This window comes from Dromiciops gliroides, chromosome 1 (assembly GCF_019393635.1).
Source record: "Dromiciops gliroides isolate mDroGli1 chromosome 1, mDroGli1.pri, whole genome shotgun sequence".
Lineage (NCBI taxonomy): Eukaryota > Metazoa > Chordata > Mammalia > Microbiotheria > Microbiotheriidae > Dromiciops > Dromiciops gliroides.
In genome coordinates this window covers 72,017,749-72,122,459 of record NC_057861.1, presented here as the reverse complement: position 1 = coordinate 72,122,459, position 104,711 = coordinate 72,017,749, and the positions used below count along the sequence as shown (strand labels likewise).

Genomic DNA, 104,711 nt, shown 5'->3' with positions numbered 1-104,711 from the left:
CTTCCCTTTGGGGCAGCTAGGTGGCATAGTGGATAAAGCACTGGCCTTGGATTCAGGAGTACCCAGAGTACCCAAGTTCAAATCCAGCCTCAGACACTTGACACTTAACTAGCTGTGTGACCCTGGGCAAGTCACTTAACCCTCATTGCCCTGCAAAATTTCAAAAAAAACCAAAAAAACCCTTCCCTTTCATCCCCACTCTGACCTGGCACCACCAGCTGCCATAATATTTTGGGTTTTTTTGTTTTTTCTGGGGGCAATGGGGGTTAAGTGACTTGCCCAAGGTCACACAGCTAGTAAGTGTCAAGTGTCTGAGGCTGGATTTGAACTCAGGAACTCCTGAATCCAGGGCCGGCACTTTATCCACTTCACCACCTAGCTGCCCCTGCCATAATGTTTTAATATCTTCCTTTCATGGCTCTCATGAGCTCCTAATCTTCCTGGGAAAGCATTCACCCCTCCTTCATTCAGGCAGTTTTACATAGAGGCAGACAAATGAGCCCCCAAAATTCATAAGGTCTGAAATTCTCTAAGTTGTAGCTCAGCCCCCCATACTTTCCCTCTCAACTTTTAGCCTACAACAGTAATGTTCACTGAGTATCCATAGTGTACCAAGCCTCATAAATGCAAATATTGTACATTTTTATAGAAGCAATATGATGGGATTGGTAATGTTGGACTTAGAAACAGGAACACCTGAATTCAAATCCTACCTTTTAGTATTTATCAGCTGTGTAACTACAGACAAGCCACTAATCTCTGAAGTTCAGGCAATTTTCTAGGAATTATCTACCTGGTTATAAATGGGTTGCAACTGGGGCAGCTAGCTGGCAAAGTGGATAGAGCACCGGCCCTGGATTCAGGAGGACCTGAGTTCAAATCTAGCCTTAGAAGCTTAACACTTACTAGCTGTGTGACCCTATGCAAGCCACTTAACCCCAATTGCCTCACCAAAAAAAAAAAAAAGAAAAAAAAGGGGTTGCAACCCATTGACTTTTCAATTCTCTCCCAGGTGAGCTTCCTGAACCAACTACTGTCTCTTTCCTATCTTTACTCCTGGGTGAACCAATTAAACTCCACACAGTCCCTGGCTCCTCCCCCCCCTTCCCTCCAATCATATCACCTATTGTGCCTAGCCAGACCTCAGGCTTTGCTCCTACACATGCACTGCCAAACAAAAGTAGAGAAAATCTTTCAACTGTTCTGACTAGGTCCATTACAAATATGTTACATAACCTCAACTGGGCCCTCACTACTGCTAGGCATTCCTACTATATCTCTCATCAACTCAATAGCCCACTCTCCAAAGCAGTTCTTCCAAATCTTCTCATCCATTATCAAACCTCCTTTAGCTCAGATCTATCCTGCCCTAACCTCTCTGCTGACTTTCAGCCTTGCATCTCCAATTTCATTTCAGACATCTGGGACTGGATATCTAGTAGACACCTTTTTTTTTTTTGGTGGGGCAATGAGACATCTTAAAATAAACATGTTTGAACCAAAATTCATTATTTCCTCCCCCTAAACCCTACCTCCTTCCTAACTTCCATATTATAATGAGAGAAATGATTATTTCTCTTATATTAATAACTAATCATTGAATTAGGATTAAGGTTTTCCCTCCATTTCCTCATTCAGAAATCAGCCCCGGAAAAATAGGGCTGATAATGAAATTGGATTTAACACTCTCAATCTTATTCAGATTCCTCTCAAACTGGGAGGGTCTACTGTGCTCTACTCAGGCTTGAGTCAGGGCGAATATCCTTTCTTTAGATTGCCAGACCTGCTTTAGAGCTGGTCTGGAAGTAAGACATAATCAAAGTCACATCTCCTAGACCTTCATTAGAATAGGCCCACCTCTCATTATAATATTCTGCTCATCGTTAACCAGTCAGAGTTGAATGCTGTCTGTCAGGAACACCCACTCTTCCAAGGGCATATAAGTATCAATAGACTATGATAGACCAGTGACTAGGAAAGCAGAACGTCATCCCCGTTGTGAAATTGATGTCCGATACTGATGAACTCCTTCAAGCACCCACATTTTGCCATAATTTTCCATAAGCACTCATGACACAATATCAAAGGCTTTGCTCAGATCGACAAATGGGTGCAGACCTCTGTTCTGTTCCTGGCATTTCTCCTGGAGTTGTTGGGCAGCAGACACCACGCCAACTGTTCCTCAACCCTTTTTAAAGCTATACTCACTCTCAGATAGCTGATCATCTTCTAGGTGAAGTATCAGCCTGTTAAAGAGGACTCTGGCAAGAATCTTGCCAGCAATAATGGAGAGAGAGGGAGACCCCCCCCCCATGATTGTTACAGGACAATCTATTTCCTTTACCTTTATAGAGATGAACAATGGAGGTATCCTTGAACTCCTGGAGGATAACATCCTCTTACCAAATAACCCAGAAAAATCTCAGTCAGCTTTTGTATGACCAGTGGACCCCTGTCTTGTAAATCTCAGCTGGAATAGAATCAGCACCAGGCACTTTGCCACACAAGAGGAGCCTAATGGTATCCAAAACCTTTTCTTCAGTTCGAAGTTCGGCTAGAGAGGGATTGACTTCAATCTGAGGTATATGTTCAATGGTTTCAACACTGATTGATGACAATCTGTTGAGAACACTACGGAAATGTTCAGCCCATCTCTCTAGGATCATGTCCTTAGCACTAATCGATGTGGCTCCATCAGCACTGCGTAGTTGAGATGCACCATAAATCTTTGGCCCACAAATAGCCCTCAGGGCATCATAAAAGCACTTTGGATTGTAACTATCAACATAGAACTGAATTTCATCTGCCTTCTTACCAAGCCAAGAATCTTGCATCTCTCAGCTTCACTTGCACTTAACTTTTTTTTTTTTTTGCACTTAACTTTTGATGGAGTTAAACACTGCCTTCTCAGAGACAAATGAGGTGCTGGTACACCCTGTGGAGTTCTTATTTATTTAGGTTTTTTTTTTTGGTAGGGCAATGAGGGTCAAGTGACTTGCACAGGGTCACACAGCTAGCAAGTGTCAAGTGTCCAAGGTTGGATTTGAACTCAGGTCCTCCTGAATCCAAGGCCAGTGCTTTATCCACTTCGCCACCTAGCTGCCCCCAAGTTCTTATTTATTTAGCAGCTTCTGAATTTCCCCATCATTTCTGTCAAACCAATCTTGATGTTTGTGAATGAGTAAATGCAGTGTTGTACAACAAATCTCTAAAATGGTCACTTACTACTGAAGACTTATGCATCTCATGACCTTCTCATAAGACTTCATGGATGCACCCTTGCATTGAACACTGACATTTAATAGACTGTCATTGTAAGGAGAAGAGACCAATAGGATGTGAGTGATGAAAGCAACATGTAGTGTAATGTCTAAAGTGTTATGTAAAACTTAAAGTCCCATAGAAATGTCAGCGATTATTAATGTGACATTTACATTTTTATTATGTGCACATTCTAATTCAGTGATCAGGACAATGCAATAACTGATAGTTGTATCTCTTCCTGTTCTATTTGTGAAACGAATATTTCAAAGGAAGGCACCATCACTAAGTTCACACTGTTTAAGCCTCAGTTTTATTCTACTTTTAATTATTAACAATTTGGGGGGAAAACTTTTTTTCTCATTGTAATACAGGGCCCCTAAATGGGGATGAAAGTGTTGTAAATTTTCCCCCATTTCTCTCTCTCTCAAAATTTTCTAGGCCCATTCAGTATATAACACATTGTTTTTAGACCTTTTGAGGGATATAAAAATTCTCTTACAAAACTTTTAGGCAGAAGATAATGGAAAAGACTGGGAACTGCCTTTGGGGAATATGATTAGGCATCAACTGTTCAGTTGTTTTTCAGTCATTTTTCAGTTGTGTCTGACTCTTTCTAACCCTATTTGGGGTTTTCTTGGTGAAGATAGTGGAGTGGTTTGCCATTTCCTCCTCCAGCTCATTTGACAGATGAGGAAACTGAGGCAAAAAGGGTTAAGTGACTTGCCCAGGGTCACATAGCTGTTAAGTGGTCTGAGGCCAAATCTGAACTCAAAAAGATGAGCCTTCCTGACTCCAGGCTCAGCACTATATCCACTGTGCCACTTACTTACTGCTTTTCTCTGCCTCCTGGCTTCCTTCAAGTCCCAGCTAAAATTCCACATTCTATAAGAATCCTTTCCTAGTTGCCCTTAATGCTAGTGCCTTCCCTCTATGATTACTTACAAGTTATCCTGTTAAATTTTGTTTGTACATAGTCATTTGCATGTTTTCTCTCATTAGACCATGAACTCTCTTAGGGCAGGCATTGCCTTTGCTTTTTTTTTTTTTTTAAATATATTCCCCTCAACCCAAAGAACACATTCCTGCCTCTGTGCTTTTTCTCCATGCCTGGAATATACTCCCTCCTCACCTCTTCCTTCAAGAGAGATCTTTCTTGTCCCACCAGTTGTAAGTCATTTCTTCCTCCCCAAATTTGCTAAATAAATCCATCCAGGAACCTTGACATAGTGACTTTTTTGCCTTTATATCCCATTCTTAGTACATAATAGACATTTATCGAATGAATTGTTTGGTTCCTGTTTGGTTCCTAAGATTCCAAGATCCTCTTTACCTCACTGCTTGTACGCTGTACCTACTAGTCATTTCCCCTCTTACCATCAGCCACTTATCAATTCTATGACCTTGGGCAACTCAGCCCCTTTCTGGGCTCTAATTTCCCTATCTCTCTTTCTCTCTCTTTTTTTTTCTTCTGTAGGGCAATGAGGGTTAAGTGACTTGTCCAGGGTCACACAGCTAGTGAGTGTCAAGTGTCTGAGGCTGGATTTGAACTCAGGTCTTCCTGAATCCAGGGCCAGTGCTTTATCCACTGTACCACCTAGCTGTCCCCAATTTCCCCATATCTCTAAAATTAGGCCAAATGATGATGATATGTTCTTATGATTGACAAATTATCTTGTTACACCAAGAACTTGAAACAACATTGAAATTAAGTGATAGGAACAACCTCTTAGGGGTTTACCACCCAAAGGCTCTTTTTCCAGGGGAGACAATGATATCCCTAGGCTGTATTTAGGGAGTGAAATGCCCCAAATTGTAAGAAACAAAGGAAACACCCACATTGCAAGGATGTGGGTTTTTAAGAAGTTTCAGCCCTTAATTATTCTTCTGTTTGACCCTATACAACAGGAAAATGAACAAGTCATTGGCCATGCTTACCACCACATCCAGGATTTTGGAAAAAAACAGGGGAGGGACGAGGTATTTAAAACAGGTCTGAAGTGTGAAGCCCTAATGAACATCTGTGTGGCAAAGTCAGGGTTACTTTCGTAGCAGCTAAAAAAGTTCTTACAGATCAAGCTAAAAAGCACCATTGCATATACTCACATACACACAGTAACTTTAGATAGCTTTTATTCATTTACTTTTTTAAAGATTATAAAATGAATACTTTATTTAAGTGTAATACTGTTTTATGGAAATACCAATGCAGGATAGTGAGAACAGACCCATGTATATAACTGAGTGCAGGAACAAAAAACCAAAATGCCAGCCTCCACAGCATGCTGGGCCAAGCCAGTTGTTTGGGACTGTACAAAACATAAATGTGGACCTGTCTGGGGAGCGGCACATGCTCCAAGACAAGTGTCTGCCATCTCTTAGAATTTAAAAAAAACGTGGGCGCACACGCGCACACACACACACACACACACACACACACACACACACACACACACACACTGACATGTACCATTTCTTAAGTGAAAACCAGGGTCTATCACCTTTGTTAGACATCCGCCAAGGCATGGCAAAACTAGACCAGAGTCAGGTTCCCCACCATCCCATCCTTTCAGTTTTAATTCTAAAAACCAAGCAAAGACTAGACCTTTTTCAAGCACCTCACACAAGGCAAACAGAGAATTCATGTTAACCTCTTGTTCAGCATGGTCAGTTTGAAAACCCAACAACCCAGATTAAATCCAGCATAGAAACTAATCCTGGGAAAGGGGCCAACATTTCTGGGCGGTTTATTTTCTTTACTGTGCTGTGTAAAAAAAAAAAAAAAATCCAGCCTGGCAGAGATTTCTGTCCTCAGATCTCTCAGTCCCAAGGCAGTGAAAGAACCCAACTCAACACAAATTGGCTGTGGCGAATGGCAGGACATACGTTTGGCTGCGGTTTCTTCTGTTGTACACCAGGCACAATCGTAGGTGAGGAATTTGTTTCCTGGTTTAAGGCTTTTCTTCCTTGGGATCACCAAGAAAGAAAAGGAGTAGCTTGTGGTACCAGGGACAGGCTAAGTGGTAGAGGAACACGTACTTCCCACAAACCTGCTTTTTTTTCAAACTTCTTTTACCCAAGTCCTAAAGAAAGGAGCAGGGGCATTGAAAGACTAACATGTTCTGTGAGCCTTTCCAGACGGCCTGGCCTGGCTGGTATGCAGGATCGCCAAAGTGACTGACCCCAGAAGCTCCTAAAATACTCTGTCACTCGGCCTTTGCACCTGAGAGAAGCCTGGGGTCATTGGTCACATTCAAACACTGACCAGCAGATGGGAGAACATCCTCTCTACCCTCAGGACATCATTTTTTTGCCTGATACTTACCTATTCCTAGCTCTGCCTTTTTGGTCAGGCAATCTCTCCAGTGAGGTATCTGTGACTTGGGCCTGGGTCACTGGATCGGCTCTCATCTTCCCATCTGTAAAACTGTCAGGTTAGACAAGCTGGCCATGAAGGTCCCTTGTCTAATGCTCTAAGGAATGGGGTGCTGTGCTCAGATGGCCAGCTCTGTCAGCACCCTTCTGCTGCCTCTCCCTCTTCTGCTCCTCTTGGCCTGGTTGGGATCCTGGGCTTGTCTCCTGGGTCCAACAGGGAAAGGGTAGACTGGGAGAAAAGGACCAAGTTCTCCTCCCAGTCTGATGCAGACTGACTCTGCTATGCTCAGCATAAAAACAGATACAAAAAGAAGTTTGTACAACACGCTTCTGAGGACTGAGCAGAACGGCGGACAGGCCACAGGCACGCAGGCAGAGGGAATGCCAGCCAGATGTGCAAAATCCCATTCTAAATCATGCACAATTTCAGAAAACCCTAATACAAAGCTCAAGCTCAATCCTTAATATAAAATTCAGGCTTTAACATAGTGCTTTTTCCCCCTTATTTAAAAAAAAACAAACAAAAAAATCTTTCACAACTTCCTCAAACATCTCACTTATTTCAAGCTTATTTCTCTGAAAGAGGCCTCCCTCACAGCTTTACATAAAACTCCAATACCTCCTGTGCCCATGGGGATGGTTGCTGGGGGCGGGGAGTAATGCCCTATGCCCAGGCCTAGGTCCCTTTTATTTAATTCATGCACAGTGGGAGCAGAACTCAGTTTTCATCCACAGACATCTTTGTTTTGGCTTGGGTTTGCAAGTTTTGGGAAAAAAGGAAAAAAAAAGCATTAAGAAATTGCAAACCATTCCACCTGACACCATACTCTATGCTCTCCCTTGGTGGCTGAAGCAGGTCCCCAAAGAGTCCAATTGCCCTTTGGACACGGGCATCATGGAGTCAGGCCAAGGTGTGGCCAAGCAGTCAGGGACGTGGGACAAGATGGGAAGGTGTGGAAGAGGGTTCTGTCACAGTGCTAGCTCTTCTCCACCCTGAGGGTAGACAAGTGTTCCCAAGCATTTCCTCTGCATCACCCCTTCCTCCCCTTTGATGGATAGGTACTGCAGATGCTCTGTGTCCTCCTTGGCCAGCAGGTCCTATCACTTCTACTGAGCGTTGCTGGAGGAAATAGCTGCACTCTTGATGGTCCTTTGCTTTGGAGAACCCTGAAAGGAGAAGGTTTTCATTAATAATCTTTTGGTTAAGCCCATAAATATGGAACAGCAGAAGAATCATTGTAGCTCAGAGTTGGAAGGGATGACAACAGTTTTTAGTGTTTTTGCTTTTTTAAATCTTGCCTAAGCTGGAAGTGCAGTGGCCACTCATAGGCCAATCCCATTACTGATTCACAAGAAAGCTTGAATCTGCTCTCTCTCTCTCTCTCTCTTTTTTTTTTTGCAGGGCAATGGGGGTTAAGTGACTTGCCCAGGGTCACACAGCTAGTAAGTGTTAAATGTCTGAGGCTGGATTTGAACTTAGGTACTCCTGAATCCAGGGCCAGTGCTCTATCCACTGCACCACCTAGCTGCCCCCATCTGCTCTCTTTTTCTGACCTGGCCTGGCTCATCCCTCCTTAGGCAGCTTAGTGGCTCTCCACTCCCAGGTACTTGTCATATCGGTGCTGTGCTTATTGCAGACACTTGATTGGCTTCAAACCCTGTTGCAGCTGAGCATGCCTGAATTGTTAAGCAATCCTTAAGCCTCAGAATTCCCCAGGAGCTGAGATTACAGACATGCACCATACCATGCTCAGAAGACAGCAGTTATCTTGTCCAATCTATATCCCTGATCAGAAACTCCCTCTGTAACATCCCCAAGAAATGGTCATCGCACTTTCACTTGAAGACCTCCAGTGATGACCTCAATTACCCCCAAAGGCAGATCTTTAGAGAGCTCTAATTATCAGGACACTTTTCTTACACTGCCCTAGTACACCTCTCTGCAACTTCCACTGTGCTCCTGGTTCTGCCCTCTGGGGCCAAGTAGAAGTCTAGTCTTTTTTTTTTTTTTAATTTTTTTTTGCAGGGCAATGGGGGTTAAGTGACTTGCCCAGGGTCACACAGCTAGTTAAGTGTCAAGTGTCTGAGGCTGGATTTGAACTCAGGTACTCCTGAATCCAAGGCCAGTGCTTTATCCACTGCGCCACCTAGCTGCCCCCAGTCTAGTCTTTTTTCAACAGCAAGACAGCTATCACATCCTACTCTTCTCCCCACCCGACTGTTTTTAAGAAGTTGAGAAATGTCATATATCTAAGTTGCTTTCTAAAAACCTAAGCAATGCTATATGGCAGCTCCTCAGTACTGCATTCAGGCCTGTTCACCCTCTGAAAGGGGTGTCAAGTCAGTTTGAGGGTGAATGTGGTGGCAGAACTGACTCCATGACATTATTCTCATGGCTTTGGCATATATAGAGGCTTTGCATTTCCCTTCAATTATTCACTTAACATCCATTAATTAACTGACATCCTTCTTAAACTGTCCCCTGTTTTTAGCACATCCCACCTCTTTTGGGGAAAGTGGAGTCTGGATCTGTTATTTCATCATTGTGGGCAAACTCCATCCACCAATGCAATTTATTGTCTCAGAGTTGCCCGACAGCACTGAGTTGAGCGATTTGTCCAAGGTCACACAGACACAGTCTGTATCAAGGACAGGACTTGAACACAGGCCTTCCTCTTTTCAAGGCTGGCCTTCAATCACTGACACCTCACTGCCTTCTCATCCTAAGGCTGTGATTTCTACTTCTGCTCTTTGATTTGCAAAGTATCTGGCCTCAGGCCTAAATTCCACGTTGTTTCAGGGTTTAGAATATCCACCCCTGACTAGACTTGAATCCATGGGCAGGAAAAGGGAAGTACGGAGAACCAGGATCATGAACCTGAGACTCACCGAGGACTTGGCCAAGTTCATGTGTGTGTATAGCATTTCAGCGATGTCATTTTGCCCAGCTTCAAGGGCAATGGAGAGAGCCGTACTACCATCCTGAAAGGCAAAAGAGTGGGCTGGGAGAATGGGCCGAGAAAGAATCATGGACTCACTCTCCAGCCTTGTGGCAAGTGCTCCACTACTCTCACCCCATAGCCTTCCAACCCTTCCTCTGCAGGGCCCCCTCCCCCAACACTGTCTTCTCAAACTCACATGATCGGTGAGTGCTATGTTACAGCCGGGCACAGCCAGGAGCAGACGAGCGATTTCCACGTGGCCGTGCTCACAGGCACACATTAGGGCAGTAGAGCCATCATCATCTTGAAGGTTGACGTCAGCGGCACAGGCCAGCAGGGCTTTGACCATGTCGGTCCGACCATGGCTGACAGCCAGCATAAGAGCCGTCTGCCCTGCCTAGAGGAGGGGCAGGGATAAGAGTTTTAGCCTCTGATGAAGCTGTGGAAGCCCTTAGAGGATAAATTCCCACAGGGAACAGACGGCATAAGTCTTTCTATAACCAACATGGTGCCAGATACAGTCAGGCATTTCCTGGCACTCTCACTAGGGAGGTGGCTGGCTGGACAGGTGCTGGACAAAGAAAGGGTTCCTTAGGCAATGCTATTGTGGGACTTAGAGCTGGAAGGAACCCAAGAAACCATCTAACTGTAGGATTGTGGGATCAATTTAGAATTGCGGGTGTTTTATACATTACTTTGTCATGTGCAGGTGAGGACGTGAGCCTAGGGAAGGGATGGGACTAGCTCTGGCTGGGATCAATGCCAGGTCTTTGGACTCCTTCCATTATTTTTTCCACTATACTTCCTTTCATGCTCTCCTACTGCAGTTAAGTCAAACCCCATTCTGATAGGAGGGTGTGGGAAAAGAACCCTTTGTACTTCACTAAGGAGGAAGGATAAAGGGGAAAAGCAGCGTCTGCCACATACTCTGATTTGTCAGTATGTTCCCTAGAAGAAGGCGAGGGTCTCTTTCTTGACTTGTTTTGCTAGCTCTACCTATTGTTAAAGAAGCATGACCTTAGAGGTCATCATGGCACTCAGAGGAGTTAAGTAGCTTGTCTAGGGTCACACAGCACTCTATCTCATACTATATGTTGGCTCTCGGGTGGACAACACTGAACCCTTCCCTGGAAGTAAGGAAAGGACTCAAAGTCCAAGGAGAGGGCTTTGGGGTAGAGTCCCTTAGATGAATAAGAAAGGTTAGTACATACCTTATACAGGGATCTACATTTCAAAACAAAATAAAAAGCTCTGTGCCCTGAAGTCAAACTAACTGATCAGATCAGAATCAAGGACTCTTTGTTGGCAGAAGCCTATGGACCCCTTCTGAGAATAATGTTTTTAAATTCATAAAATAAAATAAAGTATTACAAAGGAAGACAACTATATTGAAATAGTTATCGAAATATAAAAAGAAGAAATCCACAGTTCCCTTGAAATTTATCCACAGACTCCTTCAGGATCCATGGATTCCAGGTTAAGAACCTCTGGATAGGGGGCAGCTAGGTGGCACAGTGGATAGAACACCGGCCCTGGAGTCAGGAGGACCTGAGTTCAAAGCTGGCCTCAGACACTTAACATTTACTAGCTGTGTGACCCTGGGCAAGTCACTTAACCCCAACTGCCTCAGTAAAAAAAAAAAAAGAACCTCTGGATAAGGGTGCAGCTAGGTGGTACAGTGGATCAAGCACCGGCCCTGGATTCAGGAGGACCCGAGTTCAAATCTGGCCTCAGACACTTGACACTTACTAGCTGTGTGACCCTGGGCACATCACTTAACCCTCATTGCCCCGCGCGCCCCCCCTGCAAAAAAAGAACCTCTGGATTAGATGCTTTTGCATTTTGTTTGTTTTTAGTTCTTTATGAGTTATTGGATAAAATCGCCAAGACCTGGCACCCCCCCTTTCCCCCCTCTCCCATGACAACAGACTCCCTGGCCACCCTTTCTAGTAGTGGCTGCACCTTCACTCATTCCCCCTAAGCTTACTGATTGAGGGGAGCTGGAATACTCTCCTTCCCATTGGCACTTCCAGATTTCCCCCCCATCTCTATTACTCAATAGCATCTCTTTGTAAGTCCATACAATCCACATTTTCCACCCAATCAGAATCCTGCTAGTTGTTGCCCATAGACCTCCAGGGCACTACCCTGACTTCCTTAATAAGTTCAGTAGCTGGCTTTCCTCTCCCAACTCTTGTCCTCATACTAAGAGACTTCAACATATATGTTGATACTTCCTCCAATATCCCAATCACACAGTTCACAACCTACTCGTTTCCCATGACCTATTCTTCCACTCCACCTCAGCCACACACAAAGATGTTCATGCCATCACCCTACAAATGTGTCACCCCCATGATACTCCGTGATCCTTCTGTTGTCTGTGGATAAATTTCAAGGGAACAGTGGACTTTTTAATATTTTGATAACTATTTCACTATAACTGTCTTCCTTTGTAATCCTTCATGATTACAATCTCCATGATGAGAGAAGGGGCTGTGCTCTATGAGCAAAGGAGAATGGAACTAACTCAAAAGAAACGGGAGATGAGCAAATTTAAAAAATCCAACCCAAATGTTCCCATGGATTATTTGTGCCAGACCTGTGGTAAAGCATTACAAACTCATATTGGTCTGATCAACCACTGTCAGACACACTGTAACTTGACTCTGACATAGTGATGTCATTTTGGTCCTCTTTGAGAACAAAGGACAATAACCAACCAACCAATCACCTCCATGTCAAGAATTCTGAAATCCCCTTACCTGACTGTAACCTACCTCCCTTACCAACTCACTATCTCATTCTCCACAATGGCTCTTCCAAACCCTCCTCAAATTTCCCATGGGTCCCCCTCCCCCTCCTCTCTCAGTAGAGAACCTTGCCTCATATTTTACAAAAAAAAATTATGTCATTTGATAAGACCTCCCTCTTCTCTCCTGCATCTCCTACCTCTCAGATGCCTTTAGTCACTATCTCCTCCTTCACCATCAATTTCACTTCTTCTTGCCAAAGCAAACCCCTCTACCTGCACAAGCCATCCCATTTTATTTGTCCCCTCCAGATTGCCCCCTCCACAATCCCCATTCTCTCACTTATCTTCAATCTCTGTCTACTGGTTCTTTCCTCATTGTCCATCCAGATGCCCATATCTTCCACATCTTCAAAAAGCCCTCACCTAATCCTTCTGCACCCACTCCACCTCACTATTGTCCTCAATCTCTTTCTCCCTTTGTGGTGAAACTCCTTGACAAGGCCATCCACAATACTTCTTCTCTCATTATCTTGATCCCTTTTGATCCTGCTTCCAATCTTATCATTCCACTCAAACTGTTCTCTCCAAAGTCACCAGTGACCTCCTTGGTACTTTCTTCCCTCTGTTTCCGAGACACCATTCTCTCCTTGTTCTCTTCCTACCCAGCTGTCTGACTGCACCTTCTGAGTTTCCATTGCTGGAGACTTAATAAATCATATCAATAAAGAGCTTAATAAATGCTCACTAACCGAAATGTCTTTCGAGAAAGCTAACCGTGTGTTTTAGCTGAACCAAAGCAAGAAAAAGGGGGCAGGTGTGTCCACACCTTGGCCAAGAGAACCAGGGAAAGCAGGGCTTCTAAGGGTTCTGGTCTAGGGAGTAGCAGGAGTCGTTTTCTTTTTTTTTAATTTTAAAATTAAAAATTTTGGGGGGGGGTAGGGCAATGAGGGTTAAGTGACTTGCCCAAGGTCACACAGCTAGTAAATGTTAAGTGTATGAGGCCGGATTTGAACTCAGGTACTCCTGACTTCAAGGCCGGTACTCTATCCACTGTGCCACCTAGCTGCCCCTTGGCATTAGTTACTTGTCCAAGGTCACATGGCTAGGAAGTGTCAAGCGTCTGAGGCCAGATTTGAACTCAGGTCCTCCTGAATCCAGGGCTGGTGCTTTATCCTCTGTGCCACATAGCCGCCCTGCCATACTTCCTTTGTGTATGTATGTGTGTGTGTGAGACAATTGGGGTTAAGTGACTTGCCTAGGGTCACACAGCTAGTATGTGTTAAGTGTCTGAGGCCAGAATTGAACTCAGGGCCTCCTGACTCCAGGGCCAGTGCTCTATCCACTGCACCACCTAGCTGCCCCTGCCATTCTTCCTTTATACTGTACTTGGGCATTTGATTTTTTCTTTTCTTTTTTTTTTTTTAGTGAGGCAATTGGGGTTAAGTGACTTGCCCAAGGTCACACAGCTAGTAAATGTTAAGTGTATGAGGCCGGATTTGAACTCAGGTACTCCTGACTTCAAGGCCGGTACTCTATCCACTGTGCCACCTAGCTGCCCCTTGGCATTAGTTACTTGTCCAAGGTCACACGGCTAGGAAGTGTCAAGCGTCTGAGGCCAGATTTGAACTCAGGTCCTCCTGAATCCAGGGCTGGTGCTTTATCCTCTGTGCCACATAGCTGCCCTGCCATTCTTCCTTTGTGTATGTATGTGTGTGTGTGAGACAATTGGGGTTAAGTGACTTGCCTAGGGTCACACAGCTAGTATGTGTTAAGTGTCTGAGGCCAGAATTGAACTCAGGGCCTCCTGACTCCAGGGCCAGTGCTCTATCCACTGCACCACCTAGCTGCCCCTGCCATTCTTCCTTTATGCTGTACTTGGGCATTTGATTTTTTCTTTTCTTTTTTTTTTTTTTTTAGTGAGGCAATTGGGGTTAAGTGACTTGCCCAGGGTCACACAGCTAGTAAGTGTTAAGTGTCTGATGCCAGATTTGAACTCAGGTCCTCCTGAATCCAGGGCTGGTGCTTTATCCACTGCACCACCTAGCTGCCCAGGAATCATTTTCTTAATGGATTTGGGGAATGCTGAAAACTGAGAGAATGAAGGGCAGATGGGGGTCACTATGAAGGCTGATCTCTTCCTGCCCACGAGAGAGAGTGGGAATTTCCCTCTCATGGACCAGGCTAGAGAATATTGGCAGACATTTGTATAGCACCTTAAGGTGTGCAAAGTACTTTACATGTATTATTTCATTTGATGATCACAATCGCTCCAAAGGGAGGTGTCAGAATTTTCCCTATTTTGCAGATGAGTAAACCTCTTGCTCAGGATCACATAGTTATAAAGTATCTGAAGGAGGATTTGAACTCCAGTCTTCCTGACTCCAAGTGTAGTATACTCTACCCACTACCACCCCTGGATGAACCAGAGAGGGGTACAACAGATGGGAAGTCAGAAAGCTATGGATTTGAGTTCCAGCTGCGCCACCAACTTGCTGTGAGGCTTCCTGCTCTTGGCCTCAGTTTCCCTCTCTGTAAGATGAGGGGTTTGGGTCTCTTCCAGCTCAGGCATTCTATGATTTCACCACGCAGCCCAATAAAAGGCCCAAAGACTTCCACCTGGGTCACGTCCATCCCCATCCACCCTCTGAAACCTCCCCCCCCCCCCCCCCCCCCCCCCCCGCCCACCGACTCCTGCAGGATGGCCGTGCACCTGGCTGGCTTTGAAGTTGACATTCCCCAGTCTGAGCAGCTGCAGGATGGTGTCCATGTCTCCCTCTGCCCGGAAGGCTGCTAATGCGGTCAGCATGATAGCCGTGTAGCCAGCTCGGTTCTGTTTGTCCACATTGCAGAGGCCTGGGAGGAGTACAGTATTTTTTTAAAAAATTAATAAAGTATTTTATTTTTTTCCGTTACATGTAAAGATAGTTCTCAACTTTTGTTTATACAAGCTTTATAATTTCAGATTTTTCTCCCTCCCTCCCCCCTCCCCTAGACAGAAGGTAATCTGATATAGGTTATATATATATATATATATATATATATATATATATATATATATATATACACACATAATAACATTAAGGAGGAGTACAGTATTAACAGACCTTCTGGTCCCTTTCCCCTGACCAGGCCATTGTGTGTCCTAGGCAGGCCACACAGATCACCCTCTCTCCCCCAGGTCCCCAATGCATCCCAGAACGGGCTGCCCCATGAATCCTCCTGACAGGCCTGCAGGGAACCCTCCTGTTTTATCCACCTCATCCCAGGACTACTGAACAAAGCATGTAGAGTGTCTGCTCCTAGGGCAGGGGACTTTGCTCACTGAAGCTTAGTAGATGCTTAATAAATTCTTGTTAAATTGCATTGAACTCACGCCTCCTCCCACATACCTTAGTAATGGGCAATTCACCTTATTTCTAAAGCATTTTTATTCCTTCCACTTGTCTAAACCTTAGGGAATTGTTTCCCAAATATAAACAGCACCACCCTCAAAGAGTTATCGTGAGGCTCAAATGGGATACTATTTGTAAGGGGCTTGGAGCTTGGTGCCCAGTGGTCCTTATTAAATCTGTTCCTTCTTCCTCCCTCTCTCAGTCTGGGCTCTGCCCCCACCCCACCCCACCCCACATAGAGCCTGGGACAAGACTGCTCTTTCCTCTATGGTGCTAATGGTCTCACCAGTGTCCAGCAGCTGCTTAACCACAGGGAAGTTGGAGTAGGACACAGTGTAATGCAGGGCAGTGTTGCCATTCCCATCAGCCATGTTGACAATGAACTGGAGCAGCTGGGGCGACATGGCCCTGAAGGTGACCATGTGCCTGCGGACCACCTCCGGGTGTGCATCCTTGTGACAGGAGAGCCTCAGCCAGTCCTGAAGCACGGTGCTGTACGCTGTTTTCTGGGCATCGTGGGGGAGGGGGGAAGGAGGACAGAAGTTGGAAATGTGGCAGGATCAGAGAGAAGCCCCTTGGCTTAAGACAGAGCTGTGCAACGGAGACAGGCCTGGGTGGGCTTTGTATGGGGAACAGTCCCTAAAGGGTTCAGGGGACTTAAAGGTAAGAGACACCTTGGATGTCTTTTAGTTTACATTCTTCATTCTCTCTCTCTCTCTCTCTCTCTCTCTCTCTCTCTCTCTCTCTCTCTCTCGCATTTTCCCATCCAAAGAATTCAAGGAACAGAGGAATCACAGTTCTACTCCTCTCATTTTACAGATGAAGAAGCAGGCCCACCAAGGTTAAAGGACTTGCCCATTGAAGAAACACAACAAGCAACCTTGATAATTAGGACTAGATGACAAGCACATTCTTATAAAATCAAAAAGATGGGGCAGCTAGGTGGTGCAGTGGATAGAGCACTGGCCTTGAAGTCAGGAGGACCTGAGTTCAAATCTGGCCTCAGACACTTAACACTTACTAGCTGTGTGACCCTGGGCAAGTCACTTTACCCCAATTGCCTCACCCCCCCAAAAATTAAAAGGACACTCAAAAGCAAAACTGTTTTAGAAATGTGCTTCTTGCATCCTCCTAATTATCAAGGCTACTCCAAGATGGAGTCTTGTTCTTCCTCTTTACCATGCTCATGCAGTTAGTAAATATGAGAGCTGAGATGTGAATGCAGGTCTTCTGCTTTTAGGCCTAGCTCTCCTTCCACTACACCACACTGTCTCTCTCCTCAGCATCATAAAACCTCAGCGCTAAGAGGGATCCCAGAGGTCCTCAAGGCCAAATGTTTTATTCTAAATAAGGTAAAACCAAGACCCAGACATTATGTGCCCAAGGTCACCCATCCTTGGCAGAACCTTAAATGGGAATCCCATTTCTACATTTGGGCATTTGTTCCTGGGTGGCACTGCCCCTTCCCCCATGCCCTCCCCTCCATACCATCTCTTTCTCAGTGAGGGCATCTGGACTCTCCAGGTATTTCTGCAGGGTCAGACAGGCAGAGATGAGGTCTGCACTAAGCTCCAATCTGGCAGGATTGAGAGATTGAGGCAGAGTCAGAGAAAGCCAGGACCACATCTCCCAGCTGGACCTATCTGGGGACACTGTGATCCCTCCAGCAGGTCCAGGTTCCAGAGAGAGGATTCAGGGACTTACATTCATATTGAGAACAACAATGAGATTTGGATGAGGGAAGGGGGAAAGATCATGTGGAAACTGGCCATTTGAAGGGCTAGGCAAATGGGATTTTAGTTGCTGTTAGGTTGTTTCAGTCATGTCTAACTTTTCATGACCCCATTTGGGATTTTCTTGGCAAAGATACTGGAGTGGTTTGCCATTTCCTTCTCCAGCTCGTTTTACTGATGGGGAAACAGGGTAAAGTGACTTGCCCAGGGTCATATAGCTATTAAATGTCTGAGGCTGGATTTGAACTCAGGTCTTCCTGAATCCAGGGCCTGGCACTCTATATACTGTGTCACTTAGCTGACCAAATGGGATGAGGAGTTATAATAAAAACAGTCTTTAACTCAAGACTTCAGACAACTAGACTAGCCCCCTTTCTACTTGTACCAAGCTGCCTATGGCCAATAGGAAGCATCCATCCCTGTGGCTGAGCCCTGAATTCTACTCAGCCAAGATCTTTCCCTTCCTAACAACAGTGAGGAGCTGCCACCCACCACTACATCTGGCCTTCACCAGTCCCCTTTTCCCTAGTGCGTGAATTATCTCTCCCAGGGGGCAGCTAGGTGGCACAGTGGATAAAGCACTGGCCCTGGATTCAGGAGGACCTGAGTTCAAATCCAGCCTCAGACACTTGACACTAGCTGTGTGACCCTGGGCAAGTCACTTAAACCTCATTGCCCCACAAAAAAAAAAAAAAAGAATTGTCTCTCCATGGAGAAATGGGAGGGAAGGAAGGATAGAATTTGGAACTCAAAACTTAAAAAAACCCAAACCCTAATGTTAAAAATTGTTTTACATGTATTTAGGAGAAAAAATATTAAGAAAAAAAGAATTGTCTCTCCCAGAGACCAGGATCTAATAAACTAATTCACACTCTGGTGTAAGGGGCTGGGCTTGGCTCAGTGTCTACCTTGTGCTTAGTGACTAAACCCTTAGCCCCTGAATTTCTCATAATGGTAACTGAGGCAGGAAAGCATATCCATGGCATAAGGTTGGGGTTTTTTTCCTGGGGGGTGTGTGGGGGGGGAGCCTGGAGGAGGCATTTTACTACCATTCAAACAAACTTCACCTATAAACAGGTGCCATCAATGGATTACTGTTGCCTAAGGAGGAACCATCCTGCTGTCTCAGTCCCTGTGTGTGTCTGGGGCAGCACCCAGGTTTGTGCCCAGCCCATCCTCACCAACCTTGGCCCTGGTAGAGCCTGAGCCCAAGGGAGGTACAGTGCTTACCTAATTTCATCCTCTGCCTTGGGGCTGGGCGCTGCCTCAGCCACGGGCTCTTTCCTCTGTACTGTCCCAGCCTTGCCTCCCCAAGTGGGTTCGGCTACGGAGCCCAAGCCTCTGGGCCGGCCTCCATCGCCGGCCCTGGGGAGCCCCTCGCTGGCCTCGTGGTATTCACTCTCTGTACTCTCATTGTCTGAGAAGTTCTCGGCTGTGCTGGAATCCTCAGATGATGTAGATTCGTACCTGGAGAGGAGGGAAGGCAGGTCAGAGTTGGGGTGGCCTCTGGCCCTTGGGGCACTTTGCCTTTGAAAGTCCCACCAGATGCTCCTACACCAGATCATGCCTCTGTTCCAAGAATCAAGGGCTCACTACTGCCTTGGAATCGATCAATAAACACATATTAAGCACCTACTGCATACTAAGCACTGCAAGTCAAATCCAGCCTCTCCCATCTGGCATTCTAAGCCCTCTATAATCTGATGCCATGCTACCTACATGTCTAGCTTCCCCTCAGTCTTCTCATCCCTGTGACAGGCTATGCTCCAGGCAGACTGTCCCAGAAATGTGTGCCAAGCTGGCTCTACCTTTACCTTTCCCCTCCTTTGTTCCTCATCCCTGGAATCTTCTACCCACTCCATTCAAATTCCTGCTGCCTCTTTAAATGATTAACAAAGGGAATTCCTGGATAAGAAAATCAATTACTTTATCCCTTACCAGCACAGGTCAGAAATTTCTTTGAAACTTTGAGGCTGAAATGAGTTGCCAAGAATGGATGTCAAATCTGTAGCCCACAGAGGCCTTTAAAGTGTGGCCAGAGACAGATTAAAATGTAATCAGCGGGGCAGCTAGGTGGCGCAGTAGATAAAGCACCAGCCCTGGATTCAGGAGGACCTGAGTTCAAATGCAGCCTCAGACACTTGACACTTACTAGCTGTGTGACCTTGGGAAAGTCACTTAACCCTCATTGCCCTGCCCCCCCCAAATGTAATCAGCAAATGTTTAACAAAATAAATAAAAATACAAAACAACAGGGGCAGCTAGGTGGAGCAGTAGATAGAGCACTGGCTCTGAAGTCAAGAGGACCTGAGTTCAAATCTGACCTCAAACACTTGACACTTACCAGTTGTGTGACCCTGGGCAAGTCACTTAACCGCGATTTCTTATCAAAAAAATCCTACAATGCAACATGTTAATTTGTGATTTTTGGGGGGGGATGGGGTGGGGCAATGAGGGTAAGTCACTTACCCAAGGTCACACAGCTAGTAAGTGTCAAGTATCTGAGGCCGGATTTGAACTCAGGTACTCCTGAATGCAGGGCCAATGCTTTATCCACTGTGCCACCTAGCTGCCCCCTAATTTGTGATTTTTAAAGCCAATACCTAACCTACAGGGATCCATTTTGCTTTGAATTTGACAGCATTGGCCTAGGTTACTGAGAGATGAAGCCAGTAATTGTTACAGGTAGGACCTGAACCCAGTGCTTCCTGGCTGTAGGGCTAGCCCTACCCTTGCCCACACAACTGACTCTCAATAAAATTAGGGGGTAGGAAATGACCCTGTGATTTCACAGGCACGGGGAACTACTGAGTAAGGAAATTCACTCCACTAATTCAGGTCTCTACTTTCTCTGCAATTTATTTATTTATTTATTCATTTATTTATTCATTCATTCATTTATTTATTTATTTTTGCGGGGCAATGGGGGTTAAGTGACTTGCCCAGGGTCACACAGCTAGTAAGTGTCAAGTGTCTGAGGCTGGATTTGAACTCAGGTCCTCCTGAATCCAGGGCCAGTGCTTTATCTACTGTGCCACCTAACTGCCCTTTCTCTGCAATTTATAACCTTAGAGACTGCCTATTCTCCAAGCGATGAAATGACTTGCCCAAGGTCCCACAGTCAGAAAGAGTCAGAGGTGAGGCTTGAACCTGATCTTGCTGATTTCTAGGTAGGGTTTCTCTCGGCACTCCTGCCTGCTGCCTTTCTTCACAGTCTGGCTCCAACACCACATCTTCTGGGAAGCCCCCTTCCCTTGGCAATGACCTCCCCATACCCTGTACCTCCCTAACATATTTAAAACAGAATGTTTTAAGTGATCTGTGTTTGGGTCTTAACCTTTATTGGACTATAAGCTACATGAGGGCAGGGACTCTGTCTTATCTAAGCTTTATAGGTTTTACCTAAAGATGAGGTGTTTGATAATGTTTCCTGCATGAATGAACGAAACATCAAACCAGTGGAAAGGCCTGATCATCTCTGGGGACAGCATAGGCAGTAAGCCACACTACATAGGTTCTTCCTCCCCCAGCAGGTACATGTGGGTGAACCGGGGGGAAGCGTCTACAAGAGGCAGCCAGGGGAAGGGAGAATCACAAGTCAACAATGCTTACCACCCGGGAGAGAGCAAGCCAGTGCTATATGGTATGGGCTGTCTTTCTGCCCACAGGAACATGAGGTCTTTGGGAGCCCCAGCTGATGCCACAGCCACCTGCTCCCCACCACTGGTCCCTTCTGTGTTCTAGAGATCACCCTCCTTGATCACCCCCCAGGACAGCTCCAATGGGGCCAGGACAAGCCTCTGGAAGAAGGTCAGGGGGGGATCTGGGGAACCATCATGCACCTTACCCGCCATTGACACCTATGAACTGAAGGTTTTTCCTGTTGGATGCAGGTTCTGTGCTGGCCTCCTTCCTCTTCATGATGGATTTGATTCCTGCTTGCAGCAGGGCTGCTGGGGAAAGGAGAAGGAGAAGCTGTCCTCTGTGTGGGTCCTGATGGGGAGGGTATGGGAGAAGGGACCACCCCTGGAGGCCCCCTGCCGCTTCCCTGCCTCCCAACCCTAGTTGACAGGAATGGTGAGACCTGAGCTTGGCCCTTTATCAAGCCAGCAGCCTCCCCGCCTTCCCCAGTCCCCACCTGGCCTCCTTACCTGAATCGTCCTCAGCCTCCTCCTTCCCACGCAGTGTCACATTCCCACTCTGTTCTCTGGAGAAGCTGTTGCTGGTGGATGTTGTTCTTGGCTCTCCCAGGGACTGAGGAGCTGCTGGCCCTGGGGGTACCTCTGAAGGCTTAGCGAGGCTCCTAAAGGGAGCTGGAGAAGGGGGGAAGGAAAAAGAAAGTGAAGGAGGGAGTCAAGAATGGTTAAGGAATGAAGGAGGGTAGCATCCATACAGCATAGAACAGCAAGGTTCTATTCTGAGAAGAACTCTCTTTTGAATTTCCCTTTGAGAGGAAGAAGCCCCCTTTCCCTTGGCCCTGAGACATCCCTCCACACTGCTCTATCCTGGATTCAAAATGTGCCTCTGATCAAGTGTGAGAACATTCATTCATTCATTTTTTGTGGGGCAATGAGGGTTAAGTGACTTGCCCAGGGTCACACAGCTAGTAAGTGTCAAGTGTCTGAAGTCATATTTGAACTCAGGTCCTCCTGAATCCAGGGCTGGTGCTTTATCCACTGTGCCACCTAGCTGCCCCCAAGTGTGAGAATATTTGCAAAGTGCTTAGAACAGTGCCTGGCACACAGCAGGTGTGTAATCGATGCTTCTTCCCCTCCCCTCTGTTGTTTATTACTCATGTGACTGTGGACAAGTCACTTTATTTCTCTCGTCCTCCATGTCCTCATCTATAAAATTAGGAGGTTGCTTCTCAAAGTGTGATCTGTGGGCCCCTGGAAGTCTCCAAGACTCTTGAGGTCAGAGATATTTTCACAATAATACTAAGTCATCACTAGCCTGTTAAACTACTCTTCCTCCCCTTTCCAACTATACATCTGTGTGACACTGGATCTTCTTCCTATACTTCAACCCAAACAACATGTCACAACAGACTGAATGCAGAAGCAGATAGAGGAAACCAGCTGTTTCCTATTGCATCTGACATGAAAGAGATTTGCAAAAATCTGCAAAATGATGATATTCTCCTATTTTTTTTTGTTTTAGAAGATAGCATTATTTTTCATAAAAATATCATTTAGGTTAATGTGTAATGGTTTATTATTTTTAATGAATTAAATTTATGTTTAAAGCATATAAAATATAGCTTTATTATCTAACATGGTAAATATTGATAGATATAACCCATGAAAACAAAAGGTCTTGGGGGTCTCGATCATTTTTTAAGAACACAGAAGTGTTCTTAAAGTGTATAAAGGGGTTGTTAGAACAAAAAGGTTGAAAACTGGGTGATTTCTAAGGTCCCTTTCAGCTCTAGGTCTATGACCCTGAGACACCTCTCCTCTGGAGAGGCAGCTGGTGGTGAATGCTGGACCTATAGTGAGTTCAAATTGGGCTCCTTAGTGTTCTAGCTGTGTGACTCTAGGCAAGTCACTTAACCTTCTTTTGTCTCAGTTTCCTTAGCTGTGAAGTAAGGACACAAATAGCAGCTACCTCCCAGAGTCGCTGTGAGGTTAACATTGAATAACACTGTCTAGCTGTGTGACCCTAGACAAGTCACTTAACCCTGTTTGCCTTAATGACAAACTAGTATCTCTGCCAAGAAAACCCCAGATGGGATCGGATGTGGCTGAAAATGCCTGAACAGCAAGACTTTTAAACTTTAATAACCGACCATAAGTCATCTAGAAACAGTCTATAAATTACATTTTTAAAAGCAGTCATTAAGATTTCACAGCTAAATTGCAAAATGCAGTGACGAGAACACTGCGTCTGGAGTTGATTTCAGAGACCTGATTTCAAATCCTAGCCCTGTCACTTACTAACAACATGATCTTAGCTGCTGGTCCTATCTCTGTCACTTAGTATCAGTGTGATCTTAGACAAGTCACCACTTCTCTGGGCCTTAGTTTGTTCCTGAGCAGAAGGAAGACTTTGGACTTTGCTGTTTAATCACGTCTGACTTTTCATGACTTCATTTAGGGTTTTCTTGGCAAAGATACTGGAGTGGTTTGCTATTCCCTTCTCCAGGAGGAAACAGGGTTCTGTGACTTGCCCAAGGTCACATAGCTGGTAAGTGAAGTCAGATTTGAATTCAGGAAGATGAGTCTTTCTGACTTCAGTCCTGGAGTTTTATCCATTAAATGACTGCCCCTATGCAACTCTTGTCATTTAACTTCTCAAAGACGAAGTTTCCTCAGTTTAAAAATGGGCAGAAGAGGGGCAGCTAGGTGGTGCAGTGGATAGAGCACCGGCCCTGGAGTCAGGAGTACCTGAGTTCAAATCCGGCCTCAGACACTTAACACTTACTAGCTGTGTGACCCTGGGCAAGTCACTTAACCCCAATTGCCTCACTTAAAAAAAAAAAATGGGCAGAAGAGTATTTGTGTTTCCCCCAGGGTTGTTCTGAGGAAAGCACTTTGGACACTGTAAAGTCATCTGCAGCAACAAGACCTGTTTGTTCTTATTACAGTGCAACCCCCCGACCCCCAATCCAGACACATTAGCTGTGAGAAGATTAGTTTTGCCTTTAAATCTCTGCTGCGGGACGGGGCAAGTGACCTGTTGCTCTTTAGGCAATGTAACAGAGTACAAGAAATCCTGGGTCTAGAATTCAAGGACCCAAGTTCGAATCCTGACTTTTTGTGCCTCCTCCTCCTAGACTACTTAGTTCCTTTAAGACATAGTTCCAGTCTCACCTGCCCTGACAGCTACTGTCTTCTCCTCTCAAATCAATCTCCATTTACTCTGCATACATCTTATATGTACATGTTATATTTACATGTGTGTACATGTCGTGGTTACGTGCTCTCCCCTCAACAGAATGGGAACCCCTTGAGGGCAGGGGCTGTGGCCTTGTGCTCTGGCCTCTCTTTGTATTCCCATTGCTTAGTACAGTTCCTATGCTTGTTGATTGACTTCGGGACCTTGGGAAAGTGTTCCCTTTCTAGCTCCGTTTCCTCATCTACAAAATGAGGAATGGTGAAAGGGTGTTAGTTTGAGAGCCAGAGGCCCTGGGTTCAAATGTCGGCTCTGTACCTCCCTGGGTGACCTTGGCTAAGTCAATAACCTCTTTGGGTCCCCATATCTCCATCTGCAAATGCAGGGGAATGACCTCTAGGGTCTCTTCCAAGTGCGGCACTCTGAGGTTCGGTGATTATTTCTGTTCTATTCCCCTTCCCCATCACACACCTCTCCCCCTCATCCACTAGAGAAGATGGAACATTCACACTCTGGGCAGGGCCCAAAGCACACTCAGCAGGAGAGGGGACCTCGGACCAGACCCAAGTCAAGGGCTTTGGGTTGTCTCTGAACAAAAAGTGGGGTTCAGATTCTCCCTTCTGTCCAGCAGGAGGCAGAGGCCAGGGACTAGCAGGGAGGGAGAGGGGGAGGAGCCGGCCAGAACAGATCAGCCCTGGCCCGCTGCCGGCCTTTTCTCCCTGGCATTCTGGGAAAGGAGCCTAGTTTGGCCTATTACTCCCAGCGATGGTCCCTGCCCTACCACTTCTCCTCCTCCTCCTCACCCCTCTTGGAGCCCAGAATGGCTGCTGGCGCCAAGGAGACCCTGGGGAGAGCTATAGCTCTTTGAGAACCCCCTGGCCCCCGACCTTCTACCCCCACCCCTGGGAGCCTAAAGAACTCTGCACCCTCCCCCCCTCCTCCAGACCACTGCCTGCTCCCATTAGTCATGGTGCATGAAGAAAGCAGCAAGGGGGAGGGGAAAAAATCATAAACTCATAGGAAGTTTGAGCTGAACCCAGCTGTTCATGCTTGCCACCCGCTTCGGGCTCTGTGCACGCCAATCCCTAACCCCCTTCCTCTAGGAACTCCTCTTGCCTCCACCCAGACTCCCCCCTCCCATGACTTCACCCTGTATTTACATCGAGGACCACTAATTTACATTCCTAAGTCCTCTCCAGTGATGTATGCCATCTTCCCAGCTAGGCTTTCCCCTTTTGGGGTATCTCCTTGTCCCACATGAAATGGGATTCAAATTTCTGAGGAGGGGGACTTCCCCAGAAGACAGAAGCCTGGGCAGCTTTCTCAGAACACACTCCCATCTGTTTTCCTGCCTGGAATCGAGGGAAGGGACTGAATGACCTCAGGAAGCTGAGGGACAGGGAGTCCTTCATCCAAGGCATGAGCCAGCAGGACCTGTAACCTGAGATACCAGGCCATGCCTAGTTCTGTTTGAGATGGACCTAGAACACAGCAGACTGAGCCCCAGGAGGCGATCAGGAAAAATACTGGGACTGGGGGAGACTGGGATAAATACACATCTCTGCCTCCCAGAAGAAAGATAAATAAACACAGCTGTGGCCTTCTCCTCTTCCTCTTCCTCCCTATGTACTCCTTCTTCAAAGTATAACCTAGCCCTTGCCAGGGACCTGGATCAGGGAAGGCAGGGGCCGGGTCCCTTCCACCGAGTGGAACGTTTTGAGGATGGAGCTGGGAGAACTCACATTGGATCCATGAAAGGAATGGAAGAGGAGGGTCAGGGTGGGCTCCTCTTCACTCTCCATAATTCCCCAACTATCCAAGGAGGCCCCCTCCACCAAAGACAACCTTCCTCCTACTATCTACCAATCCACTTCTGGCCTCCTTTTGAAAATACAGACCCATCACAGAAGCTCAGAGTCAAAATGGACCTCAGAAGAATCCCATCCAACCTATGTCTGGAGACAAATCCCCTTCAACAGCATCCCGATGAAGTGATCCGCCAACCTCTGCCTGAAGACCTCCAGAGATAGGGAGCTCACTCATGCTTTTGAGATAATCCATTCTACTTTTAAACAATCCTAATTGTTGTTGTTTTTTTTAAAAAAAAGGTTCTGGGGGCAGCTGGGTGGCACAGTGGATAAAGCACTGGCCCTGGATTCAGGAGGACCTGAGTTCAAATCTGGACACAGACACTTGAAACTTACTGGCTGTGTGACCCTGGGCAAGTCACTTAGCCCTCATTGCCCTACAATGCCCCACTCCCAAACCAAACCAAAACAAAAAAAAACTAAAAAAAAGTTCTTCCTTATGCCAATTCTAAATCTGCCTCTAGCTCTAATGCTTTTCTCCTAGTTCAAGGCTAGCAGAAGCTGTGTAATTCATGTGACATACAACAACCCAACATGTCAGTGATGCTATTTTCCCTGCCCCATAAACTCTTCTACATCAGCCTCACCTACACCTACCCTTTCAGTATATCATCTTGAGTTGAACTCAGGAGCAAAAGCTTGGTCTGGGCACACAGACACCTGAGTCCATCCTGGTAGACCAACCAGAGTTAGGAATACTAAGGCAGTGCCCATCCAAGTGGTTTTTCCAGACTGACCACAAAAAAGTGAAGGTGCTAAGGTAGAGCACAGCTATTCCTTGCCCCTGCTCCACCCCCCAGGGCTCACCTGCCAGCCCATTGCAGCCAGGACCCAGGCTAGGAGCAGTCTCCTTGTTTTTCTCCCCATCCCGGTAGGGCTCGGTGGTAATACTGATTTTCTTCACCACGTGGAAGGTGCTAGGTGGTTGGTTGGCAGGGTTGGCAGGGATGGCAGGGATGACTGGGCCTGGGAAGGTGGTCTCCACCACCTCCCGGGTGCAGTGCACAGCTGTGGACGGCTGGTTCCAGCTACTCCCCTCAGGACTCCGTGTCACCAGGGCTCGAAGACCTCCGGGGCTGGACGGTTCCAGGCTTTGGGCCCTTTGGGCTGGGGTCCCCGTGGCTGTGCTGGCGGCAATCTTGGGCTCCCCTTGCACTTGGACCACCTTCACCGTGTCTACCCTGATGGGCCCATCTGGTGGTGGCCAGATCCGGGAGTCACTAGGGGCATAGTGGCTGGATGGTGCTCCCACTGCCTCTGGAAGCTCAGGACCTTTCTGGATGACCCCCGAGGGGCTCCACGAGGCAGGGGTGGGAGCAGGGGCTGGTGTTGATGCTGGAACTGACTGGTGCCCCTGGGCCGCCTGCAGCTCCTGCAAGGCCTTCTTCAGTTGGGTCTCCAGCACAGCAATCTTAGCAGTCAGGGCAGCCTGGCCCTCGGGCGCCCCTAGGTCCCTCTCGCGCACCCAAGTGCCTACGCTTCTCTGGGTGCTGGCATCCTCTGGCCCCACACCCACAGAGCGGCTCTCCTTCTTCTCTCCATCTATGTCCAAATCTGGGAAGGGCTCAGCAGGGTCGGGCAGGTCCAGGAAGAGCTCCCCTCGGGCCCGGCCTCCAGCCCCACCACGGGCCCCAGGGTGACCCAGGAACTTCTGGCTTTTCAGCTGGACGCTGAGCTGCCGCTTCTCCTCCTGCAGCACGGACACCTTGACTTGAAGGATGGGGATGAGTTTTACCTGCTCCTCCAGGTGACGCAGCTTCCTCAGGGCAGCAGCCATCTGCTCGCGCACATGCTGCAGGTGGCCCGGCGTGGGCGACACAGGTGTGGACAGCCCCGAGGAGCTCAGTGGCGTGCCACCGTTGTGGCTGGACAAGAGGCGTGGGGGGAGTCCAGCCCCAGCCAGCGAGCTGGTGGAGCCTGCCGCACTGGGCGTCAGGCTGCCCAGCCCACCTGGCTGTGGCCGCCTGCACTCAGCCCCTGCCTGATCCTCCAGCTTTCGGCGGGCATCCAGCAGGGTCCTCTCCACCCGAGGGTTGAAACCCCCTCGAGTCTCAAGGGCCCCATACTGCGGGTAGAAGCCTCTGCCACAGTAGGAGTAGGCAGACTGGCGACTCTCCACACTGGCATTCGAACACAGGGACTCTGTCGAGGTCCACCAGGAGCCCGTTCCTCGGGGCAGGGAGCCGAGGCGTGGGCGCCGATGCACAGCCACCCGCTTCATGGTGTGGCCCTTCTCAATGTCATCCACGTATTTGAGAAAGTCCAGGTCTAGCCGGTAGCCATAGGGAGTCTCTACCGAGTAGGGGGGCTCTGGATCCTTCCCTGGGAAAGCTGTGGGGGAGGTGGGTCCATGTTTCCCTGCAGTGGCACAAGACATTGGGAGGGGTTTTATTTCCTGTCTCCAGGCTTAGGGATCCTCACCTCTCAGATGCTCTGCCCCCCTCCTCTTCCCCCAGCATCCTTCTCTCTTCTGAGAAGCCCTCCCTGGCTAAGCTCATCCAGCACCCTCTCAGTCCTTGTGGACATGGTAGGTCTAAGCTCGTTTTCCTGTGCTACGTAGGTGGATTCACGTCCCCTCTCTTGGACTAGGGGGCCCCCTGAGTACACAGGCTTCGTTTCCCACTTAGAACAGGTTTACTCTTGGTCGGGGTCTGGAACTCAGAGGGGCCGATCTCACAGAAAGAGGGGGCCAGCCACAAAGTGAAAGGGATTGAGACCTCCAGCTTGGGTGCAGATCATCTTCCCTCTCCTACCCCTGACCCCAACCCCCTGCTGGAGCACACCAGAAAGGATGGGGGAGGGATGGGGGTGGGACAGCTTCTGACCTGGAAAGGCAGACTCCATGTGCAGGATTTGGGCCATCTTCTCTCCTTCGGGGGTCACCGGGTAAACGTGGACTCAGATTTTGGCACCAAGAACCTGCTGGGGAAGGGAAGTGGAGTGGGGACTCAGAGACTGAGAGTGTCCCTCAGGGAGCTGGGCAGAGGACAGAAATCCAGGCTGACAGCACTCCTTCCAGCCCGACGAGGGTCACTTGACATTCTTCCCATGCCTCTGATTCTCCTGTATCCTTTCAGGACAATCATGAGACATGTGTGTATATGTGTGTGTATGCGCGTGCTCATGTGTTGAGGGGGATGGGCAGAGGGAACGTGGCCAGAGTTGTGCTGGGTCCTTTCCTGGGCCTCTGCCCCTGGGGTTTAAGCAAGGCATCAGGGCTCCTGGGTACAGCCTGCCTCTAACCAGTCCTGCTCAGCCTGTGCTGTGCCTGTGCTGGGTCCCCTGGGGGAAGGGAGGATGCTCAGCATCACCTCCACCTGGCAGCAGGGCTCTGCAGGTAGCCTGCTCAGTGCGTGGGGGAGAAGGCTAGCAAGCTCTGATCCTAGGGCACAGGAGGCCAAAAATGTGGACGAGGAGTCTCTTTCCTGAGCCTTTTGTGGTGTTGACGGAAATAGTCAAACAGTCTGAGCCATGGGGGACAAATGGTCTGAGAGCCATTTGCAGGGACAAAGACAGGGGGAGGTGGGGAGTCCTCTATAAAGCTGGGCAGTACAACGGAGAGCGTAGAGGCCTTGGACTACAGTCTTGTCCCTGCTTCTTGTTAGATCTATGACCTTGGGCAAGTCACTTCCCTCCTTTGGGTCTCAGTTTCCTTTTTAGTCAAAATGAATGAGTTCAACCAGATGATTTCAAAGATCTTTTCAAATCCTAAATCCTATGATCCCAAGGGGTTGTCTAGGAGTGTCTGGGTAGGGTCAGGCAGGGGGAGCTTGGCATGGAGGGGATGCATGAGTCAGTGTTTCACTGGGTACTGAAGGGTAGCGGGAATGTCCCTGAACCCATCTCTAGCCTGAGGAAGGACATTCCAACAGCTGGCCTGATAAGGCCTCCTGGGTGGGTTGGACTCAAAGTTTGTTTTCCATGGGACTCCTGGAATTAGTGTTTGTTCTGGCTGGAACAGGACAGATCAAGGGTGGGCGTGGGCAAACACACAAATACAAGGCTGATGAACAAGCTCTTGGGGCAGCTAGGTGGCACAGTGTATTGCACTGGCCTTGGATTCAGGAGGACATGAGTTCAAATCCTGCCTCAGAAACTTGACACTAGCTGTGTGACCCTGGGCAAATCACTTAACTCGCATGGCTCTGCAAAATAAAAAAAATAAATAAATAAAATAAAAAGATAATAAATTTGGGGCAGCTAGGTGGTGCAGTGGATAAAGCACCAGCCCTGGATTCAGGAGGACTTGAGTTCAAATGTGGCCTTAGACACTTGACACTTACTAACTGTGTGATCCTGGGCAAGTCACTTAATCCCCATTGCCCAGGAAAAAAAAACAACCCCCCCCCAAAAAAACCTAACTAGCTCTCGCCCTCTCTCCACCCTGAAACACATACATACATGCATGCACGCATGCACACAGCCATCTTCCATTGGGATAAGAGGCCAGAAGGGGATGAGAAGGCATCTCCTAAGAAACAGAAACTGCCTGGCTGGCCAGCCCTCCATGCTTCTGCCTCCCTCAAATCTGTCCTGCTTAGCCCGTCCTGGAGAGTCTCCAGCTGTTCCCATAATACCCATCCACCCCACTCTGCTTGGGTCCAGCCAACTCCCCCCTTCCCCAATCCCCATGCAAGGGCCTCCTTCTCCTCCTAGAGATGCCCATCTATGGGGAAGCACCTCACTCTGTCCTTCTCCTTGCCCAGCCCGCCAAATACGTCTCCAGGTTGCTCTTACCCCCCCCCCACTTCAGCCATGCTTCATTCTGACCCTCCAGGGAAGGCTGATGTCCCCAACTTGTCCTCTGAGGGGGCCAGAAGACACCTTTTGTGCTGTGAGGGGACATCCTGGGAAGGAGGTGGTAGTGGAGGGGGGTAAATGGGCATCTAGATATCTGGATGGGGCATTTTTTATTCTTACAGGAGGACAAGGAAAGATGGGGAGAGAAGGGTGAGAGAGAGAGAGAGAGAGAGAGAGAGAGAGAGAGAGAGAGAGAGAGAGAGAGAGAGAGAGGGGCAGGCAGAGACAGACAGAGGCACAGTCACAGGGAGGCAAAGACACCGACAGACATATCTTGAGATGATGACACCGGGAGGCAGAAATGCAGAAGAGACGGTGGGTGAGGAGGAGAGCGGCGGCGTGCAGGGCCAGCGGGCAGGAGAGAAGTGAGGGAGTGAGGGGGAGAAGGAATGAGGCCTTTCCCCTATATGGAAACAATTTTCTCTAAAAATAAACAGTTTCGCTGCCTCGGCTACATGAGAACTTCCTGCCACCACAGAACAAGCCTTGGCTCAGGGCTCAGCCACACCCACCCCAGGGGAAAGCAGGGACTGGGGGGCCTGGTGGGCGGGCAGCTGGGGAGGGGGGCGGGGAGGAGAGAAGACACAGATTGGGAGGAGGGGAGGAAAGGAAGGAGAAGGAGAAGGAGGAAAAACTCGGGCCATGGGTGGAGAAGGGCCTCGTGAGGTTTTTCAGAAGCCTTGTCCTTGGCCCTCGGCCCAGGACACCGTCTTTCCTGGCCAGAGGCAGTTCCTGGGCCCCTGAGCCCAGAGGAGCCTTGGGAGGTCACTGGGGGGCCATCCCCTCCCAGCCCATGTGTGTGGGTCAGGCTCAGTTCTGGCAGTGGGGGCCAGAGTTACCTTGACCTTGCTCCAGGCTCTCTTGCACTCCCTGCCTCAAGTCTGGTCTAAACGCTTGTGGCTTTGGGACAAGGCTCAGATCGGCCTTGGAAACGTCGGCCTCTGGCAGAGGCCTCCTCCAACTTCCTAACATCCCAGTCCCTCGCCCTGGGGTCTGCAGCATGCAGGCCCATACCTGGCACAGAAGGGAAAGGCAGACGGGGATGGGGGGCCGGGGCCACCTCCTCTCTCCTTGGCCACTCTCTCTCTCCCTCTCGAGTCTCTTGGCCTCTCCAGGTCTTTGTCCGTTTCCTTCTCTCTCTGACTTTCTGTCTACATCCTCCACTCCTTCTTGTCCCTGGAATGTGGGGGAAACAGATTGTTGCAGCTTCTACCCAATTTCCCACCATCTGGGGGCTAGAGAAGACTCCCTGGTCTGCCTCCCCAGCCTTCTTACCTTCCTCCTGCCATCTTCTTGATTCCCACACGGGAAATGAAGGGCTGGAGAGACCCTGGGCTATGGGACAAGGGCAGAGAGGAACCCCAGGGTCCCAGCAAGCAGACCAGAGGCCTCTTTAGCTTTCCCTTCCCCCACCTAATGGCCAGTGACTCAGACCCCCCAGATGTATGGTGTGATGGGAACAGAAACCAGATGTTGGAGGGGGAAGGGGCTTGTAGGAGCCAAAGGGAGGGGGCCCGAAAGCAAGGTCAGTCTTCTGATCTATAGGACCATGATTTCCCGCGCCCCCCTCCCAATGGATATGGAATGGGATTAAGCTGGGGCAGATGGGGAGGGAAGGGGAGGGGAGTCTGAATTCTTTACAGCCCTCAGTCATACCAACACTGAGACAGAGAATGTCAAGGGTAGAAGAGAGACACTGGGAGTGAGAGACACTGGGAGAGAGAGACAAACAGAGAATTAAGGAAAGGAGGGGCGGAGGGGCAGGGGCTCAGGGGCTCAGGGGGAGGAAATCTCCTACAGAGGCCTGAAAGCACCAATTGTCCAGTTCCTGGTCCCGCCCGCCCCCTCCCTCAATGGGGTCATTCAGTCTGAGCCGGCCGGACACCGCGCCCCAGAACTGCTGGACACCCCCTCCTTAGGCTCTCTTTTTCCAGTCCAATGTCCCCTGCCTGGCCCCCACATTCTCCTTAACTGTGGCTCCCCCTCCCTAACACCGGACACTCCCTCTCTGGCCAGACACTTCTTCCTACTGGATGCCCCTTCCCCCATCAGAGCCCCTCCCTCCCTAGCAAATTGTTACTTGACCACACCACCTGAACTGGACACCAGTTCTGAGTACCAAGATATTCTTTCCCCAGCTGGATACCCCTTCCCTGACTCCCACATTCCCTTCCAGACCAAAACACTACTTGTTCAGCAGAATCCCTCTTTTCCTACCCCAGCCAAACATGTCATTCCTGACTAGCCGCCCTGTTAGCCAGGCACAGATACTCCATTCCTGTTGGATAGCTTTCCCTCAGGTCTGGATCTCACCTTCCCTGGCCTCCAAACCCTCTCCCAGGCTCAGGAATTGACTTTGCTGGTTTGCCTTACCATTCCAGGGCATAAATATATCCTCTGAGCCTTGACACCCCCCTCTTTAGGCCATATGCCCTCTCTCTTGCCTGAATCTTGCCCCATCTCCCCTGGACTAGAGATGGGCACTGGGATTCATTCTACCCCCTACTTTCTGGCAGGATGCCATCTAAACTTTTCAGAGGAAGTCTCCTGAGCCCTAACCCTGTTGGTCTTCTGCTAAATGAGTGAAGAGATAAGGGGGAAAGGACAAGATTGCAAGGTTGAGATTAGAATACCAGAGTTTGGTTCTCAAAGTCACAAGACAGTTTCTTCTTTCCCATACACCTCCCTTGGATGACAACCCTTCCCCGGGTCTCAAGGTGGTTCTTCCTGGGGATCAGGCTGCCGGGGAGAGAGCTTCAGTCTGTGTGTCGGGGGGAGAACCTGGTCCTGTTCTTTTTTCACCCCCCAGCTCCTAGGGTCCTGGGGGACCCAACCTGACTAGGGACCAGGAATAGGGTAGAAAGAAGAGAAAGGCTCGGCCTCATGGGTAGCTGAGGGGATTGGGCAGGGGACAGATCAGGGCCCGAGTGGGGACAATCAGGGGGCTATGAGACAGGATGGGGTTTCAGGGCCTCCTAGCCAGCCTCAGCTAATAGCAAACAGCTGGATCTCACTCCCTCCCCAAATCCGGCCCCAGCCCAGCTCAGGCCACAGGGAGGCCTCTGGCCTCATCATTGCCTCTTAGTCCCTCATCCACCAATCTCTCTGCCCCCGACAGAGAGACTGGCTTTTGGAGCAATGTTCACTTATGGAAGGGATTTAGAAATGGGGTGGAATAGAGACAGAAAGTTGGAAAGGAGAGATGAGGGTGACATAGGGAGAGAACGGGCCCAAGAAAGAAATACAGGAAGGTCCCAGAGGTGCTGAGGCAAATTGTGAGAAACACACAATGCAGGAGAGAAAGCAACTTTTTAAAGGAGACAAGGAGAGACACACAGAGACACAGACACACACAGAGAGACTCACACAGACGCAGAGAGACTGAGAGAGAGTGCCAGAAAAGAGCAGAAAGATGGAGAGACCCACAAGATTTAGACGCCGGGACCTTGCTCTGAGCTCCAGATGTTTCCCGTTGCTTTCCCCAGCCCGGGTACCTGGCTCGGCCCCTCGCTTCCTTCTCCAGCCCCGACCCCGTCCCGGCCCGGCCCGTCCCGTCTCGTCTGCGCGGGCTTTGCTCAGCTCCCAGCCTCGGCAGCCACCTCCTCCTCCCCCTGCCCGGCTCCGGCCGCTGGAGGGGCGGCGCGAAATCCACCCCCCCCCCCTTCCCAGCCCAGCCCAGCCCGGCCCCGCCCCTCCTCACGCTCCCCTCCCCATATAACACCGCCCTCCCAAAGCCCAAGTAGACTAACTTCAAGCGCCAGTGGCTGGGGGTGGGGTGGGGGAGTTGGAGGTGGCTATGCCCAGGGGACAGGTGCCGGCTCCACCTGCAGAACAGGTGTGTGTGGGAGGGGCTTCCTCTGTACCTTTCCGAAATGGAAAGGAAGGACTCTGGGCTGGAGGGCTTCTTGAGCCTCTCCCGACTCGGGTATCTCCCCCTGCAAGGAGCAAGTGAAGAGGACCCAACCCGACGGGGATCCAACCCGAGGGGGCCTCCACTTCTTGGGCCCTAGGGACTCCTCTTGGAGGCGGCGTGTGGGCAGAATATCAGGGCATCTTGGGGCTCTGCCAGAACTTCCTCCCTCTCCAAAGTGCGATAATACCCCCTGTACCCGAGGAGCTCCCTCCTTCCTTATCCATAACTGGCCAGCTGTCGGGGTGGGGGAGGGCGGTGTCGGGGACAAAGTTACCAAAACATCCCAACCCAAGCAGAGGGAGAGAGGGCGGGCCACAAGTGGGCGGAGTGCCCCCCACTGTGCCCCCCTCTTCCCCAGGCCAGGTCCAGCTGGCAGGAAGGGGCCACTGCCTCCCTGGCCACCCCCACCCAGCTTGGACATGCTCCCCAGCACCCTGGCAAGGATCATGTAGAGGAGGTGTGACATACAAGTAGTCTCCCCCAGAGAGACGTACCACAGGAAACCCGCCCCCAACCAGCACCCCTTCCAGGGAGGAATCATGCTCAGTGGGTAATTTTTTAAAAAGTCACTTTAAATTAAAAAAAAAAAAGAAAAAACGTAAACACAGGTGTAGACCCCTCTTCTTCCAACTGGGTCCAGTGTGGAGGGAGGGGAGGGTGAGGGTATAGAAGACACAAAAGCACCAGAGTGGCCCAGTCCTGAGGCCACCCCAGGCCAGGTCTCCATTCTGTGTGCAGGGGGTTTCCCAGCCCCCTGGGCTGGCCTCTGTCCTTTGGCGACCTTCTCAATCAGCCTTCAAATTTTCTGAAACTTGTTCTGTTCAAAGAGTTCCTGGGGGGAAGAGGGAGAGAATAGAGAGGGAGGCACAACATCAGAGTAACAGTTTATGTCCCCCCCAGCCCCTCCCCAAGATGTCCTTTTAGAAAAACCTCTACCTCCTCCCTCCTCCAGAGAGCCACCCACTTTTCTTCCCTTCCCACATCACTGGAGTTATTCCTTCACTGTCAGCCTGTCAACAAACATTCCTTAAGCTCCTAACATCTATTTAGTGCCAGGCACTAAGTGCTGGGCATACAAAGAAAAGTTAAGGACGACGGCATTTGACTAAATAAATTTGCCCATTTAGTCTCCCTTAAGCCTTTTCTAAGTTTCTGCCCTCACACGGGGTTCCTCGAGGAGCCCCCTGTGTTGGAAGGTATGCTGGAAGTTGACTAAACACAGTATCAGGGGTCAGGAAGACCTGGGTTCAAATCCAACCTCAGGCATTTAATAGCTGTACAGCCCTAGGCAAGTAATGGTAATAATAGCGAACAATTCCACAGCTTTAAGGTTTGCAAAGCCCTGTATCTGTATCATCCCTGCTAATTTCCCACAAAAAGCTGGTGAGGTAGGAGTTATTATTATCCCCACTTTGACTCCAGTTCCAGCGCTCTATTCACTGTGATACCTGGCAACCTCAGCCTCAGTTTCCTTATCTGTAATGGTAGTGCCTAGCTCACAAAGTCGAGATCGGAATGAAATAGGTACTCTGAGCGCCTGGCAAACACTGATCCTCTATAGAAATGTGATGGATCATCACGCCGATCATCTTTGGCTTGGGGGCCCTTCCTTACCTGGGGCTGGGGCCTGAGGCAGCAGGGGCAAACAGCTGCGGGATGCGCTGAGTCAGCAGGGGCTGCAGCGCCTCCTTCAGGCGGCTGTAGTTTCGCTCCAGCTCCCGGTGATATTCCTTTTGGTCAGGGCCAATCAGGACCTTGTTCTTCCGAAGGGCATCCTCACATCTGGGGCCAAGAACAGGGCTCAGGCTTCTGAGGAGCTCATGGGGTAGGGTAGGAAGACCTAGACCAGGGGTGGGGGGCTGTGGGGCCGGTGGGATGGGCAAGATGGGGAATATGGGGAGACTTACTTCTTGCAGAAGTCCTTAAAGCAGAGACGGAGCTTGTTGTGGTGGCGGAAGAGCTTGGGGTCCTCGGGGATCTCAGCCAGAAACACCTGTGCTACTTCCAGGGGACCCTGTTTTTGGTTGAAGAGAGGAGGCTGAGGGAGCCCACATCCCAGCCTTGAGCCTTGCCTGGGTAACATTCCAGACCTGGAATGACTGTCCGGGGGCTCCAATCATCACTTTCTCCCCCGCTCCCCCAGCCCCAATCCAGAGGCCTGGCAGAGATCACACTTGTGCTTATTTCACTGTGGTCCTCTCCATCTTTGGCCTCTCACCTGGTTCACCCAACCTCATGCTCATGCTTGGTTATTTGTCCTGGCCTAGCGATACCACCCATTTCAGTCTGTCTGTGCCCAGTCGCCCCAGGTTTCCACCCTCTGACAGTCGTGCCTGGTTCACTGTGGGCCCCACGGAACCCTGCAGCACCATCTGGAGCATCTTGGCATCTGGCGGCTCCTGCTCAGTGGCGAAGGCGAGTTCCCTGGTTTTTTTCTGCATGTCCTCGATGGCTACTTCTACGGGTGTCAGCACAGTCTGGGGACATACAGTTGGGATGGGTTTAGCAATGACAGGGGGGGGAATTAGGGAAGCTGGAGGTACGCAGCCCTGGCCCTGCCCTGGGGTGGCCCAGCCCAGCCCCGGCGGGACTCTGGTACCTCCTCCTTGTGGATGACGTTGATGCGGGTCTTGATGTAGGGGAAGGCGTGGGCCGTGCTCAGTAGCGTCTTCCTCTTGTGCTGCTCCCGAAGCTCCCCGTGAGCCCGGCCATCGGCCGTGAAAGGCGTACAGAACAGGAAGGTGCGGAGGTCATAGTTCTTGTCAAAGTAGGTCACTCGGTCCTTCAGCTCATATGTGTCGAAGTAGGGCTCCACGTACGTGATCTGGATATAGGCCTGGGAATGGGGCAGAGCGAGAAGGCCATCACACCCCAAACTCCTTCAAGCACCCTAGGATCACCGCCTGCCCCACAGGGCCCAAACATGCCTGCCAGGCACCCCGCAGAGGCTATACCTCCTCGATGCCCCCCCCCCTGCTCCATTCTTTAGCAATGCTGAGGGCGAAGGGATGCCAGGGGATGTGTTTGGGGGACTCCTCTTACTTTGTGGGGCTCCAGCTTGGCTTTGTCCACAGGGTTCGAGTCTTTGATGATCTCAACCACATCATCCCCAAAACGCTCCGAGTAGAATTCCTGAGGGGAGGGGCAGGTCACAGGCTTGGGAGACACTTTGGGGAATGGGACCAGATGGCCTAGGCAGGACAGGGGGGGTGAGGGGGACCCAGGATTTCTCCCTATGCCCCAATTTCCCTCCCCATGACTGGTCAGACAGTTAATGAGCCCGGCTCCGGCCGGCCCGGCCGCAGCCCACAGCATCCCCCCTTACCCTGAGTCACTATACTACCCCTCCCTTTTCCCTCACTCATCACGTGGGGAGCCGGCCATGCCTGGGCCCTGGAATCTGCCGCTAAATTGATAACAAATGTCTGGGCCCTGCTCCCCCTCCATCCTCAGCTTTGGGAGTCTCCTCCTCCCAGCCATGAGTTGGCACCACCCCTTCCTTCTCCCCCTCCCTGTTCTGGGGAACAGAATACCAAGCTGTTGACTGGGGGCCAGGGCCTGCCCAGGCCCTGGCGGCCCCTGGATCTCATCACCGGCACCTTGTTAAGTTCCCTTGCTAATGAGCTGGAGAGGATGGAGTGAGGGAGAGTGAGAGAGGGAGGGCGTGGAGGAGATCAGGGGCCTCTGGGATGGAGCCATTCCATCCATGCCCCCGCCTCTGGGAAGGGCAGGCCGGGCCATTCTCCCCCAATCCCCAAGTCACCTCAAGCCGGTGGGAAATCTCAGCAAGCTTTGTGATTGACGGCTCCTTGTATACGAACTCCTGTTCGTCCAAATCCCCAAAGCGGGATCCATAGAATCCCACTCGGAAATACGTCCCAAACATGCGCTGGAGACCTGGGCCAGGAGTCAGGGGTCAGGCTCAGAACAGCACACCTGCCTCAGGGAAAGTCATTTCTTCCCGGTGTCTGGCCTTGGGGCACTCTGAGGCAGGGAAGCCTAATTCCCACCCTCCCCCCAGGTTGATGGGATCTGAGATGACCAGAAATACACACACATACACACACACACACTCTCTCTCTCTTTCTCTCCCTCCTCCCCCTGACCCCCTACCACCTTGCTTGCTCTCCCTGTCCCCACCACGGAATGGGCAAATAGAGGCACAAAGACCCAGGTGTTCTCTTTTTCTGGGAGGGGGCTGAGTCTAGATAAACTCACTCACCAATGGCATGTCCAGATAGGGGAAGAGCCAGCCACAGGGAGATTGGAGAAAAGAGGAAGGGGAGAGAGAGAACATATCCTTGTGTGATTGAGGCGTAGGTCACATGTCCCTCTCCTTGTGAACCTGGACTTTAATGGAGGGGACCCCCAAGAGAACAAGCAGCTCCCAAGCCCAGGGCCCCTGGAAGCAGCCCGTTCCAACAGACAGCCTGAGGCAGGGAGCTCTGGGACAGGATGGGGGAGGAGAAGGCCCAGGTGGCCCCCATGCCCAAGCTACACCAACACCATGTTAGGGCTGAAACTCCTCAGAACCCCAGGGAGGCCTAAAAATAGCCCGACACCAGGGGGCTGACAGGACTGGCTGTGATTAACCAAAGACACAGAGAGAAACAACCAGAGGCGAGGGGCTGCTGGCCGGGGCGGTTCTGGGGGCTGCTTGGAGTTGGGTGGGGTGGTATTTGTCCTGGGTTGGAGGTGGGGGCGGTTCTGGGGGTTGTTCTGAGTTGGGTGGGGGTTTCTGAAGGGCTGCCCTGATTGGTACCAGCAGCCTCAGCTCTGGGGAGGGACCTGCCGGGATGTTGGCATTGTCTTTTGTCACCCTATCAGGCAGGACCACAGTCCCAGAACCAGGCTGGGATGGTGGGTGTGTGTGTGTTTGTGTGTGTGTGTGGGGGGTGACTGCCCAGAAGGAGGGTGCCCAGGGAGGCCCTCTGCCCTCCCCCAAGCACTCAGGGACTCCCCAGAGGCAGCAGCCAAAGCTGGGTTGAGTCATCCGGGCTCAGGCGCTGCCCACGGGACTTGAGAGGGGAGGAGGGGGATATGACCCTGGCAGTGGCCACCCCACAGCTGTGCCAGGCAGGGGGTGGAGACTGGACAGGGTTTAATGCCTCCCTTCCCCCTGCCAAGCCACAGCTGCTTCTGGTGTGTGTGTGTGTGTGTGTGTGTGTGTGTGTGTAGGGGGGTGTCTCGGGGAGCTGAGTTCCTTGAATGCCCCCTGGTGGTTGTAGGGCTATCCCAGCAGGCTCCACAGAGGGGTGTCTAGCTCAGGCAAGGAGACCCGGACTCAGCTTACCTCCCAACCAGAGCTCTGAAGAGAGAAACAAAGGGAGAGAGAAAGTGAAAGGTCCTGAGGTCCACTGCATTTCGCCCCACCACCCCCTGACCACCTGATCTCCCCCAAGCCTCCTGTGGCTACTCTTCGACCTTCACCCCAGCCTGCACTGACCATTGAGTCCCAGGGGCTAGCCTGGGGGGGGGCAGGGAGGTGGGGCTGGGGGGGGCAGGGAGGGAGGCTCAGGGGAATAAAGGGGGAGTGGGGTCTGTCCAGGGGGCCGGAAGCCATTGGCCTATGCAGAAGGGCTCGGTGACCGAGGTGACCAAAATGCTGGTCTGGATGGAGGGTCCTGGAGCGAGCTGCTGGACTAGCAAAGAGGCTGGGCCCTGACCTGATGGATGATCTTGGTAAAGGCCTCCTGGAGCTTCCCATGAACGCTGGCCAGCTTCTTGTAGTCCCGATGGGCCTCCAGGATGGGGATGAGAATCTTGTAGACCTCATTCACAGCCTCATACAGGCCGCCCTGGGGCATGGGGGGGGGGCAGAGACACTGGGTTAGACCCATCCCTGGGCTTTCCTTTCCCTCTGACAGGGGGCTCCTCGGGGTCCCCTCAGTGATTCCCGCTCCCCATCAGCTCTGGGGCCCAGCTGACCATGGTGAAGGAGGCGGCCGCCTGCTCCAGCAGCCCCACCAGCCCCAGCTCAGTGAAGTGCTTGCCGGAGCAGATCCCTTCTTCATCGGGGGAGAGGATGTCGTCTGAGATCGCTGACTCCTCCAGCACGTTGGATGAGATGCTCTAGGCAAGAAGGCGACCCGGCGTCTATCCAGGGGCTCAGGCCAGGCTGGGTCCTTCCTGCCACCAGCCCACGCCTGTTCCCACTGCTCCCTGCCCACCTGGAAGGTGACGCAGCCCACGGGCAGGTGGCGGCTGTCCTCCAGCAGGGCAAGGTACTCGGCCACCAGGCCTGCGGCGTGGACAAAGCACTGAGCCGCCTCCGCGTGGTTCCCCCGTTCCGCGTGCTTGCCGGCCATATTCTGAAGCCACGTCAGCCGAAGGTCTGGGGAGCCCTGGTACCCACGGGCAATCCTAGTATCAAGCAGGAGGAACCTGGTCTGGCTCATTTCCCTCATCTGCCCTGCCCCCGCCACCGGCTTCCTGCCCATCTGCCCATCCCCCCTCACCTGTACATGAGATCAATGAGCATCTCCGGGTCTTCCTGGTACTCCTTCATCTTCACTGTGTCTGTCAGGATCATGTGCAGGTTGAACATAAGATCTTGGACCTGGGAACAATTGCAGGGGTTGGAGGGAGGCCAGGAGGGAGGCCAGAAGGGAGGGGAGAGGGAAGGGCCGGGGCCGGGCCTCTGGGCACCTGCTCAGCAAAGGTGCTGTCCCGCAGCTCCAGGTCCTCCTCGGCGTAGGTCAGGATGGTCTTCAGAGAACGCCGCAGATGCTCCTCATTGAAATTCTGTGTTGTCCCCACGAGGGACGACAGGGACATCGTCACCTGCATCTTCACACGGGCAAAGTTCTGTGGGGAAAGCAGGGGAGGGGAGGGCTGGCTTAGTCCCTGCTTCCTCTTTCTGTCTTCCCTCCCTTCCCCCTTCTCTCTCTCCCTACTTCCTCCCTCCCTTCCTTCCTCCTTCCCTTCCTTCCCCTTTCTCTCTCTCTCCCTACTTCCTCCCTCCCTTCCTTCCTCCTTCTCTCCCTTCTCTCTCCCCCCTTCCCTTCTTCCTTCCCTCCCTTCCTCCTTTGCTCCCACCCCCACCCCCTCTGTGGTCTGTGTCCCACAGTCCCGCGCTCACATTTCCAATCTCATAGTTCTGGCGCATGAGGAGGTAGAGGGAGGCGCTGGCGTGGGTGCGAATGGTGGTGACCCGACTGCTGCAGTGGCGAAGGAGCCTCAGGCAGAGGTCTGCACACAGCTCTGTGTCCTCTTCAAAGAGCAGCTCAGGGAACTTCCGCCCCCACCCCCCAACACACATGTTAGGCACACGCATGCATGCACGCATGCACTCACGTGTGCATCCTCTCCCTGGGAGCTGACACAGCCTGGGCTCCTTCCTGGCACACATGGGGTGCTCTGGGAGAGTCCGGGGAGAAAGGCTCTGGGCAAACACTGCAGCCCTCTTCCCTCCACCTAGGAAAAGGCCCTGGGTGCAGAGCAGGGGTGGAGACCCTGGGCTTAGGGTCATGGGGACACTCGGTAGCTGCCTGGGCCCCTCTCACCTTGGACACAAGGGCCCTCTGTGTGGCCAGGCCATGCTGCAGGAAGAGGGCACTCTGGGTACAGCCTAGACTGTGCAGTAAAACCTTCAACACGGCCCCTAGCAGGCCCTCCTTGGCCTCGGATAAGATCACTGTCTGGGGAAAGAGGTGGATGGAGAAAAACATGGATGGAGGCAGAAGGAGAGAGAGCTGGGGCTAGATGAGGGGGGTCATAGTGTCAAGAGTCAATAGTAGCCCCTGTGACAGGAGCCATTATCTGTGGGATCCCTGCCCAAGGACCCCTACCTGCACAATGACCTCCAGCGTATCCAGTACTATGAGGTTGGCCTCCGTTGCCAGGTTCCCGTCTACGAGGGCTTCATGCTCCATCTCGTCCTTGGTTCTGTAGGGAAGTGTGTGTGTGTGTGTGTGTGTGGGGGGGTGTTGGACCACATGTGTATGGGGAAAGGCATCAAGCAGACCCACACCCTGCTGGGTTGCTTGGCTTGGCCCCTGGCTCCGGGATGGCTCAGGTCCAGCTTCTGAACTCCTAATCATCTCCACCCCTCACCCTGTTGTCTCCTGTCCCTCTGCCCTGCGCCCTCCTGCCCCCAGCCTGATCCTCTTTCTGCCCCACCCACTTGTCCACTCTGTCCGAGGTTTGCTTCCAGTGCGTGACATTTTTCCTCCATCTCACATTCTCCTGGTTCCCAAATGGGCTTCTCTCTGAGACAGAGGCAGACAGACAGACAGACAGTCACCGGTGAGCCTTCCACCTGAGCTGGTCGCGTGTGCACAGCCCTCAGTGAGTGGGGCCCTTCCATGTGGGGCCGCCGTGGGAGAGGAGCTAGGGCTGGCCCAGGCCGCCGCTGCTTACCCCGGCTGCGCCGTACCATCTCTTGCCGGGCCCCGATGGTTCCCAGAATTGCCTCCTCCAGTCGCGCTTTCATATCCAGTGACTTCTTGAAAGTGAGGCTGTTGATGCGCTCAAAGGCCTTCTTTCCCTGGGGGGAGGGGGTGAAAGGTGTGTGAAAGAGGGGGGGTCTGCTCTGGGAGGCTCCGTCTATACCCTTCCCATCCTCACCCTTACACTCTTCCCGCCTGGGCCCTCCTTCCACTGCCCATCTCCCGTGACAATATCCACAAGACACAGATGGTCTGGGGGAGGTGGAGGTGGCTCTCGGTTCCAAGGGTGCCCAGGGTCTCCCAGTTCTCCTGGTTCTTAGGCAGCTTGCCCGGTCTTAAGGTCACGACTACTACACCCAGGTGTCCCCCCAAAGGTCTCTCCTTGGTCCTCTGGTCTTTTCACTCTATTCTTCTGATGATTCCTTGGTGATTCTATCACTTGGTGATCCCATCACCTCCTGGGGGGATCAATGGTCATCCCCATGCCAATCAGCCCCAGATCCCTCTATCTGCCCCCAATGTCCCCCCAGCTCCATACCTCCTGAACTGAATGTCCCAAGGGTATCTCAGACTCAACATTTTCAAATCAGAACTCATTATCTTGCCTCTCAGACCCTTCCCCAATCCTCCAGGCTCACAGCCCCCAGGCATCCTCACCCGCATTCACTCCCCACATCCACCATGGTGTCATTTCTATCTGCTTCTATGGCTATCACCCTAGTTCTGGAAATCATCAGTTCCTACCTGGACTATAGCAAAGGCCTTTTCACGCCTGCCTCATGTTTTCCCTCACTCCCGGCAGACAAGGGATGTTCAGGCTGACCATAGTGCCCCCTTACTCAATGAGCCCTGGTGGTCCTCTAGGACCTCCAGGATCAAACAGAAAATCCTCTTCTTGTGGCATCTTAAGTGCTTTACCACTCGGCCCCTTTCTACCTTTCCACTCACCTTTGCTCCTTTCCACACATTCAGTGACCCAGTTACACAAGCCTATCTGCTGTTTCTTACACATCTCTCATCTCTATGCTTTTGCCCTGGCTGTGCCTCATGCCTGGAATGCCCTCCCTTCTTGACTCATTGTCTTTGCTTCTCTCGATTCCTCCAAAAACTCAAGTCAAACTCCACCTTCTGCCAGAGGCCTTTCCTGGGTGTCTTCTCTCTGAAACTGCCTCCCATTTACACTGAATCCATCTTGTCTCCCCCACAGACTGTGTGTGAGCTCTCTGAGAGCAGGGGCTGTTATTGGCTTTCTTTGTATCTCCAGTGCCTAGAACATAGTCGGTGTTTAATAAATGCTTGGCCCACTGACGGGGGGAATCCGGGTGGCAGAGTGGGTGAGAGAGTCTAGTCCCGTGGGCTGGCCCAGGGCACTATTGGAGGTCTAGAATGTCTCGGAGGGGCCCTCACCACCCTGGCAATGATAGAGCCTGGGGTTTGAGTGGGTCTATCCCAGAACATTTTGACCCAAGATTTAGGATTTTTGTGGCTCTGGCCTCTTAAGGGACAAGAGATGGGAACCCAGGGTCACAGATCTAGGGCCAGAGGGAGGCTCGACCCCACCTAAGGCCAGAGGGGCAGTTGAGGTCACACAGGGAGGAAGTGGGCAGACCTTGTACTCAAAGCAGGACGTGCACAGGTGCAAGAGGTCCAGCAGGCGGGCGAGCTGCCCGGGGCCCAGGTCACTGGTCCAGTGGTGTAGGAGTCCAGGCTCCGTGTTCTTCAGAACCCACAGGGCACATATCAGCAGGGTGCGGCTCGTATCTGCTGCCAGGGGGCTAACTGTGCGGGGGGGCTGGAGCAGGACAAGGCTGACCTATGTAGGGGGCACAGCCGGTCCTGCCCCACCCCCCACAGCCAGGTCGTGGACTGTGGGCTATTTGCTCAGGCTGAAGATGCAGGAGATCGCTTCATCCTCCACCCTCCACCCACCAAGCCAGCCTAAAAGAAATCCCTGCCGAGGCCCGCTTTAGAGCCCCACCCTGGAGGAGCAGACCGGGGTCCTGCCTTCACCCACCCCTATACACACACTGGGGTCTCAGACCCAGGGCTCCACCCTCAGTACTCACAGGTGGAGGCCCCTGGGAGATGCTGGGCCGTGGACCGGGGGGCAGGGGGCTGCCTGCGATGGCCATGGCCACAGACGGGCTAATGGTGCTGCTGCCATCCATGTCTATATCCATGTCTGGCACGGAGGCCAGCCGGGAGCGCTGCCCACTGCTTTCTGCAGAGGGGAGGACAGATTTTACTGGGAGTTGGGAGGGGGACAGGGAGGAGCCAGATCTTTCTTAGGTGGGTGAGGGGTACCCTGAACAAAGTTCTTTCTCTCCTACCTGGGGCCCTCCAGAGAACCCCCTCAGCTTATGCCTCTATGGGCCTGGCAAGAGAGGGGGATGGCAGGAAAGCAGCCCCTCCCTCTTCTGTACCCCTCTCCTCTCCTTTCACCTACTAGGGCTGGGCACTGCCTGAATGCTTCCTATAGAATCGTGGAGAGAGAGCCTGGGCCCAGGGGGAGGAGGGAGGTGCTGCTCCCCAGCTGCCACAGGAAGTACATGTTAACTCATTTGATACAACTCTGTGATCTAGGTACTATTATTATCAGATGAAGAAATGGAGGCAGAGAGTGGTTTAGTGACCCATCCAGGGTCATACAACTAGTGAGTGTCTGAGACAAGATCTGACCTGAGCTCCTCCTGACTCCAAGTCAGCTAGGTGGTGCAGTGGGCAGAGCACCAGGCCTGGAATCAGGAAGACCCAAATTCAAATCCAACCACACTTACTGACTGTGCAACCCTGAGCAAGTTACTGAACCTTTGCCTCTGTTTCCTCAACTGTAAAATGATAAGTAATAGCACCTACCTTTGAGGGTCATTCTGAGTATCAAATGAGGTAACATTTGTAAAGTGCTTTGCACAGTGCCTGGTATATAGTAGGTACTAAATAAATGCACTTCACCCCCACCCCCACCCCCCTTTCAGGTCCAACACTATCTATCCACTGTGCCACCTGGCTGGAGGCTGCCCCCCGCCCCCACCAGAAGCAGGCCTGGCTGACCTGAGAAGTCGTGCAATTGGGGGAGTGTGTCCAGGACAAGTGTGAGCAGCGGCAGGTAGAGCTGGGCCACCCGGGCCTTGACCTCGGGCTCTGCGTAGCGGGCATCAGCATCGTGACTGCACAGGAGGCTGTGCACGGCGCTGATGGCCTTCTTGTGCAGGAAGAACACCCTGGGGAGGTTTGGGGGGGGGGGTCAGCAGTCACATGGGCCCTTGGCCCAGAGCCTGGCGCCACAAGGAGGCTCTGGGCTGGGCTGGGGCCCTCACTGGTTCAGGAGACAGAGGGGAGCCTGACACCCCCTCACTCACCCCTTGGCCTCGGGCATCCCCTCACTCACCCCTCGGCCTCGGGCTCTAGGATGAGGGCCAACTCAGTCAGCAGGAGCCCTGCTAGGAAGTGCTGCTGCCGGAAGGAGCCCGAGAGCTCGAACATGCTGATCACCTTGGGGTCCTGGACGTGGCTGGAGAAGGCTGAACTCTAAGGGGGACGTAGCAAGTTCAGGAGCCGGAACCCAGGAGGCCCCATGGGAGCCGAGGGCTGGGGCCCACTCTGGAAAGGGGGGAGGAACAGGGGGTGGGAGTCAGTGCAAAGGCCAAGGTCTAGGTAGGCCTCACCTGGGAGGTGGCAGAGGAGACGGAAGGTGACGGGGAGGCCGGGGGGGAGATGGGGCTGCAGGGCAAGTTCAAGGTCACATAGTGCTCGTGGCTGCAGAGGATACGGGTGAAGTCCATGCGCAGAGTTATCAGCCCGTTGGGGTTGGGGGATGACTGCAGGCGAGTGGCCACCTGTCCAAGGATGCGGTCAGTGGGGCTAGCTGGGAAGGGGTGCCCTGTGACTGTCCTCACCCACCTGAGGCTTACCATGGTCCCCTCCCAGCATCCTCCCCAGGACACTCTCCCAGCCCATGACCTTTCTCTTCTACCTGCTTATAATACGTCCTGATGAGACTGAAGACGAAGCCTCGATCCACCAGGGACAAGAGGTCACTGAGGAAGAAGGCCAGGCTGCTGTTGAGCCGCTCGGCCAGCTCTGAGTCCTGCAGGGGATGGGATGTCAGTTTCAGGACCCAGCAGGGATGCACAGAGGTCATCCACGCTGGCCACCAGGGCCAGACCTATGCCCCCTGCCTCACGGTCTCTGACCCCTCTAAGTAGGGAAGACAACCTTCCGTTCTTTCTAGGTATCCCCTCTCATGACTTTATTTACTCCTCTGTGTGGATGACCCCAAACTATTTCCCCCAATCCTAGATGGCCTAACCTTCCAGATCCCCTTCTCCAACTTCCTGCTGGACACCTGACCCTGGAACTCATTATGTTCAAATGAGAGCACTATCTCCTCCTGGCTTTCCCCCCAAGATACAAAACCAAACCCTAGCTCATCTTGCTCACCTCCCTACTGTGGTCAATGGCCCCATCATCATGTTGGCCTAATGCCATTACTCCTATCCTTTCAAAACCTCACTCATCCTTCAAGGCCTTCCCTCTCCAGGAAGCGGTCCAGGATTACAATCTACATCGATCTCTCCTCTGAGCTTAACAATGCACACCCAATCTCAGTCATACACAGACCTGGGGTTCCACGTGTATGTTACTTCACTTTCCCATGTCACACTGGGATCTCCTTGAGGGCAGGGCCTGCGTCTGCTCCTCCTGTCTCTCCTCACTACCATGAGGGTGCCAATCAATAGCTAATTGTTGTCTTTTTTCTTTTTGCAGGGCAATGAGAGTTAAGTGACTTGCCCAGGGTCACACAGCTAGTAAGTGTCAAGTGTGCGAGGCCTGATTTGAACTCCGGTTTTCCTAAATCCAGGGCCAGTGCTTTATCTATTGTGCCACCTAGCTGCCTCCAATCAATAGCTAATTGATGGATGGGCCCTTGTGCAAGGGGCAACGCAGAAATATAGTGTTTGCTTCCAAGCCTTTCAGCCCATCCTTAGCCCAATCACCGCCCCTCCACAGGTCAGTATCGACCAGGGATGATGCATCTGTCATGGCGGAACGGCCTGCTCCTACCTTGTGGCTGCGGGCTGTGATCTCCAGCCCCACCGAGCTGACCAGAGCCGTGATGTCGTCCATGAAACGGCCTGGAAAGCGCAGCTTCCGGGAAGTGTCCAGACGTTCGCTAAGCACCAAGTGTAAGGTCATGCTTTTCACCTGGGGGGAGAGGGATGCTAAAGGTCAGAGATCTGGGGGGACGGATGGCACACGTGTCTGTGTAAAGGGATCCTCTAGAGGAATCGCAGAATTTTAGGGCGAGAAGGCACCTCAGTGACCATCGAGTCCAGCCTGAACCCCCCCAAGGAATCTCTGCTAGCACGGAGTGGGTGGTGGCCCATCAGCCAACCTGTGCCTCTAAAGCCTTGATCTACTTCTTCCTGATTCCCTCCCATCATTCCTTGTACTGAGTGAGAGGATGTGGGTTTGAATCCCGGCTGGGGCACCTACTCCTTGTGTAACCTGTGAGCAGCAGATAGAGGTCTGGGCAGTGGCTCTCCCACTGGCCTGGAGGCTTACTTACCATGAGTTGGAAGAAGAACCAGGCATGTTGTAGCACAGCCTCCCGCACTGTGCTGCCACTCACCACCCACTGGAGAGCCAGTTCCTCATGCAATAACTGTGGGGGAGGGGGTTGGAGGGAGAGTCATAGGTAGACCAGGTGGCCCCCCGCCTTACCCTCCCCATACCATTCAGGGGTCACAATTCCAGCCAAAGCACCCGCCCTCTCTGATCTCTTCCTGGGGATACAAGGGGAGCCCCTATCCTTCCCTTTGTACCACTAATCCCAGAGACTCAGGCCCTGTCCTCTCTGCGCTTTGTGACTCCAGTCAGCTCCGAGCCCTCTCTGTGCTCCTAGCCTGGTCCTCCTCACCCCAATCCCCCTGGACAGAGCGTATGATGGATAACACAGACAAGAAGGCTCAGGGATAGAATAAAGGCCGGAGGGTGAGATGGGATGAGACAGGCCCGCTTTTCCCCGAGCCTCCCCACATGCCGACCCAGGCTGGGCCCTGGAGAGAGGGGTAGCCCCCACAACAGGATGATCAAGAGGATACATCAGGGCCCCCTTTGCCAAGCTACCTTCCTCCCAGTAGGTCTTGGCTGGGAGGTTGCCGGGAGAGACGAGGAGCCCTCGAGATAGGAGGAAGCTCGGTTAGGACCTCGATCCGTGGCCTGTGAATGGAGTGGGATGGAGAGGAAGAGGAAGAGATGATGGAGGAGAGGGTTAGTGTGGATAGAACAAAGGAAGAAGGAAAGGGAAGAAGCAGGGAGAAGAGAAACTGAATGGGTTGATCCAGCGAGGAAAACTAGCACCTCCCATGGAAACAGCCTTACCTGGGGTCCTCTACCATTCCCCTTCTCCAGGCCGTGTCTTCCAGACTGCTCTACCTCCCTTGAAACCTGCTCATCTCGCTGTGATTTCCTACTTCTTGCCATGCTCAAATCTAACCCCGGTTTGGCATTCGATGCCTCCCTTCAATGACCACCTCATCCTTTTTGCTCGACAAAACGACCACTGATGCCCGGAGCTCCCACCCTAGAGTCCAAAACCTCAAACCTGGCCCGTCTACTCAACAATCATCCCACACATGGCAGGCTCCCTGATGGCCCCACCTGGAATTTCCTCCTTACTCCTCACGTCTCTTAAATCCTAATTATCCTTTAGGGCCCAGCCAGAGTCCTAACTCCTCCACGAATCCTTGACCCCATACTGGTGCTTCCTCCTTTGACCTCTTCTATCCCTACTGACTGAACCATATTCTGTAGCCTACAGCAACAGAGGAGAAAGACCCCAGGGCTTCCAAGGGCCGTGCTGGCCTTCACAGCCCTGCGTCTCTGATGAAGGAGCCACTGAGGTCATCTGCTCTTCCTCTGGAGGAAGTCCTAGAACTCCTCTAGATGAGGTCCTCCCCACCCTCCCAGTGAGGTATGGAGAGGCAGAGCAGCCTCCAGCCTGAGACTTTTGCCAGGGGAGAAAAAAGAAGACATTTTGGAGCAAGGAAGGAATACTCGAAGGAAACAAGTCTGAGGGAGCAGGAGATAATAATGATAACTAGCATGTATATAACACTTTAAGGTTTTCAGAGTCCTTTACAGAGGTGATCCTCTTTATCTTACAGATGAGGAGACTGAGGCCCAGGGATGTTCAATGACTTGCCCAGGGTCACTCAACCGGTAAGCATCTAAGACTGAATTTGAACTCAGGTCTTCCCAACTCCAGGTCTAACATTCTATCCACTGCACCACCCAGCTGCCTAATTGAGAGAATCAGCCAACAAGTATTGAGAGCCTGCTCTTCCCGGCTCCCCTATAAGCCTGAACAACCCCAGGGAAGGAGCAGGAAGGAGGTGTGGGCAGAATACCTGGCCCTGGGCAGAGCCTCGCCTGACCACTAGGTGTCACTGTTCTCCCCCCAAATGAAAGGAGGGGTGTGTCTATCTCCTGCATCCTTCAAAGGATTCTCTCCTGAGCTGTCGGGTGCTCCCTGTCCCATGGTGATACAGCCAAAATGAGACCCAGGTCCTTGCTCCAGGGAACTAGCTTTCTGGGCCTTTTCAGGTGTAAATCTATGACCCACTGATCTGTAGTTTCTACTACTGCATCTCTAAACTCACACAGGCCCTCACTGCCTTTCTCTTGGACCACGGCCTCCTTATTGTCTCTCTTCCCGTTCTAAGCCATCCTCTATACAGCTACCAAAAATGATTTTCCTACAGCACAGGTCTGACCATGTCCTTCCCTTCCTCAATAAACTCCCATAGCTCCCTATTACCTCTATTATTAAATACAAACTCGTCTGTTTGGGCTCTTTGCAACCCAGCCCCAACATGCACTCTAGGGGTCAAACTGGCCTTCTTTACCGTTCCTCATACAAGAGAAACTCTGTAAGCAGCTAGGTGGTGCAGTGGATAGAATGTGGGACTTGCAGTCAGGAAGATCTGAATTCAAATCCTGCCTCAGACACTTAATTGCTGTATTACTCTGGGCAAGTCATTTGTCTACCTCAGTTTCCACACCTACAAAATGAGGAGAATAAGAGCACCTACCTTGGAATTGTGAGGATTAAATGTGCGAATACATGTGAAGAGCTTTGCCAACCTTAAAGTTCCACTTCTTAACTTCTCACCTCTGCCTCTCAGACTCCCTGGTTTCCTTCCAGAATCAGCTCCAGCACCACCTTCTGCCCGAAGCCTTTCCTGACGACCCCCCCCCCAAGCCCCTTCATTTTGTATTTATTCTGCCTTTCCCTCTATATGTGTGTCTTCCCTGATAGACATATAATCTCCTGGAGGGCAGGAGGGCTTTCCCTTTTGTTTTTCTATCTTCAACATCATGCACACTGCCTGGCATACATCGGGTGCTTAATAAGTCCTTGTTAGTTGATTGGAGGGACAGGACTCCAAAGGAAAAAGAATCAGAGGATGAGACTGAGCATGACTAAGGCCGAAGTGTGGTTCAGGTTGTGAAAGCCCAGAAGAAGCTGGGAAGGCTTCAGAGAGGAAGCAGGAGGTGGGCCAGGCCTTGAATGACAGGTAAACAGGTAAGATTATATGTCTGGGGTGAGAAATAGGGTGTGGGGGGAGTGTGTGGCATTCCAGGTAAAGTGAAAATATTAAGAAAGACATAAGGAGTCCCTGGTGACTCGAATTTGCTCAAATGCCAGCCCTGACACCCCAGGCTTGGCCCCTGGGCCTCTTTGTTGTCCCTCCAGCTGTTGTCACTGGCCTTGACCCCAGAGCCTGGGGAGAGCCCACCCAGAGACAGAAGACTGGCTCCGATGACCTGCCTAGCCTCACCAGGTCAGACAGGGAATGGCCACCCCCTCCCCACCCCAAAAGAAGTGCCTTAGTAATTCTGGCTCCCTTCCTTGCCTTCACTAGGCAGACCCCCATGTTAATGGGTAGCAGAGCTCATGCCAAAGCAGGGAGGGGTGAGGGGCATGCACTGGGGCCCCAGGGGTAGCACACTGCAAGCTGCAGGCAGGGTGGGGCACCTGTTTGAGGTCAGCGCTGTAGTGGGGGTGAATCCGCCTGAGGACGGCCTTGCTGCCCCCTGGGGCATAAGCAGAATTCACCCAGGAGTGAGAGCGGTCCACACCCTAGAGCCGGTTGGTGGGTGAGTGGGTGCAGGGAGAGGGGTGTGGGGAGGGGGCACCAGAGACACAGGAAAGAGAGAAAACCAGGGTGAAACCAAGCAGGGGTTTCCATGGCATCTTGGCACACACAGCCCCACACACAGAACGCGTGTGTACACACGCAGGCACCGAACCCATACACCGACCCCTGACACTGCTTAGCTTAGGGAAGGCCCTTAGCTTTGGCAAGGGTGTGTGTTTGCGGGTAGGGGGATGCTAGAGATAACAGAACAAGAAGGAGCTTGCCCAGGGTTAGCAATGCACCATCAGCAGACCCAGGATGAGGACCTGGGGACTGCTGACTCCCAGTCACTGGGCCATTTTACTGATGTGAGGGTGGTTCATGTTTTGCCCCTGATATCCCGTCCCCTCAACAAAAGGATGCTGAGAACCCAGTTTTCTTCACCTTTCCCAAGCTTCATCCCACCCTCCCAATACCCTGTAGGCCAGGAGGGGGATGACCTCCTCTCCCCTCCTCTTCCCCATCCCTCCCCGCATTCCTTGGTCCAGCCCACACCTTGCAAGCCAGGATGCGGGTGACTTCCTCATCTGGGGAGCAGGGAGAGGAGGCTAGATCAGGATTGCTGCTGCTGATGCTCTTGGAACGCGACAGGAGGAGGCTGGAGGGCCGGCCAGGGGCACGGGACAGTGTAGCACACTGCACAGGGGGTGGAGGGGGCACTGGGGAAAGGACGGGGTGCGTGAGGGGGAGAAGGGCTCGCGGATCCTCTTCCTGCACCCTCCACCCTCTCTCAAGGCCAGTTGGATCCCAAAGGGCTCCTGTTCCCCGCCCCGAGCATATCCAGCTCCCACCCCCAGCCTAGGCTCCTGTTCTTTGACTGCCCAGTCTGCTGGGGGCTGCCATCAGGGAAGAAGTGGTCAGGGACTTGGAGCCGCCCGGCTGCAGCGGTCAGTGCTGGGATGCAGGAGCACACCCTCACTGGGAGTGGGCGGTAGTTCCCTCACCACCGGTGGGGCTGGGCTCAGGGCCAGGCAATCTGAAGGCATAGTGGATGTAGGCAGCCAGCAGCTGGCTGTGACCCCTCTGGTCCTGGGCTCCATCCAGGCTCTTGTGAATAAGGCTGACCGCAAGGGCGATGGCTTCAAAGGCTCCGCGGCCCAGGTTCACTACGGGGCAAGGGAGATCGCCGAGTCAGTTCTGAGACCCTCCCTCCTTGCATTAACCCGGGGCACCCACTTTCCAGCCTGGAAAGGAGAGGCCCAGAGAGGGGGCACGGCCCTTCCCAGAACCCCCGCCTAGGCTGGCCAGCCCAGGGCTCTCGCCCCTCACCGATCTGGCCCCCAATGACGGGAGGCCTAACAATGAGGTGGATGAGCTTGTCCAGCACGTGGTGGGAGAAGGCGACGAGGGGCTCGGGGCTGGCCAGCCTCAGGGCCCCCACGCTGCTCTTCAGTTCTGTCTCTACATTGTTCTCGCTCAGGATCACGTCCTTCAGGCGGAAGGGGAAGGAAGCCTCCTCTAAAACATGGACCAACGTGAAGAACTTGTCCAGGTGGGGGTCCTGAGGTGGGAGGGGCAAGTCAGAGACGTCCCAGGGCCTGCCCCGCACACAGATCCCCCCCCCCCCCAGCAGACAATCCACAAACACAGGTCTAGGGCCAGGCCACGCTTCCCACCCTCAGCCCGGTCTGCCCAAATGTTCCTCAGCCTTCAAGGCTTAGTTCTGGGCCCATAGCCTCTGTGGGCTGTACAAGCACTCTCTCTTCTAAGTGAATCACAGCAGTGTGGGGCGGGGGCCGGTGGCAATGGTGCAGTTGGCTGCCAAGCCAGCTCCAGTTCACCGACAGAATAGGCTGCCTCTCCTTGAACGGTCCTTGTTCCCCTCGCCTTCCCCGAGCCAGGGGTTGAGTCAGCAGCCAAGTCAGAAATAGCTCCCGGGGGTGGGGGTGGGGGTGACCCCAGCCTTCCTTCTATCCCCGGTCACTCACACTTTGCCATGGATGCCAGCCAGGCCCATGGGCCAATTACCTAATGCTAGGCCTGAGAGCCACAGGCCCCTGGGCCACGTGAGTCCATGGAGTTTCCTAGGTGCTCAGTGTTGCCTTCAGAAAGGCTTTTTTGAGGGGAGGGGTGGTCCCTGTGGTCCCTCCCAGTGATGGTAGAGGCGCTGTTTCCTCCTGGGCTCCTTTGTAGGTTGGCCCCTTCTCTTTGGCCCCTACCCAGGGAAGATGGCCCCACTACCTGCCCTCCCCCAGCCACAGGTACCTGTGGGTGTACTGAGGACACAGCTGTGAGCTCCACACTGAACACACCTTTGTGACCATCCACCCATCGCATGCCAGGGAGTGCGACCTACGCGGAAGGAAGAGATGGGCACCCCTAGACCACAGGAGCCCAGCCCAGTCCAGCCTGCCAACTAGGGAACTGTGGGGATGGGCGAGAGATTTTCTTCCCCAGAACATCTGCTGCCAGCTCCTTGGGGACTGATCACGCTCCGGGCAACCCTACCCCACCCTCCCACTTGCTGGTGTTGCGACATCAAATGGGTCCAGCCCCACCTGGCTGGAGTCAGGGCCACTGTGGGATGGGGGCAGGGAGAAGGATGGAACCACTGCCTTCTAGAGATCTCCTCCCTGCCCCTTCACCACGTGGTCAAAGCGCCCGCCCTGGGACAGCTTGAGAACCCCAAGCTGGTCTGGGCCAGGGGTTCTCAAGGGAGCCGAACACTCCCAAGGAACCCTGGCCGGGGGAAGCCACTCACATCAGGTGTGAGCACCGAGTAGCTGGGGGGTGGCCGGTCCACAGACACAGGCAGACAGAAGGGGCCCGTCCTCAAGCGGTTGTGCTGCAGGAGAGGAATCCACTGTGGGAGGGACACGAGTGAGAGCTGGTGAGCCCACTGAGAACTGGCCACCTCCCACCCAAACTTCCGCCATCGTGGAAGCCCAAAGGGAGGGGTCAGGAATGTACGAGCAGTCAGAGTTGGGAGTAGGGAGTGGGAAGCGCCAGAGGCCTGCACAGAACTGGGTGGCCCGGCTGTTGGTGGGAGGAGAAGGGGTCCCGGGCCTCACAGTGTAGCCAACAGGTGTCTCCAGAGGCGTGCTAGGCCGGGGCTGGCAGCTAATGTGATAGAACGTGAACAGCAGGTGGTGGTTCTCTGTCACATTGGCCGGGAGCTGGATCTTGAACTCTTCATAGAACTCTGGGCACCTGGAGGGCAGGGGGAGGTAGGCTGGTGTGCCCCAAGGGGCCCCAGACCCTGCCCCCATCTCCACAGAACATGCTCTAGGTCCAGGGGCCCACCCCAGGTCAGCTAGAGCCTGACTCTCCAACTGGTTCTGACCAATGCTCTTAACCACCCCAGCTTGACCCCTCCGATTGACCCAGGTCCTTTAAGACCAGCTCAATCTCTTTGTGACCACATCGGCCCCTTCAGCTTCCCAGCCCTACCAAATGCCTCCCCGACACCCAAAAGGTTTGACCATTTGGACCCCCATACTTGCTATGATACACCACGGCTGTGTAGGCCTCGTGGGAAAATTCACTGCAACTGGACTTCCCGAATATCACCTTGGGGGTGGGAAGAACAGGGGCTTAGGGCGGTAGTACCTCCCTCACATGCCACTCCTTCCCCCTTGGGCTGAAGAGGACGGATGGTGCGGCTCTGCTCATAGCCAGAGACTGAACTGAGTGACATCCAAAGAGGAGCTGCCCCCACCCCTACCGAGGACCCTGAGTTGGGCTGACAGGGATAGAGCTCAGGGCTAGAGGTGCACAGAAAAAAGGGGAGGCCCGTAAGCATCTCCTGCCCCCCAAATCCCCACATCATCCACCCTCCCAAACGTACTTTCTAGATTTAGCCCTAACTCATGGGATTACAGTGTCAGACCTGGGAGGGCCCTCAGAGAGAAGAGAAGGGATTTATCAATCCTGCCCAGACATCCCCACAAAGAGCAAGGCTGGGCTGTGAAACCAGCTGCCCTGGCTCTAAGTCCAGGGCTCTCTTTCCAAGACACTACTGCCTCCCATGAGGCACACGCACACGCACACACTGACCGGCAAAGCCTGGCTGGGGTCCTCTCCTGCCATGTACTGCACTTTGATGGCTATGTTCCGCACTGAGCCCTGGCGGCTGCTGAAGTTGAGGTTGTGAGGGTAGATGTATAGCAGGTTTCTAGTGGGGGGTGGGGGGTGGGAGAGGAGAAATAGGTCAGAGGTCAAAACCAATTCCTTTGGTTCTTCACACCTCCAGAATTGACCACTCGGCATCAGGCAATAACAATGGACCAGACGTTCATGCGTTGGCTCTAAGTTTGCTAGGTACCCCACACGTATCTCATTTGGGTCTCACAGTCCTCTAAGAGAAGTCACGACAGGTATTACTGTCCCCATTTCACAGATGAGAAAAGCAAGGTCGGCGAGGTTATAAGTGACTCGCCTGTGATCATCCACCTACTTAAGTGCTGGGAAGATGATCTGAACCCAGGTCTTTCTAACCCCAGTTCCAACACCGGCTCCAGGATGAGGGAGGACAGATGCTCATCTGTACTGAAGGTATCTCAAGATGATCCATTCCAGCTTTCTTATTTCACTGATTTTTTTTTTCCAGTAGAAACTGAGGCAAGAGGAAACCTTGCCCAAAGTCACCCAGGCTGAAAGTGGCCATTGAGATTTGAACTCACTTGTCTTCCAAGTCAGGCTCTCCAGGGGAGGGCTCACGGACAGGCCTACAATGTAACAAGCCTGAGGAAGGAGGGACTGGGGTCAGTGGGGAGGGCTTCATGGTGGAAGTGGCTTTTGAACTAGGCCCTGAAGGATGGGTAGGAGTTAGAAAGAGTTCAAAGGAATCCTTTGATTTAGAGCTGGGAGAATCAGGGGATTAATATGAGATTAGAGGATCTTAGATTAATAGCTACAAGATATCTTGTCTGTCGAGTTCAACCCCCAAGATTTTTTTGGTTTTTTTTTGGGGGGGGGTTAAGTGACTTGCCCAGGGTCACACAGCTAGTAAGTGTTAAGTGTCTGAAGCCAGACTTGAACTCAGGTCCTCCTGACTCCAGGGTCGGTGCTTTATCCACCACATTAGCTAGCTGCCCCCTCAGCCCCCAAATTTTACAGATGAGGAGGCTAAAGCCCAGATTTAGTGACTTGACTAAATTCGAACAGATGGTGACCAACAGGGGTGGTATTTGAACCCTGGTCTTTGGAGACCATACTTTACTTAAGAGGAGACTGAGGGCAGTGCACTGTGGTGCAGTGGATAAAGCACCGGCCCTGGATTCAGGAGGACCTGATTTCAAATCCGGCCTCAGACACTTGACACTTACTAGCTGTGTGACCCTGAGCAAGTCACTTAACCCCCATTGCCCCGCAGGGGGGAAAAAAAAAGAGGAAGATTGAGTCACAGAGAAGAAAGGACTTGGCCACAGTCCTAACGAGTCGAGCTGGGATTTAGACTCAGGTCTTCTGACTCCAAGAAAAATCCCCTTTCTGAGACACTGAGGCAGGGGTGGGTTAGGAGGACACGAGGAGGCCTTGGAACATGCAGGAGAGTGCGAGAACTCCAACCAGTGCAAAGACCAACCATGATTCCAGAGGGCCAACTAGGAAGCTGCCGCCCACCTCCTGACAGAGAGACAAGACTCAAGCGGCAGAACAGGACATCCGTTTTTGCATGTGGCCAGTGTAGGAATTTGTCTCACTTAACTAGACACATTTGCTACAGGGGTTTTTGGTTTCTAATGGCGGGGTAGGGGAAAGTGAGCAGGAAAGAAAAAAAAAGACAGTGGGCCCAGAAGCATATGAGGCCTTGAATGACAAAGAGGAATTTGGTTTTCCCATCACCGGATCACAAAGTTGCAAGGGGCTTCAGAGACCAACCAGTCCACCCTTTACCCCCTGAAATCCCCATTCTGATCCCGTTGAGTAGACATGCTGTCTCTATCTAAATACCTCCAGGGATAAGGAAGGTACTTAAGGCAATCCCTGAAGGATTCAGAGTCAGAGAAGGGACGTGACTAGTCAGGACAGAATGAAATCAGAGGGAACTGATGGGGGCAGGGAGAGCGATGAGAAGACTGTTGCAATAGTCCAGGCAAGAGGGAAAGAGGCCCTGGACTGGGCCAGGGCTGCAGGGGGTGGCCCTGGCCTGTGCCCAGTAGTCAAAGATGGAAGAGCCAACATGGTGTTGCTTTATGGGGTGAGACTCACGTCAGTGACTGACTCCTGCAGATGGGCCAGTGGGGGTTGCAGGCCCATGTCCACCTCCCTTGGTGAGGGTCCTCAGACTGTCCTCTGGCTCTTACTGAAACCAGACTGTACTGTAACCTCCCACCACACATCCTAGTGACCTCAGAGTTTCAACCCATTCTACTAGGTAGGCAGGCTGGGGGGACAAGTATCTGTATCAGATAAATGGGGAAACTGAGGCCCAGATAGAAGAAAACAAAACCCGGTTCTAGATGGAGTTACATGTGAATTTCAACAAATTTTTTTTGTTTTGTTTGTTTTTTCAGGGCAATGAGGGTTAAGTGACTTGCCCAGGGTCACACAGCTGGTTAAGTATCAAGTGTCTGAGGCTGGATTTGAACTCAGGTCCTCCTGAATCCAAGACCAGTGCTTTATCCACTGCGCCACCTAGCTGCCCCCTCAACAAACTTTTAAAGAACAATACCTAGACTACCCAAATTATTCTCAAAAACTGGGAAAGGAAGCACTGTTCAAAGCCTTTTACAAGTCAAACATAGTCCTAACACCTGAGCCAGGTGAGGACAAAGTAGACAGAGCTTGAGATCAAGATGAAAGAATTGATTATTATAGAATTTTTATTCATTAAAGAATTTTAAAAGATAATTATTAAAGAATAAATAAAAAATAAATAAAATTTTGAAATTTACATGAACACACACACACACAAAATCAGGACTAGGGATAGAGAGCTGGGATCATCAGTATGAGGAAGTGCTGAGTGAGAAGATTCTCTCCAACAGTGCAAGTCTCTGTAACTCATGGCCTCAGAGAGCTGTCTTCACACCTGAGAGATTAACTGAGTGTCCAGGGTCACACAACTAGCGTACCAGAAGAAGCAACTGACTAGAGGCAGCTGGGTGGTTCCGTGGGGAAAGGGCTAGGCCTGGAGTCAGGAAGGCCCGGGTTTGAATCCAGCCTCTGATACTGATGAGCTGTGTAACCCTGGGCAAACCCTTTAACCTCCATTGGCCTCAGTCCTCAACTGTAAAAGGGAGATCCTAAGAGCACCCACCACACAGGGCTGTTGTGAGGGTCAAATAAGACAAGATTTATAAGTTGCTTAGCGCGGGGTCTAGCACATAGCAGCAGCTTAATTCATGCCTTTTCATTCCCTCCTTCATCACCCCTCCTCCCCCACCCCTCTTCAACCCTAGCTCTTGAGGGATGGGTGGGACCGTGTATCTGCCCTTCTACATTTTAAATCCCCAATGCTTAGCGTAGTGCTTGGCATACAGCAAACACTTAATAAATGCTTATTCACCGACCATCCGCTATGTTGTGCAGCCTCTCTCGTAGATGAATGTGGAATCAAAAATTTTAAATGAAATCCCGTCCCCCACCCCCCCAAAGGCCAATGGTTCCATGGCACATCTGGGGTGGATAGGGAATGGTCCTCTCCCAACTTTCAATTCTGGGCTCTTCCCCTAGTATCCCAGGGTCTCAAGACTCGGCAGCACCTCCTGTTCTTTCCCAATACCATTGCCCTTCCAAGTAGGGGGTGGGCTGGGGGAGAAGGTCCTGGGGAGCCTTCTTCAGCAACTAGTCTCCAAGGGAACAAAGCCCTATCCAATTTCACTGGGGGCCTTGAAGGCCGGGACCAGCCATAGCTACTGCCTGGATCATTAGACAAGAGATGGGATAGAAGAAATGGGGGTGGGATCTCGGTTCCCAGGATGGACACATGATGACAAGGGAGCAGCCACTAGAAGGTCCATCCATCCTTCTCACTGACCATGTATCAGTTTCTCTAAGGGCGGGGGAGGGGGTTCCACTCCTTCATGGGTTATAGGAGTAGGGAGGAGGAGAAGAGTGGACTCCGGCTCTCCGGTGCCCGAGGAGGGGACTGCGTGGGAGGACCAGACAGCTCAGTCCATGTGCCCCTGGTGAGAGGCATGACTCCAGCATGGCTTGCCACAGCCTGACCTCCACCCCAGACCAGCTGTTAGGGAAGGGTCCAGCTGGCACGAACCCCGTGGCCCCCGGCCCCTGATGCAATTCTCCTCACCCCATGCTGCTCTTGCATAATTCAGGGCTTGCTTGAGAGGAGGAGAGGCTGAGGTTGGATCTGCCTCCTCCCCATGCTACAAGTTAACGATTGATGGGGGGGGCGGGGGGGGGGAGGAAGGAGAGGTGGGAGTGTCGAAGCTGGAGGTCAGCCAGTGGGCAGTGCCCAAGGCATAAAAGAGAAAGGCCGGCAGCCTGAGACAGCATTCTCCGGGTTCTGCCTCAAGCCTCTCTGGTCTCCTCTCCCGGTACAACCATGTCCCTTCTCTTGTGCCTGCTCTTGATGCCCAGCCTGGCACTGCCTATGCCCACACCCCCCAAGCCAAGCCCAGAGCTGGCGCTGCAAGATGAAGTCAACATCCTTCTCCACGGCGTCCTGCAGTTTGGCCAGGCCCTCAACCGCATTTACAAAGCCACGGAGGCCCAGCTCGATGGGGCTAGCCGCAGCCTGGAGCTTTACGAGCAGACCGTGGTCTTGCTACAGGAGGATCTGGGCAATACCCGGGCACGGACGCAAGAGCTGGAGAGGAGTCTAGGGGAGATCCAGGTAGCGGAGGACAGTGGGAGGTGGGCACCCCAGAAGCAGGGAGGGGAGATGTGGGATGGGGAGATGGAGCTAGGAACGCCAGACTCCTATGGAGATCTCCCCTTTCTTTGGACACCCTAGATAGCTCCTAGCACCTACACCACTCGAGGTTCCTCGCATCCTCCCATCGGGGGCACATCTCTTAGCTCAGCCTCCTGGGTCTCCTCTCAACACCTGCTTTGTCCCCACAGGCAGAAGAGGAGAGCTTGGAGTTACAAGCTCAGGGAGCTGGGATCGCACTCAGCAAGGTGATGGAGGGGCACCAGGATCTTCAGGAGAGAGTGGAGACGCTCCAAGGGGCCCTGGCTGCTGTAGCGCCCAGCCACACCCAGAAGGAGCTGGAAGATCTAAAGGTAAAAGCCCCTAATGGTACCAGGCAGGGGCGGGTCTGGGGGAGCAGACACCAGCTCCAGAGCCCCATCCCTGGGCTCTTAGATAGCTCCCAGTTCTGGCTGACTTCAGAGAAGGGGAGATGGAGGGAGGAGCCCAGCTTCTGAGACACATCAAAGGATGGGCATAGAAAGGCAGTTGGTGGTCGGGTTCAGTTTGGGGCCGGAGGCAGGTTGATGTCAGAGTAGGGGCTGCTCAGAGCTAATACCCGACCTTGCCCCCACAGCTCTATGCAGACAAACAAAGTCAGATCATCTGGTCCCTGATGGGTCATGTCCAGCGGCAGCAGCGAGAGCTTGCCCAGCAGCGGAAGCAGCTGTCTCACATTCGGGACAGGTGAGGAAGGGGCTGGGGGGAGGACAGAGGAGGTGCCAGGACAGCTCGGTGCCTTCCACCCTGAATCCTAGAAGGCCATGGCCTGAGATCTCTAGGTGTGACTCACGCTTCCCTCTCCCCTCCAGGCTCCAAGGTTTAGCACTCCCATCCTGAGCTAGCTGGGGAAGAAGTCTGAACCCAAGTAAGACGGCCCCTGGGACAAGGGCCTCAGCAGGGGAGAAGACGGGTCGTTCTGATCCTTGCTGCCTCTGAATGTCTGTCTGGAGAACATGTTCTGCACTCGGAGGACCTGAGTTCAAAGGCTGGCTGTCATTTACTGTCTGTGTGACCTTGGCCAAGTCACAACCTCCCTAGACTTCAGTTTGCTCATCTGTAGAATGAGGGGAGTGGACTGGATGGCCCAGGAGGTCCCTACCAACTCCAGGGCTCTTGTCAGGATTCCCATGTCCCTCCCAAGGGGCCTCTACAGCAGTGGCCCTGCCTAAAATTGGGTGGCCAAGGGAGGCTGACCAAGAAAGTCGGAGAATGCGGAGAAGCTGGCCAGAAGAGAGGTGGTAGCTGGGGGGATAGAACCCTCTGGTAGGCTGAAAAACTGACATTAAACCACTGTTTTGGCCTGTAGGTGCCTGTACCTGTTTCTTAGGGAAGGGAGGGGAAAAACCGCACGATCCTGAGGCTTTCACCAGGGCCTCTTGGCCCAGACATACCCAATGCTGCAAACCTGTTTCTAAGTCCTGTCCAAGAAGCAGGATGGAAGAATTAGGAGCGTGGGCCTGGCAGACAGAGAGGGGCCTGGGATATGAAATTCTGCCCAAAATAAAGCACTGGGTACCCACCTGTAGCTGGTGAAGGGGGCATAGACCTCTCGGGCTGGAAACTCCAGGATTTCCTTGGTGGGGCGGCCGCGGGGGTCGGGGTACGGCTTCACGTGCAGCAGCTCCGGGGACAGACAGAAGTGGGGGTTCTCAGGGGCCGGGGAGATGTCGATCTTAAGCTGGGCTGCAGGTAATGAGAGAGAGGGAATGTTTAGGTCTTTGCTAATATCTGTGCCTCCATCTGGGAAGGCTTTCTTAGTCCTGCCTGTCCTGGGAAGCCTTCCCTGACCACTGTGGCCCACATAGGGCTTTCTTCCATCTCTGGATCCTAAGGGTCTAATGGTTCCACCCAAGCTGCCTGGGCTGGGGCTGGGCACAGAGTGTCTGCATGTGCTGATTCCTGGCGGGGAGGGCCTGGGGACAGAGCCCTCTGAGGAGGAGGGTGTCTACTCCACTTCTGGCATCCTGGATCGTCCAGACCCCAAAGGTTCTGGTGAACGCTTCTTTTACTACGATCGCAAACACCGATTTTATCCACAGGGAGAAGCAGTTCTCAAGGAGGCTAAATATCAGCCCAGAAAGAAAAAAAAGAAACACTCTTGGCAAGGTCAAAAGCAGTCACGGGAGAGGGAGCAAATCTGAGACTCACAATGTAAAAAGAAAGGAATGTTAAAAATAAATAAATAATAAATGCTTTAAAAAACAGTCGGGGGCAGGGGGGGGGGGAGTCAGGAGCAGGTCTCAGGAGCTCCCCCAAGGAATTCTTCAAAACTGCTTTTCCACCCTTCTGGCCCAAAGAGGACAGGGTTAGGCCCTGGAGCAATCCACCTTCAGGAAGTAGGGAGATCTGAGTTAACCAGACTGCTCCATGTCTGTCTGCACCACAAACAACTTCTTTGCTTGCTGGTGTCCAGCTGGTGTCATGGGAGTGTGTATATGTTGGGGGGGGGGTGCAGTTCACAATAGAGGGCTAGGGACAACGATCACTGGCATTGCGAGATTGCTGGGGACTGGGAGGTTGGGGAATGAAGAGATGGAGAAAGAGGAGCCCCGGAAGAGAGGATTCTTAGGGAATTTATAGGGAACGGGGTAGCAAGTGGATCTAGAGATAGAGCAGGAGGTGGCAGGAGGAAAGCAGGGGAAATAATGAGGCAGGAAGTACCCGTGACAGGCCGTAGCCTCCGCAGCACCGAGGACGGTCTCCTCATGTCTGCTAGGAACTTGTACAAATCTTCATCACTCAGGCGGTCGCCCTCCTGCAATGGGGGGCCAAGCACACGCTGCCTTAGCTTTTGCCCTGCTGTGAGATCCCAGGCCCACCACCCAGTCTTCTCTGGCCTTTAGGGGGCTCATTCTAGCCCTCCCATCAGCCTTAAATTAGGGAATCTTCCCCATTAGGCCCAGCCTTCCCTGAGGAGGCTGCAGGCTTCGCTTCAGCCTGAGGACCACCCTTACCTGTTTGAAGAAGTTAGTAACAGTCAATGTGGCCGGACGAAAGTTAGAGAAGCTACAGGCATCATCCCCGATGCTGGCCCGCTCAAAGGCCTTCCTCTTCCTCTCATTCCAAGTGGACTTCCTCTCTGAAATGGAGGGCAGGGGGGAAGTAAAGAGAGAGGTTGGGAGGGAGAAAAGAGGTTCAAGAGACAGAGAGATGAGGAGACAAGAGGAGGAAAATGAGAAGGGAGGGAGAGAGAAAAAATGGAACAGGGAACAAGGGAGGGAAGGAGAGAAATGAGACAGGAAACAAGATATGGGGAGAAAAGGAGAGATGAGAAGAGAAAGAAATGGGGAAGAAAGATGGGAAGGAGAGAAAGAGGTAGGAAGATGGGAAAGGGAGATAGAATAAAAGATGGGGAGAAAAAAGATGAGAAGACGGGGAGAGAGGAAGAGAAAGAATTGGGAAGGAGAGATGAGGAGAGGTGGAATAGAGAACAAGAGAAAAGGCAAGAAAGAGAGATGTGAGGGAAATGAGGAGAGGGACGTAGAAATAAAGACAGCGATGGAAATGGAGAGTCCCAGAGATATATGGGGAAATGAGGAAGGAAACAGAGACACAGAGAGAGAGACACAGTAAGAAAGATGGAGAATTCTTTTCTCAGGTGTGCTTGTGTGTGATAGGGATGGAGGCGGGTCAGACTGAATATACTGGCTCCACTGATCCACCACTACCACCACCACCACCACCCACCAGCACAACACACACACAGACACACACCAGTGGTAGGGTTAGAAACATTTGCAGAAAAACTCAGGCAAAAAGGAATAGAAATCCTAGATAAAACATCAAAGCTGGAAATCTGCTGGAGATAATTACTGTCCCTTTCTCATGCGAATACTTTATTTACTGAAAGGGGCAGAAAAAGGACAATTTTGAGAGAAACACAGGAAAAGCCACTTGAGAAAACTGAAGAACCTCAGACAAAAGTTCTGAAAGGAGCCAAATGAGAGCGTGCCTCTCAGAGGGAAAGGTGTCTACTGACAGTAGAGATGGCTGCTATCAAGGGTTTTCCAGAAACTAATTTGAATATGACTACTTTAAGGATTTTGAAGTTGAATGCTGAGAACCTCTAAATCAGGGCTTCTTAAACTTTTTCCATTTGCGACCCCTTTTTGCCCGAGAAAATATATATATATATATATATATTTTTTTTTAGTGAGGCAATTGGGGTTAAGTGACTTGCCCAGGGTCACACAGCTAGTAAGTGTCACATGTCTGAGGCCGGATTTGAACTCAGATATTCCTGAATCCAGGGCTGGTGCTTTATCCACTGCGCCACCTAGCCGCCCCTGCCCGAGAAAATTTTTAAGCAATCCTGAGTATATAAAATAGGTATACAAATCAAATATTTACTGCCAAATTTTCCACAACCTCCACATTCAGTTACGTGATCCTATACAGGGAACCCACAATTTAAGAAGCTCTGCTCTAAATCAAGGAACTATTTGGGAACTATAGGAAAATTATACTATTAACTATTTGTGTCATACCAGACAGAAAAGTGGACTTGGGGTTTCTCAACCTAAGGTAGAAGTGGGTCACTCCAGTTGAGGAGGCCCTGATTTCACAAGGTGAGTTGATGGGAAATCATAGAATGGGAAGGCAACTGAGAACACTCAGAATCTGGGAAATTCAGAAACTGATGGCGCTGAGAAAATGATTTTGAGCTGAGCACAGCTGATAAGAGCTGATGTGATGAGCCAAAGCTCTGAAGCTGGGAGCTGACTAGAGAAAACAGTAACATCCTATGATGTATAGAGCAAGATGGGGAGAGGCTGCGTTGCTCTCTGTTGCCCTCTACTGCTGGAGGGTGGGAAACTCCGCAAAGGCTTGCCTATGTTGCCTTTAACTGTCCTCCATGACTCAAGACAGGAAACCTCAAAGCTTAGAAAGGGAAGATCTGAATGAACAGCTTTGGGCATCCAAGGACTAAAGAAGAAAGATTATTGAAGAAGGGATCGCTGAAAGTGTCCCTCCACTTCAGCACCTCACCAAAGGAACAGCTCAACAGTCTCCTAGATTGAAGCTATTAGCTAAAAGAGCTTAGTATGGATGGCTTCAACAGTCTGAGAATATGAGAGAAGAGGAGAGAGTGGTCTAACAGGATAGCAGAGAGGCTCTGAAGAAGAGGAGGGACTATATAGTGCTGTCTGTTCCCTGAGAGAAAGCACAAACATCCACACCTACAGTCCTGAGTTACCCTGGGCCCAGTACCCAGACCATTGACTCTGGAGTCAGGAAGACTTGAGATCAATTCCAGCCCCAAGCACTTAGGAGCTGTGTGACTCTGGGCAAGTCATTTCACTTCTATTTGCCTCAGTGTCCTCAACTGTAAAATGAGAATAATAATCATAAAGCACTTAGCACAGTGTCTGGCATAGAATAGGATCTATATAAATGTAAGCTAATATTATTCTGCTTCACTACTAGTTTCTTCTGTAAGTTTATGCCCGTCGTCCAGTCGTTTCAGTCGTGTCCGACTCTTCACGATTTCATTTGGAATTTTCTTGGCAAAGATACTGGAGTGGTTTGCCATTTCCTTCTCCAGTTCATTTTACATTTTACAGGTGCAGAAACAGAGGCAAACAGGGTTAAGTGACTTGCCCAGGGTCACATAGCTACTAAGTGTCTGAGGACAGATTTGAACTCAGGTCTTCCCGACTCCCGGCCCTGTGCTCTATCCACTGTGTCACACATCTGCACTTAAGTTTGTACCTACTCTTCCTTAATGACAGACACGTCTATTTAACAAATGTTATGTTATTGCTGTTCTTTTGCCTTCTCATAGTAAATGTTTCATGGTTAAGAGTTAACAGTCCTGGCAGCTAGGTGGCGCAGCAGATAAAGCACCGGCCCTGGATTCAGGAGTACCTGAGTTCAAATCTGGCCTCAGACACTTGACACTTACCAGCTGTGTGACCCTGGGCAAGTCACTTAACCCCCATTGCCCCGTTAAAAAAAAAAAAAGGTTACAGTCCTATTGTCATTTATTTGTAAGTAGGAAGGAAAGGGGAAGAACAGAGGGATGGGAGCTCACAAATAGGGGTGTGCTAGCAAATGTTTTGTTTTGTTTGTTTTTTTGGCTGGGCAATGAGGGTTAAGTGACTTGCCCAAGGTCACACAGCTAGTAAGTGTCAAGTGTCTGAGGCCAGTTTTGAACTCAGGTACTCCTGAATCCAGGGCCGGTGCTTTATCCACTGTGCCACCTAGGTGCCCCGCTAGTAAATGTTTAACAACTGACTGAAAGTGAAAAACATGGGGTACACTTTTAAGTTTAATCTGCATTACTAATGTTTTCTCCATCACCTTCTTGAGTTTGGACTTAGCTAAGACTTTTTTTTGGAGGGGCAGGGTGAGGTAATCAAGGTTAAGTGACTTGCCTAGGGTCACAAGGCTAGTAAGTTTCTGAGGCCAGGTCCTCCTGACTCCAAGGCTGGTGTTCTATTATCCACTGCACCACCCAGTTGTTCTGCCTTAGCTAAGTCTTGACCAAAACTGGGTCTAACTCTTTTCCCAGCACTACTTGGTCCTTGTCAGCCCTACCCTCTAAACAGGCATGCTTATGCCCATTCTGGGGGTCCTCCATAGACACCCACTCTCTGGGTCTCTGAGAGGGATCCCCTCACACTGCACATTCATGAAGCCCAGGGCGAGCAACCCCAAGATCCCCATCTAGTGAGGCCTCCCCCAAGGATGACCTGGGGTGTCTGAACCCAGAAGGGTATTCACCCCACAGGTATCCCCTCTCTCCTTCCCTCACCACTGTGCCCTTGGCCCCCCATGGTCTCTCTCTGCTCACCGCTCTCAGAATCAGAGGAATCTCGGTCCATGGAGCCAGCACTGCTGATAATGTTGGCCAGGTGCACAGCGGTCCAAGCGAACGGCATGCGGTAGCGTCCCAGGCGGTTACAGAACTGTTCAGCTGCGTGACGCAGCTTCTCCAGCTTCTCCTTGTTCTGTGCCCGACCAGAGACATGGTTACCCCTCAGAGTCCTAAAAATAGTCCCCTCCTTCCTCACCCTGCTATAGGGCTGGGACTTGCCCCCTCTCCACCTCCATTCTCCCCCTGCCAGGCTCCCACCTTCACGGCATCCGACTCCTTCATGACCATGTAGGGCTCACAGCATTCGCCAATATCACCTTGCTGCAGGACTTTCTCCAGCTGGTGGGAGAAGGGAGGGTTGAGAACGGGAGGATGGGGGGCGGCGCTCAAGGAGTAGGAGGGCAGACCAAGAGATGCAACCTCTTTGGTTCAGAAAGACAAGTAGGGGATGAAGAAGGGACAAAGTCAGACTGTCCAAGGTCAGGGAACTGGGGGCAAGTTCTCCTGGTCACCGGCAGCCTGCTACCCAGGACCAAGACAGAGCCCCCACGTGGATCACTGGGAGGGAGCCTGGGGACGTCCCTCACCTGGCAGGACACTTGTTGGGAAGGGTGACCACGGCTCCCTGGCCTGTCAGGGATGGAGTTGGGAGCCAGGTGGTCCATCTCCGGGGTGGTGAGATGGGAAACCAGAGGAATCATAGGGTTTGGAGTTGGAAGAGACCTCAGCAAGAATGAAATCCAGCTCCCTCATTTTACTGATAAGAAAACAGAGGCCTAGGTAGGCTAATGACCTGCCCCAAAGTCACACAGGTTGGAGGCAACAGAACCGACATCAGAACCTGGGCCCTTGATTCGAACACCAGCTCTCGCCCTCATCTCACAGAGCCAATCTCATCATTTCTACTTTCACAGCCTCTCCCGTGTATGCTCCTCTCCACTGACATCTGCTTGGTGCAAGGCCCTCATTATCTCCCACCTGGACTAGTGTGATCGCCTTATAATTAGTCTCCCTGATTCAAGTCTCTCCTCACTCCGGCCCATCCTGCAGACTAGGCTATCAAAGTAATCTTTCTAAATCAAAGTTCTGGGTTGTTTTGAGGCAATGAGGGTTAAGTGACTTGCCCAGGGACACACAGCTAAGTGTCTGAAGTCGAATTTGAACTCAGGTCCTCCTGCCTCCAGGGCCAGTGGTCTATCCAGCTCCCCCATAAATCAAAGTTCTGACTATGTAACCTCCCCTAATCAATAATTTCCAGCAGCTTCTGGATTTCCATCCAGGCCATGCCCCTTGTGGGTATCTCTCAAGGTTCTGTCCTGATTTCTCTATTTTAATCTGACTTGGCAATCTTATCAGTTCCTATGGCTTCAATTATCATCTCTCCCAGAGTTATATATTCAACTCCAGTCTGTCTCCTGAACTCTAGTCTTAACAACACCAATTACCTTGTGGACATTTTGAACTGGATGTCTTCTAGGCTTCTAAACCCAGCATGTCCAAAACAGAATTCATTATCTTTCCCCCAAACGGTCCCCTTTTCCCAATTACTAACAAGAGGGGGCAGCTAGGTGGCACAGTGGATAGAGCACCGGCCCTGGATTCAGGAGGACCTGAGTTCAAATCTGGCCTCAGACGCTTGACACTTGCTAGCTGAGTGACCCTGGGCAAGTCACTTAACCCCAAATGCCTCACCAAAAAAAAAAAACCAAAAAAACCCAAAACCAAAAAAACCCCACCACACCAATTACTAACAAGAGTCTCACCAGTCATCCAAGTCCACCAGCTGAGTGTCATTTTCAACACATTTTATATATCTAACCTACCATCAAGTCTTGTCATTTCTACTGTCATGACATCTCCCTTATAAATCCCCTTCTCGACTTACATGAACTGATGCTGAATGAAGATAGGAGAACCAAGAGAACGTTGTACAAAGTAACAGTCACACTGGGTGATGACCAACTGTGCTAAACTTAACTCTTCTCAGCAATCTAATGATCCAAGACAATTCCAAAAGACTAGTGGTGGAAAAATGCTCTCCACGACCAGAGAAAGAACTATTGTGTCTGAATGCAGAGGGAGGCATACTATTGCCACTTGCCTTTTGTTTTTTTTTCTTTCTCATGGTTTTTCCCCTTGTGTTCTGTTTCTTCTTTCACAACATGAATAATGTGGGAATATGTTTAAAATGATTTTACATGTATAATCTAAATCAGATTGCTTGCTGTCTTGGGGAAGTGGGGGAAGGGGAAAAATTTGGAACTAAAAATCTTATAAAAATGAATGTTGAGGGGGCAGCTAGGTGGCACAGTGGATAAAGCACCAGTCCTGGATTCAGGAGGACCTGAGTTCAAATCTGGCCTCAAACACTTGACACTTACTAGCTGTGCAAGTCACTTAGCACTCACTGTCCCCCCCCCCAAAAAAAAAGAAAGAAAAAAAAGTTCAAATCCTACCTTCTATAAGAAGCCTTTCCTGGTCTTAACCCCATCTCCCACCCTCCACCCCAAGTTCTCTCCAAGACTAACTTCAGTATATATGGTTTATATCCTGTACGCATATAGCTATTTATATGTTGCCTTCCCCTTTAGCCAATGAGTTCTTGGAGGGTAGGGACGGTCTTTTGTCTTTCTTTGTAACCCCAGTGCTTAGTGCAATACCTGACACATACATAGGAGGTGCTTAATAAATGCCCAATGACTGAATGGCAGGGTTCCTACTATACCACACTGCCCGAGAGCTCGAAACTCTCTACTGTGGCATTTGAAACTCTGCAGGGTCTGGCCTTGTCCTTCTCATCTGACCATGGCTCCCAGCATGAGCCCTCAACTCCAACCAAGCCAGGGTCCTCACCATCATCAAACAAACCCACGAGGCTCCTCCTTCCTCTACGCCATTGTCCCTCCCAAAATGGCATCTCCACCGCTATCCCCCTATCCAAGCTTTGGGCATTCCCTCAAGGCCCAGCTGAAGATGCCCCTCCTCTGGGAAGTCTTCCTGGATCACCTTGGGCTAGGGTGATCACCTCCTTCCCAGTCTGCGCTACACAGTCTGCTTATGAGTATCCCATGGCCTGAACTTCCTGGGAGAGGGCATAGGCCATGCCACAGCTCCTGAGGATCCCCAATCCTAGAGAAGGGAAAAGGGCCCAGTACTCACTCACCTTAATGACCAGGAAGATGTCTGGGGAAGGGTAGGTGATGGAAAAGATGGCAGAGCGTGCCAGAGTGGAGATAGCTGGGTGTGCCACGTGAGCCCGGAGCAACCCCTTCATGTGGTCGGAGTTCAGGTCAAAGTAGAAATTTTCTGAGATCTGCAGGTGGGAGACATTTAGGGAGAGGCAGCTGTAGCCACAGCCTCCAGGGAGCCTTCTGGGTCCTCCCCCATGCCTGAGTCGATTCTAACATTTAATAAACACCCTACTTATATGAAAGGCTCTATGCTTCAGTGCTGGGGACATGACCTTAGAAATGAAACGGCTCCCTGGCCTCAAGGAGATTATATTTTAGAGCCCCTGGGAGTTGTTGTTGTTATTATTATTTAATATTATTAATTTTTGACCAGGCCTATGTCTCTGTTGAGATAAGGAACTCCTCAAGGAGATCTTTCTCCAAGGCAGTATGTGCCAGAAGCAAGCCATGAACCCACATTTGCCCAGCTCCAAGGCTAGCCACTACACAACACTGCCTCTCAATAATGATCATAATTAATAATGCCAAGTGCCATCCATACAATGCATGAACCTTGTCTGACCCTCCCAACCACCCAGTAAGGTAGGACCCATAGGCCTTTCTCCAGACAGCGGCCCGTTTTCAAGGTGAGGAAGCTTTAGCTTTGCTAGGTTAAATGATTTGTCCAGGGTCACACAACTAGGAACTTAAACCTAGGTCTTCCCAATACTCTTTGTACCTTTCCACATGTACGGGAATAGGTCAAGTATTATGAGGCAAGAACAGTGACAGCTGGAGGGTTGGGGAGCAGGAATCAGGGGAGGCTCCCATGAGAGAGAGGGAAGGCAGGGTGGCCATTACTGACCCTTTCCCCCATCCGTAACAGGTCTCAAGAACTGGGCTATGCCAGGCCATCAGGGTCTCCCAGGGGGAAGAAGAGCTACCTACCTTCTTCTTAATTTTTTCATTTATTTAGAATTCTATTTTCCCCAATTACATGTAAATACAATTTTTAACATCCATTTTTAAAATGTGCTCCAAATTCTCTTCAAAAGGCAGGCTATTCACTATAAGTCACATGCGTGTGGTCATGCAAACAAACCTACCTTCTTCTTCTCTCTGATGTCATACAAGGCAAGGATGCCAAAGATGGGCTCGATTTCTATCTCGAACCTGGATGGGGAGAAAGCAAGACATGGAGCAAGTTCAGGCCTCACCACCTAAGAGCTAGAAAGTGAATGCCCATTTTATGGATGAGGAAACTAAGGCCTGGAGAGGTAAGAGTTGCTAGCCTGAGACCCTCCCTCTTCCACCTCTTACACTGATAAAGATGATGCCTGGATCCTGAGTCCTTTTCTTGGGCGGGGAGGGGAGATAGGGGGAGGCAATGGGGGTTAGGTGACTTGCTCAGGGTCACACAGGTAAGCGTCTGAGGCTGGATTTGAACTCAGGCCTTCTTCGCTCCTAAGTGCAATGGTCTAGCCACTGAGTCACCTAGCCTAGTTACAACTTAAAAATATAGATCTGGGGCAGCTAGATGGTGCAGTAGATAAAGCACCGGCCTTGGATTCAGGAGGACTTGAGTTCATATCCGGCCTCAGACACTTGACACTTGCTAGCTGTGTGACCCTGGGCAAGTCACTTAACCCTCATTGCCCCACAAAAACAAACAAACAAAAATATAGATCTGACATCCCACCCCCTGCCTCCTTCCCCCACCCCAAACCCCCATGATACAGGTACAAAGTGCAGGAGGACATGCCTACACTGATGGAATCACGTCTTTTTGGACAAATTACCTCATTATGACTGAGGGGGAAGATGGCACTACCACATCCCATTTGCTCAGGCCTTTAGTAACAGTAAAAAGGATCATCTCTCCTCTGGAAGGCCTGCTCTGATCTCCCCAGCCCCAGGATCTTGGCCTGAGTGTCCACAGTCCTGTGTACCTCCCCCAAGGCCCATTCTGCCTGGTATTATACCTCCCTGTGTCCAAGCCTTATTCCCCCAGGGGCTCTTCTATGTTGTGAGCCACCTAAAAGCTAAAAGAAATCTTTGCCATCTCTAGGTTTGCCCCAGTGTTGGTCGGTTGGGACCCTGCACACAGGAGACCCTCAGGGGATGGTGATACCACCTGAGACATCCACCAAGGGCCCAGGGACCCTGGTGGGCAGTGGTGGGGGGAAGGGGAAGGCTGCCCACACTCACTTGAGAGACAGACACTTGACCAGGATCCTCTGTCCAAAGTGTTCTCTGGGGGGCTCTGGAACACTGCAACGCTCAACGGCCTCATCCTATGGAGAACACAGAGCAAGTAAGTTGCACCCACCTGAACACAGATGCCAGGGTCTGAACGGAGGGACCCTGTGAAGGGCATAAAAGCAGGATTCCGTGGCCAGCTGTGTATCTACAAACACTAGGCCATCCCACCAGAGATGTGAGGCCTCTTGTCCAAAGTCACACAGCCAGTGAGCCAGGATTTGCACCCAGGTCCTCTGACCTTCGGATTCCACTATTCTCCAGCTGCCCCAGAGGCCAGAGTATCAAGACTGCAGGTTGTAACTCTAAGGGGGCTCACCTCATCTGGGGCAGGGTACAGGGCCAGGAGATCACGAGGTCGGTTCTGCCTCCGAAGCTCCTCGTTCCTCCGGTCAATCTCATCGGGGGCTGTGTGTTCCAGCAGGGACGGCAACAGTGAGTCTGCAGCTGAGTTTTTTAGGTCAAAGATGTTGGAGGCCCAGCTTCCCCGGGGTGTGTCATCCAGGGAGGCTGAACAATGCTTTAGGTCATCCTGGGGGGACAAGGAAGCAGAGGGAGTCACCCATGCCTCTACGGGCCCTTCGAGCCAACAGATGCTATCTCTTCCCAGGTATGTTTTACTTCGTGTAATGATTGATATTAAAACAAGTTTATATGCCCAGAGATCCCGCTGGTTAGCTAAGGGCAGATGTGGCTGGCTAGGGATGCTAGGCCCTGAGAGGAGAATTTGCTAAACTGAATCCCCAAACTGGATGACTGGAAATGGATTGCAAATAGAATCCTGATCCCAGGACTAGCTGCTCTGACCCTGTAGAATTACAAACGGTAGAGCTGGCCCAGGTAGGCGTGTTTAGTTTTACATAGTCAGGGTAAACATGTTTAGCCCAAATGGAAAAGAGTAAATAATAATAATTAATAATAACATTAGCAGCTAGTATTTACATAGTGCTTTACGAATATGATCTCATTTTATCTTTACAACAACCCTGGAAGGTCGGTGCTAATATTAGCCACATTTTACAAATGAGGAAACTGAGGCAAACAGAGATGAAGTGACTTGCCAAGGGTCACACAGCTAAGAAGTGTCTGAGGCTGGATTTGAACTCAGGTCTTCCTAATTCCAAGTCCAGCACTGTGTCACCTAGCTGTCTCTTATAACTAGGAAAGTCCAGCCTTCGAAGGAGACGGGTCAGGGTAGGGATTTCCAGCCTGGGCCTCACCAAATCCTCAGAGCCCATCCTCTCATCCCCAGCTGAATCCAGCTCGAAGACCTGCCGGACCAGGCCCTTCTGCCGCTCTCGCTGCCTCTCGGATGTATTCGGATTGTATGATGAACTCAGGCTCTGGTACCTGGCAGAGGGAGGAGACGGTTAGGGTCCCATGCCAGGGAGCCACCCCCTTGGGAGTTCAGTCTTTCAGCCCCATCTTCTTCCTGGGGGTCTGGGGGACATTCTACAAAGACCAGCTTTGCGGGCAGGGCCTGACCTCAGGTGGTCACACACGTACTGGGGTCCCCCTGATGCCCCTGTCAGCTCACAGCTGTAGCATCAGCTCAGGCCAGGGGCCTTGGGGAACCTGGGCCAGGCTGCCCACTTTCTCTTTGGGCCTTTGCCTTCCTCGTCTGCTGAGGAAAGAGGAAGAACGAGACGCCTCAATGCCCATTTTCCTTTACAGAGCTAGTGGGAATATCAACAGAGGGGACAGGAAGGAAGATCCCCAGGGTGGGAGGCGTGTCATAGCCATAGAAGTGAGCAGGAACTCTGCTGGGAGTGCAGCTCAGTTCTAAAAACAGGCTCAGCTGCGAGGGACTTCTCTCCCACTCCCTGGAGAGGCTGACCCTCGCGTGTGGCCAGCTGAAAACTGCCAGCTATCGCCAAAGTGCCTCTGCTTTCCTCCATCTAAGCAGCCTGGGGCAGTGCCCACCTCAGTTTCCAACTATTGTGAATCGTGTTCATTTCACAGATAGGGACACTGAGCCCCAGAGAGATTCGACACCTAAAAGGCGCAGAGCCAGAGCCAGTACTCAGGACTCCAGAGTTCCCTCCACCAAGCCCACTTCCAGCTGATCACTCACTTTCTCCGAACAATGACCCAGTCCTCAGTATAGATTTCGATTGCATCCCTCACCCGAGCATCCAGCTTCCTGTTGGAGGAGATATGAGAAGCCAGGTATCAGTGGCTAAGAGTGGATACCCCAGGTCCAAGGCTGTACAGAAGGGGAACCACACCCACCCTTCTTCGGGAATCCCCGGCTCTGTGGTCCGGCACTCCCGAGCCTCCAACACCAGCTCCAGGTCATCGGCTGGGAACTCCATGAGGTCCCGGAGAGGGCCGGGCTCTGCATCCAAAGGGTGGTTCTGCAGGAAATCTTCCAGGTCCAGGGGCTCGACAACCTCTGTCAGCGGGACCTGGGGGCAGCAGCAACAACCCCCCCCCCCCAGCTTAGGGTCAGCTACTTCCCAGAGCAGGGAGAGGGCCGAAACGTCCAGCCTGGCCCTAGGCAGGAATCAATGCCCTCTAGTCTATGGCCAACAAGAGTCCTTCGGTCTCCCCTGGAACACCTCCAGCTGCGGGGAAGGAACTAAGTGCCTTCCAAGGCTCCCCGGGCTACTTCAGGTCGGTGCGGAGGCTTCACCAGTTTTTTCCTTATGTTGAACTGAAATCCGCCTCTCTGTAGCTTCCTTTATTGCTCCTAGTCATGGCCTCTGGCACAAAACAGAACCGTTGAATCCTTCTTCCCCATGCCAAGCCCTGAGTCTGTGGCCAGCCTGCGCCATGAGGCCTCACTTGAATTATGAGCTGTGTGACCTGGGGCAAGTCTCCCTCTCTCCGGGTCTGTTTCCCTAACTGCAAAATTAGGAGTTTGGACTTGAAGGTCTCTAAGGTCCTCTTCCAGCTCGGTCATTGTGGTTCACTGTGTCCCCTCCTCTCCCCCCAACCCCCATACGGAGCTGGGACTTATCCTAGAGGGTCTGTCCCTGGTAACGTGTCAATCTCAACCCAAGCAGCAGGGGGCAGTGCTGATGATGATTAGGTGAGGAGGAGGGGAGGGATGGGAGGAGGGAGAGGGAGGAGGAGAGGGGATAAGGAGGAGGGGGAGGAGGGAAGGATGAGAGGAGGGGAAAAAGAGTAGGGGGAGGAGAAAAGGGAGAAGGAAGAGATAAGGAGGAAGAGGGTAAAGAGGAAGAAGAGAGGAGGGGAGGAGGGAGAGGGAGGAAGAGGAGGAGGAAGAAAGGGAGAAGTGAAGAGGAGCAGGGAGAGGAGAGGGAAGAGTCTGGCAGAGGGATGGGGAGGGTCTAGGAACTTGAGAAGGGCGGAGAAGGAGGAACTCTGGCCCTGGTGGAGTGGGACCTCTGACCCTAAGAGTAACGTGCATTTATTGGGAGAAGAGAGCCCAGTGAAGGGATGAGGAGTAGAGGGAGCACTGGAGCCGAGGCAAACTCTTCCTGAAGTCAAAAGCCTGAGGACTGGACTGAGCCTGGAGCCCCGGCTTCCCTTTCCCCACCCACAGGCAGAGATACCCAAACCACAGGAGGAAGTGTGGGAGGGGAACCGCAACAACCACAGGGGACGGTGGGAGGAAGGAAGGGACCTTAACCCTAGACTAGACCTGGCTGGGGCATTGAACGTCATTACCAGTTTCCTTTCCCTTTTCTCTAACCATTCCCAGCCCTCTCTTGGGCTATTCCAGTCAGATTGCTAACCCTTCTCCCCTTTCCCTGACTGGCCCCCAGCAGAGAAAAAGCTTGGGGGGGGGGATATGTGACAAAATGCTACCCCCCACAAACCCAAGCTGTCTATTCTGTGCCACCCCCTTCACCCCAGGGTCAATGGGACAAAATCACCTGGGACTGATGTTAGACCAGCTACAGCCACCCTGCTCCCAGCCCGGGCCCCCTCCTCTTCTTCCAGGGCTCAAATGTGCCCCCGTATCTCCCAAGCTGGACAGAACATAGGCCTATGTTCCCCACAGAGCCTTGGCCTGGGTGTCAAAACTCCTAGGGCCTGATCCCAGGCAGCTGCCTCAGTCTCCCCATCTGTGAGATGGGGAGGAGGGAGGTTTCTGTGCCACAGAAACGGAAGGAGACAGGTTTGTGAAGCTCAGGCCGGGCACAGCAGGGGAGTGGGAAACCCGGCCGCCCCAGATGCCAGCAGGAGCTGGGGCGGCTGGGGCAGCATGCTGGCGGATGGCCAGGGTGGCCTGTGTGAGGCCGGGCATGCAGGTGCATGGTGAGTCCGGGCGGGGCACAGACACCCGAGTGTACCTCTGCCCACGCTAAACAAGCAGGCCTGGGTGTCCCCCTCTCTGGCTGCCACGACATTGAAGCACTTCGGCAGCAGGAGGGGCTCTGAGCCGGCCAGCAGCAGTAACCAGATCTGCCCCCACCTGGCGACAGGCCCCCCGTCCACAGCAGCTGTTCTCCCTCCGCTGCCCTCCCCCCCCCCCCAGCCTCCCTGGGGCCCCGACTCACAACCTGCTGGGAGCCGCTTCTCCTCTTGCAGAGCTGAGGCGAGCTGCCATACTCTCGGGACACCTGCTTCCTGACTTCTGCCGCCACCGTCCTGCAGGGCACAAGCTGGGCTCAGGGGGACTGGGGGCTGGCTGGCTGGGCTCAGGCGTCTCCTTCCACAGGGACAACCCCGAGCTCTGGCTGGGCCAGGGTCAGGAACAAAACCAGAAGGAACCACCCTGGGACCCCGGGGTCCCTTATGTCCCCCTCAGTAATGAAATGCCAGGTACCACCGCCTCCTGCCCTGGGCATGGGGACAGGCAGGAAGGGCTTAGATATGGCAGGGAAAACTGGAAGAAATGATTCCATATTCACACAGAGGAAAAGGGGGGACAGAGGCCCAAGGATGGGAACCCTTGACAATCAGCCTGGGTCCCAACCCATACTCTCAGCTGGATCTGAGAGAATAGCTTGCCAGGGGCTGGGGGTGGGGAACAAAGGGCTATGGGGGGCCAGGGGGTATGGGGGGGACCAGGGTATGGGGGGAGGACCAGGGGGTACAGGGGGCCAGAGGCTGGGGAAGCTGGGCTCTTGGCTCCCTGAATTCTCAGCAAGGGCCTTAGCTGATTGCCTGGCCTCTGTTTCCTTCCAAGGTAAAACATTTATTCATTACGTGGGGAGTGTGGGATAGTGGGCAGAGACCCTCAGAAGCCCTGAGTTCTAGTCATGCCTCGGTACTTTAATTCAATCAACCTAAGTTTATTAAGCATTTACTAAGTACCAGGCATGGGCAGATCAATACAAAAGTGGGACAGACAGTTCCTCCTGAACTCTACTGGACTGCTGTGTGACCAAGGGCCGTTTCCTGCCCTCTCTGAGTCTCAGTCTCCCCAGTTGCAAAGCAGAGTAAAGCACTGGCCTCTCCTCTTATAGAGGAGGCTGTGCAGACCATCAGTGATGCCCAGAGCTCAGCCTGTTGCTCTCCTCTGCTGGATTAGGGGGTAGGCTCAGGCCAGGATCTTACATGAGCTCCTGGGGAGCCACTGGTCAGTCAGTCCCTCGGTGCCCAGGGGTGACAGCTCCTCTCACCCTCGACCAGCTGCAAAACTTTAGGAACACACTTCCCTGCCCCCCTATGGGTGGGGGATGGGGTGAGGAAACAACAGAGCCACTATTCGCTTGGATGGACTATCACAGGCAGCCTATGGCCTCAGTCCTCGTTGTCGGCTTATGGGGCAGCTGTGCCCAGTTCCCTCCCACTCTGGGGTCATGAGGGAGAAGTGTCACCCAGGGCCAGGGTGCTGACCGGGGCACTCTCAGAATAATGACCTCTCAGCTCCTCAGAGCTGCGTCCTGGGGAGAGGGGAGTTAGTGGCATTACCCGTATTTGACCAATTAGGAAACTGAGGGGGAGAGACTTATCCCAAGGTACACAGTGAGTTACCTGCAGCCCTGGCCCAGGTCTCCTGTCCCCTGGATGTTGTGCTCTACTTGCTTGAACACCACCCTTCGGTGAGCAGCATGGCCTCGGCCACAGCAGCAGGGCAGAGGTGGCCCAACAAGGACAGAGGTGGTAACCAACCCTGGGCCCCCTAAGCCTCCCTCCCACAGAGCACGGGCCACCTGATCAGGCCAGGACAATAGCCGCCCAGCCTTCTCCCTGTGTGCTTCCTGGTGACACAGACATTGGTGAGCACAGGATCTCACGTCCCCAGCTCTCCCCTCACGCACATCCGTGGATAGGTGTGTTTGCCTATCTGTGTATGTGTGTGTGGCTCCACATGAGTGGGGGGGAGAGGAGATAGTGCCTCACACCATCTGGGCCTGGGGAGTCACTTCTGGGCGGCTTCAGAACACAGAGGGTGCTTTCTGAAGGGGTCGGCAGTCCCCGGAGCCCAAAGGATCTCTGGGCCAGGCTGGTCCTACAGCCAGCAGCTCTGAGGCCCCCCTCAGGGCCCTCCCCAACCAGCACTGGCACCCCCACCCCTCCCCTGCCCAGGCCCCAAGCCTCCAGAGCAAGGAACCGGCCTCAGATTGGCAGCCTCTGGCACCAAGAGCTGCAGGAGATTTCAGAGGTCCACCCTGCTCATCGATAGATGAGAAAACAAAAAGCCAGAGAGGCCCAGTGATTTGCCCAAAGTTACTCAGCAAATCAGCCAGAAATGGAGCACGAGCCTTCCCTGGCAGGCCTCATCAGCCAAACACTGCTGACCCTCTGGACCCTTGCTGCTCAGCTGCTGGCTCCCTCTCTCTTTTCTTCCCCCTTCCCTCCTTCTCTCTCCCTCTATTCGTTCTCCTTTCTCTGTCTCTCCTCTCCCTCCCTGCATCTCCTTCCTTCTCCTTTCTGTCTCTCTTTCAGTCTCTCTTGTCTTCTCCGCCCTCCTGCCTCTACTCTTTCTCTCTCTCCCTCCTTCTTCTCCCTGTCTCTGTCTCTATGTCTGTCTGTCTGTCTGTCTGTCTGAACTTGTCCGCAGTCCTGCAGGGAGTAGATATGGGAGCTGGACTCTGACTTCAAAGAGCTCTTTCCAGTGCCCTGTTGGGGAGGAAAGGGCCGCCTCCCCTCACCAGCACAGCTGACCCCAGAAAGCCCCCCCCCCCGCCCCATCACAAATGAGGCTCTGTGGTCCCTTCTTTCTGTCTCCCCCATCATGCCCTGAACCTGCACCCTCAGGGTACAGGGATGAAGTTACAGTGGGCTCGGCTCCCTCCCAAGGTGCCCTGTTACAAGGATCCCTCAGGCACTCTAAGAGATTTCTAGAGAAGAAGGAAGGAGACTGACAGGGGCTTGTGGAATGGCTGAGCTGAGGCCTTCCCAGACAATGGAAACAGAGCATACCTCCTCCTCCTCCTCCTTCCTCCCCCTGCCTCGCCACCCCCCCAGCAGCTGCCAGGCTGGGAAGGGAGGGGTTCTAGCATTCCAGGCTCTGCTTCCCCAGGGGAATCCCTGGGGGAAGGCAAAGGGTTGGGCCTGGGGGCAGAGGAGAAGGGGGTGGGCGGGGGAGGGCCAAGCTGTCAGGAAGAGATCCAAGGACAGGACCCTTCAGAAAACAAGCAGTCCAGCTAGAAAGGAAATCAGGCCAGCCCTCTCCCACGCTGTCGGCTTTGGGGTGCGCTCCAGGAAGGCCTTGCCTTGGCCCTCTGTGCTTCAAAGGCAGTCCCAAGAGCCCTGGCCACAGGAGGAGGGAACCCCCGGTCCTTAGACCACCCCATCTCCTGAGTCCTTCATCCCCCAACCTGTGGGCACATTTAGCCTCATGCTCAGCTAAACACTGAGGTGGAACCGGGGTCAAACAGGGCCCCCACCCTCCGGGGGCTTTCCCCAGCTACAAGGCAGATTCACCAGCAAATTCTGAGCAGGATGGAATCAGGAGGGAGGCTAAAAGGCTGGAATTCTGAAGGCGGTCCAGTCAAAAAACAAAAGAGGTGCCAAATCCGGGGTCAGATCATCTGGGCTCAAATTCCAGCCCTACCATCTACCACTTATATGACTTAAATTCCTTCCCCTCTGTGGGTCTCAGTTCCCTCATCTTTTTTTTTTTGTTTTTTTGAGAGGCAATGGGGGTTGAGTGACTTACCCAGGGTCACACAGCTAGTAAGTGTTAAGTGTCTGAGGCCGGCTTTGAACTCGGGTCCTCCTGAATCCAGGCCGGTGCTTTATCCACTGTGCCACCTCCCTCATCTTTTTTTTTTTTTTTTGTGGGGCAATGAGGGTCAAGTGACTTGCCCAGGAACACATAGCTAGTAAGTGTCAAGTGTCTGAGACTGGATTAGAACTCAGGTCCTCCTGAATCCTGAGCCAGTGCCTTTTCCACTGTGCCACCTAGCTGTCCCCCGCCCCCCCCCTCCATCTTTTAAAACAAGGAGTCTGGACCACATGGCCTTGCTTCCAGCTCTGAATGGATGATCCTGTAATGTGCTGGGGCTGGGGTCAGTTGAGGAATTCTTCTTGGAGGAGGTGATGTTCTAGATGGAACTGGAAGGGCAGGTAGACTTAGAAGCGGGAATGAGGTGTGGGAATCCCCTGAGCAGGAATGAATAGAGGGGGTACTGTCACTGCAGCCTGGACACAGATCCCAGGCCTAGTTGGGCCCAGCACCTCTCTCTGTCATGCTTGGGCAAAGAAAGTTGAGGACAGTCGTCCTCCAGCTTTGGAGGTCTTTGCCCGCTGTATTCCTGGAAGATGGAGCCACATTTCTATGGCAAAAGGTAGGTAGGTAAATAAAAGGACAAATCAGGCAGTTAGACAAGGAACCCCCACCACAGTCAGCAGGCCAGATAGAGACATCATATTTTAGTTGGTTGTTAAGTACGACAAAGGGGCAGCTATGTGGCATAGCGGGTAGATCACTGGCCTAGAGTCAGGAAGATCTAAGTTCAAATCCAACCTCAAACACTTTCTAGCTGTGTGACCCTAGGCAAGTCACTTAACCCTGTTCGCCTGTTTTCTCAACAGTACAATGAGCTGGAGAAAGAAACGGCAAACCACTCCAGTATCTCTGCCAAGAAAACCCCAAATGGGGTCACAAAGAGTCATCTGGCACGACTAAACAACAACAACAAAAGTATGACATGAAGAGGAAGGAGACAGGACCAGAGGGGTTAATGGCCTAAGCCATGGGTGGTCTCGGGCAAAACATCCCCAAGTCAGACAGTTATCCATCCCTCCCTTTGAAGCTCCAGCCAATACGGCCCCAATTCTGAGCCTCCAAGTCCTGTTCTGACCCCACACATGGGCCGAGATCAAATGGGGCTCCAGCACAAGACGGATGGCCAAGACGCTTCCTTCCTGAGCCCCTTTCGTCGGCCTCAGGAGATGCGGCAAGTCTGAAACCTCGCTTTTTTATCAGCTGGGATGGCACACTCAAGGGTGCTGGGCTCCTATCTCCCCACTTGGTGAACAGGGCTAAGGATTTTGCCCATTCCCCCAGAACTGACAGGCATAGTCTTGGAGAAGGCAAAGGGCTACTCTTCAGTCTCAGCAATGGAAGGGACCTCTGAGCTGACCTAGCAGGCCAGCCCAATACCTGTGTGGCAGCCCCCAGGCTTCTTGAACTAAATACAGCCTCCCTGTCAAATTATTCCAATTCAACAAAAGCAGTGATAACCTACTGTGGCAAAACCGGACAAAAACACAAAATAGGGGCAGCTAGATGGCGCAGTGGTTAAAGCACCGGCCCTGGATTCAGGAGTACCTGAGTTCAAATCCGGCCTCAGACACTTGACACTTACTAGCTGTGTGACCCTGGGCAAGTCACTTAACCCCCATTGCCTGCAAAAATAAAAACAAAAAAAAACAAACACAAAATAGTCCCTGCCCTGAGGAAGCTTACATTTATCTGGAATACATTTTCTTTTCTTTTCTTTTCTTTTTGCGGGGCAATGGGGGTTAAGTGACTTGCCCAGGGTCACACAGCTAGTAAGTGTCAAGTGTCTGAGGCCGGATTTGAACTCAGGTTCTCCTGAATTCAGGGCCGGTGCTCTATCCACTGTGCCACCTAGCTGCCCCACTTGGAATACATTTTCTATCCATCCAATTCTTTTTTTTTTTTTTTTTTTTAGTGAGGCAATTGGGGTTAAGTGATTTGCCCAGGATCACTACCCATCCAATTCTTAACCAATCTTTAAGATCCTGCCCAAGTTCCACCTCCACTGGGCTTCTCCAATCTTCCCTGCCTCACACTCACTCCCAATTTGAACCCTGGGGGTCTGGCGTCTGGTACATTATTCTACTGCATTGTATCATTCCCCAATGATCCATGAGTATCAGACTGTCCTGTCTCCCTGGGACTCCTTTACTGATGTCCTGAACCCAGCCCCCAAGGAAATGGGTTGTGTGTCTTCTTCCTGGCATTCCCTGGTACACAGTTAGGCACTTGTGGGGGTGGGGTTGGGGTAGAAGAGGGGAGGTTTGGGGGACTCCTTGTTACTAATTAGTGAATTAATCAAAGATGTAGCCTCTTGTCTACCCAGGGGATGAGGAAGGAACAGGAATTTGGAATGTGTATGGTTTTTCTCACACACACACACACACACACACACACACGCACGCACGCACGCGCATGCACACGAATGTTTTTATCCAAACACAAGACAGGACAGGATGGGGAGGGGCTTACTGAGATTCCATCACCAAAATGAAGCTTTCAGGGAACATCAGGGTTGCCCCGCCCTCAGCTAGGGGCCTGAGAATGTGGTTCTCCTGCCTAGTGACCTCCAAGCCCCTGGTTGGACCCCTTCCCACCCCTGCCCCACCCCCACCCATCCATGCTCTCAGCTCCTTTTCCTGCTCCCAGCTGTTCAAGTTCTTTTCCCATCAGCCCCAAGAGCTAGGGCTGAGGTGGGCCAAATGGGGGGGGGGGGGGCGGGGAGGCAGCAAGCTCAGAGCCCCAGGACAGATGCTGACAATCTCCACCTTGTTTTCTCCATTAGAGCTGGCCTCAACACTGTTCTTCCCCCTCCCCTTGAGTATAGACCCAACCTCTGATCGCTGCTCTCTGCTGAGAGATAGACAGACAGATACTGGCAAAGAGCTAGTGAACTCGGTAGCTTCTCCCCCACATACAGACTGATAGCTCCTGGCCTCTTCCAGGAGACAGACAATGGACTCTGGGGCCAACTGCTGGCCAGAGAATACAACGGGTTCTGCTCGACTGAAACTGGTCTCTTAAAGGTCACCAATGACATCTTAGTTGCAATGATCTTTTCCCAATCCTCAACCTTCTTGACCTTTCTGTAGTATTGAGCCCTGCTGGCCACCCTCTCTCCCCTTGGTTTCTACGGGGCTTTCTTGGAATCCTCTCTTCTTACCTGAAGCCCTTCTTCTCAGTCTCTTTCACTGGATCATCATATTCTTCCCTACTCCCTAACTATCGATTCCACAGAGTCACAGGATTTCGGAGTTGGAAGGAAACTCAATGGCAATTCAGTTCAGTCCATCACTGGAAAACAATCTCTCTAATGGTGTATACCCCAGAAGCCTTTGCATGAAGACCCCCAAAGAAGGTGTGCATAGAGAAAGCCTGCTCCCTTTTGGTAAAGCTCTAATGATTACGTTTTCCCTGATAGTCAAGGCCCAGTCAGTCAGTCCCTTTGCGACTCTCAGCATCTGCTCTCAGCTCTGCCTCCTGGGGCCAACAAACCAAACTCAACTTTCAAATATACTTGAAGACTGCCACTCTAGGGAACTCTTGAGTCTTTTCTTCCCCAGGCTAAACGTTCCCAGCTCCTTCAACTGGTCCTTGCTGCACTCAAGAGCCTTTATTATCTCAATTGCCCTTCTTTGGACATGCTCCAGAGCAAAGCTTCTTCAACTGTGGGTTGTGACCCCTTGGGGGGGGTCTTGTAACTGAATTGTAGGGACTGCGAAAAATTCGGCAACAATAAAAAGTTATGTATACCTATTTGATAGACTGATATAACTGGGGTGGCATAAAAATTTCTTGGGCAGAAGGATGGGGAGTAGAAAAAGTTTAAGAAGCCCTGATCCAGAGGACCAATAGCCTTGCTAACATGTAGCATACAGGACTGGCCACAATATCGCAGATGTGGTCTGGCCAGGGCAGGATGATTGCCTCCATATTCCAGAAAGCTCGACCTCTCAATATGGCCTAAGAAGGCATGAGCTTTTTTTTTTTTTTAAAGCTGTTCTATCATGTTACAGACACTTTCAGGGAGATTCTGGTCCACTAAGACCCTCAGATCTTCTTGTAGTATAGTCACACTTCATACATCCTGCACGTGGGGAGTCTTTTATTTTTGGAATCCCAGTGTTGACTTCACATTTTGTCTCTATTATATTTCCTCTTCTTCTATCTGACCATGGTCTTTTTGGATCCTATCTAACTTGGTAGCCCATCATTCTTGGCTTCATGTCACCTGCAAATCTGAGGCTCATGCCAGCTATGCTTTTATCCACATCACTGATTTAAAAAACAACATTTTAAAAATCAGCATCAAAAACAGATTCCTGGCGGGGCAGCTAGGTGGCGAAGTGGATAAAGCACCGGCCCTGGATTCAGGAGTACCTGAGTTCAAATCCGACCTCAGACACTTGACACTTACTGGCTGTGTGACCCTGGGCAAGTCACTTAACCCCCATTGCCCCGCAAAAAAAAAAAAAAAACCAAACAAAAAAAAAACCAAACAAAAAAAAACCAGATTCCTGGGCCACTCCCTTGGAGACCACCTCCTGACTTGCCCTTGAACCATGACTAGCTACTGGGCAGGGGGTGGGGGTGGGGGGTGGGGTGTCTGGCTGTGCAAACATGTCCAATTCATTGGCTGGCTCTTATCTCTCCATCTTTTCCACAAGGATAGCATGGCCACTTTAACTAACAGTGTCCTTAAGAATCTAAGTAAGGGGGGGCAGCTAGATGGTGCAGTGGTTGAAGCACCGGCCCTGGATTCAGGAGTACCTGAGTTCAAATTCGGCCTCAGACACTTGACACTTACTAGCTGTGTGACTGTGGGCAAGTCACTTAACCCCCATTGCCTAAAAAAAAAAAAAAAAGAATCTAAGCAAGGGGCAGCTAGGTGGTGCAGTGGATAGAGCACCAGCCCAGGAGTCAGGAGGACCTGAGTTCAAATCCGGTCTCAGACACTTGACACTTACTAGCTGTGTGACCCTGGGCAAGTCACTTAACCCCAACTGCCTCATCCCCCCTCCCCCCCCAAAAAAAGAATCTAAGTAAGCTGTATCTAGAGCATACCCTTCATCTACCAGTATAAAAACTCAGCCCTTAGGCTTTTCCTCTTATCGCTTAACTCAACTCACCAAATCAATCCAACATTCCATCAAGGGTACACCCGTGTCCCCAACACTGGGCGAAGACCTGGGCCCAAAAGTACAAAGACCAAAAGAGCCCTGTCCTCAAGGAGCTTACTCTCTACCGGGAGGTGAGAACATGCTGAGAAATAAGCAAGACATAAGGCAGACCAGAAGAGGGAGTGGGGGCACTAGCAACATGGAAGAACTGGCACCTGCATCCAGCCTTGTAGGCTCACAAGGTTTCTAAGAGGTGGAGATGGGCAGGGAGCTTATTCCAGGCACAGAAGACTGCCCATACAAATGCACGTGGCGTCTCCATTTCAGGGAATGGTTCGGTTGGACTGGAAGGACAAGCTCAACAATTCTAGAAACATTTATTAAATCACCCACTGTGTGCCAGGCCCGGTGCGAGGGATGGGTCATCGACTCAAGATTTCACTGCTTTAGGAACTTCCCAAGGAAGAAAATCCCCCTACCAATGGAGGGCTGCTCCTTCTCCACAACTTGGTCTGAAACAGATGCTACAACACCTAGAGGCCCGCGGATTTGCCCAGGGTCACACAAATAAGCAAGTGTGTGTCTGAGGCAGAACTTAAACCTAGGTCTTCTGGCTCCAAGGGCAGCTCTCTTATTCACTCTTCCACAAGGACAAAACTGAAAACTGGATCTACCCTCAAGAAGTTCATGTTCTTCACTTGATTTATTTATTTTCAGTTTTTAAAAAAAACTAAACTTAACAAATACTCAAGAAAATGGGCATTTCGATATACACAGTAGAAGAGAAAAAGAAGATCGTACATCAAACTGAGACTCCCGACTACCTATGTACAACTTGTTGGAGCTTATGATGTTGTACTCAGGCAAGTGGCTAAAAAGTAATTTACAGGGGGCAGCTAGGTGGCGAAGTGGATAGAGCACCGGCCCTGGAGTCAAGAGGACCTGAGTTCAAATCCGGCCTCAGACACTTGACACTTACTAGCTGTGTGACCCTGGGCAAGTCACTTAACCCCCAAGGACCCGCAGAAAAAAAAAAAAAAGGTAATTTACAAGGCGGAGAGGGGACAAGAAAGGTGGGGCTACCTGGAGGTAGGGGAGAGAATGAAAAGACTGGGAACTGGGAGACTGCGTAGGAGGCTCTTATAGGGATGAGGAGCTGTGTACCTGGAAAGAAGGGGTTAGTGGGTTATGATAGAGATGGAAGGAAGGGAGGGAAGATGGGAGGAAAGGGTAAAAACAAAGAAAAAAGAGGAAGGAGGGAATAAAGGAAGAAGAATAAAGGAGGCAAGGGAAGAAAGAATGGAGAAAAAGAAAAAAGGAGGAAGGGAAAAGAAAAGAGAGAAGGAAGGAAGAAAGAAAAGAAAGGAGGGAAGGAGAGAGGAAAGGAAGAAAAAAGGAGGAAGAGAAGGAAGAAAAAGAGGAGGGAAGGTAAGAGAAAGAAAGACAGGCAAGGGAAGGAAGAAAGGAAGGAAGGGAGGAGAGAAAGGAAGAATGAAAAGAGAGAAGGAAGAAGGGAAGGAAAGAAGAGCATCAATTAGATACTTAAAAATACATAAAAGAAAGCAAAAAGTTGAGGAAACCCCAAACAGGGCAATTTTATACTACCATGTAAAATTTAATATGTACTTTAAAAAACTGCATGTCATGGAGGTTCACAGTTTCAGACACTACAATTTTCATTTTTCTTCTTTGAATATTCAAATTTTCATGGTTGTCACAGAGGGCTTGAAAATACCAGACTAAGGAGTTTATATTTTATTCTTGAGCCAATGGGGAACCACTGGAAGTTTCTGTTTCATGGTTCATGTTTGTTGATGACTGAATTCAGAATAAAAAATAATTTTTTTAAAAGGAGGCTAATTATAGAGATAAGTGGTAAAGAGGGCAGCTAGGTGGCACGGCCCCATAATGAATCCAGAAGACCTGAGTTCAAATCTGGCCTCAGTCATTTACTAGCTGCGTGACCCTGGGCAAGTCACTTAACCTCTGTCTCAGTTTCCACATCTGTAAAATGTGGATAATAACAATACCAACCTTTAGTGTTACTGTGTGGATCAAAGGAGATGATATTTGTAAAGTGTCTGGTGCACAGTAAGCACTATAGAAATATTATTGTTGTTATTATTATTATTATTCTGAAGGTCAACAGCTGCCAAGTGTCCCCAGCACAGTTTAGCACTCAGCAAGTCCTCACTGTTTCCTATGTGGGAATCTGACCTCCTTCCTCACTACCTGTGTCGTTTGGGGCAGGTCAGTAACCATGAGCTTCCTTATCTATAAAACGAGGGGTGTTGGAGCAGAACTCCCCCAAGGCCCCCGGCTGGAGATCTTGTGACCCCAGCTCCTCAGGGCAACCACTGAGGTGGTTCTTCCTAAAATCTAGCCTCCATTTGACTCTCCCATCCCCTCAAGCTCTATCTCCTCCCTTTCACAGTAAAAAACCCAACAACAACAACAAAAACACAACCCAACCCTCTAGACTCACTCACCCCAGGCCTTCCCAAGTCACCAAGTAATGGAAGCTGCTCTCACTCTCCAAGGCCTCCAATGACCTCACAAATCCCAGGGCCTTATCTAAGTCTTGGCCTCGGGCAGCTAGATGGTGAAGTGGATAGCCCTTTGGCCTGGGAATCAGGAATGGATGTTCCCTTAGACCCTCCCTTGCTATGTGACTCTGGGCAAGTCACCTAAAACCGCACCCCCCCCCAAAACACCTCTGCTTGCCTCAGTTTCCCCATCTGTAAACACCTACCTCCCAGGGCTGTTGTGAGGATCTAATGAGTTAACACATATAAATCGCTTTAGCAACCTTCAAGCCCCACCTAAATGCTAGTTGCTATTATTGACCTCTCTGTGGCATTCAAGGCTGTTGACTCACCTTTCCCATATGTTTTTTTTTTTTCTCCCTGGGTTTTGGTGATACTGCTCCTGATTGGTTCTCTTGCAGAGTATCTAGCTAACCCTTGCCTGGATCATCATGCACATCTCACCTACCTCCCCGCAAGGGTGGGCTCTGTTCCCACTCTGTCCTACCCCCAAGGCTCTGTCCAGGGCTCAGTTCTCTTCTTTCTCCACACTCTCTCAGTGAAGCTTCCTCTGATGCCAGGAATTCAATGATCACCTCTAATGATCTACAATTCTGGCTCTAGCTTCTAATCCAGCCCCTCACCAAGTCGCCTCCCTCCCCCCCATTTCAGTACCAGCCTAATTGGTCTGCCTGCCAGCACTCACTCTCCTTTGCAATCCAACTTCCACCCAGCTGCCGAAGTGATTCTTCTTAAAGCACACCACTCCCCTGCTCAATAAACTATAGTGGCTCCCTATTTTCTCTAGGATCATAATCAAACTTCACAACCTGGCTCCCAATCTACCATTCCAAATTTATCACACTTTACTCCCCTTCACACAATCAATGTTTCAGCCAAACATGGTGTGCTTCTCATCCATGATATTCCATCCCCAGTTTCTGTCATCTTGACACAGTCAGTCCCCTGTGCTGAATAGATATCAACCTTCCCCCGGTCTTACACTAATCCAGCTTCCTTCTGAGCTCGGCTTTCACTCTCTACATGAGCCCTTTCTTCACCACTGAGGCTGCAAGTGCCTATTACAGCCAAAGGATTCTAGATTTATTTTGTTTTCTCAGATAAAATGCAAGCCCCTTGAGGGCAGGGATGATTCCATTTTTGTCTTTGTACCCTCAGTGTGGGGCATTCAGGAGATACTTAATAAATGCTGATTGCTCTTTCTCCAATCTCTTCACCCAACTCCAGAGGCTAGGGGTTAGAAGTTGGGGGTATAGGGAGCACAATATACACTTGTGGACTTCTGCTACTTACTAGCTGTGTGACTTAGGACAGGATGAGTCCATTAACTTCTCTGGGCCCACTTCCTCACCTGTAAAACTCAAGGCTTAAGCTACAGTCTGGAGGTCCCTTAGAAGCCTAGAGTCTGAAGGAAAACAGGTTTCTGGGGCCCCAAGGGTGGAAGAGGCCAACAGGTCAGAGATGAGAGCAAAGTCAATGGGGTCTGATTTTTCATACTACCCACTTGCTGTCCCAATCTGACCCCAAGACCTCTGTCTACATCTTCACGTTGGCATTTTTGGATCAAGCCTCTGGAGGGTAGAAAAGACTTCCTTCTTACCCTAATTCAAGCCACAACTGTATATTCTTAGGGATGGGGCAAACAGCACTTGACACCAAGAGGGACAGAGAAGAGTCAAAGCAAATGAAATGGAACTCTGTGTGCTCACACTAATGTCTGTTTCCTGACTCAGCCCCTAGGGATACTGGAGACCTGAGACCCTGTATCCATGAGCACTCTGTACACTGCAGGCTTTTTGTACCCCCTGGTGCCTGGTGCCCAGACCCCACCCCCACCCCCAGGGAGGCAGCTGGTGACTGTAGCCTGGGCTTTCCCCCCTCCCTCCATGCTGGCCAGCTGGCCCTGCCACAGCCTCCCCCCCCCCATCCCCCTCACTGGGGACTGCTAGATCACAGCATCCTGTCTCTGAGGCTGGGCTCTTCCCTCAGACTTGTGAGCAGGAACTAGGTTTGTTCTTTCCCTGCTCACCCAAGCCGCTCCTTCAGTCTCTCCCTGACTTGTTCCTGGGGGCAGGGCCCAGGTCAGCTCCTTCTGTGTCCCCCAGACCGTGAAGTCAGTCCGTAATTGGGTGGGACTGGCTCAGCTCCTTCTCTGCCTCATCACGGCTGGGTATAGGGGGTGGCTCTGGTCTCCATCCCCAGTACCGGGACACAGAAGCTGGGGACCTTGGTGCATCCCCCTTCCACCAGTATTAATCCTGGTTGGAGGCGGAGGGAAGCCGAGAGGTGCATCTCTGGAGGTGAAGGGTGTGGGGGAGCTCTCTGAAAACCATCCTAGAGAGAGGTTGGAGGTTAGCCCATCACGGATCACTATCAAGGTCCCGGCAACTTTTGGAATCACAAGACTCCACCTTCCCCCTCCTCCGGACTGGGTTGGGCGCCTTGAGACCGAAAGCAAAAGCCAGGTTTCCAATGAGGGAAAAGAAAGGAAGACCCGCCGAGGAAGGGTCAGATAAAGGGACAAGAACGGGGCCATGCCTGTTCCCTAGCAGCAGCCACTTCCCAAACCGTCAGTCTCTCCACTCTCTTTGAGTGTCCCGCGGGCCCACGGACCCCGAGCCCCTCCCCAGTCTCGCCGGGTGTGTGTGTGTGTGTGTGTGTGTGTGTGTGTGTGTGTGTGCGCGCGCGCTCTGGGCTAAGCCATCTCTAAGTCTTGGGAGAACAGTGGGGCACATTCCCGACCCGAGGGGGGCACAGAGAGGGGAAAAGGAGGCACTCGAGACGCCGACCCTTCCCCCCACTCCCAGCTGGTCCCCGGGCTCCGGGCAGTGCAGAAGCCACCCTCCTCCGTCCCTCCCTCCAGGACGGGATCGGGAGGAAAGGGAGCAGGAAATGGGAGCATGAGAGCGGGGGAGGCCGGACCGAGGGATGGACGCGGGGGAGGGCGCGAGGCTGGCCAGGCTGGCGGACCGACAGAGGGACTAGCCGGTTTCCTCCTGCGCCTCGGGAACAATTGGGGGCCCGAGGGGGCGGCGGCTGGGGGAGGGGGGAGGGCGGAGGTTTCCTGGTCCTTGGAACCGGACGGCGTGGAGGAAAGGGTAGGGCGAGTTCGGACGGACCCCCAACTCCAGGAGCCTGCCCGCCGCCAGAGACCCAAGAAGGGGCGCACGGCCGTGGACCCCCCACGCGAGGGAGGCGGGGCTCCGGGCACGTGGCGGGGGCTCGGCCGCCGCCCCGCCCCTCGTCTGAAAGGGCCCCGGGGGATTGGGCGCCCGGGGCCCCGCGGTTACCTGTTGATCTTGTGCGCGAAAGCTCGGCGCTCGGAGGCCGCCATGGGGGCGCCAGGGCGCGGGGGGGGGCCGCCGTCCGTCAGTCCGTCCACCCTCAGCTACGCGCTCGCAGCGGCCCCAGCTGCAGCACAGCTCTCCACGGCTGCCTGCCTGCCTCCCTGCCTGCCGGCCAGCCTGGGCTGGACGGGGCGGGCCGGGGCGGGCCGGGGGCGGGGCCCTTCCGGGTGCCCGAGGCCGGCTCCGTGCTGCCCCCTGCAGACCCGCGCCCCAGCCCCGACCCCCCCCCCCCCGCCCCCCGCCAGTCCCGAGCTCAGCCAACTACTTGTCCAAACCATGCATTCTACAGAGGAGGAAACTGAGGCCCACGGAGGAGAAAGGAAGTGACTTTCCAAAGGTCACAGTTAGAACTGAAGTTGACATTTTGCATCCTGATCTCCAGTCCACCCTACCTACGATGGGCATTTATTCAAAAATATCCATCCACCCACCCATCCATCCATCCATCCATTAGTCCGTCCATCCATCCGTCCATCCATCCATCCATCCTAAATGTTTGTTGACCTCACTCGATTCCAGTTCATTCTCCACCCAGATGACAATTCAATCCTCCTAAATCCTCCCATCCCCATCTCCAGTGCCTTCTCTGGGAGATTACCTTCCATTTACACGAGAATGATGACGTGTGTACGACTTTTTTGCTCTTCCCCGTTTTTTGTTGTCTACCCATTAGGGTGTGAGCTGCTCCAGGGCAGAACCATGTATTCACCTTCCTCCGTATCCCCGGCACAGTGTGCTTGGCACAGAGTAATCTTTTAATAAATGCTTACAGATGGGGGCAGCTAGGTGGCACAGTGGATAGAGCACCGGCCCTGGATTCAGGAGGACCTGAGCTCAAATCCGACCTCAGACATTTGACACTTACCAGCTGTGTGACCCTGGCAAGCACTTAACCCTCATTGCCTCGACAGCAACAACAAAAAAATGCTTACAGATTGACCCCTAAAGCAGAAATCACTCACCCCCAAAATCTCAAGTGGTTCTCCATTGACTTTAGGATAAAATACAAATTCCTTTGTCTTTGCAAATCCAGGACCCTTCATAGCCAGGCAAATAATAAGTACTTAATAATAGCTATCATTTATATGACACTTACTAGGTGCCAGGTATTGCACTAAACGCTTTGCAATTATTATCTCATTTGATCCTCACAAAAACCCTGGGAGGTAGGTGCTATTATTACCCCCATTTTGGGGGGGTGGAGCAATGAGGGTTAAGTGACTTGCCCAGGGTCACAGAGCTAGTGTCAAGTATCTGAGGCTGGATTTGAACTTGGATCCTCCTGAATCCAGGGCCTGTGCTTTATCCATTGCACCACCTAGCTGCCCCATGGAATGTAATTCTTTATTGAGAAATACCTAACCTAAGGGCCAACATTTTACAGATGAAGAAACTGAGGCAAACAGAGGTTAGGTAACTTGCCTAAGGTCACACAGTTAAGTATCTGAGGTGTGATTTGAACCCAGATCTTTCTGGCTCCAGATCCCACCGTAGACATCCACTTCACCACCTAACTTATTGTTGAATGAATGACTAAGTTCATTCATTTAACAAAGCATTGATTGAGTACCTACTGTATGCAAAGCCCTGTGCTGAGCCTAGGGATACAACGTTTACAGTCTTTGCCTTCATAGAGTACAAAATCTAGTAGAGAGCAAGACAAAAAAGAAATAACTAAAATACAATTTCCATGGTCAGTGATTTCAATTTAACAAGCAATTACTCAGTGTCTACTATATGCCAGGCATGAGATTGCAAAGACAAAACCCTGCCCACAAGAAAGGAAAAAAACCCATGCGATTTATTAAGCACCTACTCAGTGCTAGGTGTTATGCTATGCACTTTACAAATATTATCTCTTTCTTTTTTTTTGGTGAGGTCTTTAGGGTTAAGTGACTTGCCCAGGGTCACACAGCTAGTAAGTGTTAAGTGTCTGAGGTCAGATTTGAACTCAGGTCCTCCTGACTCTAGGGCTGGTGCTCTATTCACTGCACCACCAAGCTGCCCTTACAAATATTATCTCATTTGAGACTCCCATTTTACAGTTGAGGTTAAATGACCTACCCAGAGTCACACAGCCAGTAAATGTCTGAGAGAGTATCCAAAGCCAGGTTTTCAGTCTCCGGTCCACTGCCCCACTTAGTTGCATGCAGATCAATAAATCCCAAGTAATTTGGGGAAGGTTTGGTCAAGTCATGCCAACAAGCATTTATTAAGTGCCTACTGGATGCAAGGCTCTGCGCTAAGCTCTAGGCATACAAAGAAAGGCCAACAAACCACTGAAAATCAGGAAAGGCCTATTTTAACTGAACCTTAAAGGGACCTAGGGATTCCAAAAACGTGCAAGGGAGGAGGGAGTGTGTTCTGGAATGTGAAACAGCCTTTGCAAAGGCTGGAGACTGGGAATAGAAAGACCCTGAGACAGAGAATGGGATGTTTAGTACCAGAACTCAGAGTCCCTAAAACTTAGATTATGTGAAAACAGCCTGGGAAAGTAGGCTCAGTCAGATTGAGAAGGACTTTAAAGGACTAAAAGAGGAATTTGGAGTGGTCATAGAGAGCCAGTAACACTCACTTACAGGGGGAGGTGACCTGTTTATCCCAGTGACATCCTTCATGCCCAGGTCTGACCATGTTACTTCTTTGCTCAAGAAACTCCACTAGCTTCCCTGTGATACAAACAGGGCCATTTTAAACTTGCAATTGGACCTAGCCAGCTTTGCCAGACTCATCACACTTCACTCCCTTTCACATACTCCAGCCAAACAGGTCTACTCGCTGTCCCTCACATACGCTATCCCATCTTCAGTCTCAGTACCTTGGCACAGATCGTGCCCTTGCCTGGAACACACTCCCTCTTCACTTGGGGTTCTCAGAACTCCCACATGCCTTCAGAGCTGGGCAGAGGTGAAGCCTTTCCTCATGGCCCACAGCAGGGGCCTCTTCCACAGAAATGCCCTGATCTTTACTCTGCATATGCTTAGCGTCCACTTCTATGCCCATAAGTCGTTTCTCTAATAGAAGGCTTGATAGAGTGCCTGGCACATAGTAAGTGCTTAAGAAATATCGACTGTGACATTTCTCCTAAAGTCGAGTGTGTGCTCTGGCCTGTGACTGGGGGTCGTGTCAAAGAGGATTATTCATTGAGCATCCTGTGGGATCGACCCTTGTGAAGGACCCTCCTAGCATTTTGAGATTTGCTAGATCTGCCCCGGGATTTCCATTACAGGGAGTCAGAAGATTTGTCTCCATTGCCTGACTCTAGCAGCAACAACCCCAGCAACCAGATGGCAGGATATTATTAGGGTCTTCCTAGGTAAGCCTGAGACTGAACCTTAAGATGTGTCATACTTGACATCCCAGAGAGATCTCAAATTCACTGTGTCCAAAATTGACCTCATTATCTTGCCCCTCAAGCCCTCTATTATGGTCAAGGACACTGTCATCCTCCCAGTTATCCAGGCTTGAAACAAACAAAACAAAACAAAACAAAAAAGGGCAGCTAGGTGGAACAGTGGACAAAGCACTGGCCCTGGATTCAGGAGGACCTGAGTTCAAATCTAACCTCAGGCACTTGACACTTACTAGCTGTGTGACCCTGGGCAAGTCACTTAACCCTCATTGCCCCACCAAAACCAAAAACCAAAAACCAAAACCAAACCAGTTATCCAGGCTTGAAACCTAGGTGTCAACCTTGACTTCTCTCTGGTTCTGTCCCTCACTTTGCAGCTCCCCACCCCCCATCCAATCAGTTCTGTTGATTCTATCTTCACAACATCTTTGGTCTATGCCTCCTTCTCTCCTCTGACACTGCCACCACCCTAGTACAGTCCCTCTTCACCTCATGCCCTGACTATTGCATTAACCTGCTGACTGGTCTCCCTACTTCCGTGTTCCAATCCATCCTCTCCTCAGCTGTCAAATTAATCTTCTTAAAGTTCATATCTAACTATGTCACCCCATTCCCCTTTCAGTCTGTCCTAGGAACTTCCTATTGCCTACATGATTCAATATAAAATCCTTGATTTGGCTTAGAAATCCCTTCATAGCCATTCTCCTTTTTGGTGTTGTTCAGTTATTTTTCAGTTGTGTCCAATTCTTCCTGAACCCATTTGGGGTTTTCTTGCCAAAGATACTAGGGGGGGGTTGCCATTTCCTTCTCTAGTTCATTTTACAGATGAGGAAACTGAGGCAAACAAGGTTAAGTGACTTGCCCAGGGTCACACAACTAGTAAAAATGTATGAGGCCAGATTTGAGCCCAGGAAGATGAGTCTTTCTGACTCCAGGTCTAGTACCCTATCTCCTGTGCCACCTAGCTGCCTTTCTTATTTTTCAGTATTCTTTTTTTTTTTTTTTGCAGGGCAATGGGGGTTAAGTGACTTGTCCAGGGTCACATAGCTAGTAAGTGTCAAGTATCTGAGGCCGGATTTGAACTTAGGTCCTCCTGAACCCAGGGCTGGTGCTTTATCCACTGTGCCACCTAGCTGCCCCTTCAGTATTCTTACTTACTAGGCACTTAATGAATGCTAGGTGACTGCTCTCAAGACCCCAGTGGCCTCTGCTGTTTTGTGTTGCTTTCTCTGAGTACAAGTTGGTGAACAGTAATCCTGCAAAGACTGAATGCTTCTAGCCAGCCTCACGAGCTTGAGGCTCCCTGGGTCTCTGAGATGATGGTGGTGGTGGTGGTGACTATTGATAATGATTGTGATGCTTCCTGAGACCACCAACAGCATCATCCTAAATTTGAGAGGACTAAAGTATCAGGCCAGGCTGGTCAATATAGTCAGTCACTCAGAAGTGAAGGCCTGAGATGAAAGTGCAGGTTCCATAAAGTTGTCTTTCCCTTCTAGAACAATATAATAGGGTGTGTAGATTCTTTTTTATGTTTTAAGTAGCTGCTAATTTTCACACAGCTAATAAGTGTCAAGTGTCTGAGGCCGGATTTGAACTCAGGTCCTCCTGAATGCAGGGCTGGTGCTTTATCCACTGCACCACCTACCTGCCCCATATTGTTATTCTTGGTATTCACATGGTGAGCTGTAAGGAAACTTTGCTTCTCTAACCACGCTTCCTTTTCATTTCCCCTGGTAGAGAGCAAGAGCCAGAGCTGGGGTCCCAGGAACATACATACCCTCTCTCTTATTCCCTTCCCATGAGTCTGTGGGTGTGGGTGGTTTGGGAACTTCTCCAATTCCCCTGGAGAACTGGGAGGGTGAGCGGAAATAGGAAATAGATGGCTGTATATGGGAACATTTAATCTTTTTTTCTTTTCATTTTCACTATGTTTAATAAATGGTAATCAATGAACAGTTATTAAGGGCCCACTATGTGCCATATGTTAAGTGCTGGGGATCCAGTAAGAAAAAGAAAGGCAGTCCCTGCTGTCTAGGAGCTTGCAATCTAAGGGGGAAGATTTCACACAAAATTAAGCTCACAAGTTGGGGGGGGTACCAGAAGTTACCCAGTGAGGGGGCTTTGAAAGCAAGCAGAATAGCTGATGGGAAATGAAGTTAACTGGAACAGTCTGAGCTTTGGGAGGAGTTTATTGCTCCACCCTCCAATAGGAAGGGAAACTAAGAGTGTTGAGGAGGTATTGAGTATCAAAAGCTGAACCTATCTCCATGATGATTTCATGTAATGAAATGATATTTCAAGTAATGAGCTTGTCCTGGTGGAGTGGAAACTAAGCAGAGCCTATGATGGGAAATGAACTATGTGAATACTTTGTTGAATACCTGTGTCCTCTGATTGGGATATGTCATTGATTGAGGGAAAAGATTTCAGATGTGAAGTGGGAGCATACATATCTTTCTTTTGGGATTGGGGTAATGAGGGTTAAGTGACTTACCCAGGGTCACACAACTAGTAAGTGTCAAGTGTCTAAGGCTGGATTTGAACTCAGGTCCTCCTGAATCCAGGGTCAGTGCTTTAACTACTGTGCCACTTAGCTGTCCAGAGGATAGATATCTTAAGCAATATTCTATATCATTCCCTAGTCAAAATCAAAATCCAGACAGTGTGTGTTGTTATTTACTTAGCATTAGTGCCATTTGAAGCTGTAGTAGACAGTGGCATTAAGGGCTGAAAGGCCTCTGGTGGTCAGAGAAGATGCTGCAATCTTGTGGTAGGTTCTGTCTCAGTGTACAAAAGACTACTTGGTAGGTATGCTCAAGTGAGAGCAACATCTGGTAGGCAAATTAGATATTGCACTCCCTTGCTGGATAATTACTGTAGTGACATATTGACTTGTCATAGACTTAATGAAGGGAGCTTCTTGTTCAGTTGTGTCCAACTCTTTTTGATCCCATTTGGTTGGGTTTTTTTTTTTTGGCAGAGATACTGTAGTAGTCTGCCATTCCCTTCTCCAGCTCGTTTTACAGATGAGAAAACTGAGGCAAACAGGGTGAAGTGACTTGCCCAGGGTCACACAACTGGTTAAGTATCTGAGGCCAGATTTGAACTTAGGTCACTCTGACTCCAGGCCCAGTGCTCTATCCACCACGCTATATAGCTGCCTCAACAAGGAAAGGAGCACAGGAACCAATTTGAATTGTTGCTATTACTGCAGTACTCCAAATATGACACAAAAAGTGTCATGGATATATAAGAGGAATTGTAATGGGGATGTATATGAATTGGTAAAGCAAAGAAAGCAGAACTAGAGGAATTATGTGAACAATGGGGATGGAAACAATAAAAGAGAGCCAAATTCAGATGAAAGTCAATGACCAATTTTGGTTTCAAGAGATAGTTGATGATGGGGCAGCTAGGTGGCACAGTGGATAGAGCACCAGCCCTGGATTCAGGAGGACCTGAGTTCAAATCCAGCCCCAGACACTTAACACTTACTAGCTGTGTGACCCTGGGCAAGTCACTTAACCCCAATTGCCCCATTAAAAAAAAAAAGAGAGAGATAGTTGATGAAGCATACTTCCCTAATCTCCATCAACAACAAGAGAATGGGAAGAGGGAGAGGACTACAGATGAAGAATATTGCATAAAATTACTGGTGAGGTAATACTTATCCTAGTGGTTAAAGCTAAGGGGGGGGGTTGGTGCTCTGTGACTGAGAGACCTGAGTTGGCTAGGGTGCCCCTAACATGGCCAGTGGGCCAGTTTTGGTCTGTCATGACCAAAGGATCCTTAGGAGGGACCCATAGCTGCTTAGGTATATGTGTTGGGAGAAGTTCTCAAGCATAACCAAAAAAGGACCCTGAGCTGGCTTTAGGATGTTGGCTGGGAAGGGTCTTGGCTTATGTAGCTCAGGAAATCTGCAGCAGAATATAAACTCCTTGAAGGCAGGCATGATTTTTCTTTGTCTTCAGAGCCTTGCACTTAATAAGTGCTTGTTGGATGAGAGTAGTTGGTTTTGCTTAATTGCTTTGTCAGAAAGAAGAGTTCATTGTGGGTCTAAGGGTAGATCGGAAATTACTACAGTCTTTAAAAAATCGATCATGTTTAAAAAATAAAAGGAAGTTGTGAGCCATATTGTCTGTGGAGGCAGAGAGTAGATCACCAAAAAAGGCCAAGATGGGGGAGAAAAGACTCTAAAGCTCTCAATAGGGGGATTAAATGTTTCTTTCTCAGATAAAATAAGGTAGATGCTCACTGGTTGGGAAATAGCTAAGCAACCTGTGGTACATGAATGTAATGCAATATTACTGTAGAGACAATATAAATGCACCAAGCATGCCCTGGCTCAGCTCTCCCCCCTACTAGCTATGTTCCTCCTATTTGTTAGGGGCCAGTAACTTGCATCCAACTTCCATCAACAACTCGGTAGCTTCTACAAAGAGATATTTGCTTCAAATATATAGGGAAAACAAACATTTTCACCAATACCTCCAGGGCTCTCTCCCTTTTACCACTTTTGTGTGTGTGGGTGTGAAGAATAGGCTAAAAATGTAGTTTAGGGGCAGCTAGGTGGCGCAGTGGATAGAGCACCGGCCCTGGAGTCAGGAATACCTGAGTTCAAATCCGGCCTCAGACACTTAACACTTACTAGCTGTGTGACCCTGGACAAGTCACTTAACCCCAATTGCCTCACCAAAAAAAACAAAACAAAACAAAACAAAAAAACCAAAATGTAGTTTAGCTCCTCCATAACACTGTGTCTCCCAGATTCTCGTCCAAAATCTTAATCGCTGCTGGATGAGTCCAGCTGCTGGGAAGGTTACTCCTAAATGACCGCTCTTTGTATCTTAGAGCCTTAATGCTAGACTGACTACCAAACCCAACCTAGATGACAGCTCCTGGATTCTTGTGGAGAAAACCCAAAACACCAGGAAACTGCAATTTAATAACTAAGCTTGTACCCTACAAAGAGTATATGCAATTCCCTCCTTTGTGCAGCTGGGAGACCCTAGGTAAGGAACACTCCATATACAGTCACACTTGGTTGTCCTGTTGCTTAGTTTCTCTGGATTACTACGTTTTTCTTCTTTCTTTGTTATTTTACATATAAAGTGAAGTTTTGTTTGTAGGAGGATGAGAGAGGTATATATTCAGAAATGAAAGAGATGTAAAAACAAAAGATATCAATAATATTTTAAAGGATATTTCCACTGGGACACTACTGTTCTAGGATGGTTTGATGAGGATTCTAAAGGCAGAATAACTAGCGAATCTAGACCTCACAAGGCATCCCAGAAATCACTAGATATTTATAGGTGAGGCCTACTCTAGTCTTTGTGATTTTGGAAGGGGCACCTAGGACCCTCCCCTCAATTCAGACATACCTAAGAAAGGGAGTAGGGATAAGGATTTGATGTCACCCAGGGAGCACAAGGTTTTCAGTGCTTCACACTGAATCTACAAGTTTTACTATAGTCTAGAACTTGAGAGAACCTGATTGTACAGTCCTTCTGGCTTCTCGCTGGGCTAACCCAGCAGGTCTGTTTACATTTGAAATTGTAACATATAAACATATGAGTCCAGACGCCCACATGCCCAGTGACACACCCCAGAGTGATCCAGCCACTACGCCCTGGGATGAGCTCTGATGGGCTTGCTCTGCATCTGAGTATTGTTACTTTCTACCCTTCCCCAAAAAGCCTCTTCTCCCTGTTCCATTCCTCCTGTGCCCCTCTACTCTGTGCCCCAAAGACACAACTCTGTCCTTTCAATTGTCCTGGGCTAGCCCCACAGAATTCAATCCCATAAGTAGGCCTGGTGAGGGAGAGAGCAACCCTGGGCTTCAAGTCCCAGCTAAACCCCCGCGTTCTACAGGAAGCCTTTACCACCCCCTCTTAAGTCTAGTGCTTTCTCTCTATTAATTATTTCCTATTTATCTTGCACATAGCTTCTTTGTGCCTATTTGTCTGAATGTTAGAGATGAGCTTCTTGAGGGAAGGGCCTTTAGCACACAGTGCCTGACACACAGTAGGGCGCTTAGTGTGTAAATTCTTACTGACTGACTGGTGATCAGAAAGCTGAGGTGCTGGTTCTGGCTGAATCATTTCCTCTCTTTTTCAGTCTCAGATTCCCCATCTATAAAATGGGAGGGGGCGTGGAGGAACGGAGTGGGGCTGAACATCCCAGTTCATTCTAGAGCTCATCAGAGAGCTGTGCTTTGGTTCCTACCTGCGAAGTTCATTGAAATGGTTTCAATGAGACCACACTTGTTACTTCCATAACCCCTAAGGGTCACTTTAGCAATCTCTACACTCCCGCCCCTCCCAATCAGAAAGGGGGCGTGGCCAACTCCGAACTGCTCAATCTCTGCCTTCCTGGGGCAGCGGGGGCGGGACTTTCTCCTCTGGTCTATTTCCCCTTTGCTCCTAACTCGAGTTGAGATAGAAAAGAAAGCCCCAATTTCTGCTCAAATTCTGCTCTTGAGAGTTCAGTCTTGAAACATATTGGGGGGAGAAGGGGGAGAGGAAGAAGGGAACAAGCATTTATTGAGCACCTACTATGTGCCAGGCAGTGCTTTACAAAAAAAAGGGCTCATAAAATAGCCCCCCCCCTCCCCCATGTGCTTCCAAGGAGTAGTGTCCTAGTTTATTTATTTTGTGAAATATAAAACCTCATAAATAAAAAAGAAATAAATATAAAAACTCCCTGATTCCCCAGAGAGCCATTGAATTTCTTCTTGGAAGCTTGAGGGTGGGGCCATGCTTCCATGGGAGTAGTTTATCTGAAAAAAATCTGGGGGTTTCAGTGAACTACAAGTCCAATATAGGCCGGCAGGGTGATATGGCAACCAAAAATGCTAAAGTGATCTTCATTTCTATTATGGAAAGGAGTGAAGGGGCAGCTAGGTGGCACAGTGGATAGAGCACCGGCACTGGAGTCAGGAGGACCCAGGTTCAAATCCGGCCTCAGATATTTGACACTTACCAGCTGTGTGACCCTGGGCAAGTCACTTAACCCCAATTGCCTCACTTAAAAAAAAAAAAGAAAAAAAAAAGGAGTGAAGGGAAAAAGCATTTTTTAAAAGTCCCTACCATGTGCCAGGTAATGTGCTAAATCAAAGTCCTTCGTAATAATCATCTCATTTTGTCCTCATAGCACCCCTGGGAAGTAGATGCTATTATTATTTTCTCCATTTTACAATTGAAGAAACTGAGGCAGAGGTTATACAAGTTGCCCAAGGTCACACAGATTTTCTTTTCTTTTCTTTTTGTTTGTTTTTTTGCGGGGCAGTGAGGGTTAAATGAGGGAGTCAGGTCCTCCTGACTCCAGGGCCAGTGCTCTATCCATTACGCCACCTAGCTGCCACCGTCACACAGCTTTTCTAAGGCAGGATTTGCACTCCAGTCCTCCTGACTACTACTGAGGCACTCTAGCTACTGTGCCACCTAGCTTTCTCAAAGGTACTGAAGACCTTCCTCTGGTTCTCCAAATATTTCATGTATAGGAGAGCAACATACAGGCTCCCGAAATGTATGGCCTTGGATACCAGGATGGTTTCTGGGAACCTAGCTGCAGAATTCACTAGATCACTATAGAATGGTAGTGTTCAGATTGGGAGCCTAGAAATGGGTCCAGAAAATTTTAAAAAGAGAGGATAAACTGAGGCCCAGGAGGCTAAATTAAAAGCCTACTTTAAACTGGACAGAACTTTTGGACCTGTGAACCTGAGCATCCAAATAAGCAGTTTCATTTAAACCAAATCTATGGAGTTGGGAGGCAGGGGCGGGGGAGGTGGGTAGAAGCAAGAGCACATCCCGAGATGGGCTGTCAGTCTGTCTGGTTGTGAAGGAGGTCAGGCACGGCACCCTATGGTAGAGAATGGGCAAATGTCCCCAGGAACACCATAGTGGGGAAAACTGGGGCACCTGGAGGGAGCGGGCTGGACATACAAGAAGAAGAAGAGCCTGTTTCCTTCCATGCTTGGGTGTGGCCTGTGCCAGGGCTGGGAGCCGACCAGGTGCGGTTTGGGAAGAGCTTCTCGGAGGGTTTGAAGTGCAGAGAGCCAGGTGTTGGGGTGATAGGTGTGGCTGCTTCCTCACCTGGACTTTGATAAAGCTTAGGGAGAGGTCCTGATTTCGAGGATTTACTTCCCCTCTCCTCCTTTCTCCTTTCTTCCCCTCCCTCATCTCCCCCAGTCCTTTCCCCTTCCCTCCCATTCGGGTCTCTTTTCCCATCCCCCCCCTCTCAATCTAATTCACCTCCTTTCCTCCTCTGTCCTGTCCTTTCCTCACTTATTTTTTCCCATTCTTTCCTTTCCTTCCCTCCCCCTTTGCTTTCTCTCTTAAGCTTTTTAGATCTTTATTTTTTACTTTTGTAAAGTAACTTTTTAGTTATTTTCAGTAGATTTTGTAAATTTGAAATAAAAACCTGATACTCGAGGCAGCTGGGTGGCACAGTAGATAAGGCACCAGCTTTGGATTCAGGAGGACCTGAGTTCAAATCCAGCCTCAGACACTTGACACTTACTAGCTGTGTGACCCTGGGCAAGTCACTTAACCCCCATTGCCCTGAAAGAAAAAAAAAGACCACAAAAACCAAAACAAAACCTGATACTTGATGGTAAATGTTTAATGACTGAGTCCCGAGAAAGCATCACACCCTTTTATATTTAGCCTGCATTATTAGTATCCCCCCATCACTTTATTAAGT

General features: G+C 51.0%; 3 protein-coding genes across 21 annotated transcripts; 1 reads left to right on the top strand and 2 right to left on the bottom strand.

The window, feature by feature from the left end:
- Positions 1 to 7,259: 7,259 nt before the first annotated feature.
- On the bottom strand, positions 7,260 to 34,588 carry KANK2 (KN motif and ankyrin repeat domains 2). Of its 11 annotated transcripts, XM_043975511.1 has the most exons (14): positions 34,387 to 34,588; positions 32,236 to 32,295; positions 31,975 to 32,136; positions 28,986 to 29,082; positions 26,968 to 28,518; positions 21,610 to 21,771; positions 21,306 to 21,411; positions 18,689 to 18,925; positions 17,214 to 17,301; positions 16,012 to 16,231; positions 15,044 to 15,186; positions 9,775 to 9,975; positions 9,526 to 9,618; positions 7,260 to 7,803 (listed from the first exon to the last, which is right to left on the bottom strand). In XM_043975511.1, the coding sequence occupies exons 4-14, from the start codon at positions 29,020 to 29,022 to the stop codon at positions 7,744 to 7,746; spliced, it is 2,898 nt and encodes a 965-aa protein (XP_043831446.1). In that variant the 5' UTR covers positions 29,023 to 29,082; positions 31,975 to 32,136; positions 32,236 to 32,295; positions 34,387 to 34,588; the 3' UTR covers positions 7,260 to 7,743. The 11 variants fall into 11 exon arrangements, with proteins under 11 accessions (XP_043831446.1, XP_043831445.1, XP_043831443.1 ...); XM_043975510.1 differs by lacking the exon at positions 32,236 to 32,295; XM_043975508.1 differs by lacking the exon at positions 32,236 to 32,295 and having other exon boundaries at positions 34,406 to 34,588.
- An 852-nt stretch (positions 34,589 to 35,440) lies between these two features.
- DOCK6 (dedicator of cytokinesis 6) lies at positions 35,441 to 92,751 on the bottom strand. 9 transcript variants are annotated; one of them, XM_044004987.1, is made up of 50 exons: positions 92,591 to 92,751; positions 78,012 to 78,102; positions 75,772 to 75,947; positions 75,614 to 75,682; positions 74,760 to 74,889; positions 73,859 to 74,071; positions 73,489 to 73,574; positions 72,387 to 72,453; positions 71,274 to 71,423; positions 68,369 to 68,449; positions 68,087 to 68,243; positions 64,245 to 64,369; positions 63,952 to 64,045; positions 62,811 to 62,973; positions 56,466 to 56,583; positions 55,909 to 55,979; positions 55,481 to 55,619; positions 55,171 to 55,272; positions 54,675 to 54,761; positions 53,739 to 53,970; positions 53,414 to 53,575; positions 52,965 to 53,128; positions 52,307 to 52,411; positions 49,393 to 49,485; positions 48,833 to 48,928; positions 48,328 to 48,468; positions 47,237 to 47,350; positions 46,929 to 47,099; positions 46,652 to 46,791; positions 46,315 to 46,484; positions 45,330 to 45,484; positions 44,873 to 45,055; positions 43,235 to 43,361; positions 42,999 to 43,083; positions 42,664 to 42,760; positions 42,379 to 42,513; positions 41,955 to 42,107; positions 41,522 to 41,680; positions 41,332 to 41,432; positions 41,044 to 41,236; positions 40,802 to 40,945; positions 40,540 to 40,671; positions 40,167 to 40,181; positions 38,637 to 38,762; positions 37,916 to 38,005; positions 37,473 to 37,709; positions 37,207 to 37,350; positions 36,781 to 36,887; positions 36,488 to 36,655; positions 35,441 to 35,705 (listed from the first exon to the last, which is right to left on the bottom strand). In XM_044004987.1, the coding sequence occupies exons 1-50, from the start codon at positions 92,632 to 92,634 to the stop codon at positions 35,663 to 35,665; spliced, it is 6,345 nt and encodes a 2,114-aa protein (XP_043860922.1). In that variant the 5' UTR covers positions 92,635 to 92,751; the 3' UTR covers positions 35,441 to 35,662. The 9 variants fall into 9 exon arrangements, 8 of the variants coding, with proteins under 8 accessions (XP_043860922.1, XP_043860928.1, XP_043860971.1 ...); XM_044004993.1 differs by having other exon boundaries at positions 78,015 to 78,102; XM_044005036.1 differs by lacking the exon at positions 46,929 to 47,099.
- On the top strand, positions 60,856 to 62,595 carry ANGPTL8 (angiopoietin like 8). Its single transcript, XM_044005060.1, has 4 exons — positions 60,856 to 61,209; positions 61,440 to 61,601; positions 61,865 to 61,974; positions 62,100 to 62,595. Exons 1-4 carry the CDS (start codon positions 60,919 to 60,921, stop codon positions 62,125 to 62,127), a joined length of 591 nt encoding a protein of 196 aa, XP_043860995.1. The 5' UTR covers positions 60,856 to 60,918; the 3' UTR covers positions 62,128 to 62,595.
- Positions 92,752 to 104,711: the final 11,960 nt, after the last annotated feature.

Bases quoted from the DNA above. Each gene is read 5' to 3' on its own strand.
- KANK2 (XM_043975505.1), bottom strand. From the start codon at position 29,022: ATGGCCCAAATCCTGCACATGGAGTCTGCCTTTCCAG. The intron at 21,772-26,967 runs GTGAGCCCTGGG...CCCCTTCTCCAG, and splicing joins TGGCTGCAATGGGCTGGCAG to CTCCCTTTAGGAGCCTCGCT. The intron at 21,412-21,609 runs GTAAGGAGGCCA...TCCTTTCCCCAG, and splicing joins GGAGGCTGAGGACGATTCAG to CAGCCCTGCTGCAAGCAGGA.
- ANGPTL8 (XM_044005060.1), top strand. From the start codon at position 60,919: ATGTCCCTTCTCTTGTGCCTGCTCTTGATGCCCAGCCTGGCACTGCCT. The intron at 61,210-61,439 runs GTAGCGGAGGAC...TTGTCCCCACAG, and splicing joins GGAGTCTAGGGGAGATCCAG to GCAGAAGAGGAGAGCTTGGA. The intron at 61,975-62,099 runs GTGAGGAAGGGG...TCTCCCCTCCAG, and splicing joins CTGTCTCACATTCGGGACAG to GCTCCAAGGTTTAGCACTCC.
- DOCK6 (XM_044004987.1), bottom strand. From the start codon at position 92,634: ATGGCGGCCTCCGAGCGCCGAGCTTTCGCGCACAAGATCAACAG. The intron at 47,100-47,236 runs GTAGAAGAGAAA...ATCCTTGGACAG, and splicing joins TCAGGACGTATTATAAGCAG to GTGGCCACTCGCCTGCAGTC. The intron at 37,351-37,472 runs GTACCAGAGTCC...GTATGTCCCCAG, and splicing joins ACGTCATCCACAAGGAGGAG to ACTGTGCTGACACCCGTAGA.